The 126,793-nt window shown below is 45.1% G+C and overlaps 1 protein-coding gene and 4 long non-coding RNA genes across 20 annotated transcripts; 3 read left to right on the top strand and 2 right to left on the bottom strand.

Moving 5' to 3' along the window:
* Positions 1 to 13,788: 13,788 nt before the first annotated feature.
* LOC123328617 lies at positions 13,789 to 35,673 on the bottom strand. The gene is made up of 3 exons (XR_006543569.1): positions 35,420 to 35,673; positions 17,581 to 17,634; positions 13,789 to 17,152 (listed from the first exon to the last, which is right to left on the bottom strand). It is a non-coding gene; the product is annotated as an uncharacterized LOC123328617 (long non-coding RNA).
* On the top strand, positions 35,091 to 56,909 carry LOC102401061. Of its 2 annotated transcripts, none has more exons than XR_006543567.2 (4): positions 35,091 to 35,222; positions 38,108 to 38,251; positions 53,277 to 53,464; positions 56,654 to 56,909. It is a non-coding gene; the product is annotated as an uncharacterized LOC102401061 (long non-coding RNA). The 2 variants fall into 2 exon arrangements; XR_003102384.3 differs by having other exon boundaries at positions 53,277 to 53,423; positions 56,654 to 56,904.
* On the bottom strand, positions 46,187 to 90,695 carry LOC102400844. 15 transcript variants are annotated; one of them, XR_006543553.2, is made up of 8 exons: positions 90,046 to 90,695; positions 74,229 to 74,350; positions 68,302 to 68,370; positions 56,571 to 56,687; positions 53,247 to 54,147; positions 52,104 to 52,329; positions 47,540 to 47,838; positions 46,187 to 46,529 (listed from the first exon to the last, which is right to left on the bottom strand). It is a non-coding gene; the product is annotated as an uncharacterized LOC102400844 (long non-coding RNA). The 15 variants fall into 15 exon arrangements; XR_006543552.2 differs by having other exon boundaries at positions 56,575 to 56,687; XR_006543554.2 differs by having other exon boundaries at positions 56,575 to 56,687; positions 90,524 to 90,695.
* Positions 72,806 to 74,435, top strand: LOC123328618. The gene is made up of 3 exons (XR_006543570.2): positions 72,806 to 72,940; positions 73,613 to 73,754; positions 74,158 to 74,435. It is a non-coding gene; the product is annotated as an uncharacterized LOC123328618 (long non-coding RNA).
* A 105-nt stretch (positions 90,696 to 90,800) lies between the features above and the next one.
* TRIB2 (tribbles pseudokinase 2) lies at positions 90,801 to 120,660 on the top strand. The gene is made up of 5 exons (XM_006074978.4): positions 90,801 to 90,889; positions 91,511 to 91,558; positions 92,227 to 92,482; positions 97,302 to 97,594; positions 118,166 to 120,660. Exons 1-5 carry the CDS (start codon positions 90,816 to 90,818, stop codon positions 118,632 to 118,634), a joined length of 1,140 nt encoding a protein of 379 aa, XP_006075040.2. The 5' UTR covers positions 90,801 to 90,815; the 3' UTR covers positions 118,635 to 120,660.
* Positions 120,661 to 126,793: the final 6,133 nt, after the last annotated feature.

The raw sequence follows: 126,793 nt of genomic DNA, 5'->3' as shown, positions 1-126,793 counted from the left end.
TATATTCTTTTCTATCATGGTTTATCACAGGCTATTGAGTAGCATTCCCTGTGCTGTACAGTAGAGCCTAGTTGTTTACCCATCCTATATATAATAGCTTGCATCTACTAAGTCAAACTTCCAAGCCCAACCCTCCCCAGTGCGTGCATGCTAAGTCGCTTCTATGGACCATAGGCCTTCAGGCTCTTCTGTCCATGGGCTTCTCCAGGCAAGAATACTGGAGTGGGTTGCTATGACCTCCTCCAGGGAATCTTCCCGACCTAGGGACTGAACCATGTCTCCTATGTCTCCCGCTCTGGCAGGCGGATTCTTTACCACCAGGGCAACCTGGGAAATCCATTATTTAACATACTCTACAAAGAAAGGGTCAAGATGTTAAGTTCAGGTATTTTAAACTCCCTTCATCTATAAACTCTCAGAGAGTAGGGAGAGCATCTTTCTAACCATGGTATCCTTGGCTGACTCTCATACCACTGTTCCACCTGGGAAACTTGAAAAATTTAGACGCGTCCAAAATGAATAAGTTGAATCGGGATTTGAACCCAAGTCTGAGACTTAAGTCGTCTTTTTGCATTGTGTTTCTCTGTCTTTGGGAGCAGGTCTACCCCAGTCAAGGCCCCTCCTTAGCTGGCTTTTGTGGGTGTGTTCTCTCATCCTCCACAAGGGCTGCAGCCACCTCTGCTTCTCCTTTCCAGAGATACGGCTCTGCGGGACTCTCCAGGGGAATGTCAGGACTAGAGAGGCAGAGCTAAGAACTAATGTTAGTCGATCAGTCACAACCGACTCTTTTTGACTCCATGGACTGTAACCCGCTAGGCTCCTCTGTCCATGGAATTCTCCAGGCAAGAATACTGGAGTGGGTTTCCATTCTGTTCTCCAGGGGATCTTCCTGACCCAGGAATTGAACTTGGATCTCCCCCACATTGCAAGCGAATTCTTTACTGTCTGAGCACCACCTTTATTTGGATCTTGACAGTTTTCCTCTTTTCTGTAAAACACTGTGATACAGCAACTTTTTGTCTAGGAAAGGCAGCCTATCAGACATCTCATCAGGGAAGAATGACTGTCAAAGACACTCATTTTTTTTTTCAAGATAAAAAGACAGACAGACTCTTATTACAATGTAAATGAGCTGACTGGCAGGCACTCACTCCCCCGGGGAGGTTGGGGAAAGGCTTTGACTATGGGGCTCAGGAGCCCTGTGAAGGCAGCAGACACAGGTCTGTCAACCCAACTCGTGATTACAGACTGGACCTCCCATCCTCAGACCTCAGACTCCACAGCGCAAATGAGTTCCTGCAGCCAAAATGAGAGAAGAACAAAACAAAGTGGGTCCTTAGTTTTAAAGCCCTACTGTATGCAAGTAACTTTGCTAAGCCCTTTGGGGGCGGCAGACAGGGTGGAGTGGGGGTGGGAGAACAAGGTAAGGTTATTATAATCATGTTGAAAAGACACGTTTCCTTAGCATTTTATCCTGGGAACTCAGGCATGGTACAAAGAACATGGTTCATAGAATCAGGAGAAATGATTTAGGTGCGAAGAAAGAGAGGCGATGCTATCACCCATGGATTGTGTGGTGTGGGCAGGTCCCAGTTTTTAAGGAGGATGTGTGGCTGGGGAGAAATATCTTCTAGAGACGAAGAGGGTGAGACACCAGTCTCTGCCACTTACTAGCTTGGTGACCTGGGGAAAGTTCCTTAACTTCTCTGAGTCTAAAGTTACTCAGATATAAAATAGGTGAGGGTCACAGAGTGGCTAGAACCAAACTTGAAGGGCCTCTTTCTCCTGTGTTTTGTGTCCCCGAGAGGAGTCATGCTGAGATGCTTTTCTGCGCTTCATTCCTTTCCTCTTAAGCCACCATCATTCATTCGACAACCTAAGTGAATACACTGAGGATTAATTCCCTATCTATTTCAAGTGTACAGGTCCTCACTTTTTCTGGGGTTGGTACATACTACAGGAAACATCCCAATTGCAGAAATGTTAACTATCCTAGCCAACTTCCCATGTTAGTTTAGGAGCCAAGTTGTCGCCATTTTGTCCTCTTGTGTCCATTCTCCCCTGGCTTCTTAGCCTAGCATGGAAGGCATCTCCAGCTTCCTCCCCTTCTGGCTCCTTCAGATTTACCTTCTGGCCTTTTGTATCATGGCTTTCCTTACTATCTCCAGGACAAAAAGACTCCAGATGGTGCTTCCTCCAGGTCTGAGCTGGAAAAGTGGCAGATGTACACCAATCTATCTTCAGTGCAGTGAAGAATCCACTACAGAAGTTTAGGGATGAGTGTGAAATGACCCTCAGAGGATGTGTAAGAAGACTGTGTTGCTCCAGACAGAATGGCCAGAGAGAAAAACCCAGCCCAGAGGCGGAAGCCTCTGTTAGAAATGCTGGTTTGTTTTGATTTGTGTTTTCTAAATTGGAGGAAACATGAGCGTGTAATAAGGTGAAGAAAAAAAAAGTCAGAGGAAATAACAGAGTTTAAATGTATTAGAGAACTGGAGAGAGAGTGAGCATGCAGACAGCCTGGGAGAACATAGCTGGGGAAGGTCTGGCAAGAGGAAACCCCATCTTGTAGGAGGTGGTAAATGCCAATTGTCCCCCAGGGATTGCTAATGGAAGGCTGGGAGAGAAAGCTCTCAGATGCAGGAGGAAGTTAGGATCCTTCAGCTTCAGCTTGGGAATCTGGGATACAGCATATACGGCAGAAATAAGGGAGAGTGGGAGGGCGGGAAGAAGGCACGAAGTTTCGTGAACACTTCCCACATTGGTGTCTATTAACGTATTGAGTTATCATGGCATTAACCCGGGTGAGCTCTCACAGCTGAGAGACGTTAGATAACTGTCCTCGATGTTAGATTTTCATCTGTGGTCCAGCTAAGATTTGAAACTGGGTCTATCCAACTGCACAGATTACGTTTGTCCTTTTTTTTTTTCCTCTCCCCTATTTACCCATGCTTCTTCCTGCTGCTGTTAACATTTTTTTTTGTTAATGAATTTATATAAGGTCAAGTGTTCTTTTATGGTCTTCTGAGCTACCAGCCAAGAAAAGTCTTTGCATACCAATAAATGAATAAGAAACTGATTTTATTTCATGGAATCAAAAGAAAATAAAAATCAAATCTTCTTGGATTTCCTTTCTCAGCTGAGTACCATTATGCTAAAGTAGGTCAAATTGGACATCTATGGAGTGGTCCAGGACTCCTTTCCCCTGGGACATGTCCCATGACTTTACTTCCTAAGCAACTTATTCTCCCTTCTGGGTTCTGATTCCTCACTTAACTTCCCTAGAAGGCCTTTATCTGCCTCTTCAGCTTTTCTTCTTGTCCATCCCCATCTCCCCTTCCATTCCTTATGACCCTACACCCCCTCAGACATTAGGGTCTGTTTCTTATCCCCTCAATTATTCTGTACACTCATGGCCATGATCGCAGGTGTCCTACTTTCTGGGGGACCATCTACCTCCCGCTTCTGTCCTGGTACACCTGTCTCACAAACATCTATTTGGCTTGCAAAGCCTTCTAAGGAGCCTTCTTGACCTATTTTCTTCTCCCCTCCCTTCGAGAGAATTTTATTCAAGTCTTTGTACAGAATTCCAGGAGAGAATCACCTTTGCACCGACTTGCTTGTACATCTCCTCTTACTAGCCTGTGAGCACCTTGAGTGCAGAAGCGTTCCAATTCATCTTTACATCCCAGGATCTGGCACATGTGTGCTGAATGAAGAAATGAATGAATGAATTGATCAGTCAATCACAGTTGACCTTTGGCTTGTTGTTGTTCAGTTGCTCTGTCATGTCCAGCTCTTTGCGACCACATAGACGGCAGCACATCAGGTTTTCCTGTCCATCACCATCTCCCAGAGCTTGCTCAAACTCATGTCCATTGAGTTGGTGATGTCATCCAACCATCTGAACCTCTGTCAACCCCTTCTCCTCCTGTCTTCAGTTTTTCTGAGCATCAGAAACTTTTCCAATGAGTTGGCTCATCAGGTGGCCAAAGTATTGGAGATTCAGCTTCAGCATCAGTTCTTCCAATGAATATTCAGGGTTGATTTTCTTTAGGACTAACTGGTTTGATCTCCTTGAAGAGTCCCTTGGATTCTCAAGAGTCTTCTCCAACACCACAGTTCAAAAGTGTCAAAAGCATTAGCTGCTGCTGCTGAGTCACTTCAGTCCTGTCTGACTCTGTGCTACCTCATAAACAGCAGCCCACCAGGCTCCTCTGTCCCTGGGATTCTGCAGGCAAGAATACTGGAGTGGGTTGCCATTTCCTTCTCCACAAAAGCATTAGACCTTTGGCTAAACAACCATATATTTTTCTGGCCTATGTTGAAATTTGTCATGATGTCGATCGGAAGGAAAAGCCTTTATAAATATAAACCTAAAACTCACAAAAACTCCTTTTTGTCTTCTTTTATTTTTTCGGAGGCTTTGAGCTGCCCATCAGAAGCTTGAGTGGGCAATTAGGATGACAGCCCCAGTGATTATGACCAGATTCTGCAACCCCTAAGTGGTAGGAAATTGGGGCCTTGTGTAGACTTGAACATATTTCCTTATTAAGAAATCACAGTGATTTTATGAAAGTCACAAAGGAAATGTTTTTACTGAGAAATCACATGCTGTAACTAATGAGGAGAGGAAAAAAAAATATATTTTCAAAGCTCACATACTAACAGTTTGCCTAACAATAAAATAATGTGCTCAGGAAATTCTAAGCTTACACTTGACCTAGTTGAACAGAAAGATGGTAATGATCTGAACCCCCAGGGGATAAAAATGCATTTGACATGTTAACAGCTTGCATTCGTGCGTCTCTTGTCAGTGTCAGAGGCACTTTCTCATCCCTGCAATGGGTAGGTAGCTTTTACACACTTAGCCGGTATGGAAACGGAGGCTCTGATCTGTTAAGTGACTTATCTGAGAACATGCAATGATGCAGAGAGAGCCAAGGCATCAGCCCGAGTCTGATTCTCACTGCTCCAGAGCCATACCTCTTGGTGATGTGCATGTATACCATGTATTGAAATCCAAATAAATAAACTTAGAGGTTAGTACTGTCAGCCACAAATTGGCACTGGCCAGGGGCACTTGCCCTCTACCTCTACAAGGACTGGTCATGTGCTGCTATGGCTGCTGACCTCCAACACCCCCTGGAGTTCAAGATGGAGAGCAGAAATGAGGCACTCTGTGCTCCAAGAAAATTGTCAGGACAGGTCTTCAGACAGTTGGATATTCTCGGGAAATGCTTTGATAAGCCCAATTCTTGCATCTGCTCATATGTAGAAAAGCACTAGAATCCTTCATGGTGATGACTGTTTCTTGTGACTAGCAGAAAGCTCACAAGACCAGTAGAAACTTTCTAAAGAATGTGCTTTATTTCGTGTACTCCCTCTTCCCTAAAATTGCATATATACTGTCCTTCCCCACCTCCCTCTTTGGAACGGTTTCTCAGAACTGTCTGAGGCGCTGTCTCCCTGGCTGCGGTCTTCATATGGCCCCAAATAAAACTTAACTCGCAGCTCTCACGCTGTGCACTCTGTTCTAGTCGGCAGTAAAGAATCATTTCAACCACTACTAAAAAATTTGATCGAAGCTCCTTGACTCTTCTTGAAACTCTTTTCAACAAATCCTTCAAAAAATAGTTTTAAATGAAGGGGGAAATGAGGAAAATAAAACTTAGAACCAAAGATACTCTGGTCTTAGTCCTGGCTTTGGTGATAAATGCACTGTTGACCTTGAGTGAGTCAATTTAGCAGACTTGACCCTGGTGAAATAAGGTTTGTGAGCTTAATTTCAAAAATACACCTGTGTCTGACTGGCTTCTGTTATGGGAAAGCAGATGGCAAAACTCAAGTTAAAAAAAAAAAAAAATTCAGGGTATCTTTTCAATGGCCAGTTCTTAGAACGGAAAGAATCCAGAGACAGGAATGGGGGTCAGCTGGTCAGCACCCAGCACCTCTCAATATTCATTTTCAAATCAATCCATGAATTCATGAATCAGTTTTCCATTCTTGCATTTTAAGTAGGGTTTGAGTTTCACAGTGTGTCTTCCTGTGGATGCTCCTTACACATTTTATGCGTCCTGTTGTCTACCAATATGGGCAACATAAACTGCCAGCATCAGGATAACATTAAAACAAGTAGCTGTACAAAAAGAGAACAGAATTAGCAGCAGATATCAGAGAGTGACACAGCTAAGGCAGAATGACGAGGTTCCAGGGGGTTATTATGAATCCCCGACTGAAGGAGAGTTAATACCTTTTTATGATATGTTTTACTTACAATCAAATCTCATCCTCCTTTAAATGCAAAGATGTTGTGAATGTGACTTTTCTTCTTGGCAACCGTAAAGAAAAAGTGAATCCACATGGTTTAGGAGTTCAGTGGAAAAGTCCTCTGAATGCCAATGTCTCATATTGACTCTGATACATCATATACAGAATTCTTCCCTCAGTATTATACACCATAATTACTACTGGAAAATGCCAAGCTCTGTTTATTTCTATAATGCCTACCTTTCTGATCTTAACTGCATACTCAACATGTCTTTCTGATCTTAGTTATTGATAATAATCTCTTCGATGGCTATTAATTCAATTGATCAGTATTAAGCAAGATTTGTGGGTCAAGAGATTGATTCAAAACATTTAGACATGTTCCAAATGGCACTGTGTTCTGGGCACTGGAGGAAAACTGGTAAACAAGCACACAATCTCTTGCCCTGGAGGGCTTGTCCAACTAACAGGGAAGACAAGTATGTAAAATCAAATGCCATTTAATGTGATAAGCACTGTAATAAAAATAGAGTACATGGCACAGTGAGTCCTAAAAGAAGGGTCACCTAATTCAGAATGAGAGAGGGTTTAGTCAGCACAGACTATTATGTGATAATCACCAGCAACCCCAAAATTTTAACAGTGTACAATAAACCCCTTCACACAATGATCACAGTTTGATTTGGGGTTGATTCCACACAACACCTTTATTCTGGAATCCAGGCTAAAGAAGTCACCCCTGCCTGGAACACGTGAATCAGAAGACAAGGAGGGCCTGTGGTAGGACATCTTGACAGGTTAGAAGTGCCACTTGCCACTTCCTGCTTCATTTCACTGGCCAAAACAAATCACCTGGGCAAGGGCTGGCTTTGTTTAATGCCCCATATAGAGGTGTCCAATGAGGAGTGGCACCGAATATTTTAAACAATAATGCAACCTACCACAGAGGAAATGCCTGCCATTTGTAAAGGCTTGAGCATGAGGTTAGATGGGGGGGTCAGTGAGAAATGATATGAAGGCAGAAAACAGATAATGGGGATTTTAGGTTACTAACAAGCTTGTCCTTAACCCTATGAAAAAACATACAATTGGTAGGTTTTCACCTGGGGGGAGAAGGAAATAGCATAATCAGATTTTCAGTTTAAACACAGCATCCTGTCTATGTTGTGGAAAATGGTTTGTAGGCAACACACAGCTGGCAGGAGCAGAGGAAGAGAATGCTCTTGAAGAGTTGATGGAAAGATGAGCTCAGGCAATGAGATGGGGATGGAGAGGAAAGAGAGAGATGAGAGCTTGAAGAGGCAGGAGGCTTTGGCTGCACCTTATATGGACTCAATCCACTCATAGGATGCACTTTTGTCCATGAAATGATACATGAATACTAGTAAAATATCTGTTTTATTTGCAAAGTGCAACAGAGGAGCTGCATAAATACTTGCTGTCAGGCTCTGTGTGGTTTCAGAGATCTGTGAGAGATTTGACAGCTTCATGGAGGCTCCTGCAGGTGCAGCTTTGACGAGAGATGAGAACCACGGCCAGATGTGCTCAGCGCACAGGACCCACTGCAAGAGGGTCCATCTGTTTGTGTAGCACATCTCAACTCACTAACTGGAGTTGTGCCAGATGTAGAGGCTTTGCAGGGAGATAGACCTGAAATCCGGGCTTCCCTGTGGCTCAGACAGTCAAGAATCCATCTGCAATGCAGGAGACCTGGGCTCAATCCCTGGATCAGGAAGATCCCCTGGAGGAGGGCATGGTAACTCACTCCAGTATTTTTGCTTGGAGAATCCCATGGACAGAGGAGCCTGGTGGGCTAGAGTCCAGAAGGTCGCAAAGAGTCAGACACGACTGAAATGACTTAGCACACATGCAGAACTGAAGTTCAGTCCCCATATGGCTACTCACAAGCCAGTGGAAGATTCTCAATTTACATCATTTCCATGAACCGGTTTTCTCATTTGTATGGGAGAGAAGAGATGGGTCAGAAAATAAAAAATAAAGAAAAGGATATTAGAGTTACCAGAGAAATAGACCAAAAGCAGAGACAGAGAGAGAGATTTACTTTGAGGAAATGGCTTATGCTACTGTGGAGACTTGGCAAGTCCAAAATCTAATGGAGTGGGACAGTCGGCTGGATATTTGGAAGAGCTGGAATTCAATTTCAAAGGCCATTTGTTGGCAGGATTTTTTTCTTGTTCAGTGGGATCAGAACTTTGGTCTATTCAAGCCGTCAACTTATTGGTTGAGGCCCACCTAATTATGGAGAGAGAGCAATCTGCTTTACTCCAATTACATGTTACTCATCCAGAAAAAGAACCCTTCATAGAAACATCCAGAATAACATGTGACCAAGTATCTGGGCCAATGTGACATATAAAAATAACTTTCTAGAAGGAAAAGGAGAAAAAAAGAAGGAAAAGAAAAGTTTTAAAGCATGATGTTCTCTGTTAAAAGTCCAGGACCTTGTAGTCACTCATCAAATTATAACTTATTTTAGTGTTGTTATTATTATATTATTTTTACTGTCCATCCTTCTTTCACAGACAAAGAAACTGAGATTTTGAGATGTGAAATCCCCCACCCAGATATATGCAGGTTCTTTCTTTCCTCTGTTGAAGTCATTCAATCAATCACTGGATGTTCTTGATCATTTTTCTGTCTGTGGCTCATTCTGAGAAGGGCACAATACTTAGGTTTTGTGTCTAACTGACTTGATTTCCCATTCAGCAGGCACCAATCAGAACGATCAACTGAGAGGACAATTGAATTCATTTGTAAATAACAGAAACAAAAACTGACCTAATTTACATTGTTGAGTCAGGCTTCAGGGCGCCCAGCTCTGCTTAAAGGGAGCTAAGTTTGCCAATGGGCTTTGTTTCACGTGGACATCATCTTTTCATTTACTGATTCAACAGGACATTATGCACATATACTGTAATGTTATATGCCTAACATAGGGCTTAACTTTGAAGGAACCCAGAAAAGTGGAGAACATTAATGAGGGTTGAGTTCTTACATTCACCTCATTATATTCACATGTATGACCTCATTTTATCCTCGTTTTATTTTAAGCTGGGCTCAACTTTGGGAGATATGAGTCTTCCTGGTTTTGTTTGTTTGTCTTCACTGATGAGTAGGTTGTAAAAGGGCAGGCTGCTGCCCTCCTGTCTCATGATTACATGAATGGAAAATGGAAACATTGGCGTAAGTGTTCAATTGCTGCCCTGGACGAGCAGTGAGGGGTGGAAGATGCAGGCAGATCAGGGGACCAAGCACCCAAGAAAGTGGTGAGAAGAGGGCAGTGCAGAATTGTATAGATCCATAAAGCCAGGTTCACAAGAACCAGCCCCTTTGGAGGGCCAGAGAGGTCCAGGAACGAGCCCGATTCATCCTGCACGTGAGTAGCAAAGGCAGATCAGAGCATCCACAGACACCGATGGGATGCACTTCCTCTGGCTAATGCCCTAACATCCCTCCAGCCAAAGGCAGCTGTACCCTGCCCTGTATCTGTACCCTGAAGACAGAGGAACAGACCTCTGGCTGAAGAGTAAGCTCTGAGTCAGAAAAGAAAAAGGCCTTGAGTCCCAGCCCTGCTGTGGGCTCTTAGGTAAGCAACTTGCCCATCCTCTAGAGCAAGGATAAGCATGCTGGCTTTGCAAAACTTGCCTGAGGAAATGATGGCATGACTATAGACAATAAATCACTCAGCGCAGTGCCCAGGACATCCTAGGTCTGGTACCTCCTCACCTCAATCACGGACAGTACTCTTAGGGAGTTCTGGAAATGAAATTTCTGCTTTATTAAGAATTCAGCTATTATTACCTCTCTCTCTCTGAAGAAAGCCATCCTCTTTGATCTGAGGCTGACAAAGAGGCCACACTGAGAAGGACTAATCGCAGAACACATGCAGTGAGTGCCCCTCTTTCGCCCACACACTGTTGTTGGAGCCATGATGTGACAAGCAGCGTGGCCCCAAACCTAGGGTACCTGTTGGCAACGGTTGCCCATAGCAACAGCCAGCTGTGAGGATGGAAGTCACTTATTGTGTCCGTGTTTGGTTTTCTTCATAAATTCTTTTGTTCTTTATATGTATACAAGTGAAGAAAGGTATAGTTGAAAGTGGGGGAAGTCACATGGGGAGCAGTGGTTGGGGGGTATTTCCTGTTTGTGCTAATTGTAATGAATAACTTTTAAAACACAAAAACGTCCAGCTGGGAACTGCTCATGCCATTTATTTGTGAATATGGGTGTAAGGAGTGAAGAGCCTTGTTTCGTTTCACCCCAGGTCAGGCTATTCCTTTTCAGAGGATAGTTCTGGGATTCTCTGAGCCTTCAGGAAGGTGAACTTGGAGAGAAGCAAAGCTGAACAAGGAAGATAGAAGAAGCTCGTTCCCAGTCCTGTGCTGTGCTTAGTCGCTCAGTCCTGTCAGACTCTTTGGACTCCATGGACCATAGCCCTCCAGGCTCCTCTTTCCCAGCCCAGTAACAATTAAATTATAAATGTTCATTGGCCTAATTATTCAACAGGAATGTATTTTAGTATATGGCATGTGGTAAGAATTCATTGTAATTAGAGAAAAATTCTTAGCCACATTTCTAAGCCTATCTTATTGAATAACACATCCCTTTTCTGGGTTTATTATATCCTTGATTACATACTAGAGTCTTCTATGCAGCAGGAGTCATTTGACTGCTATACTTTTTTGTGCCCTACCTTGTATAGCCAGTTTTGTGTAGCTACTCTTTAATTTTGTAGCTGTATAACACATTATTGCATATGATAAAGTCCTACATTTTGCACTTGCTTTCCAATTTCTCTCCTGCGCTTGTTAATTTTTTAAGATGAAATTCAGAAACACTTTGCCTTTTAAAAACTCTAGAATTTCAATATAAATCATAAGTCTATAAATTAACCTGAAAAGATTGATGTTTTTGCATCACTTACTACTGTACTATTGCTGCATTGTGGGTCTCAATCACCTGATCTCTTCTCTCTAGTACTCTGAGCAGTATCCATTCCTGGCTGTTGTTATATGGTTGCTAGGTCACGTTCAAGTCTTTATGACTCCATGGACTGTAGCCCCCCAGGCTCCTCTGTCCAAGAATACCAGAGTGGGTTGCCATGCCATGCCCTCCTCCAGGGGATTTTTCCAACTCAGGGATCGAACCTGCATCTCCTGCTTGGCAGGCAGATACTTTACCACTGAGTCACCTGGGAAGTCCATCCATTCCTGTTGTCTTTTTCCAAATCAATGCTCAGTATCTAACCCCATGGCTCCCATTCAGTAAGTGGTCATTACATATGAGACAAGACAGCTCCAGGAATAAGACTTCTCTGGCAATAGTTCTACTAGAGTCCATATATCTAGAATTGTCTAACCCCATAATCCATGATCATTTTAAAACTGTGTGTATTTTTTTCAGTGTGAGTTGATTGATTATATTTACCCTGAGGAAAAAGTATGAACATATCAAAGTTTCAAGAAAATTATCCAGAAGCACCTCCCTCTCCCAGACCCAGAATATCACACATAGCACAGATAACACATGGCACATTGCAGCCATAAAAGCTCTTACTATGGCTGCTTTTTATATTTGTGAGTGGATTAGTTCTGAATCCATAAAAAAACTTTTGAATGAAATTTCATAGATACATTATATTTATCTGAACCCAATAGTTCAGAAACTGACATGGGGAATTCTTACTCCAGCACACTAAATTCCAATGATATTTAACAATTTAGATGACCAAGCAAATAGCATTGTGCTAACCAAGACCTACCTGGAAGCCGTATCCATTTTCCTGGAGCCTCAGTTTCTTCAATAGGAAATGCTGAGATTGGATCCAAAAATTTTCACTGAAGTATCTCAGGCCAGTTATTTCTCCAGAGCTGTTTCCACACCTATTCGTGTGTGCCTGCCTGCACACTCAGTCGCATCTGACTCTTGGCAGCCCCATGAACTGTAGCCCGCCAGGCTCCTCTGTCCAAACGGTTTTCCAGGCAAGAATACTGGAGTGGGTTACCATTTCTTCCTCCAGGGGAATCTTCTCTGACCCAGGGATCAAACCCACGTCTCCTGCATTGCAGGCAGATTCTTTTATCACTGCACCACCTGGGAAGCCTCCCTCACCTATGAAATGAAGTTAATCTCTAAGGGGACCTTCCAACTCTAGCATTGATGAGATTATATCTAAAGCTCGGGCAGAGCCCTCAGGGGACCTCCATTCCTGTCCTGGTGGCAGCTGAGTAGAGATAAACCCAACATCACAACAATCCACAAAGACATGCCACATCTCAGGGCCACCCAAATAAAACCCAGAACAATTTTAAGTCACTTCTTTCTTAAAGTTTTGATGACAGTCTCAGACTGACATTGTATTTTCCTTGTTAAAAGAAAAAAGAATACATATGTAAATCACAAAAGCCAAATGGCTTATTATTGTCAAGAAAACAAAGATGGAATGATGCTGAAGCTGAAGCTCTAATAATTTGGGCCACGTGATGCAAAGAACTGACTCATTGGAAAAGACCCCGATGTAGGGAAAGATTGAGTGCAGGAGAAGGGGGTAACAGAGGATGAGATGTTTGGATGGCATCACCAACTCAATGGACATGAATCTGAGCAAATTCCGGGAAATGCTGAAGGACAGGGAAGCCTGGTGTGCTGCAATCCATGGGGGTCACAAAGAGTCGGACATGACTTAGCGACTAAACAACAAGTTATCTGAATCCACACGGGTGAAGGAGAGGTACATATGGTGCTACCTCTCTCTCTCTGCCATCCCTTTCTGCTTCAATAGGCACTGAAGTACAAGCAGTACTGCACACACTGAGTGCCTACTGTGTGCAGACCCGGAGATTGTAGAGACAAAGATGAACCATCCCCAGTCCTGCCCCCCTAGCAGACTGGCTGTTGAGATGGAACTGAAATTCAAAGTAGGTGGTGAGAGAGATTTACACAGTTCAGGGTCATGGGAGGTGCAGGCTGTCTGGGAGCAGAGGTTAGAGTGATTACCTGTACCTGGAAATTTTTTAAAAGAATACAGGGATTTACCAGAAGGCAGGGGTAGAAGGAAAAGGTCATGTCAGGCAGAGTGTATGATATGAGTAAGTGCACAGTAAACTTTCCTGTAAAGAGGCAATTCTGGTTAAGCATGTCAAAAAGGATTTCCATTCTCAGAAAAGGATTGAGTTATCTTTGTAATGATCAAATATCAAGGCAATCATAGTACCTATTAAATGATCACCATCCTTATGCGGATTTGAATTGAATCTTACACTTTATTCAAAACACTTTGGGATATATGGCTTCAGGGGGAGCAAAGAACACAGGCTAGGAATTCTTTCCACCCCTTACCAGCTCTGTGATTATGGTCAAGTTAACCTCTCTGACTCCATTTACTGCTCAGTAGGAATGAGCCAGAGGATGCTTCCCTGGTCGCTCAGCAGTAAAGAATCTGCCTGCAATGCAGGAGACACGGGTTCGATCCCTGGGTCAGGAAGATCCCCTGGAGAAGGAAACAGCAACCCACTCCAGGATTCTTGCCTGGGAAATCCCATGGACAGAGGAGCCTGGTGGGCTACAGTTCATGGGGTCGCAGAGTCAGATATGACTTAGCAACTAAACAACAACAAAGGAATGATCCAAAGCATCCATTTAAGGGCTGCTGTCAAGGTCACAGGTGATGTAGAGTCAGAGGACAGTATGTGGCCCACCATGGAGGCAGTCCCATGCCTTCATACAATACACGACACACAGTGTGAGCAGGACAAAGCACCAATGCCAATTTCAGAGACATATCAGCAGCTTATGGCTAAAAGATCTCCATCCAAATGCTGCCTGAGCTCCGCTCATTATAGAACAGTCAATTTCACCGCCTTCTACAGCAGCACTACTTTCCCAAGGAGATTATTCTTCAATTGATTTCACAGTCCTCCCTGGTATATAACCCTCCTGGCAGTGACAGCAAGCAAGCTCTTATAAAGACAATGGACATTGCCATCAAATGAAACTGTATTATTTGTATCCAAAGGTGAAATAAACACTATTTTGAGTAGTGAAAAAAATGAAGCCCCCAGAAGAAAACTACAGTCAGCTGGAACTATAGCCTTTAATTTTCTGGAAAGGTGAGAAGCATTCTTTAAAATGAAACACTAAATAGTTACTATCATCCATATGAGCATAGTCCCTCAGGCAAAGTCCCCAAGACAAAGATGTGCGTGTTTATTATTTACGACAGAAAACATCAGAGCTTGTGGTTGACACCTCTTTTCTTCTCTTAGTTTACTCTTGCTGATAGATATCTTAAAAATTGTCATGGTATTTCCTGGGTGTAGGGGACACTGGAGTGAGTGAGTGAGTGATACTCACTTAGTCGTGTCCAACTCTTAGCGACTCCATGGACTGTAGCCTGCCAGGCTCCTGTCCATGGAATTCTCCAGGCAAGAATACTGGAGTGGATTGCCAATTACTTCTTCAGGGGAGAGGACACTGGGGTATGCTATTAATATATATATATATATATGTATGTATATACACTGGCCTCAGAGGGAAGAAAGCTTTTCCAGCAGAGACTGGTTCACTCTCCTTAAGGGTTTATGATTTGGACAATAGATTATAACAACAGCAGGTCTGTACATTTGCAGGGACCAGCAATTTGGACTTTGATGGTGTTGAGTATTGTGTGCGTGAGTTAGTCTCTCAGTCGTGTCTGACTCCCCAACCCAGTGGACTACAGTCCACCAGGCTCCTCTGTCCATGGAATTCTCCTGAATACTAGAGTGGGTTGCCATTTCCTTCTCCAGATGTTGGTTATTATTGATCATATATTTCATAAATGTTTTTTCTAAATTGAGTTGCTCATGTCTCCTCATTATCTGTTCTGTGAGCTCCCAAAGGGTGGGGGCTATGTCTTATTTTATTTTTCAGCATCTTTTTTTTCTTTTTTCCTTCCTTTTAATCTTCTCAGCAAACCAATGGATAGGTGCTGATACTGTCCCCATTTTACAGATGAAGAAATTCAAGCTCTCGAGGCAGTCAGCTAGTAAGTGGAATACACTGTACCAGGTCTCCTTGACTGCCAACCTCTGAATTTTTATTGGTTCTTCTGCTGAGAATATTCTTTCTCTGTACATCTACCCAGTTGCTATTTCTTATCCTCCAGGACACAATTCCAAAGATACTTCTTCAGAAGTGGAGGATGTGGACCTGGATCAACCTGCTAAGGCAAAGTCAAGTTTCTCCTTCCAAGTTGTTCAGTCACTCAGTCGTGTCTGACTCTTTGCGACCCCACAGACTGCAGCACACCATGCTTCCCCATCCTTCACCATCTCCTGGAGCTTGCTCAAACTCCTTTTCATTGAATCGGTGATGCCATCCAACCATCTTGTCCTCTGTCCTCCCCTTCTCCTCCTGCCTTAATTTCCTGGTCTCATCTGTATGCAGTATCACCTTATTCATTTGGGGGTTTATCTCCCATCACGGGAATCAAATCTCTATCTGCAGGAAGACTCCATCTCATTTGTTGCTAACCCAGGTGCCTCGATCAGGTGAGATACACTACGAGGGTCTGATAAATCCTCAAAGATTGACCACCTCTGTTTGCGGCTCCAGGAGATCTCTTTTCTTCTTGCAGCAAGATTTTTGTCTCCTGGGCTTCAAGGATCCATGTGGTATAAAGGGACCTGAAGAGGTTGCAAAGTGAAAGCCTCAGCTTCTTTGACACAGAGGAAACTGGCTCTGATTTTCTCATCCTCCGAAGATGAAAATTACAACTTTGCTCAAGAACGTGTCCTATTGTCTAACTGCCGTGCCAGGAAATTCTTCTGCAGATCTGACCTAAATTTGTCCAGCTGTGGCTGAAGCTGACTTTGTCCTGGGTGGTCCTCAGTGGGGGCAGCTGATGAAAGAGCTCTTTGTGTCAAGTGACACATCAGCCCCCTCAGACCCTGAGAAGGAGGATGGGCTTAATGCACAGTTACAGCCTAATGGAGGTATCCAGCTCCAGGGAGGCAGCCAGAAGGCTGTCGATGAGGTCCCAGAGGCAATCTGGGGAGAGGTGGACTTGGCTCCAGCTCTCTGCCTACACGCTGGGTGACCTGGGCTAAGTTATTAACCTCCAGGAGATTCCTTTGGTCCTTAGTAACATGCATCTTAACACCTACCTGACAGGTATGTGAGATGACGGGGGGAGTGGTCGGTTGTTTCTTCATTTATTTAAAAGAGGCTACTAACTCATACCTGGAGAAGGGCATGGCAACCCACTCCAGTAGTCTTGCCTGGAGAATTCCATGGACAGAGGAGCCTGGTGGGCTACCGTCCATGGGGTTGCAAAGAGTCGGACACGACTGAAGCACTAACTCATAAGGGCGATGAGTCCAGAAAAAAAAACCCAAAAACCTCTCCAAGCTCGCTGAGCAAATTAAAGGTCCTGTTCAGAACATCTCTGTCTTCAAAGTCACGACATTATTTTTGTGATTCTCCCTCACCCCTCATACAGGTTTCAAGCTCCCTTTGGCATTTTCAAAACAATAAGAGGAGAGGGTTTTGTTAAATAGAGGGAGGACTTTAAAGCAAGATCACTGTCAAGCCACTGGCAGCTGCGCCCAGGACTGCAGGCTCTGGGGCTACCTGGCTGACACCTGTCGGGCTCCTTCCATCTCCCAACAGACCCAGAGCTCCACTAGCTGAACTTGCCTCAAGTCCTCTCGTCCCCATGGCTCCATGGAAACTGACAGCGTGGGAGCTAATGATGCAAAGGATCCAAATGGGCAAGGCTTCAGCTGTGGGCTGTCTTGGCCTCCATTGTGGGTTTATGCAGTCATTTCAGATCCTTCCAGCAGCTAAGCACCCTCAGCTATGACTGGCATTGTCACTGTTTCTGTCAAAAATACACACATTTTTCAACATTTCTCCCTACAGGCAACAGACACAGAATAAATCCTTAGTGCCAGAAGGCACCTTAGCATGTCATACAGATGGGGAATCTGAGGCAGGGAGTGATCGGCTCCTTGATTTTATGACAGGGTGGGGCCAGATCCCAGATCCCCGATGTCCAGCTCTGAATCCTCCCCACAACACTGCACTCAGGCCACTAGATGAATCTGACTCAGCAAATCTCAAAGGACTATTGTACTTCCCTGCTTCCCTTTAGTTTGGAATCACGGAATTCTTGAACTGTTGGATTCTAGCCCTTGGTGTGGCATTTTCCTAAAGGCTCATTTATTACCTGTTGCTAATACCCTGTGTTTTAAGAGTGCGGGCTCTAGGGACCATTGGCAGGGTTTGTAATCTGGTCATAACACTTACCTGCTGTGTGTCCTTAGGTGAACTACTTCATCTTTTCTGCCCCAATGTCCTCATCTACAAAATAGTGATAATAACCATAATTGCCCTCATAAAGTTGATGTATTAGATGAGTTACTAGACATTCAATGGTTAGAATGCCCAGCTTTAGTAAGTACTGAGTAAATGTTAACTACTGTTTCTAGTCTATAGATAAGGAAACTGAGATGTCCAGAGGCAATGTCAGAAGGTGAATTAATGAAAATGCAGAAATTAGCATCAGGCTTTCCAATTCCGGCTGCCATGCCTTTTCCTCCATACCAAATAAATTGAAAGAATCACAAACCAACTGTCAAGGAGAGAAATGGTTTACACTCTTTTGTGCCCAATTTCACTGTTGTGCAGCAGGAGAACTAACACCCAGAAAGAAGTACTCCTGGCTGTTCACTCTGAACTTAAGCACTTTCCAGAAGTGGCACCTGGAATTTTGTGTTTTGAATATTCATTCTCACAAAGCCAAATCAAAGCAGATTCATAGAAAGATGTTTGAGAGTCACTGGATTAGAGTATTCCACCCTGGCTTAGAATACTCGGTTGACTAGATTTGTATCTCTAGACTAGAAATATATAAATGGTCTTATTTTTACCTCTTTAATACATATATTTGTTTACAAATTATATACTCCCAACTACTGCACTCAAAATGTCCTGTTCATTATTGAACTGAAACAAAAAAAGAGTAAAAATGTCTAAAAGGAGGGGGTACAAGATCAACATAAGTGAAAGTTCCAATATCATCGTTCCATTAATAATGGGTCATCTTGAGCATCGCCTGGCTGAGCGTGGCCTGTTTTTCCAGACTACAGCTCTACAAACAAGATATTGCTTGTTACGAGGCCCCAAGGAGCACATAATCAAACCCCTGCTTCCCAGTCTCCTGACCTATTCCATCATTTCCAAATGCGCGGTTGTGAAGGAGAACCTGCCATGTTACCCTCATTGTTCTGGCTTCTCCAACTGAAGGAATCACCAGACTGGTCACTGGGACCCAGTGTGACTTGGGGAAGCTCTGCAAACCCCCCACTCCCTGTCCCTTCCCCCAGGGAGCAGCACTAATCTAATTGGTCACGCATTGAGTCACATCTGCAAGTGGGTGGGTCACTGTGCCTGCAAAGGTCAGACACATGGGCGTGGTTCTTCCTGCTTTGTCCACATCTAGCTAGAGGGGAAACTGACCTCAGGACAGACCAACCCTATGCCCTTGGCCCTTCTTTCTTTAATTCCAGATATTCAGACTTACCTTTTGAGATTTAAAGGTGTTTATCTTCAGCCAGAGTTAACTTGAGCTCTGACTAGAGCTGTACCCAGCAGAGCGGACCCTGCACCTTGACAGTAATACTTGGCTGTGCCCCCTGGGTAGCTGACTCAGGGAGACTTTGCTTCCAGTCCCACCATCAGTCCTTCCCTTTGCATCATCCAGAAGGATCTCTGCTACTGCGTATTCTATATCCACCGCAGAACAGCCCGATTCCAGTAACATTTTCCTAGTATACTTTTTGCCAGGCATCTTAAGTTCCAGACTCGGCTAGTACAAATTCTGCTGGCTTTGAGTCAGATAATGTGGGTTTCACCACTGAATGCTTGGGTGACCCTGGGTAAGTCAATTGATCTAACTGGGTCAATGTTCTCATCTGTGAAATGAAGATGCTAATAACCTCCCTGCCTACCTCATTTGACTGGTATGTGAGATGAATGTGTAAATGTGTTTTGTAAATAATCCCTTCCAAATGAAAGGGATATGAGGCCACCAATGGGTGGCGGGGGTAGAGGGGGGGTGCAAAATAACACCACGACTTTTGTTTTTAATGCAATGCAATCTGAAACTCTGGGCTTTTTCTCTTTAAACAAAATCCTTGTTGGAATGAACATATTAAGAAAATTTGGTAAAGACTTTGAGAGAGAGGGAAATTTGATATAAGGAGCAATCATGCACTCTTCATTTTGTGGTAAACATATTCTGAACTCCTATTTGATGTCACACATGCTCTGCGAAGTACTGGAGGAAGAAAGGGGAGTGAGACAAGGTTCTGGCCCTCAGTGAGCTCACAATCTAACAGGAGAAAGAGAGAGATAACTGTGAAATCCCAGTCCAGTATGCTAATTTCTGTGATGGAGTGTGAACCCAGAGCTGGTGAGAGTAAACAGCAAGACCACCAAACTTTGCCTGTGATGAGCGAGGACTCACCTGAAATAGACGCTGACACACACAGAGGAGTAAGCCGAACTAAAGGTGGGGAGGGGAGAGTCTGAATAGACGGCAGGGCAGTGTGAATTTGAGATAAGAGAAGGTGTTGCACCTCTCAGGGGTCCTGCATGGCCATAGCACCCTCTGCACGTGGAGTGTCCAGAGGGAGGTTAAGAGGGATGTGGAGCAGTGGAAGATTGAACCTGAGAAGGGACATGCTATTGATCTGTGTTCTAGAAAGACTATTCTGGAGATTTCTTAAATTAATGATATACTGGTCTAAGATCAAGGCAAGGTTTCCCAAATTATGAGATTCATTCAGGGAGAACGTGCTAAATTCAGATTCCTGGACTCCGTGTCTTCTAACCTGAGTCAAAAGATGCATCTTTTGGACATGCTTACAGGTGATTCAGGTGAAGCTGCTATCAACTGAAGTTGACTTCATGGTGGTCCCTGAAATGATATGTCTGTATCCTGAACCCCTGGCCCACAAATGTTGCCTTATTTGAAGAAAGGATCATTGCACCTCATCCTGCATTATATGGGTGGGCCCTAAATGCAGCTACATATATCCTGAAAGAGAGAAGATCAGGAGGATGTGATGTAGCCTTGACAGCAGGGATTGGAGTGATATAGCACAAGGCAAGGACCTCCTGGGCCACCTGCAACAAGGACTGTGTCCCCTCAAGCATTCCTACAGCCTAAGGTCCTGCCAGCTCCCTGATCTTACACTCTGGCCTCTGGAGTTCTGAGCAAATTCATTTCCAGTCTTTTAAAACACTCAGCTTGTGGGCATTTGTTCCAGTAGCCCTGGGAAACTGATATTTCAACTAGTATCAATTTCGTTTTCTTAGTTTCATGAAGGAGGGAAAAATATGGCCCAGACTGGGAAAAAACCTAATAAACTGTTAGAGTTTGTTGAGAAAGAACATAGCAAACTATATCACTATAACAGAACTTCAGTCTGAGCTACGGTGCAAGCCTGACCTAGGCTGAGCTTTATGTTGTTTCAGTTTTGGCCTCATAGCATGCAGAATCTTCCCCGACCAGGGATCGAACCCTTGCCCTCTGCACTGGGAATGCAGAGTGTTAACCACTGGACCACCAGGGAAGTCCAAGGCTAAGCTTTGAACAGAGCACTCCTCTCCCTTCCCCTCCATCCTGCGCCTCAGTCCTATGTGTCCTGCTTTTTGTCTTTGGGCCCGAATGTGGCTATGCGGGTGGACAACCTTAAACCCAAACCAACCTATTTTGGTCTTGCTGGAAGCCACACTCACCAATGTTCAGGGGGAATCTCCCAGTTACTGTATGAAAACAGACCTCGGGGACACAGTGGGATGACTGGGCAGCTTCATCAGTGCTGGGACCTGGGACCATCGAAGGTGCAGAACAGGTCAGAAACCAGGTCACTGAGTCACTGGGGATCTTTTGGACAATCATCAAGGACTTTCTTATTTGAGAAAAAATGTCCTAAATGCGCTGTGTGTGTGTGTGTGTTTGTATCACTGTGTTTCTGCTTCTGTGTGTAGTTCTCTGTGTGTGTACCTGGGTATGTGTATGTGTTTGTGTCTCTGTGTGTGTGTGTGTGTGTGTGTTTGCCTCCCTGTATCCATGTGTCATTTGAGCTCAGTCCCTTCCTGGGAGCCATATGTTTCAGAAGCACCTTTCATGATGCTAAAGACATTTCCTGAGCACCTAGTATAGCTCTGTTGAAGGCAGAGAAGACACAGAAGTAAATTACACTCCATATCTTCCCTGAAAAATGTTCACATTTCTCTAGTGGGAAGAGACACAATGCCATGTAAACATGGAGGAAAGTGACTCTGGATCCAGCCAAACCTCCATTCAGGCTCTGCCTTTCTACGGAGGGATTATTAGCACACTTCCTAAGCCCTGGAAGCTTTAGATATGTAAAATGAAAATAATAATAAGGAGATCAGCCCTGGGTTTTCTTTGGAAGGGATGATGCTAAAGCTGAAACTCCAGTACTTTGGCCACCTCATGCGAAGAGTTGACTCATTGGAAAAGACTCTGATGCTGGGAGGGATTGGGGGCAGGAAGAGAAGGGGACGACAGAGGATGAGATGGCTGGATGCCATTACTGACCCGATGGACTTGAGTCTGAGTGAACTCCGGGAGTTGGTGATGGACAGGGAGGCCTGGTGTGCTACGATTCATGGAGTCCCAAAGAGTCGGACACGACTGAGCGACTGAACTGAACTGAACTTGGTTAAGGTCATTGAAAGAATGTCACGAGTCAATATAGAGCCTGTGAGGTGGTGTCTGCTACATCCTGCTGCTGCTGCTACTCTGTGTGACCCCATAGACGGCAGCCCGCTAGGCTCCCCTGTCCTTGGCATTCTCCAGGCAAGAACACTGGAGTGGGTTGCCATTTCCTTCTCCAATGCATGAAAGGGAAAAGGGAAAGTGACACGACTCTTAGCGACTCCATGGACTGCAGCCTACTAGAGTCCTCCGTCCATGGGATTTTCCAGGCAAGAGTACTGGAGTGGGTTGCCAGTGCCTTCTTCTCATAAAAGCACAGTGAACACAAATTAAGCAGTTGAAGAATTAAGGTATTACTCCTCATCTCAGGAAGGAGCCATTACACTGAAGAAAAGTTCCTAAAAACTGATTTTTATCTTGTTTAGGGTTAAAGCATGAATAGAAGAATAAATGAAGCATATTAAAAAAAATTTAAACCCAGCTTTTAAATAACACTCCCCTGGTGAATTCCACATGTCTTACTTTTTGCTTAAAAAAAAAATACCATATTATCACATTTCTGAATGACACAGATTACTCATCACACACATGGGTTATGTTGTGGTACCATTGGTGGAGGGGGTTTCAGCCATTTGATACTTGTGAAGCATCCCTGACTACACAGCTCTTACACAGGCCACATCTCCTCTAATTTGATCATAATATTCCTCTTTAGCCCTTTTAACCAGGGCTCAAAAAGTGTTTTATTTTGTCTAATCTTAATCCACATAACAGTATCAGGAAGCAAGTTCCATCGTCCTCATTTTAAGGAATAGAAATCCACCGAAAGAGATGAAAGTAACTCAACCAAGTATCCACAGCTAAGAAATGGTAGATCGAAGCTCAGTCTATTGACTCAAAATCCAATCTCTCCACACCAAAGCCTCTTCCATTTATGTTCATCTGTTTATTCACTGAGCAAATATTTATTGGATCCAGCTGTGGGGACCAAGCTAGATGCTGATGCTTACCTTTTGTGGTCTTCTTGCATCTTTTACGCTTTTTAGTCCTCATTTTACCTCCTGTGATTTAGCAGATTGTCTCCTCTTTCAGATTCCTGACCTTGAACCCTGGAGGCACACCATCTTGCTCTTCAACAGCATCTCCTATAACTAGGTTTCCAGTTGCCACCCAATCCTGGTACCTTTTCTCTGAATAATCTACTCTTCAAGCTCCTGCAGAGCACAGCGCTCAGGTTCACATGCGCTCATCCACAGTCTTGGTGACCAATACAGACCCAAGCAACCTGTTGCTGCCTCAGTCTGGGGCAATGATCCTTCACTCAGACCAAGAAGACGCCAGGAAGATGGATTTTTAGTCTAAAGTGGCCTTCTTCTCCTGTCTCCAGTTACCTCCCTGACACTCATGGGGCCCCACAGGGAGAATGAGGCATATCAAAACGGAGGAGACTCATCAGATGTGAAATTCATTCCCAGCTTCGGAACCCACAGACCTCTGAATGTTTTTTCTATCAGCTCAGCGCACTGAGTTGCAGATTCCACAGTCTACCATATTATTAGAACTTTCTCCAAACATTTCAGTAAATCTCAATGGACCGCTCTTCTGAAAAGCCCAAATGCTCATGGCAGAGGTGTTTAATCATGGCACTCCATGTTTTTAAATGAGGCGAGTGAAAGTAAGTATTCCATAATTCATGGTGTGCACCCTTTCAGAAAACTTTTTTATTAAGAATTTGATGAATAGTCTAATCATACTGCATATACAGATGACTCAGAATAGAAGATACATGGCAGGAAAAAAAGTTCAGAATATTTTCAGAGGCCTTTTCCCCATCTAGAATGAGATGGCCTGGGACTCAGATTGAAAGGCAGGCTGTGGACACTCATTTATTGCCCTCAGGGAGAAGAGTGTTTAGAAACCTGAATGGGTCTGTTCAGCTAGTTACTTTCCTAGTGTAAGAGAGGCTGGCACATCACAGGGGGTAAGCGGTCCAGTCCCGGAGGGGCTCCAGGCTCTGCCACTCTGAGCTCACCCAAAGGGTTGAGTTTAACTGCACCTCAGTTTCTAATCTTACAGTTGTGAGGATTAAGTCAGACAATACCTGCAGAATTCCATCTTCATGTCAATTACTCCATAAATGGCAGCTGCTTGTAGGTTCAACATTAACTGAATTATCTAGGCAGAAAATCACTTTTCACTTTTAAAGAAAAATAGGCCACTCTAGATCTACTCCAGAGAAACAAAAGAAAAAGCTACACAACAAGAAAATGTAGGATAATCGAACAGACACTGAACTGGGAACCAGAAGACCTGGGAGTTGCCAGATGTAGCAAATTCCTATGTGATTCAGAGATAATCATTAACTTTCTCCTGGATGCCATTTTCTTCACCAGAAAATGTTGCAGCCGGAATCCATTATGTCTACTCGGTCTTCCAATGAGATACCAAAGAACTGCTTTAAGGGACATTTCTTGCACACGCCTGGAGCCCAGATTTTGCACCAAGTTGTAGTTTGTTTCTATGACTACCTCGTCCAGTCACTGACTCTTCGTTCAAAGTCCAAACAAAACTTTAAAAATATCATTCAACAAAAGATTTAACTAGATACAGAATCTAGGTCCATCTTGAACCTGAGCAATCAAGGAGAGATTAGTTTTCCAGATGACAGTTTGTTCTCTACTATAAGCAAGTTCTTCCTGTACAGATCATCCCTGACATTGGCCATCGCTTTGCAACTAACAAAGCGGCTCAGACGGTAAAGCGTCTGCCTGCAGTGCAGGAGACCCAGGTTCAATCCCTAGGTTGGGAAGATCCCCTGGAGAAGGAATTGGCAACCCACTCCAGTACTCTTGCCTGGAAAATTCCATGGACTGAGGAGCCTGGTAGGCTACAGTCCACGGGGCCGCAGAGAGTCGGACACGACTGAGTGACTTAACTTTCTAACTTTGCAACTAACAAAATGCTGCCATACACATATGGTGTCCATGGTCAGGGTGTCCATGGTCGCACTGCTGATAGAGATTAGACCAGGATGGAACCCACGCCCTCCAGGAGACAAAACTTTTCTTCTTTCCATGCTATTTAGTGCCTGCTGATGACACGGCCCTAGCAATATCATAACACCATCCATGTTTTGATGGCATGAATTGAGAAGAGGCACACAAGCTTGCACTCAATGTCTATTATTTAATAAGCGACAATAACGATTTGTCTTTGAAGGGAATAACTTCATTTTACTTTCCCAGCACTTGGGTGACACTTCCAGAATTTTAATGAACAAATAAAAGATAAAAATCAATTCCTTAATTTGGGAGTGGAAGTCCAGAGAGAGAAAGCCACGTGACCAGAGTCGCTCTGGCAGTACTGTCAGGCCAGGATTCATTTCCAGATGCCTCACTGTGAGGACGATGTTTAACCAAATCTCTTTTTTAAAGTTTTCTTCAGTTACATTAAGTGGCATGAAATGTATCTTGTATAAGGACCCGGACAGTTTTAGATTATTAAATTTTATAATATAAATAAAATATGTGTGGCAGAAGCTCAAAATCACTGTATTTGTATTCTGGGAAGAAGTCAGTGGAGTATGACAGAAAACTGAGTTTGCATAAGCTGGAAAGTTTCCTATGTTTGTGCTGTGCTGTGATGCTGGGTCCACGGTGGAACGTGTGGCATTCCCTACTGTGCTCACTAGCTCATCTCTCTTCTAGGCTGTAGGCTCATCTCCATATGTTTTTGTTTCCTTCAGCATAACTGCTCCTCTTGTGCAGTTGTCCCCTTCATGGTGAGACCTCAGAGGTCACTCACTATAGTGTGATGTTAAGACAAGGGCATCTTGTGCAAACTGGACAGATGCAAGAGTGGGCACAAGCCACTAACTCTGTGTGATGTTTGCCACGCCTGCTTCTCATCCCAGCTCAGGAGGCTGGCCCTGAGAATTTTAACAGCATGGGGAAATAAGATGTGTCCTGGTAGCAGCTAGAGAGAGGGCTTCCCTGGTGGCTCAGGGGTAAAGAATCCACCTGCCAAAGCAGGAGATGCAGGCTTGATCCCTGGACTAGGAAGTTCCCCAGAGAAAGAAATAGCAACCCATTCCAGTATTCTTGCCTGCAAAATCCCATGGGCAAAGGAGCCTGGCAGGCTACAGCCCATGGGGTCACAAAGAGTCAGATGTGACTTAGTGATTGATCGAGTGAATGAGCATCTAGAGAAGGAATGCCGGCTGCTGCATCTCCCAGAGGAACAGCAGAATGAAAGAAGAGGGAATATTTTTGTGACACCTGGAATTCACCCCAAAGGGAGGCTGAAATATTTGGGGACCGAGGTGAAAGAGGAAATGAAATTGACCAGTTTCGCTTAGCCTGAGTATCTATCTGGTCCAGAAATAATGACAACATTCCAGAGATGAATTTGTCCCCAGAGACCTGTTTAATACCTTCATTTCCTTTGCCGAGGGAAGAAAAAGGAAATACCTAAGGTCACCTGGTGAATCTGTGGCAGTTAGGTCCAGTCCCATTTTCTGAGTGCTCATAACTGATTCAAATCTGCCAAAATGAAGCCAATAACAGGCTATCAGGTCTTCAGAATGAAGTATTTAATGCATTATAGAGTTAAGCTTTCTATTTCCTTCTATCTTTAACAAAATTGGCAAATTGCAGTCGCATATATGGACTTGTGGGCTTCCCTGCTGGCTCAGTGGTAAAGAATCTGCCTACAACGCAGGAGACCAAGGCTCGATCCCTGGGTGGGAAAGGGCCTCTGGAGGAGGGCATGGCAACCCACTCCAGTATTCTTGCCTGGAGAATTCCATGGACAGAGGAGCCTGGAGGGTTACAGTCCAAAGGGTTGCAGAGTCAGACACAACTGAAGCAACTAAGCAGCAGCAGCATGTGGACATGCATGCATGGTCTACCATGTTGATTTAAAAAGTAAAAATAATAATAATCAACTAGAACCTACTGTATAACACAGGAAACTTTGCTCAATGTATGTGGAAGCCTAGATGAGAGGCAGTTTGAGGGAGAATGAATACATGAATATGTATGGTTGAGTCCTTTTGCTGTCCATGTGAAGCTATCATAACACTGTTAATTGGCTATATGCCAACACAAAACAAAAAATTTAACAAAAAAAAGAAAAGAGGGTGACAGTATACACAAGCCATATGAAGCCCCATACCTGTTTGTCTACTCCATTCTATGCCATCCTCTATCTTCCTCTCCTCCTTTTCCCAATTACACTCCCTAAATGGCTTTCCTGATTTAATGATGCTACCCCATTTCTCTTATTTTGAACCTTGATGTCTACCAACAGTGATTCTGTTAGTTTAATTTTTTTAATCCAGACCCCAAAAACTCCAGAACCTACTCACTGAAGAGAATCAACAACCCTGATCTGGGCAGGACTACATTAAACTGGAGTCATTACAAGCCATTTTACTGACTCAAAGACTCATAAAAGAGAATCACAGCAGTAACCAGGAAATTCAGACTCTGGCTCCACCGCTTTCTTTGGTAAACCTTCTATCTTGATCTATGTTTTCTTCATCTGTTAAAGGAGGCAGGGAAACTTGAATTCTGGCTTCAATATTGGATGAATTTATGAATTGGAGGAGATCAGACAGGTAAAGAACGGCTTTTCTGAATTAATGATGTCTCCTGTCAAACACATCACAAAGAAATTAACTCCCTGAGGGAGAATTATTCAGCTAAGCAAATGCTGTGTAAATATGAGAAATGGCATTGATTTTCTTAATGTCACAAACTGTAAGCTAATTTATAAAAAAAAAAAAAAGAAAAGAAAAAATGAATCATCCTTGTTTACTGGGAGTCATTTCTCTTGTGATTTTTTTTTTTTTTCCCCATTCCTCTGAATAGAGTATCCCAGGACTGGAATATTCTGGAGAACTATTGAAGAAGCTCATTCTGCCATTGGAAGAACAGATGAAGGAGAATATTGTCCTGGACTCTCAATCCCATTTGATACCTACTTTTCCAAGCCTACTTTTCCATTGTTTATGCATCCTCTATATCTCAAAATAAGAGATGACACTCTTTTTGTCTGAAATAAACCTGGCCTCTTAACTCTGGATGCCCATCCTGTCATTAAGTACCTACCTCTCTTACTAAATGGGCTCTCTTGGTGGCTCAGATGGTAAAGAATCTGCCTGAAATGCAGGAGATGGTGGTTTGATCCCTGGGTCAGGAAGATCCTTTGGTGAAGGGAATGGCTACCCACTCCAGTATTCTTGCCTGGAGAATCCCATGGACAGAGAAGCCTGGTGGGCCACAGACTTAACACTCAGATTCTCTGCAACCTCATAGACTAGCCTGTCAGGCTCTTCCATCTATGGGATTTCTTAGGCAAGAATACTGGAGTGGGTTGCCATTCCCTTCTCCAGGGGATTTTCACTACCCAGGGATCAAACCAGCATCTCCTATGGTTCCTGTATTGGCAGGCAGATTCTTTACCACTGCCACCTGGGAAGCCCCAAACTTCTTTAATACCTGTGTTTTAATGGATTCCTTTTGAATCCTCCATCCCACTTTGTAAGAAACCCCAGACAATCTCTTCAACCTGCAATAGACCAACTCTCTCCTTTACTCATTTACAAAAACCTATATAAAAAAAGGGGCCTCATTCTTTTGCAACAGGGACCTCCTCCCCCTGCCTTGTATCTGGCTCCTTTCATCTCTTCCCTGGACCCAGCACAACCCTTGGCTCATGATCCAGCCTCCAGACCTGTTGCCGACCACCTCTTCTCCCTTCTCCACAGCACAGTGTGAAATGTAGCTGCCTTGGGTCCCTCCCTGCATAACAGCCCTGGTGTCTCCTCATTGTCTCCCAAAGCCCACACTTCTTGGCCTCCATCATCCGACTGGACGCTACCTAGCAGATTCTTCCTCTGAACGCATGTGCACCTCTGTGAATTGGTACCTACCTTTCCTACTTCAGGGAGGACATGTCTGGGAAGCCTTGTTAGTGGCCCTCATGTGGTTTAATTCCTGATGGGCAGCTTGAGCTCACCTTCCACCAGCATCTTTCCTCGTGGACTGGGGGTGTCCAGAGCGTCCTCAGGAAAGCATAGCTGACTCCAGCAGACCTCTCTAACCTCTCCCTCTACCTCCAACCGCATATCAAAGAAAAGCTGAATAAATGTTTGGAAGAGTCAACTTAGTAAAAGCATCAACTTTCCAAAACTGATCTAGAAGTTTAATATAATTCCTATCAAAATTCCAGCAAAGTTTTTGTAGATATAGACAAACTTACTCTAAAGTTTATATGTAAAAGAATAAGTCCCAAGATAGTTAAAGCAATCTTGAACAAGACCAGTAAAGTGGAGGGATCACTTTTCCCAATTGGCAGGTTTACAATATAGCTATAATAATCAAAGCAGTACAGAATTCATGACACAGATCAATAAAACAGAACGGAGAACCCAGAAATAGACTCACACAAAGAGAATTGACTGATTTTTGACAAGGTATAAAAGGAAGTCAATGAAAGAGGTAGACTTTCCATAAATAAATGGTGCTGAAGCAATTGGACATCCATAGGCAGGAAGCAGATGAATGAGTGAATAAATGAATAAAACTTGATATAATCTAGCTTAAGGGATTGAGCGCCTTGAAAAATAGAAATCACTTCTGATTAATCTCTGGGACCTAGCACAGCATCTGGAACACGCAGACACTCTATGGATAGTGAATGAATGGATGATTTGTCAATGCTTGTGTTAAGTAGCACAGAAGTGGCCCAAGTACGCATTTGAGATGCTTCTCCTGGGGAAGAACCATCTGCACTGAATTTCAGAGCTGTACAGGATTTGTCTTGAGATAAACTCTAAGACAGGCAGTCTGTTCCATGGAAAGAATGCTGACATCAGATACTTTTGGAGAAAGCTCAGATCTGAGTTTGAGCACCAGCTTAGTAAGGTACTCACCAATGCTTTTCACTCTGGAACAGTTATCAACTATCTCTGGACCTCAAATTCTTCATCTATAAAGTGTGAAAGAAAATATTTACCTCAAAGGTTATATAAGGATTCATGTTCATATTAAGCACAAACAGTGCCCAGATATAAAAGACTAAAAAAAATTATCTCTATCCATTCAATGATCTTAAAAAGTGTTAAATCAGAATCTGTCTTTATAAAAGGATGTAAATTGTTGAGAAAAATTAAATAGTAGTAAGTTGAAGTAGTCTTACTTTTGGTTTTAGCTAAACAGTTTTTTCTGGTCTTCCTCAGAAATGCCCCCAGTAAGAATTCTCAATTCATAACCAAAGTCATAGCTATTATCACTTGGATTTCTCTAAATATTTCCTACTCAAGCAATCACAGCCAATAGCCAGTAACACATGGATGAATGACACTTTTCATTTATCCCAAGCCAACTCTGTTTGGAACTGTTTAAACGAAAATAGATTCCTTCTGTTCATGGGGTTCTTGCAGCAAGACTACTGGAGTGGTTTGCCATTTTCTCCTCCAGGGGACCATGTTTTGTCAGAATTCTCCACTATGACCCATCCGTCTTGGGTGGCCCTGTAGGGCATGGCTCATAGCTTCATTGAGTTATGCAAGCCTCTTCACTATGACAAGACAAGACTGTGATCCAGGAAGGGGTAAAGGTTAAGGAACATCCTTGGGTTAACAGCCAAATATGTTAACTAATTTTGCCACAGAGACACTTTGAATTGTGCTGCTAAAGAATCGCTGACATCCAATGGATCATCAAATTGCCAACATCCCTTGGATCATTGGAAAAGCAAGAGAGTTCCAGAAAAACATTTACTTCTGCTTTATTGACTATGCCAAAGCCTTTGACTGTGTGGATCACAACAAACGGTGGAAAATTCTTCAAGAGATGGGAATACCAGACCACCTGACCTGCCTCCTGAGGAATCTGTACACAGGTCAAGAAGCAACAGTTAGAACTGGACACGGAACACACTGGTTCCAAATAGGGAAGGGAGCACATCAAGGCTTTATACAGTCATCCTGCTTATTTAACGTCTATGCACAGTACATCATGTGAAATGTTGGGCTGGATGAAACACAAGCTGGAATCAAGATTGCTGGGAGCAATATCAATAACCTCAGATATGCATAAGGCACCACCCTTATGGCAGAAAGTAAAGAACTAAAGAACCTCTTGATGAAAGTGAAAGAGAAGAGTGAAAAAGCTGGCTTAAAACTCAGCATTCAGAAAAGTAAGATTATGGCATCTGGTCCCATCACTTCATGGCAAATAGATGGGGAAATAATGGAAACAGTGAAAGACTTTATTTTCTTGGGCTCCAAAATCACTACAGATGGTGACTGAAGCCATGAAATTAAAAGCTGCTTACTCCTTGGAAGAAAAGCAGTGACCAACCTAGACAGCATATTAAAAAGCAGAGACATTATTTTGCTAACAAAGGTCCATTCAGTCAAAGTTATGGTTTTTCCAACAGTTGTATACAGCAGTCATGTATGGATGTGAGATTTGGACTATAAAGAAAGCAGAATGCCAAAGAATTGATGCTTTTGAACTGTGGTGTTGGAGAAGACTCTTGACAGTCCCTTGGACTGCAAGGAGATCCAACCCATCAATTCTAAAGGCCATCAACCCTGACTATTCATAGCAAGGACTGATGCTGAAACTGAAGCGCCAATACTTTGGCCACCTGATTCAAAAAACTGACTCATTTGAAAAGACCCTGATGCTGGGAAAGATTGAAGCAGGAGGAGAAGGGGACGACAGAGGATGAAATGGTTGGATAGCGTCACCGACTCGATGGACATGTGTTTGAGTAAACTCCGGGAGTTGGTGATGGACAGGGAAGCCTGGTGAGCTGCAGTCCATGGGGGTGCAAAGAGTTGGACATGACTGAGTGACTGAACTGAACTGAACTGTATTCTCTGAAATTTTTTTTCCCAGTTTTTATTCTTCTTTTTTTTTAATTTTATTTTATTTTTAAACTTTACATAATTGTATTAGTTTTGCCAAACATCAAAATGAATCCGCCACAGGTATACATGTGTTCCCCATCCTGAACCCTCCTCCCCTCTCCCTCCCCATACCATCCCTCTGGGTCGTCCCAGTGCACCAGCCCCAAGCATCCAGTATCGTGCATCGAACCTGGACTGGCAACTTGTTTCATACATGATATTTTACATGTTTCAATGCCATTCTCTCAAATCTTCCCACCCTCTCCCTCTCCCACAGGAGATTCTCTGAATTTTTAACTATTATAAAATTTTCATCTTTGTCTTCCCTTCAAGCCCATGTGTTCAGGGACCAACTTTGCAGCACTGAGTGAAGTCACCTATAGTCCCCAAGAAAACCCGGTAAATCCTAATGTTCAGAGATGAAAGAAGAAAATGAGCCCTGAATTCCTTTGTCATTAAAATTTCTTCCTTGTCGACTGAGTTCCTGTGGATTTGAATGAATTATCTAAGAATCAGTGTTAGCATTTAATTGGAAGACAGAGGAAACCACAAACAGTCTGACAAGAAAGGGCAGACGAAATAGAAATGTCTCTAGGCATTGAAAAGTTTGACAAGCGAGAAGAGTTTGTGATTTGAAAAGCAGCTGGAGAACATGAGTCAGCAGGAGATAACTAAAAAAAGTTAAATAATTAAGCTTACATAATAGCTATCTGATTGACTATCTAGATGTGGTTTTAATTAACACTTCTAACCTCTCTTTGTTGGTAACTATATATTATCCAATCTAAAAGAGGAGAACTTTCATTATTACCAAAAATCATTCATCTACAGAGTGTTGGGGGATTTATTTCCAAATTTAGCAAAGGAGCTACTGTCCTTCCAACTCCCTTCCCTCTCTCCTCCTCTCCACACAAACTCCCTTACAATTAGTTCTCTGAGTGGAAATTGAGGACTTGGCTCCTCCTTTCATCATTTTCTGTAGGTAAAGTGAAAGTCTTAGTCTATTAGTCCTGTCTGACTCTTTGCGACCTCATGGACCGTAACTTGCAAGGCTCCTCTGTCCATGGGATTCTCCAGGTAATGGGTTGCCATCCCTTCTCCAGGGGATCTTTCCCACCCAGAGATCAATCCAGGTCTCCTGCCCCGCAGACAGATTCTTTACCATCTGAGTCACCAGGGAAACCTTTCTATGTGTAAATTGGGATGTAATGATACGAAGAACTAAATTCTTGAGCAGGTTTACTGGATGGGGGCCCTTTCCTGGACAGAGTAGGGAGTGGAGTCGACAAAGTTTAAGAAGATTTAGTCTTCCCACCTTTGAGGAGTTCTGAGCTATGTTTAAGACAGATCAATAAATAAATGTCCCTGGTGATAAAGAAAGTAAAAGATCTGCAAAGGAGGACAGAAAACTTTCCCAAGTTTGGGGCAGAGTAGTTGGAGAGAAAGGCAAGGAAGAGATACTGGGGCTGGTGCTGAAAACTCAGCCTCTGGGCACCAGTGCTGAATTGAATCTTGTACACAGAGTTTAGGGTGAAGTACAAAAGAATAACTTTATTGCTTTGCCAGGCAAAGCAGATCACAGAGGGGCACAGTGACCCTCAAAACTGCTGCAGTCCTTTAATCTGGTTTCAGATAGTCTCTCTGAAACCAGAGACTGAGTCTTCAGTGCTGTGCACAGACTTTCTCTGATTGTGGGGGGCAGGGGTTTCCCTCTAGTTGTTGTGGGCAGGTTTTCATTATGGTGACTTCTCTTGCTGCAGAACATGGGCTCTAGGGCACAAAGCTTCAGTAGTTGCAGCACACAGGCTCAGTAGTTGTGCCTCATGGGCCCTAGAGCTCGGGCTTAATAGTCATGGTGCTCTGAGGCTTAGTTGCATATGGAATCTTCCCTGACCAGGGATTGAACTCATGTCCCCTGCATTGGCAGGCAGACTCTCAACCTCTGGACCACCAGGGAAATCTAGGTCTCAGTCTTTTGATGAGTTTCTCTGGTTCTTTTAATCTGGCCTTAGATAGTCTGCTCTGAGATGATGAATGCTAATGTCACGCGAGTGTATGTTCCTCGGTTCTTTGTCTCGTCACAACAAAGAACTGGAGCGATGGACATTAAAGCGCTCGGCGCGTCACAGCTGTAGCCGTGTTATAGCTCTTAGGCAAATCAGTATTACAGCTCTATTTTATTTAGAAGATAGCAGGAGAATCCATCCTTGAAGTGTGAGGGCATGCCAACCCGAAGACTCGAAGAGAAGAGAGTGGAGGAGTGCGCGGGGAAGGAGAGAGAGAGAGAGCGCGCGATAGGGCGCAGGTGCAGGTACGAGGTGTGTGGGGGTGGGGGGAGAGAGCGCACGCACGCGGGAGAGAGAAAAAGAGAGAAAGCGCTCTGGCTCCTCCTTTTATATGTTTTTTCCTCCACCTGGGCCTGCCCTATGCAAATTGGGCTTAGCCAGAAGTGCTGTTTGTTCTACCTGAGGTCTTCACTCTGGTCCTTGGACCTTCCTTTGACCTTCCTTGTCTTTTAGCCACCGCCATTTTGGACTCCTTTTCCCTATTCTACTTACCTAACACTAACATCTTCCATTTGTAGAGGATTTTAGTTCTGTAAAGAGTGCAAAGGTATTGTATCGTGTATCCCTTGAGGTAGAACCAGGACTCTCCCCCAAGGCTGCACTTTTGTTTCTTGGCTGCTACCCCATAGTCTCTGCATCCCCTCCCTTCCATAATTAACAACTGTTGAAAGGGCTTGCATACCCAGGAGCCCAATTGGATTAATCTCAGTTTCACGAGTCCTGAGGACCCTGCAGAAAGGGTACCATGCAGCATGAGAGAAGAGCTATAAAGTTATGTTACTCCAAAGCTAAATTCAAATCCTGCCCCAGGATACAATTTTAGTGTACAAACTATGTTAGAAAGGATAGCTGTGAGCAAAAAAAAAAAAAAATGTTAGAGGGAAAATAAAATATAAACCTAAATGATAGTAAAGAGAGAAACTTCTACAGCCATCTGCCTGAAGTGGGAGCAGGGGTGCAGGATATTAACCTTGACTGGGACCTTGAGGGTTGGATAGAATTTTAAAGTGAGAAAAAGTAGAGTTTGGAGGGCAATGATAAAAAAGTTTGGTTTTGCTTAGGCCAGAGTGTGGGAAGAGATAAGCTAAGCCTGAGGGCAGAAGACCTTGAATACTAAGCCAAGGAATTTGTATTTTACTTGTTGAATTTTTACAATGCTGCATCAAGCCTGTACCAGAAGTCAGTACATCCAAATACAAAGGTATGTTTTTATTTTCCTTTTATTTTCCTTATCCAAGGAACCCATAGTAAGATCTTCAGATCTATTGCTGTCTGTTTAAATAGGCAGACATACTTTCTAACCTCTTCCTATACTTTTTCTCAATATAATTGCTAATAGTGACTCCTTTCCGTCTCAAAAATGGGTTGAATGATAAATTACTTGGACATCCTACTTACCTGCTACAATTTGCACTTAGTCCCATCTGGAAATGTAATGGAAATGTAATTCATTAAGTCTTTGGCAGGTGGAAGTTTGCAGCTCTCTCTGCTGTTTTCACTTTGCTTGTGTCGACTTAAAAAGTATTCATAATCTAAAAGTTGAGAGTTGTTTTATTCAGTGGGAATTTTTAGGACTTTAAGCCCTGGAGAAAGCATCTCAAGTGACCCCAAGAGAACTGCTCTGAGGAGGCAAGAGGAGGAGCCAGGTTATATAGAAGTTTTGCAACATAGGGCAGGTAGATTTTTTGTAAATTAAAGAAAACCAGATATCCCAAGTTAAGGAATTTTACACTTTTTTTGTGTGTGTGAAAAAGTGAAAGTGTTAGTTGCCCGGTCATGTCCAACTGTTTGCAACCCCATGGACTGTGTAGCCTGCCAGGCTCCTCTGTCCATGGAATTCTCCAGGCAAGAATACTTGAGTGGATAGCCACCCCAGGGAATCTTCCTGACCCAGGGATCAAGCCTAGGTCACCTGCATTGCAGGCAGATTCTTTACCATCTGAGCCACAAGGGAAGCCTGTGTATGGAAAGATGCAAGAGTCTGAGCTCACTGAAATCGTTCCTTTGATGCGCATCTCAGCTCTCTGAGGCCAGTGTCCTGTTTTCACATCCTGAGCTCCTCAGGACTCACCACTCCCTCGTGGAGGGCTGCAGTAGCTAATGTCTGTTTACTGAAGTGGCAGGAAATAGTCCCATTCCTCACCTGCTTTCAGGTTAGACTGGTTTGTCTTGATGCCGCCCTGCTGCCTTCTCTCCTTCAGGCTTAACGTCTGACCAGCTTTCTTCCTTGGGCTTTAGACCCATTTGTCCTGGAAAAGACTCCTTTGACAGCCAGAGCTTACTCAGTGGACCTCCATCCTAGCTGTGCATTTGGGATTAGATGTCCCAACAGGCAGGCTAAGCACTAACCAGGAGAATTCCACACAAGGAAATTTTTCTAAAAACAATCTGATTTTTGGTGGTTTTTATAAAATATTTATCCCATCAACCCACTCGAATTCGTTAATATTTTACAGCTTCATTTTTGGTTTTGTTTTAATTTCAGATGAGGTCATGATAGCCTTTGCCATGCATAAGGCCTCTAAAAGTCTCCACTTCCCCTTGCTCTAGCCCATCCTCAATGCTCTTGATCCCCTGTATATAGGGTGGGACCTGGACTGGTCCTGGCATTCGGTACTAAATGGGTAAAGCTAGCAAAGATACCAGTGAGGCCAAAGGAATACTAGATCCCCCCTGGGAAGAGTTGGATCTGGGGGGTGTTTGTAAGCTGGCTCAAGGCCAGGAGAGGTGAGCTTTGATAGAGTTGTAAGTAAGGGCTGGTGTTCCACATGGGGAGCAGAATGAAAGCACCACCTGCTTTGGGAATCAGGATTTCTCAGGCAAAGGATTCCATATCCTACCTTGGTCTTACCCTCTCTCCTCCTGCAGGACCCAGATAGAGTCCTGGTCCTCAGCCCACACCTTTCCTGTCTATGAGTCTAAGACCCTTTTGTCTTCTCTTTTTCTTAGAGGACAAGGCCCTTCCACCATAAATACTCAGTACTGTCACCAGCTGTGGTGCCCTTTAACTTTGGTTTTACCTCTTCCAGCATCTCCTCTTTACCAAGGAAGATGAAGGAGAGGAGATATTGTCATTCACCATTTGCTGGTAGTTGTAGCCTCTGTACTGGACACTTTACATCACTACAAATATTTAATTCTTATAACAAATAATGTCTAGAAGGTGATGGCAATGATCTCTTATTTTAGATGAGAAACTGAAACTTCAAGTGTTTTTCAGAAATTGCTCAAAGAATCGATGAGAGTGGGATTCCAATGGCAGCTTTCTAATATAATGTGCTGACTCCTAGTGCTGTTCTGGAAGGTGCTGGAAAGTGCTACTGGAAACAAAAATGTTAAGTCATAATTGATTCCTGCCCCCCCAGGAAATGATAGTCCAGTGAGGCAGGCAAGCACACAGAAATCCACCCCAACTGGAGTAGGGTACCAGGAGAATAGAGCACATAACCTGTCAGAATTCAACTCAAATATCCCATTTCCTGAGAGCCACTCCACAAAGATTCTAATCAAAGAACTATTATGTGTCTTATGCTAAAGTGCTCTATACTCTAATCAGACCACATATTTTAGCAATTTAATGTACTAGTAGAAAATAGTATTAGATGTAACATTAACAGGCTATGTTTTCATTCACTATATATTTATTCAAGGAGTAATCCTTGAATGTGTACTAAATTCTAGCTTCCTCCCTAGGTGTCAAGAATATAAATGCAAATATCATGTGAATCTTGACCTCCAGGGTCTTAGAATTGGTTTAATGACTTTGTAAGAGCACATTGTATAATTCTAACCATCTATAATCCTTTACTGGGGCTTCCCTGGTGACTTGGGGGTAAAGAATCCACCTGCCAATGAAGGAGATGTGTGGTTCGATCCCTGGATTGGGAAGATCCCCCCAAGGAGGAATGGCAACCCATTCCAGTACTCTTGCCTGGAGAATTTCATGGACAGAGGAGCCTGGAGAGCTACAGTCCATGGGGTCACAAAGAGTTGGATAGAACTTAACATCTAAACAACAACAAATCCTGTTTCAGGGGGCTCTGGGCTGCATTTCTTAACTAGCTCATGGAATTCTCACTTTTCCAGGCATGTGGACGGTATGCAGAGAGTTCTCACCAACTGGGAATAACACTCCATTGCTGGATTAATTCAGTGGACACATGAGAATGAAGAAGGTCGGAGGGAATCACCCTGTTGTCTGGAACATAACCACTGATGGGACTTTTCTTGGTATGCATTTGGGTAGGAAAGTGTTAGCAAAAAAATAAGATGATGAATTTCATTTGCTATAACCAGGCTCTCCCTGAACGATGAATCACCCCTTACCACTCTCTCGCTGCTTCCCTTCCTGGCTTATGTGATAGAAGAGAACACAGTTTTCTGTGGAGCTTGCAGGTGGATATCTGCATCTGAATCCCAGTTTTGCTACCAAGCAACAAGTTGCTTTATCTCTGTGAACCTCACTCACCATCTTCATCTATGGAATGGAAGTGATCATAATCCTACAGCAATGCCCTTGCTTGGGACCATTAAAAAGTTAATTAAAGGGCCAGCCACCAATCTTGGACTTCCCTGGTGTTTCAGTGGCTAAGAATCCTCCTGCCAGTGCAGAGGACATAGGTTCTATCAATCCCTGGTCTGGGAAGATTCCACATGCGGTGGAGCAACTAGGCCTGTGCGCCATAACTGCTGAGCCTGCAGCTGCAATTCCTGAAGCCCATGTGCCTAGAATCTGTGCTCCACAACAAGAGAAGTCACCACAATGAGAAGACCTCACACCCCGATGAAAAGTAGCCCCCCGCTCTCCTAAACCCACTCCCAGCAACAAAGACCCAGCACAGCCAAAAATCCGGAAGTGCTAGCCACCAACCTGAATATCACCTTTTCTATACAGGGCACTGGGGTCTTAGGTTACTAAGCACAGTTGAGACAAGCTGCCTTTGAGGCTTCGGTTTCTAAAATTTGGTAGAAAGAGCCTCACCTTGGGGCAATATAGTAGCCTCATTTTTGATTTTCTCTTTGGTGAGCTCTTTGAGGACATGACTAGCCTTTATCTTGTTTACTTTCCATTCTCAGAACATTTCTAGTGCCAACTGATACTCAGTAAATGATTGCTGATTAATAACTATATATTTGGGGGAACCTCAAAGACAGCATGACTTTTTTGTACCAAAAAGCTTATTATTGAATCCACTTTATGTAAGACTCATGTTTCTTCAACTTCTTTCTTTTTTTTTAATTCCAATTTTTTTTTTTTTTTTTATTGAAATGACTATTCTTGCTTGGAGAATCCCATGGACAGAGGAGCTTAGCAGCATACAGTCCATAGGGTCCCAAAGAGTCAGACACAACTGAAGCGACTTAGCACATGTAGTTAATTTACAAAGCTTGTTAGTTTCAGGTCAGTTGGTTCAGTTATACACATAAGGCTCTCTTTGTACAGTCAATATTTTCTCCACAAGAGTCTATTTTTACTTAATTGAAGTTTCTTCCCTATCCCCTTCTTTTAAGCGAAGTTATCAAAAAAAAAAAACAGATGGTTATGTGCATCCATAACCACATACCAACAACGTAAAGCAGTGACGTGACCCTAAGTGGGCAGAGTGGTAACTAGGAATGCAGGTCCTGTTACTTTATCTGGATTCAAGTCCTAACTCTGTAGTTGGGTGACTGGGCAGGTTGATTCACCTCTCTGAGTCTTGGTTTCCTCCTTCTCTATAAAATAGAAATAGCAACACACAAAAAAGGAAATAATATAAATAATTAAAATGGTACCTACCCTTTGGAGGGCAGTTAGGGATGACAGTGTGAAAGTCACTATCCAGCTCACCCAGCAGCATCTGGCCTGTGGCTAGTGCTTTCCAAACTGTTAAAGCGACAGCATCTCCCAAACACAGGAGACAAGACAAGCCACCTCAGTCTCTGAAAGTCTTAGAACCCTGGATCAAGACCTGTCAGGTCATCTGCTTTTGATGGGCACAGGCTGTGCCCAGTAGACACTGCTTGCTGAAACGATGTTCCTGGAGACCTTCAAAGTCAGCATGTCTGAATTTGAACCCATAACTCTTAGAGGCCCTCTCTTGATCATCATCGTCACGTAGGTCACCCATGTCAGGAGCCTGTGAAGCTTCCTGGCCTCCTTCCTCATGCTCTAAGCCACATCATTATCAAGGGCTGTCAAACTGCCCTTTTGATGACATCTAGGACTCAGCACCAGCTTTTAAATCCCTCTGCCTGACAGGCTTCTTAATCCTTCATGTTGGTGGCTGGTCCATCTCCAGACCTCTGATTGGGTACCATCAGAAAGCTGATCCTTCCCACACATAGCCGTGAAAAGAGTCATTCTCACAAACAAATAGGATAATGCCCCACTTTGCAAACCCTTCTTTGACCCCTGCCGGTTCCAGGAAAAAGGTCACACTCCATCCCAGTGTGGGAACCTCCTGGCCTCACCAGCCTGCCTCTTCCCAACCTTTGCTCCAGCCCCCAGAGGACACCGCTGTGCTTATAACTGACTGCACAGTCCTCTGCCTGAATGCCCTTCCTCTTTGGTCTTCCTAACAGAGTCCTGCTTTTTGGTTTGAAGGCTCTTTTGACTCTCACCTGCTCTGTGACTCTTCCCTAGGCCTGAGACTCTGATCCTATCTCTCTTGCCTCTGGTATTTAGGCATATCTTCTTTTGCTACCAAAATTCCCCAAGCTGCAGCCCTTATCACCCAGTATGGTTATTGTGAATGGTCTTTCTGTCTCCCAGGTTACACTGTGAAACACACAGTAATTGCCAGGATGGGAGCACCATTCACCGAAGTCATACCACCCAGAATAGGGTTTAGAACAAAGCAAATCATCAAAAAATACTTAATAAATGAATGAGAATGGTTACTGAATTAATCAAGTGTGAAGGTAAGGAATTAGAGGGCACACAGGAAACAGTCTGCTTGGGATGCTGCTAACCTAGAGGACTGTGGGGGTGGCTCCCCGACTCCCTGAAAGTCCTGGCACAAATGCCACCTTCTTAGCAAGGTGGTCACTGATCACCGAATTTAAACCCTCTCACTCTGTACTCCCCACCCCCTTTCCTCCTGCTTTTCTCTAAAGCCCTTGTCATCATGGAAAAGTGAGAATGAAAGTGTTAGTCGCTCAGTCATGTTCGACTCCTTGGGACTCCTAGCTCACCAGGCTCCTCTGTCCATGGAATTCTCCAGGCAAGAATACTGGAGTGGGTAGCCATTCCCTTATCCAGGTGATCTTACTGACCCAGGCATCAAGCCCAGGTCTCCTGCATTGCAGGTAGACTCTTTACTTTTTGAGCAGGCAGGCATTTTGCTCGCTTTGCCTATTGCTATACCCAGAACAGTGTCTGATATACTTCAGGTACTCAGGGCACATTATACTGAAAATGAATGAATGAATGTCAAGCATTCATGACTTTTGTCATAGCTGACAGGTTTGTTAGAAAAGGGAGTGATAATTTTAGCCTAAGGCTAATGACTCCTTTGAAGTTCAAGGTCCATAAAACCAATTTTAATAGATTCCATTTATCAAAAAAACAAAGAATATTCTTTTGATGATCTTATCTACTCATTATTAGTTTCAGACTAAACCAATGGAAGGATCAAATATCATTGATATAAAATTAAAATACTAAACTAGTAATAATATCAAACAATCAATAATAAGGCTAACACTTCACCGCTTTTACTATGGGCTAGGCTCTGTCTCAAGCATATGACATATTTTATTTTGCTTTGTTATTTTTTTAATACTTATTTTTATCTATTTGGCTGTGCCCGGTCTTAGTTGCAGCACTTGAGATCTTCCATCTTCATTGAGGCACGAGGGATCTTTTAGTTGTGGCCTGTGGGGTCTAGTTCTGCAATCAGGGATCAAACCCAGACCCACTTCATTGGGAGCACAGAGTCTTAGCCACTGGATTACCAGGGAAGTCCCCGTATGACATGCATTAACTCATTTAATCATCAATTTAACCCTATCAGTTAGTATTATTATTTTCCCATTTTACAAATCAGAGCACTGAGGTGCAGACAGCTTAAGCAATTCTCTTGAGGTCACAGAGCTGCAGTGTGGGGAAATCCAGAGGTCATGGTGAAAAGTGAAAGTGAAAGTCAATCAGATCAGAGATCAGATCAGTCGCTCAGTCGTGTCCGACTCTTTTCGACCCCGTGAATCGCAGCACGCCAGGCCTCCCTGTCCATCACCTGCTCCCGGAGTTCACTCAGACTCACGTCCATCGAGTCAGTGATGCCATCCAGCCACCTCATCCTCTGTCATCCCCTTCTCCTCCTGCCCCCAATCCCTCCCAGCATCAGTCTTTTCCAATGAGTCAACTCGTCGCATGAGGTGGCCAAAGTACTGGAGTTTCAGCTTTAGCATCAGTCCTTCCAAAGAAATCCCAGGGCTGATCTCCTTCAGAAAGCACTGGTTGGATCTCCTTGCAGTCCAAGGGACTCTCAAGAGTCTTCTCCAACACCACAGTTCAAAAGCATCAATTCTTCGGTGCTCAGCCTTCTTCACAGTCCAACTCTCACATCCATACATGACCACAGGAAAAACCATAGCCTTGACTAGACGGACCTTTGTTGGCAAAGTAATGTCTCTGCTTTTGAATATGCTATCTAGGTTGGTCATAACTTTCCTTCCAAGGAGTAAGCGTCTTTTAATTTCATGGCTGTAGTCACCATCTGTAGTGATTCTGGAGCCCAGAAAAATAAAGTCTGACACTGTTTCCACTGTTTCCCCATCTATTTCCCATGAAGTGGTGGGACCGGATGCCATGATCTTCGTTTTCTGAATGTTGAGCTTTAAGCCAACTTTTTCACTCTCCTCTTTCACTTTCATCAAGAGGCTTTTGAGTTCCTCTTCACTTTCTGCCATAAGGGTGGTGTCATCTGCATATCTGAGGTTATTGATATTTCTCCCGGCAATCTTGATTCCAGCTTGTGTTTCTTCCAGTCCAGCGTTTCTCATGATGTACTCTGCATAGAAGTTAAATAAACAGGGTGACAATATACAGCCTTGACGAACTCCTTTTCCTATTTGGAACCAGTCTGTTGCTCCATGTCCAGTTCTAACTGTTGCTTCCTGACCTGCATACAAATTTCTCAAGAGGCAGGTCAAGTGGTCTGGTATTCCCATCTCTTGAAGAATTTTCCACAGTTTATTGTGATCCACACAGTCAAAGGCTTTGGCATAGTCAATAAAACAGAAAGAGATGCTTTTCTGGAACTCTCTTGCTTTTTCTATGATCCAGCCTATGTTGGCAATTTGATCTCTGGTTCCTCTGCCTTTTCTAGAACCAGCTTGAACATCAGGAAGTTCACAGTTCATATTGCTGAACCCTGGCTTGGAGAATTTTGAGCATTACTTTACTAGTGTGTGAGATGAGTGCAATTGTGCGGTAGTTTGAGCATTCTTTGGCATTGCCTTTCTTTGGGATTGGAATGAAAACTGACCTTCTCCAGTCCTGTGGCCACTGCTGAGTTTTCCAAATTTGCTGGCATATTGAGTGCAGCACTTTCACAGCATCATCTTTCAGGATTTGGAATAGCTCAACTGGAATTCCATCACCTCCACTAGCTTTGTTCATAGTGATGCTTTCTAAGGCCCACTTGACTTCACATTCCAGGATGTCTGGCTCTAGGTGAGTGATCACATAATCGTGATTATCTGAGTCATGAAGATCTTTTTTGTACAGTTCTTCTGTGTATTCTTGCCATCTCTTCTTAATATCTTCTGCTTCTGTTAGGTCCATACCATTTCTGTCCTTTATCGAGCTCATCTTTGCATGAAATGTTCCTTTGGTATCTCTGATTTTCTTGAAGAGATCCCTAGTCTTTTCCAGTCTGTTGTTTTCCTCTATTTCTTTGCATTGATCACTGAAGAAGGCTTTCTTATCTCTTCTTGCTATTCTTTGGAACTCTGCATTCAGATATATATATCTTTCCTTTTCTCCTTTGCTTTTCACTTCTCTTCTTTTCACAGCTATTTGTAAGGCCTCCCCAGACAGCCATTTTGCTTTTTTGCATTTCTTCATTCAATTGTGACCAACTCTTTGTGACCCCATGGACTATACAGTCCATGGAATTCTCCAGGCCAGAATACTGAAGTGCGTAGCCTTTCCCTTCTCCAGATCTTCCCAACCCAGGGATCAAACCCAGGTCTCCTGCATTGATTCTTTACCAACTGAGCTATCAATTAGTATTATTATTTCCCCATTTAACAAATCAGAGCACTGAGGTGCAGAGAGGTTAAGCAATTCATTTGAGGTTACAGAGGTGCAATGTGGGGAATCCAGAAGTCATGGTAGAACAGAAGAAATGCAACACAGCAAAGAGCTTGCATTCAAGCTCTTAACCGAGTCACATGTTCAAGTAACCTCATTTTCTAAACTTCGATAACCTCACCTGGAAAATGAGGAGGATGGTACATGTTCACGTGGTTGTTGAGAGGCTGACAGTCATTATATTAATACGTGAAAGTGCAGTCGAAACAAGAGCTACTAGGGGGACTTCCCTGGTGGTCCAGTGGTTAAGACTCTGTGCTTCCAATGCAGGTGGCACAGGTTCAGTCCTTGGTCAGGGAACTAAGATTTCACATGCTGAATGCCTTGGCCAAAAACAAACAAACAAACAAGACACGAGCTACTGTTACTCATTGAGTAACATTATGATGTTAATATTTTTATCCCATTCAATGTTATGACACTATTATAATTACTACATGATTGCCTCCATCTCATTCCAGGAAACAAACGTTGCTCTTGTTGGCAATTAATTCATACATCCTGGGCATAAGTTGTTTTCACTTGTCTCTCGTGTCCCCGAGCAGCCTACAAGCTGAGTTGAGGTTTAGATCTTCTGGGAGGTAGAGATGGTCTCAGCCCATAGCCAGGCCAAACGTTACAGGATCTCTTCATTTTAAAAGCAAGAGAGTCTGGTTAGTTGACATCAAAGGTGTGAATTTAAAGACCTCTGCCACCTGATGAAGATTCTTCCGTGTTAAAACAAGTTCTGGGGCTTCCCTGGTGGCTCAGTGGTAAAGGATCTTCCTGCCAATGCCAGAGATGTGAGTTCAATCCCTGATTCGGGAAGATCCCACATGCTGTGGAACAACTAAGCCCATGCACCACAACTACTGAGCCTGTGCTCTAGAGACCACGAGCCACAACTACTGAAGACCGAGCACCTAGAGCCTGTGCTCTGCAATGAAAGAGGCCAGTGCCATGAGCAGCCCGAGCACCGCATCTGGAGAGTAGCCCCCATTTGCTGTAACTAGAGAAAGCAGAAACAAAAAGCCAGCACAGGCAAAAAGAAAGAAAGAAAAATTTAAAACCAAGTTCTGCCTCGGGGCCTTTCTCCCCATCCGCCCTCTTTGGACAATGTTTTCCCGTTCTGTCTAGGAACCAGTTAGTTCTCACTGCTCACGCTGCCTCTTCAGAGAAGCACCCTCAGGCCTCCAGGCAGAACGGACGCCCTGCTCCCTGCTCAGTCCATGCCCACACATCCCCACTTGCACTGCCGCAGCCCTGATGCAGACATCAGTTGCATAAATCATAAGTATCTGTCTCCACTAAAATATAAGTTGGATGAAGCCAGAGACCATCTCTATCTTTTTCAGCATTGGAACCCAGGGCCCTTTGTAACTACAACAGCTTGCCTGCAGAAGGTGCTTACTAAAATATTCTGAGTGAAAGAAAGCACCCATTGGCCACTTTGGGGAAGCCCCAAGCTCTCTCAGCCTTCGTTTCCATGTCTGTCAAAGAATCTGCTTGGCCATCGCGTGGTTGCAGTGGATACTGCAGTGAGAGCTCTCATGGCACAAAAAGTGAACAAGCAAGCAGGGACTGAGGTGCCACAGTTTCTATCCAAAGCATTTTAGGAGGTGAAAAATGGCTTCCAAGACAGAGTTACACACCAGACATTGTTATTTGGAGCAAAACCAACCAGGAGGGAGAAAAGGACATATGTTGACTTGGAGGGCAGAAGGAATTCCAAGCTCTGCAGTATCTTTGGAATTCTTGGAGCCCTTTCAGCATGAATCGGGTTACACGGGAGATATATTTGGGTTTTACCATCCACGCAGGGGTGCTTCACGTTGGCCATGGAGATGAATCTTAACTTACTATAAATAGAATGAAGAGAGGTCTGTTGCTAAATTATTTATTGCACATTACATCTTGCCTGAAGCAATGATGTTTTTAGGTTCTACAAAGGTAGCTGTGTATAGTCTGTAGTCATTACATAAAGGAAACTCTGACAGTTTAGATTATAAACCATAAATTATCTGTTCATCAGTTGGTGAAGAGCACATAGTGTGACTCTATTGTGTTAGCGCAGGAGACTAGAAATAGATATCTGCATCTTCTCCCAAATACTCTGTCCACATTTGCCATAAAGATCCACTAATCAATGTTTGTTTTCCATCCTGTAGAACGAAAAGCAGAATTTCCTCTCCTTTACCTGATGGGTCCTGCATGGCTTCCCAGGGCCTGTGGAGAGAGAGCCAGGCTTAGAGGAATCTTCCCAACACAATACAGAATAAATTCCTTACAAAGCTTCACATTACAACAGATAGATTGAGAAAGCCCTTCACATTCCTCCCTTTAATTGCAATAGGTTTGAGGTTGAGGGAGATGTCTCAATAGGGAAACAACTCATATACCTCTTTCTCTTTTTTTTTTTTTTTAATAGATGAAGGTATTGTCCTTTCTGGAAAGGCATTTTTCAGGCCCAAATTTTTATTCCTGTTTTTGCTTCTATCTCCTCCAATCTTTTCCTATAATCAGTTAATAATGATCATTCATTTGGTTATTCATTTAGCAGACATGTATTAATGCCTATCATGGGTTAAACTCACTATCTGTGTAGATAATGCCACTGGCCTTCCTCCAGCTCAGCCTGGGCACCTTGAGCCCCTTCTCCTGAAAGCCTTCTCTTCCTCCAGTGCTCTTATCCTTCAGATCTTAGCTCAGATTTTACCAACCTGGGGACTCTTTTTGATCATCAAGCTGGATTCCACCTCTTTGGTGTCCCCACACCCAATGTACACACTCCATACTCTCATTTTCCTCTGTCCAACCTCTCCCAGAACTTCCTACATTTTGAATATATCTGGTGACATGTTCCCTACATGGAGTTACATATGTGGATGCATTTCAGCATCACATTAGGGGCTTCCCTGGTGGCTCAGATGGTAAAGAATCTGCCTTCAATGCAGAAGGCCTGGGTTTGATCCCTGGATTGGGAAGATCCCCTGGAGAAGGAAATAACAACCCACTCCAGTATTCTTGCCTAGAGAATTCCATGGACAGAGGAGCCTGATGGGCTATAGTCTATGGAGTCACAAAGAGTCAGACACTACTGAGCAACTAACACTTTTAGTTTTTCACTTTTCATCATCAGATCGATCATGATCGATATGTATTTGTTGAGCTACCAACCTGTTTGCAAACAATCACAAAATCGAGAGTAGCTTCTGCAGTTGAAGTTTCTTACTCACCACGTAGTCATGTACTCCTCTCTGCAGCCCTTCCTAGAGTGGCTGTCCTCCAGGGCCCTCTCAGGGGGCCTGGACTGTGTCCAACTTGAGACTCTGCCATCTTCTGGACTGAGTCAGCTGGCAGATGCAGAGCAGAACGTGTCTAGTGGACACCTCGGTCTGGAAGAGACGCACGTCTTGCTCATCCACCATCCTTTGGCCAGAATTAGTCACATGACTCATCAAGGGGAAGGGCGGCTGGAGAATAGAGGGGGGATCCTCTGTTATAAGTGGATGCAGCTAGGATCGGCCACAGGCACCTAAAAGGACGATGAGGATGCTGGTGGGCAAAGACATGGGTGGGGGAGGCAAGCAAATAGCATGAGCAAGGGCTGGGGGAGGGAAACAAGAAATAATAATAACAAAACACTAATGATTTGGGGGCTTCCCTGATGGCTCAGTAGTAAAGAATCCGCCTGTCAATGCGGGAGACACATGAGACACGGGTTTGATCCCTGGGTCAGGAAGATCCCCTGGAGAAGGAAATGGCAACCCACACCAGTATTCTTGCCTGGGAAACCCCATGGACAGAGGAGCCTGGTGGGCTACAGTCCATATGGTCACAAAGAGTTGGACACGACTGAGTGACTGAAACATGCACACACAATGATTTGGGAGGAACTGTAATAAATGAAGAGATATCTTATAGAGGCATAGTCCCTCAAGGATAATAGGCTGAAGAAAGGAATGGATAGGTCGTTGAGTGGGCAGATAAATGGACAGATGGATTTGCACCTGTGGCTGAGGACCTGCGACATTCTTCTGTAGAGAGGTGCAAGGTTAACTGGGGTGCCGGTCCTCCCAGCATCCTATACGTCTCTCCCCACACATCTTGAAGTGGACACGTGAGGAACTACAGAAAGGCAGGAACCCTGAATGAAGGGATGAGAGGCTGGATGCCCCTTGAGAGTCTGGCCCTCCAGAAATGCTCTTAGGAAGCCTTTTGACTTTGCTTTCATTCATTTGTGAGTTAGTCTCTCATGTCATTATCTGCTGCCTCCAGCCTGACCACAGGACAGAGAAGTGAAGGGAAATAACAGGTGTACTCTACTCGCAGAGAATGGCTTCTAAAAGCATGTGCACAGGCTAACAGGATAGAAGTTAAATTCTGAAAGCAAGGTAGAGCTTATCTGGACCCCCATTCATGGAAATGATGAGGACTCTGAAACCCTGGGGTGGGGATGGGGTCCGCCACGCATATGATAAGAGCAGAACAAGGACCCTGGTCTCTCCCAGCTGAAGTGTGTGCCAGGGAATCAGGCCTAAAATGAGAGAGTGAGTGAGTGTGTGAGCAGGTGCTGAGTGCTATGGGGAAAAGGGAAGGCTAAACAGGTGAAGGGGGACCAGAAATGCTGGGATGCTGGCAAGGCGCAGAAGGCAAGGTGCAAGAGCTGGGTGACACTGAGCCAAGTCTTAAAGGAGATGAGAGGTGAACCATGTAAACATCAAGGAAGACAGTATCGGGGTCAATGAGAGGCTCGAAGACAAGGTGTGACGTGGAGAATACATTTCAAAAAGATCACCTTGGCTGCTCGGTTGAGAATAGACCTTGGGAGGTAAGATGTGGGGAGACCATTTGAAGGTTATGGGAGTGACCTAGGCAAGAATGATGCACTAAATTCATAATCAAAACTATAATGCTCCAGGCAAAGGCTTGATAGATTGCATACGTTAATCACATATAAACTATGCAGAGTAAATATTAAAAACTTCTAATTCTATTTTTCAGATGAGACAAAAAAAAAACAGAATTCAGACAAGGCAAGACCTTCCCCACTGTCACAAATGACATAACTAGGTGTAGTTAATGGCAGAGACACACTTCAGATTCTAACTAATCATTGATAATCATTGTTAATAACACTAATCATTGTTAATAGTCGATTAACGATGTTGTGATAGTTTCAGGTGGACAGCAAAGGGACTCAGCCATACACATACATGCATCCATTCTTCTCCCGGGGGTAATTTTTTTAAAGCATGGAGTAATATATGAAGAGTCAGAAGAAAATAATAAAACTAGGAAAATTCATCAGACCAGAGAGTAGACGAACAGATGGGGAGGAAGAGCAGGACCCTGATTCGGGCTCATTTCTCTGTTTCTCCATCTGAAACTCTCTCCTCCCCTTTTTCCTTGCACCTGTCTTCATCAGAGAGGGTCCTCACCCCGTCTCTCTTGCAGATTAGTAAAGTTGGTGAAAAGCTGATAAGCTCTGCAGACCCCTGGCCTTCCCTCTGCTAGAGCCTGCATTGCGCTGGGGCCTACGCTGCAGTTCCAGGCTCCTTTCTCAGCTGGCTTTGGGCTCTAGTCGGTATCCTGGAGGAGGGACAAGAATGCTAGGGGACGGGAATGCTGCGGTGTTTTCTCTCTCTGTCTTCGCTGCAGCCTTTCCAGCCCAGCTGGTGACCTCGCCCCTGGCCTTGGGCAAACTCACCTCACCCCACTGCCATCCAGTATCAGATGACACTGACTTTTCTTCTTGTGTTAATCTCTGGGTTGCTTTGTTCTATTTATTACTTATTTGGCTTCTCCAATGTAGCTAACACCCTAGATTAAATTCCTCCCATTTTAAACACCGAAAGTGACTTCTGTTTCTCTTGAATGACAGACAGACATCCTTTCCACCAACAGACAACCATGCAATGTGCCATTTCAAAACCATAGAAGACAGGACTCCAGTTTTGAAGTACCTGCCTTAAGGATGAGTTCCACTGCAGATTGATAATGCTACCCGAAAAAATTCCCTTTGAATAGAAGTCAAACTGTTTATAGTGAGAAAAGCAATTTTGAAAGAACGATCATCAGTGCCTTTAAAAGTTTTCACGATGAATTAAGACACATTATCATCCACAAATTTTCTAAAAGATTCATCAATATTTAATTTGCTTCTCAAAATCACATTAGGATTAACATTACAAAGCAAACAGGCTTTTGTTCTAAGGAAAAATGTATCAGGGCTAAGCAGTGGTTTTATCTGACACCTCTGTTAGCCTAATACAGTGGAGGGGAGTATATTTGTGTTTGTACTCACAACAGTTTCTGTTTCTGAATTTCTGCCCTTGGCTACTTTTACAAACTAAGCATCAAACCAGCGGGAAGACACGGTACACAAAACTTTACAGCAGCAGGATATGTTCCCTAATATTTGGCTAATCTTTGGGTGATCTCAAGAGAAGCTAGTGGAAGAATGTTAAGAGTTAGCAGGGGGTATGTGAACCTCTCTTTTTATTACCTGGCTCAGCTAACACTTTGCAAGACGTCATGGCACAAGAATCTAATCATTGCCTCCAGAATCTCTTCACTGCTCTCTTCAGAACAAATCTGTGTCAGGTTCCTAAGTGCTAAGCTTGAATAGATCTGCTCTTAATAATTAATCCTTTCCTTAAAGTGCTTTGATTTTTCAGATTCGGCTGAGTATATATTTGGCAACTCTAAGCCTGTTGTGCCAAAACAAAATTGTAATGTTGATGGGGGGTGCTTAGCTGCTCAGTCGTGTCCGACTCTTTGAGACGCCATGGACTGTAGCCCGTCAGGCTCCTGTGTCCATGGAATTCTCCAGGCAAGAATAGTGAAGGGGTTTGCCATTTCCTCCTCTAGGAGATCTTCCCAACCCAGGGATCAAACCCAGATCTCATGCATTACAGGAGGATTCTTTACCATTTGAGCCACCAGGGAAGCCCATTGGTGGGGGATCAGGTGTCAGATTCCAGGCCCCATGAGATTTTAGTGGAAGAAGCTCAGATGTGCTGTCTTAACCCTTGAAGAGAAGCTTGGCAGTCGTCACCTCCCCAAGAAGAGGCATATTTAGCCTGAATTAAACACCCCTGCCTGCTGGTTCCCATGCAAACTGTCTTTGCTTGTTCTGTGTGTCTCTTTGTGTGCTTATGTGTCTTTGCTTGAGCTGTTGCTTTCCTCACTTCACCCCCATTACTCTGTATTCTTTTCTGAAGACTCAGCCATTGCCTCCTCCAGGAAGCCTTCTTTGATTCCTCTCCCACCCCCAACACCTCCCCACCAACACACACACACCCTGACCCCAGCTTTCCTGCAGCTCCTCTGCTTCCTTCTGCACATAATTCCAAGATGATCTCCTTGTGGGTCTGCAGCCACCTGCAGACTCTGAGTTCCTGCAGAGTATGGACTGTCTCTGGATGTGAGCGTGTATCCTCAACAGCTGCTCTGTCCCTGTTCCTTGAACACAGCTGAAGGGAGCTGACCAGAGCAGCTGATCATCTTTGAAGTCGAGATCGTGCCTCCAGCAAAACTGCAAAAGGCAGCAGCTCCTCCAGCTCGCGCTCCGTGACCATTTCAGGACACAGAGGAACATTCATCTCTCTCCTGTAAAACTGCCTGTGTACCGACGCCGCTTGCTTGCATTCTTCCTTTTCGTTTTGGCTTTCTTCCTGAGAGAATTACACAACCTCCTGTCCTCCTCCCCATGCTGCACCTCCAGCTCTGAAGCCCATGAATAAAGAAAGACAGCCAGGACTCCAGGATCCTGTTACAAATTCAATACGTGCATACTTTTCCCGGGAGCCCTGCAGACTTGCATTTTCTTTAGAATGGCAAAGCTTAACAGGCCTCAGATAGGACTCAGAAACCTGAAAGGGCTTTATGAGGTTGGCCAGGGTTGTCTCATCCTTAATGGGAATGTAATGGATAACACGGGGCTTCCCAGATGGCTCGGTGGTGAAGAATCCGCCTGCCAATGCAGGAGACACAGGTTCAGTTTCTGGGTCTAGAAGATCCCCTGGAGAAAGAAATGGCAACCCGCTTCAGTATTCTTGCCTTGGAAATCCCATGGGCAGAAGAGTCTGGGGGGCTATAGTCCATGGGGTCGCAAAGAGTTGGACAAAGCGCACGCGTGCACACACATACACACACACACACACACACACACACAGTGGATAACACTCAGCCAGATCTAGGCCAGGAAAGCCTTCACTATTTGCTTCCTGCAATGCCAGGCCAGTTATTATACTTCATGGCAGCTCGGCCTCTTCATTTCTAAAATAAGGTCAATGTCATGTAATTGCACAGTGCTTGGGGAGGATTAATAACACAATGTTAATGCAGAATCGGGCACCTAATACCCCAAAATGGGTAGAAATAATAACAATAATAATACGTTTTTATTCCAAACTGTTAAAGATCAAATTATAAATCTGGCCCGCTCCACTCCTATGTTGGAGGCCTAACTCCAGAATGTGACCTTATTTGGAGGGTCTTTACAGAGTTAATCAACTTAAAATTAGGTCACTAAAGTAGGCCCTGTGTGTGTTAGTCATTCAGTTATGTCCAACTCTTTGTGTTCCCATAGACTGTAGCCCTCCAGTCTCCCCTGTCCATGGAATTCTCCATGTAAGAATACTGGAGTGGGTTGCCATTTCCTCCTCCAGGGAATCTTCCTGACCCAGGGATCGAATCCAGGTTTCCCACAATGCAGGCGGATTCTTTACCATCTAAGCCCCCAGGGAAGTTAACCCAGTATAAACAGTGTCATTATAAAGAGAGGAAATTTGGACACAGGCATGGACAAAGGAGAACTCCATGTAAAGAAGAAGGCAGTCTGGGGTGATACTTCTATAAGCTAAAGATGCTAACGAAGCCAGCAAAGCTAGGTGGGAGCATGTAATAGTCTCCCTCAGGGGCACAGAAAGAACCAACCCTGCTGACACAGTGATCTTGGACTTTCAGCCTCCAGAGCTGTGAGATGCTGATGAAATTCTGTTGCTCGAGCACCCAGTTTGTGATAGTTTACCTGCACTGAAACTGAGAACAGAGATGTTCCACTGGAACGACAGCACAGCAAGGGAGGCAGAGCCGGACGACGCTGCAGTTAGTGTGAGTCTTTCTGGAATGAAAATCCTCATTGCTGTCTACAGGTAACATATTGGTTGCCATGGTCTCCATCCACACCCCGAATGTCCCCTTTTTCCAGCCCCTGTCCTGAGCCCCTTCCTCTGAACACACAAGACATACCACCTCATTTTCCTTTAACACATTCTCCTCTCCTGCCTTGCACTTCAGTTAGGATGACAGACTTCCCAGGAGAGATCCTAATTTAACTGATCTAGGGTGGGGCTCAGAAAATCACACTTACTTTAAATGCTCTTAGAATGATCTTCTTATGCAGGGGAGTGAGGATTCTGCCTTACCCCAGGCCCTCAGAGCAGGTCCACAGTCTCCTGCTCTGGTATCCAGTGAATGCCATCCAATGGGTGTCCCAGAGGGTGGGAGATGAGTGGACTGAGTCCTAGGTAACAGCTAAATATACCTCTGCAATGCTCCAACCCCGTGGTACCCATTCATCAGTCATGTGCACTTGAACCATCAGGGAAGAGGCCTCACTGCCCACTGCTCGTCCACACTCCCTGTCACCCACGCTTGATGCCACTCCAGGAGCTTCCCTGCCTTCAGAGATCAGAAATCACTTAGCTCCACACACTAGGGTAAGACCCACTGCACCTCCAGCAGTTCCCAGCCAGCAGCACTTCAAAAAAATCCCACAGGTCACTTTCATATCTCTTCAGAATGAGAACCCTCTGGTGTGGATAGACTGTCTTTTCTGAAATAACAACAACAATAATAACAAACCAATCAAGAGTCAAGCAAACAAACCCTCTCCCTGTTGAAAATAACTAAGTGTCTCCCCATCACTTTTTTTTTTAATATCGACTATATTTCTTGTGCTGTACAATATGCCTTTGTAGCTTGTTTTATTTTATTTATTTATTTATTGGCTGCATCCCTTGGCATGTGAGATCTTAGTTCCCCAAGCGTGCTAAGTTGTTTCAGTTGTGTCCTAGTCTTGGCAACCCTATGGACTGTAGTGTGGTAGGCTCCTCTGTCCATGGAGTTCTCTAGGCAAGAATACTGGAGTGATTTGCCATGCCTGCCTTCAGAGGAATCTTCCCAACCCAGGGATCGAACTGGAGTGGCTTGCCATGGGGGGATCTTCCGACCCAGGCATCGAACCTGTGGCTCCTGCATTGGCAGGCAGATTCTTTACCACTGATCCACGGGGAAGCCGCTTAGTTCCCTGACCAGGAATCAAACTTGCACCCTTTGCTTTGGAAGTGTGGAGTCTTAACCAGTGAACCGCCAGGGGAGTCCCAACATCACCTGTTTTTAAAAGTTTAAACACGTTATGTGCATGCATGCCAAGTTGCTTCCGTCGTGTCCAATTCTGCGACTGCATGGACTGTAGTCCACCAAGCTCCCCTGTCCATGGAATTCTCCAGGCAAGAATACTGGAGTGGGTTGCCATGCCTTCTTCTGTCATGGCCTTTGCCATCCTCACTAGCAAAGAAGCTAATTCTTTTCTTTCTCCTGTTGTGCACATGCTGACGTGGGGATAGCTCTCTCTCCTGCAGCAGCCTTTGTCCTGCCTTAGAGCTTCTGCTCCTATTTGTTCCTTCTGCCTGGACTGTGTCCTTCCCCGTGGACCCACTTGGACTACTTTATCAACACTTGGCTCAGGAATCTCCTTTCCTGAACCCTCCCCACTTAAAACTCTCCATCCACACCCCACTCCCAGGCGGCCTGGGTCCTCCGGGCTCCTTTTGGCACTCTGGGTTTGCTTTGACAGCCCTTGTTCGTCACGATGTGTTTATATTTCACCCGCCACAATGGTCTGTGGTCCTGAGCACACAGACTGTCTCATTCAAGTCTTTGTCGCCAGCATTTAGCCCAGCATGTGGTACACATTAGATACCCAGCAAATATTTGTTGAACGAATGAGTAAATCACATTCATTGATATTTACGAGTGCTTCACAGTTTACAACATGCTTCAAACAGCACATGGTATGAATAAAAGGGTAAGAAAGTTCACACGGCTCTAGTGGTCCTTCCTGTGAGGGCTCCTGCCAGCCTTGACTCAATTTTAAACGAGCTACTCTTCTCCAAGTTCTGCAATGGAAGGACAGCTGTTGCGGGGCGGGGAAGCGGGGGAGGGTGTTGGTTTTTAAACTTGGGCAAAGGAGGATGAGTTCAGATGTGCTGGGGCAGAGAGGGTGACCAACTTCCTTCCACTGCAGTGTGATTGACCCCATGACCTCAGCCACCCCCTCCTCCAAGCCAAATCCTGGAATTCTGCCATTTACAAGGAAAAGAAAGAAAGAAAGTCACTCAGTCGTGTCCAGCTCTTTGAGACCCCATGGACTGTAGCTGACCAGGGTCCTCCGTCCATGGGATTTTCCAGACAAGAATACTGGAGTGGGTTGCCATTTCCTTCTCCAGGGAATCTTCCTGATCCAGGGATCAAACCTGGGTCTCCCGCACTGCGGGCAGACTCTTTATCATCTGAGCCACCAGGGAAGCCCTGTGGCTTTACCAGGAAAGGTTAGCACAATTAGCAAATGTGCCTCTGGCCATGCAAAGGGATGGGTGGTTGTGTTCCTATCTGTGAGCACAGGCTCCTCTCCCAGATCAGTCATATCCTGAGCACAAAAGGCTGTTTCTTTCTGGTTTGTTCCACCCCAGAGCACTCAGGGGAGTTCAGTGTCCACCTTGAGTCTTGGCCCATCACAAGACTTCTAGTGAAGTCATTTGGAACAGGTGAGGGGTACCGAATTGGGAATCACACAGAAGGAGAACTGGGTTTCCCAGGTAGCGCTAGAGGTAAAGAGCCAGCCAGTCAATGCAGGTGACATAAGAGAGGAGGGTTCGATCCCTGGGTCGGGAAGATCCCCTGGAAGAAGGCATGGCAACCCACTCCAGTATTCTTGCCTGGAGAATTCCATGGACAGGGGAGCTTGGTGGACTACAGTCCATGCAGTCGCAGAATTGGACACGACGGAAGCAACTTGGCATGCATGCACATGCACGCACAGGAGAACTGGCTTCAGGGCACTTCCTGGACAGGGCCTCCTTGCCTGAGCCCCAGAGAGACTCCTGGACAAATAGGAGCCCAGCTCCTGAAACACGCCCAGCATGGCCCCCTCCCTCAAGTCCAGGGGGTGACAGCATTAGAAGACACTACTCTCACCCACATTCTGCCTCCGGAATTGTTTAGGCCAGTTCTCATCTGTCCATTTCACTCCTGCTTCGTCTCTTCTGCTTTCTTTCCAGATCTTGTCCTCTTTTGGCTCCAGTTCTTCATCACCTTGCGTGGATCAACAACTCAGCTTCAAATTGGTCATCTCAGCTTCAGCAGCCACCGCTCCACCCACTGCTCTCACCCAGCCTGCCTCCCACTTATGCCTCCAACAGCCCCAAGGCCACCCATATTCACCAGACTCTGCCTCCCGGTTTCACAGGTGAAAACCACGGTAGCAGGATGCCCAAACTCCACTGAACTTTGAGTTTTGTCTAATTTGTGCCAGTCCAACAAGGCCTCTGTCCAACGGGGAGATGTGTCTCTCTCTGAAGCTGTTGTTAGCCCAAGAGGTGGCATCAAGCCCAGGCTCACTGCCTAGCTCCAGTCAAAGCCAAGCTGATACCTTGTCTATGAAATTGGGTGGCTCCTTCTTTTATCTCTTGGAAAAACTGATCACTAAGAAGTTCACAACCAGATGGAATAATCTCCCACCCCCCAACTCCACCCTTTGCAAAGGAGTTAAACCTTTTTGTGTCTTGATCACTTACTGACTTTACCCTGATCTCAATCTACTTGTTTTGCCTTACTCTGTTATGGTTTGCTTCTGTCTAATTTTTGAATTCTCAAATCCTTAGGAAGGGGGATTAAAAATGAGCAAATCAATTAAATGGAATGATTAGACTCAATGGAGATTAGCCATAACATGATCACATTCTATATTCTCTAAGAAGTCTCTGAGATGAGAATTAATTGGGAACTTTGAAATGAATCAGATAACCAGACACATAAATGAATCCTGGAATCACAGACAGGCAGCCATGAAAGGGAATTTTGAGGTTTCCTAATCTAACATTTGGGGTTTCCCTGGTGGCTCAGTGGTAAAGAACCCACCTACCAATGTGGGCGACATGGGCTTGATCCCCTGAATCAGGTAGAGACCCTGGAGAAGGAAATGGCAACTCACTCCAGTATTCTTGCCTGGGAGATCCCATGGACAGAGGAGCTTAGCAGATAGGATCACGATGTGTCTGACATGACTTGGCATCTGAGCATGCAAACTAATATTTGCAATTTAAAGATGGGAATATAAAAACTAAAGACCAGAAAAACTCACCCGAAAGTCAGGAGTGAATGTATGTCAAAGAGTATATCCTTTATAAAGATAACATACTTTATTCAATAATCCATTTTTTTTAAATCAAACTACTACTATTGGTTCCAAATAGGAAAAGGAGTACGTCAAGGCTGTATATTGTCACCCTGCTTATTTAACTTATATGGAGAGTACATCATGAGAAATGCTGGGGCTGGAGGAAGCACAAGTTGGAATCAAGATTGCTGGGAGAAATATCAATCACCTCAGATATGCAGATGACACCACCCTTATGGCAGAAAGTGAAGAAGAACTAAAGAGCCTCTTGATGAAAGTGAAAGAGGAGAGTGAAAAAGTTGGCCTAAAGCTCAACATTCAGAAAAGTAACATCATGGCATCTGGTCCCATCACTTCATGGGAAATAGATGGGGAAACAGGGGAAACAGTGGCTGACTTTATTTTTCTGGGCTCCAAAATCACTGCAGATGGTGATTGCAGCCATGAAATTAAAAGACGCTTACTCCTTGGAAGGAAAGTTATGACCAACCTAGACAGCATATTAAAAAGCAGAGACATTACTTCGTCAACAAAGGTCCATCTAATCAAGGCTATGGTTTTTCCAGTGGTCATGCATGGATGTGAGAGTTGGACTATAAAGAAAGGTGAGTGCCAAAGAATTGATGCTTTTGAACTGTGGTGTTGGAGAAGACTCTTGAAGAGTCCCTTGGACTGCAAAGAGATCCAACCAGTCCATCCTAAAAGAGATCAGTCTTGGGTGTTCATTGGAAGGACTGATGTTGAAGCTGAAGCTCCAATACTTTGGACACCTGATGCAATGCTGGGAAAGATTGAGGGCAGGAGGAGAAGGGGACGACAGACGATGAGATGGTTGGATGGCATCATTATCTCAATGGACATGGGTTTGGGTGGACTTTATGGACTCCGGGAGTTGGTGATGGACAGAGAGGCCTGGTGTGCTGTGGTTCATGGGGTCGCAAAGAGTCAGACACGATTGAGTGACTGAACTGACTGACTACTATGGAAAGGATGGTGTAGCAATGTGGCTTCAGACAGCCCTGACCCAAGATGTACGTTCCTCTCCATGCAATGTAGATCCTTGTACGCACTTCAGAGGGTTGTCCTAATGACCAAATGAGACCTGACCCGTGCAGCCTTCAGTGCAATTCGTGCCATCTAGCCAAGCTAAGGAGTGTCAGCTATGTGCTTCCAGTGTCCAGGCTCTCAGCATGACGTTCTTTCCCCTTGTGATGGAGCAGAAGAATCTAGCATCCCAGCCATTGAGATACTGGGATTACAAGCTCTGAACTATTGCCCTCACTCCATCAGCTTCCAGTTACAAAGGGAGGTCTTGAGTGAATCACTGATTGGAAAACTCTTATGGTTACATAGTAGCAATTGTTCTTGGTCAGTTGCTAAGTCATGTCCAACTCTTTGCCACCCCATGGACTGCAGCATGCCAGGTTTCCCTGTCCTTCACCATTTTCCTGAGCTTGCTCAAACTCATGTCCATTGGAGCTTTCCTGGTGGCTCAGTCAGTAAAGAATCCACCTGCAATGTGGGAGACCTCAGTTTGATCTCTGGGTTGGGAAGATCCCTTGGAGGGGGGCATGGCAAAACACTCCAGTATTTTGCCTGGAGAATTCTGTGACCAGAGGAGCCTGGCGGTCTGCAGTCCATGGGGTCGGAAGGAGTTGGACACGACTGAGTGACTAAGCACAGCAGACAGCACAGCACATGTCCATTGAGTCAGTGATGCCATCCAACCATCTCATCCTCTGTCACCTCCTTCTCCTGCCCTCAATCCTTCCCATCATCAGGTTTTGGATTTTTTCCCAATGAGTGGTGGCCAAAGCGTTGGAGCTTCAGCTTCAGCATCAGTCAGTCCTTCCAACGCATACTCAAGGTTGATTTGCTTTAGGATTGACTGGTTTGATCTCCTTGCTGTCCAAGGGATTCTTGAGAGTCTTCTCCAATACCACAATTCAAAAGTATCAATTTGAATTGCGATTCTATTATAATAGTGGTTAACACAGAACAAATTTACTTAAAAAAACAAAACAAAACAAAACAAAAACAAAAAACATAAAGCTGGGACACACAACTCGGCTCCGTACTAGAGAATCAATGATTCCATTACAGAGAAAATCACACATCAGATTGGGCCTAATAGGATCCCCCTGGTGCCAGCACAATGGATCAATATAGATGGATAAAATGTCCAATTTGCTGCAGTGATAGCTATGTATACTTCAGACAGAGTCACCAAACTATTAAAATCAGACAGCTCTAGGCTTTGATTTTTTCTTATTATCTTCAGATAACCTCCCACGCTAACTTAACCTACCAAAGACCAAAACGGTGCAAGTGTAAGGAAAAGAGAGTTTTTTCAATCCTTGTCACTGTGAACCTTTGGTTCTGCCAGACCATCTTCCTCACCTAGCTTTGGTATTTCACCAGCTCTGGGCCAGAGACGCTCTGGAACTCTATTTCTTTCCTACAATGCCTGTCTGGGCAAGGCTTTGAATCTCCATGTTCTCATATTTAAAACAGGAGAAACAATATCCACCTTGCTAGGATGTTTGAGAGTGGGACAAAACTTACAGTTTCCAATACACGGTAGAAGCTCGTGTGTGCTGTACGGGCTCAGTCGCGTCCGACCCTTTGTGACCCTATGAACTTCTTTGTCCATGGGATTTTCCAGGCAAGAATACTGGAGCAGGTTGCCGTTTCCTCCTCCAGGAGATCTTCTAAACCCAGGAATCAAGCCCGCATCTCTAGCATTTCCTGCGTTGTAGGCAGATTCTTTACTGCTGAGCCACAGGGGAAACCCCGTAGTGGAAGCATAATGCTGCTGCTAAGTTGCTTCAGTCACATAATAATAGTGGCTTATTCATCCTAGCCTCTTTCTCTTTGCCTGTAGAATTAGCTCTTCTAGAATGTGTTCATGTCTCTTCTCTATCTAAATCCCATTTATTTTTCAAGATCAGATTAAGGCAATACATCCTCCTGGATACACTGCTGGGAAGTGTATGGACACTTCCCAGTCCATACAGACCTGGCACTTTGAATTTCTAGCACGTAATGTCAGAATCACCTACTTATAAGATTAGAGAAAGGTACTGGTATGTGACATTCAAGATGGCAGCAGGCTTGCCATCCATGTTTTAGCTGTTCTCCCTACCCCTCCCCCATTATTCTAGTCATGCTAGACCAGCCCACAGCCATACTACTTATAAATACTGTAATTAGTATAAACTATGTTTTTTGAGAGGCAGATCCATGTCTTATTCTCTGAAGTCTAGCACTGTTTCAGAATCATAGCAGAATCCCAGGTGCATAAACTTCCTAGGGCTGCATAACAAAATACCACAACTTGGGTGCCTGAAAGTCTATTCTTTCACTGTTTGGTTCAAGAGGCTAGAAGTACAATAAGGTGAGCCATGCTCTTTCCAAAGATCCTTTCAGGGAGGACCTTTCCTTACGTCTTCCAGCCAGTAGCCCCAGGAATCCCTTGGCTTGCAGCAGTATCACAGTCTTCTTGGTCCCTATTGCCACGTGGCATTCTCTCTGTGTGCAAGCCTGAGTCCTCACAAGAATCATCTTTAACAACCTTATTTCTACAAATAGTCTCTAAGGCAACCCAGGCTTTTTCTAGCATGAATCTCAAAAGTCTTCAAGCTTCTACCCATTATTCATTTCAAAGCCATGTCCACAGTTTTAGGTATCTGTTACAGGGCACACTACTCTTGATTCCAAACTCTGAATCAGTCAGGATTCTTGAGAGAAAGAGAATCAACAGCAAGTGTGTATCTGTCTGTCTCTCTGTATGTATGTGTCTGTAGATAGATAAATGATAGATGGATAAACAGATATATAAATAGATTTATTTTAAGGAATTGGTTCATGCAACTGTGGGGCTGGCAAGTCTAAAGTTTTCAGCACAGCCCAGCAGCCTGAACACTCAAGCAGGATTTCTATGCTGCAGCTTTGAGGCAGAATTTCTATTCCTCCAAGAAACTTCAGTTTTTGCTCCTAAGGTCTTCAACTGATTAGATGAGGCCCACCCACACTATCAAAGGTGATCTTCTTTAAGTCCACTGATTAGAGATGTTAATCACATCTTCAAAATATCTTCACAGTAACATCTAGACTAGTGTTTGATCAAAGAACTGGCACCAAAACCTAAGCAAGTAGTCACACAGACTTAACTATTGCATAGGGCTTGGAGTCCTGGTTAAGTTTTTACCTTTGTCATTAACTTACTTGGAATCACTGCTAATTCATACTGCCTTTCATTTACTCCACTGTAAAAGGGAAAAGTTTGGAGCAACTCCAGAAAATCCCATCAAGCTCTAAAATCTATACTTTATACAATGTAGACTCCAGCTTGCCCTGAATTGCTCCCCTTCCTTCTGGACCTCCTCTGTCCATCAGTCATTGATTTCACTATCATTCCTGTCCATATTCCCTTTTCTAAACCCCCTCCCTCCTCTAAGCCTACTTCTTAGCTAACACTATTGATCTCAGAGGCATGAGGTGGGGAGACTTGACATGGATCATATTAAACATGCCACTCTCAAGGAGCATTTCAGTGGGTAAAAGAATACACCTGCAGTGCAGGAGATGCAGGTTTGATTCTTGGGTCAGTTGCATGGCAACTCACTCCAGTATTCTTGCCTGGAGAATCCCATGGACAGAGGAGCCTGGTGAGCTACAGTCCATAGGGTTGCTAAGAGTGGGACGTGACTGATGCGACATAGCACACATGCACTCTTGATGGAAAGAAAATTTATCTTGGCTAGTTATTTATTCAGTTGGATGAGAGGACAAATGCTGTCTCCTTGAATGATACAAAATAAGAGAACAAACCACTTTGTTAGGCCTAAGCTGGAAACAAACAGAAGACTGTAGACACAACACAGTTCCAACCCCATGAGTCATTTGAATTACCTGATGAAGAAATTGAGCAGATACAGGGCAATGGGCTATAATGAGCACACACAGATGCCACTTGAATCCTGTACATATGGCACCTTTTTTTGCAGACATCTTATTTTCTTTAGCCCCAAAGTATTCCTAATATTTCAGATTCACGCTGTGATTTTTTTTTTTTTTTTTTAAGCAGAATGACATGACAGCAGCTCAGAGTTATATCAGTGATTATATTCTGCTCAGATGAGAATGATTACGAGTTCCAAGCTGCTGGGGAAACCTCTAGCAACCATCAGGAAAACAATTTCTTTGTGTAAAATAATTAGAGCATTTTTAGTGAAGAAGTTAAAAAAGAAGGCTGTGAGGTCTCTTGGATCTGAGGAATTTTCTCCCTGCCATCCATGAGCTAAAGGGTTAAGTCCCTAAAGCCTCAGGTTCAGTTCAGTTCAGTTCAGTCACTCAGTTGTGTCCGACTCTTTGCAATCCCATGAACCACAGCACGCCAGGCCTCCCTGTCCATCAACAACTCCCGGAGTTTTCCCAAACTCAGGTCCATTGAGTTGGTGATGCTATCCAACCATCTCATCCTCTGTCATCCCCTTCTACTCCTGCCCTCAATCTTTCCCAGCATCAGGGTCTTCTCAAATGAGTCAGCTCTTCGCATCAAGTGGCCAAAGTATTGAAGTTTCAGCTTCAACATCAGTCCTTCCAATGAACACCCAGGACTGATCTCCTTTAGGATGGACTGGTTGGATCTCCTTGCAGTCCAAGGGACTCTCAAGAGTCTTCTCCAAACCACACATCAAAAGCATCAATTCTTTGGCACTCAGCTTTCTTCACAGTCCAACTCTCACATCCATACATGACCACTGGAAAAACCATAACCTTGACTAGATGGACCTTTGTTGACAAAGTAATGTCTCTGATTTTGAATATGCTGTCTAGGTTGGTCATAACTTTCCTTCCAAGGAGTAAGCGTCTTTTAATTTCATGGCTGCAATCACCATCTGTCGTGATTTTGAAGCCCCCCAAAATAAATTCTGACACTGTTTCCACTGTTTCCCCATCTATTTGCCATGAAGTGATGGGATCGGATGCCATGATCTTTGTTTTCTGAATGTTGAGCTTTAAGCCAACTTTTTCACTCTCCACTTTCACTTTCATCAAGAGGCTTTTTAGTTCTCCTTCACTTTCTGCCATAAAGACAGTGTCATCTGCATATCTGATGTTATTGATATTTCTCCCAGAAATCTTGATTCCAGCTTGTGCTTCATCCAACCCAGCGTTTCTCATGATGTACTCTGCATAGAAGTTAAATAAGCAGGGTGACAGTATACAGCCTTGACGTACTCCTTTTCCTATTTGGAACCAGTCTATTGTTCCATGTCCAGTTCTAACTGTTGCTTCCTGATCTTCACACAGGTTTCTTAAGAGGCATGTCAGGTGGTCTGGTATTCCCATCTCTTTCAGAATTTTCCACAGTTTATTGTGATCCACACAGTCAAAGGCTTTGGCAGAGTCAATAAGCAGAAATAAATGTTTTTCTGGAACTCTCTTGCTTTTTTGATGATCCAGTGCATGTTGGCAATTTGATCTCTGGTTCCTCTGCTTTTTCTAAAACCAGCTAAAACGTCTGAAAGTTCATGGTTCACTTATTGCTGAAGCCTGGCTTGGAGAATTTTGAGCATTACTTTACTAGCGTGTGAGATGAGTGCAATTGTGCGGTAGTTAGAGCATTCCTTGGCATTGCCTTTCTTTGGGATTGGAATGAAAACTGACCTTTTCCAGTCCTGTGGCCACTGCTGAGTTTTCCAAATTTCCTGGCATGTTGAGTGCAGCACTTTTACAGCATCATCTTTCAGGATTTGAAATAGCTCAATGGGAATTCCATCACCTCTACTATCTTTGTTCCTCGTGATGCTTCCTAAGGTCCACTTGACTTCACATTCCAGGATGTCTGGCTCTAGGTGAGTGATCACACCATCGTGATTATCTGGGTCGTGAAGATCTTTTTTGTACAGTTCTTCTGTGTATTCTTGCCACCTCTTCTTAATATCTTCTGCTTCTGTTAGGTCCATACCATTTCTGTCCTTTATTGAGCCCATCTTTGCATGAAATGTTCCCTTGGTATCTCTGATTTTCTTGAAGAGGTCTCTAGTCTTTCCCATTCTATTGTTTTCCTCTATTTCTTTGCATTGATTGTTGAGGAAGGCTTTCTTATCTCTCCTTGCTATTCTTTGGAACTCTGTAATCAAATGGGTATATCTTTCCTTTTCTCCTTTGCTTTTCACTTCTCTTTTTTCACAGCTATTTGTAAGGCCTCCTCAGACAGCCATTTTGCTTTTTTGCATTTCCTTTTTCTTGGGGATGGTCTTGATCCCTGTCTCCTGTACAATGTCATGAAACTCTGTCCATAGTTCATCAGGCACTCTGTCAGATATAGTCCCTTAAATCTATTTCTCACTTCCATGGTATAATCATAAGGGATTTGATTTAGGTCATATCTGAATGGTCTAGTGGTTTTCCCCTCTTTCTTCAATTTAAGTCTGAATTTGGCAATAAATAGTTCATGATCTCAGCCACAGTCAGCTCCCGGTCTTGTTTTTGCTGATTGTATAGAGCTTCTCCATCTTTGACTGCAAAGAATATAATCAATCTGATTTTGGTGTTGACCATCTGGTGAGGTCCATGTGTAGAGTCCTCTCTTGTGTTGTTGGAAGAGGGTGTTTGCTATGACCAGTGCGTTCTCTTGGCAGAACTCTATTAGCCTTTGCCCTGCTTCATTCTGTACTCCAAGGCCAAATTTGCCTGTTACTCCAGGTGTTTCTTGACTTCCTACTTTTGCATTCCAGTCCCCTATAATGAAAAGGACATCTTTTTTGGGTGTTAGTTCTAAAAGGTCTTGTAGTTCTTCATAGAACTGTTCAACTCAGCTTCTTCAGCTTACTGGTCAGGGCATAGACTTGGATTACCGTGATATTGAAGGGTTTGCCTTGGAAACGAACAGAGATCATTCTGTCATTTTTGAGCTTGCATTCAAGTACTGCATTTTAGACTCTTTTGTTGACTATGATGGCTACTCCATTTCTTTTAAGGGATTCCTGCCCACAGTAGTAGGTATAATGGTCATCTGAGTTAAATTCCCCCATTCCAGTCCATCTTAGTTTGCTGATTCCTAGAATGTTGACGTTCACTCTTGCTATCTCCTGTTTGATCATTTTCAATTTGCCTTGATTCATGGACTTAACATTCCAGGTTCCTATGCAATATTGCTCTTTACAGCATCAGACCCTGCTTCTATCACCAGTCACATCCACAACTGGGTGTTGTTTTTGCTTTGGCTCCATCCCTTCATTCTTTCTGGAGTTATTTCTCCACTGATCTCCAATAGCATATTGGGCACCTACCGACCTGGGGAGTTCATCTTTCAGTGTCCTATCTTTTTAAAAGCCTTTTCATAGTGTTCATGGGGTTCTCAAGGCAAGAATACTGAAGTGGTTTGCCATTCTCTTCTCCAGTGGACCACATTCTGTCAGACCTCTCCACCATGACCCATCCATCTTGAGTGGCCCCACACGGTATGGCTTAGTTTCTTTGAGTTAGACAAGGCTGTGGTCCATGTGATCAGATTGGCTAGTTGTCTGTGATTGTGGTTTCAGTCTGTCTGCACTCTGATGCCCTCTCTCAGCGCCTACCGTCTTACTTGGGTTTCTCTTACCTTGGTCATGGGGTATCTCTTCACGGCTGCTCTAGCATAGTGCAGCTGCTGCTCCTCACTTTGGACGTGGGGTATCTCCTCAAGGGTGCCACTCCTGACCTTGGACATGGGGTTGCTCCTCAAGGCCGCCACTCCTGACCTTGGATGTCAGCTTCAGGTTTCTTACTTTTAAATTAGAAATAATAATATAGCCACCTTATATAATCGTGATGATTGAATGAGAAATACATCATCACATATATTGTAAAGTGTATCATGAAAAGATGGTGTGTAAGAAATATCCACAAAGTGAAAAGTGAAAAGTCTTAATTGAGGATCCCGGAGAGTCACTAGGTGAGAGACTAGGTTGTTATTAAAACATGCTAAATTTCTCCTTTCAAGAGCAGACCATCTGTCCACCCCTCCACCTAACACTGGCCGTGTGCCTTGCTTTGGCCAATGAGATGTTAACTGACTCGGCCGGTCCCAGGGCAAAGACAGGAGAAACACGGATCACAGAAGCCATGGTGAGCTGATCCTAGATAACTCTTATAAGCGTGTGGATGCCCATCAGACCCTCAGCTGACCACAGACAATGAGGACAAAGAGTTGTTGCTGTAGGCTACTGCGCTTGGGAGCAGTTTGTTAGGCAGTAATTTTGTGACATTAACTAACTTATCTTCTCTCTCCATAGGGTGATCTTATGTTTCATTTTACCTGGAAGTGGTATGGTTTACACCTGTTTTTCAGTGTATCAATCTTTTTAACACTTTCTTAGATTTTTCCTTTTCTTTCTTTTTCTTCCTTTCTTCTTCTCTCCCTTCTTCTCTTTATCCCTCCCTTCTCCCCTTGGGTGTCCAGCATCCTGGGCCCAGTAACCCCAAATGACTGATGCTCCCAGAGAAGGAAGCAGAAATCTGTCCCTGACAGCTTCTAATTTCTTTCTTTCTCTCTCTTTTTTTTTTTTGACTTTTTGCCTTATCCCTTGAAACTTGCCTTTAACTGCAACTCTTAAGACTCCAAGGTTTGGGTCAAGAAGGTTCTTGTTAAATATTTTTAATGGCAGTCTGCGATGGTGCAGTGTTTTGATGTTCTCATGAGGTTACAACTTGCATTCTTTTAAATGTCCTTAAACATCGTGGCTCACATCGACTTAGAAGAACCTCTATTCAGTAGTGAGAAATGCCAACAATATGCATTAAAAACAAGATGCTCTTTTGTGTCACAAGCCAAGAAAAGTTTTAGAAAACTTACTTCAAGGCCATATCATTACCTATGTGCCAGCTACCAACTAAGTGGAAAGTGTTGAAGTCATATCTCAAGTGACAATGCTGTGTTGTGCCTGTTCTTGATTATATTGCATTGTAGGGCAAAAGTGACAAGTTTCAGGGACTTTCTACAGCATGCAACTGTAGAAAGTCAGAGTGAAATGGTCACAAAGAGTTTTTGAGAAAGTTATAATTAGCATCTGGTGCAAAGACCACCGTTTTCTCATTGTTCAAAGTGAATCTGATGCATCATAGCAGCAAACATGTTACAAAGCGTTTTCTATAAACTGTGACTCATGTGTGGTACAAGAGTGGGCTTCTCTGCTGCATCTTTCTATTAGTCATGTCTATCGTTATTGGAGGTGTAACTGTTAATGCTTCAGGGTTAATACCTTTTAAAAATCACTCAGAGGAGAATGCTGTGGTCAGTTTAACGTGACAATACATGAGTTGTCATGCAGGGGTCTTTGAAAACTAGTATCTATTTTTTAGTTTATATATATATATATATATAATGTCAAAGGTCATAGATACTCCCAGGAATTGTGCAGCTAAAATGGGGGCAATTTGAAGATCACATATCTGGTAGCAACCATTCATGTAATTCTCAGGACATGACCTTCCAGATTCAACTGTGATACGCGTAAGCAGTGCAATTTCCGTTCGTACCTGACTGTGACCCTTTTCATTTTAGATGACATTGCTCCATGTGTCATTTCCTTGAATTTACAGAGTCACCTGTGGGGAGGATAGAGCAAGGTCACAATTCTCCTAAGATTTATATAGAAAAAATTGAAAAAGAGCCATATTTCCCCTTTTTACGTTTTCTGCACCCCCATTTTATCCTAAGTACGATCTAATAGGAAAAACAGTATAAACGTTAGATTCCTTCTCTGCCCAAGGCTGTTGAAGTTCAAAGGAAAATGAAATTGTGCAAACTTGATTAATTGAAAGGAAAATTTATTGTAAGGATCAATATGTCTATGTCTTTTCAGCCTAGACATACAGGTAACATCATCCTGCTAGACTTCATAGGAACAGAGATGGAAACTAGGGCTGTCCTCTCTTTCCTCCAAGGGCCACCTTGAATTCCTTATTTCTGCTTTTCTTCATCTCCTGTTTGGTTCAGTTGATTTCCTCCAGGACCTGCCATGGCCAGCAGCCCCTAGCTCCCCACACACAACTGCATAGCTACAGCTCCACCACCATTGGTAAGTAGTTACAGGGCTTCATAAAAACACAGAAAACGTAGATGACTCAACCCTTCCTATGAATGGGTTCCCTCAGGACAAAGTGTCGTCTTCCATCCTCAGCTACGGATAGGGCAATGGGAAGTTTTAGAACAATGTTGGAAAATTAAACATCTAATTAACCTCTGTTAATATTTTCCATGTGCCAGTCACTGGGCTAAATATTTAATATATATATTTTAAAATTTTGTCTAATTGGCAAACCTGTAGATAGTATTATTATTCTTATTTTACCAACGAAGAAACTGATTCACTGACTTGTCAAAGACTGCAGGTTAGAAAATTGTGAAGTTATTCTTTTTGTTCTGGGCAACTGGTTCCAAAACCATGCTTTTATTCCCTCTGCCATATTGCATTTCATAATGTCTAAATTCAATACTATCTAAACCTTAAGGAATCATTTGAGACATTTACGGAGCTTTTACATTTGAGGCCAAAGTTTATTTGGATCCCTAAATGTCTAAGAAGTATTAAAAAAAAAAAAAATTGAGAATAAAAGGAAGACAGCAGTGAGACACTCACATCACACATTCACACCCACTGATTAAAACAGTGAGGCAGTATTGTAAGGTGCAAGGTAATAAAGATTACAGAAAACAACCCATCTTATCTATGAGTACTTAGTATATGATGAAGCTAATACTTCAAATCATCAGAGAAAGAATAAATTATTTCCAAAGTGAGGCAAAAACATTAGCCAAGAGAATAGAGTCATATTTCACAACATACAGAATTTTAAATTTTAAATTCTGGACACATTAAGTGTATATGTCATTTATTTAATACATATTTATAAAATATCACTATTACCTAATGCTATACGTAGCAAGCATTGACTCATATCCAAAATGAGTCTTATGTCAGTTTTGTCATTTCGATAAAACTGATTCTCTTTGAGTCTAATTTTTTCACTCACCAAACATTTACTGAGCACTTTCACTGGGCCATGCACTAGGATTGCAGTCAATCAGCACAGTCTCTGCCTCTATTTATCAATTCTGTTATTCTTCCATGTTTCCCATAGTACCCAGTTTCATTTTCAGAGTTTTGGATAGTCACTATGGCTGAGAATTTTACTGTATTAAAGCACATAGAAGAAAAAAAAAAGAGAAAACGGAGAAAGAGGAGATGGAGGAGATGGAGAAGGAAGAGAAAGGGAAGGAAGAAAGAAAAGAAGGAAGAAAGGGAGGGAAGAGGAAGGAAGGAAGAGAGGAAGGAAGACTATTGATTAGCTGCTGCATTTAGGAGAAGTATATTCTAGTTGTACAGGTACACAAACAAATTACTTCACTACAATGTGATAGATGCTAAAAATGATATAATGACTGGCTGCTAAGGATGCACAGAGGAAGAGCATTTAGTTGGATGTAGGGATCCCAGGAAGATTTTCTGAAAATCATGATGCTGGAGCAGGGTTCTAAAGGCCAACAGAAGTCAACCGTTGGAAGAAAAGAATAGGTACAGATTGAATAAGTACATACTGAATTGACTGAATAAGTAATGAATGATTGATTGAATGGATCAATAAGTAAGAGGATGGAGGAATCAAAAATGTCTGTGAGTTCTGACCTCTCGACTTTTAATTAGCCATTGGAGAAAAGAGATAGAAACAGAGGGATCCAATTATTCTCCCAGAACAAATCTAAAGAGAACTTCTCTGTTAGAACGCTTTTGGCTGCGTGTAGCAGAATATACAGAGAAGGCAATGGCACCCCACTCCAGTAGTCTTGCTTGGAAAATCCCATGGACGGAGGAGCCTGGTAGGCTGCAGTCCATGGGGTCGCTAAGAGTCGGGCACGACTGAGCGACTTCACTTTCACTTTTCACTTTCACGCATTGGAGAAGGAAATGGCAACCCACTCCAGTGTTCTTGCCTGGAGAATCCCAGGGATGGGGGAGCCTGGTGGGCTGCTGTCTATGGGGTCGAGTAGAGTCAGACACGACTGAAGTGACTTAGCAGCAGCAGCAGCAGCAGAATATAGGACAAAACAAGGCATACATAGTAAATGAATCTCTAAGGATGCAAATTCCTAAGACAGAAATTTGGGTTGTTCCACAGGTCAGTTACACATCAGGCCTCTGGGCAATGTCTCTCTAGTTGTCTTGTATAAAAACAACAATCCTGGTGTGTGTTTCCTCCATTCTCACACTACTCCACCACACTACTCACTTCTGACACTACATGCATGGAAAAATCCACACATCAAACAATTCTGTGACAGAAGTATTAAAACTTGACATTTTTTACCTGGAACTACTGAAGACAGTGTCAAGGGATCCATCCCATGAGATTACACTCCTCCTACTACATACACACACACACACTTCAGACACCAATTACAAGGCCACGTTGTTACCTGTGCTTCTGATCAATACTCTACAAATTAGAGGTTCCCACAAGCCCCTCTCAAGGATTGATTAGCTTGTTAGTGTGGCTCACGGAATTCAGGAAACCAGTCTACTCACTAGATTTGTTGTTGTTCAGTCTCTAAGTCATGTCTGACTCTTTTCAACCCCACAGACTGCAGCACACCAAGCCTCTCTGTCCCTCACTATCTCCTGGAGTTTGCCGAAGTTCATGTCCATTGAGTCAGTGATGCTATCCAACCATCTCATCCTCTGCCACCCTCTTTTCCTTTTGCTTTCAATCTTTCCGAGCATCAGGGTCTTTTCCACTGAGTCGGCTGTTTGCATCAGATGGCCAAAGTATTGGAGCTTCAGCCTACTAGATTAACATTTTATAGCAAATGATATTAAAAGCTACTAATAAACAGGTGGGAGAAGAGATATGTAGGGTGGGGACTAGAAGAGTCCTGAGCACAGGAGTTTCTGTCCTCACAAAGCCTGGGGTACATCACTCTCCAAATACAAGATTGCCTTCTGGTTTAACCTGGAAGCTCTCTGAAATGTCCTTTTGGGGTTTTATTTGGCAGCTTCATTACATAGACATAATCGATGAAGTCACTGGCCTGTGATGACTGAACTCAATCTCCAGCCCCTCTCCTTTCCCTGGGGGTTAGAGGATGCAGCTGAAATTCCCAATCCTCTAGTCAAAGTTGGTTCCCCTGGCACCAGTCCCCATCCTTAGAGGCTTTCCAAAAGTCACTTCATTATCATAAACTCAGGTATATGAAAGGGACTTGCTATATGCGACAAAAGACATTCATTTCACAGCTATCATGCAGTTTTAGCAACTGAGAACCAAAAGAAACATTCTAACAAAAAATACCCATCATTCCATTAGGCCTGACTGTATCACATGACCCTGCTTAGCCACAATTAAGGCTTGAGAAAAAAAAAGCATCTGGCATTTCAGCCTGTTTAGAGGGAATTGGATTTGACCATCACAGAAGAAGTGTGTTAGGTGAATACTAAAGAATTGCCAGCATGTACCTGTGATACCCTCTATATCCCAATAAAACACATACGTACATCAGTTCCTAAATATGAATAGTAAGGGATAATCATTTAGATGTGTTCTGTAACTAATGCTATGTCTTATGTTCTCTTAGGCACAGGATTGGTCTCATAATAAAAGAAGTGACTTTCTGTTAAAGGGAATATAGATAGCAATGCAGAAAACATCGTTTCTCGTCACTGGTCTTCCACCTATGTCAACTTTGAGGAAATCAATGCTTCCACTATAAAGATGGCGCTGAGAGCAAGTGAACATTGACTACATGCTGGGCTCTTTACCAGGAACATGACACACATCGACTCATTCATTTCTCACACTGACCCTATGAAGCAGCATTAGACCGGAACTGAGGCTCACTGGGTCAACTTTTGTCTCAAGTCAGAGAGCTGAGTGCCGGTAGAGCTGGGTGTCCATCCATGGCTCATTAAAGAGCATCCTTCTGTAAGAACATCCACCTGTCAGGAGGTGATTCCACATCTATCTAAATATGCTAGACATTCTTCGGATACAACTGAGCGACTGAACTGAACTGAACTGAACTGAGACATTCTTCTTTTGCAAGCACTCCTGCTGGGAATCTCAGCACTGAGGAAAGCAGGAGATGTCTCCTTAAGGGCCCCTCTTCCCAGATGGCTCAGTGGTAAGGAATTTGCCTGCCAATGCAGGAGCCTCGGGAGATGCAGGTTCCATAACTCCATAGACAGAGGAGCCTGGTCAGCTACAATTCATGGGGTCACAGAGTTGGACACAACTGAGCAACTGAGTGCACACTCACTTACTTATTCACTTTTTATATCATGGGGTCTCACATTGTGGTCCATCTTCCTAGTTCAGGATATTTACACAGCTTGTGCAATGATAACCATCAATCATACTTGAAACAACTATGAGAACAAAAAATACCAAGGGTTTGCCTGAGCTCTGCAGAACCTTTCATCCGAAAGATTATGTAATTTGTTTTGAACCTACACATTCATTACTCATTCAGCAGATATTAACAGAGCATGCCCTGGACATTTATAGATGTTTATAAATGTGGATCTGTGATCAGCCTTTAATTTACCAAATATTTCCTGATTTTCTACTATGTGCCAGATGTGGTGATAGATTCTGATAGGTTCAAAAAAAAAAAAAAAAAAAATCAACAAAACCTGGTCCCTGCCCTCAGGAATTCTGTGACTTGAGAATCATTCTTCAATCACTCCAGAAAAATAAATTAAAAATGTGCTGCCCTTTTCCCTAATGTGAGAGCATAATCACATGTATAAAGTCATAGAATATATGCTGGTATTTCTGTTTTCACCCACTCCAGCCACATTCTTCAGGCTTCTTTGCACTGTTCCAACCCCTGTGGCCTGTTGGATCTGAATTCCTTTGCCTGATGGCACCTAGTTGGGTTTGGCCAATGAGACTCACCAGTGGGAAACTGCAGCGGGAAGGGGATAAGACACAGCGTAAGTCATTTCTTTTCTGTTCCCTCTTGAGTCACCGCTGTGTGTGTAGGAGGGACTGTGTCTGCTGGGGACTATGGCTCCCACTGGTGGCCTTCTCCAGACCCCTGGGTGGGTTCCTCCAGGGTTCCAACTCTCAATAGGCTCCAGTAATACTGTTTTTCTTTTGCATCCTTTCTGCCCTGGGAGTGACAATGGCTTCCGGACTTTATGGGTCTCTGGGTGCCTTATTCTTTCTTATTTATTCTCTTAACCTGGCACAGACAGCTGTAAAGAGTCTCTGTGTTAACATTTCCTCATTTGAAACATCTGGGGTAAATGCTGTTTCTTACTGGGACCCTAGCTAATCGGAATATCAAAGCTGACCACATTTTAGGAATCATCTAATCTCCTTTCCATTTTACAGGGACAGAAATCAGGTCCAGACAGCATGGCACTTGAATGAGTTCGCCCACGGGAAGAATAAAACCAGCTCACCTGCCTATCCTGGCTCCTGTGACAACGCATCCCAGACCACCTCCTGGCCTTGTTTCCTCTGAAGGGTCTGATCTTCCAAGTTTTGGACAGTGTTCCCTTCTGCCAGTGTTGAATCCTGCAAGCTAAGGACATGAATGAACTGAGTCATCTCCACAGAGCTTCATTAATTTCAAGGCAATTTAAGATTTCTGAGTCATAGGTTTCAGCCACTTAGACTTTCCCAGCCGGTACTGCACTTGCCCACACACATTTTTCTTTCAAGATCGCATCTGGGTCTAGCTGTGTGGCTTGCCCACTCTTTATCAGTTTTAGAGAGAATCCAGCCTCATAGAGTGATCTGTGCTGGGCTATGACTTTTCCAATTGCCGTGTGCAGGGGAGTTTGCACGAGGACTTAATGGAATTAGCCGTCTATAGCTTGATCCAGACTCTAACCACCAGAGACACGCACATTTCCACATTCTATAGCCAACACCGTATTTCACCCAGCCTCCCAAGGAAACTCAGTTCTACCATACGGTGACTCCACTCTCTGAATAATACTTAGCAACTCGATGAACAAAGAATGAATCATATCTTAGCCATCTTGGCCAAATATTGTTTCATATAGCCACGGCATTAGTAATATATATATTTTCTTTCTTTTTTTTTTTAAAGAGGACTTCCTGCAACGCCCACTGGAAATGAAGAACTAGACCTCACTGGAGGGAGACTGCACCATCAAAGTGTTCTCGCTCATTAGCGATCTTCAATTCCATATTGCGTTGTGTGTATGATACATTCAGCATGTCTGCTTTTTCTTTTCCTTCAGAGCAGCTGCTGGGATTGAGCAACAGTCTCCCGGGGTAACACAGCAGGGAATCCTGGGGCATTTCCCAGACGCAGAAAACAAAGGATGTGTATCCATGGGGAGGTTTAGGCTGGAGCCTTTCCCTACCATCAGGGAGAAGTCACAGTCTCAGGATCTGGGGAGGAATCTTAGCAAACCTCTGTGTGTGTGGTGGGGAGCAGGGAGTGGGTGGTGGGGGAAGGGTGGTGGTGTGGTTAGGTGATCTTAAGAAAGTTACTTTCTTTTTTTAAATTTTTCATTTTGTGGTTAGGTGATCTTTTTTTAAAATTTATTTATTTTAATTAGAGGCTAATTACTTTACAATATTGTATTGGTTTTGCCATACATCAACATGAATCCCCCACGGGTGTACATGTGTTCCCAATCCTGAACCCCCCTCCCACCTCCCTCCCCATACCATCCCTTTGGGTCATCCCAGTGCACCAGCCCCAAGCTTCCTGTATTTCTCATCAAACCTGGACTGGCGATTCATTTCTTATACGATATTATACATGTTTCAATGCCATTCTCCCAAATCATCCCCCACCTCCCTCTCCCACAGAGTCCAAAAGACTGTTCTATACATCTGTGTCTCTTTTGCTGTCTCGCATACAGGGTTATTGTTACCATCTTTCTATATTCCATATATATGTGTTAGTATACTGTATTGGTGTTTTTCTTTCTGGCTTACTTCACTCTGTATAATCGGCTCCAGATTCAACCACCGTTAGGTGATCTTAAGAAAGTCACTTTCTTTTTTTAAATTTTTTATTTTGTATTGGGGTTTTTTTTTTTTTTTTTTTGCTTTTGTTTAGTCGCTCAGTCATGTCTGACTCTGCGATCCTTATGGACTATATAGCCCATCAGGCTTCTCTGTCCATGGGATTTTTCAGGCAAGAATACTGGAGTGGGTTGCCATTTTCTCCTCCATGGGGTCTTCCTGACCCAGAGATCGAACGCATATCTCCTGTTTGTGTCTTATATTGCTGGCAGATTCTTTACAGGCTGAGACATTCGGGTAGAACTGATTAACAATGTTATGACAGTTTCTGGCGAACAGAGAAGGGACTCAGCCATACATACACATGTATCCATTCTCCCTCAGAGGCCCCTGCCATCCAGGCTGCCACATAACATTTAGCCGAGTTCCATATGCTACACAGTAGGTCTTTGTTGGTTATCCATTTTAAATATAGCAGTGTGTACATATCCATGCCAAATTCCCTAACCATCCCTTCCCCCCCCCCCCAACTTTCCCCCCAGCAATTCTCTAAGTCTGTGAGTCTGAAAAATCACTTTTCTTTCTGAGACATAATAAAGAATAAAGAACCTTTGACAAACATTTGATAAACTGGAAGACAATAGGCAAAGGCTACCTCAACCATTTATAATGTGCAAGCACTGTTAGAGCCTTTTAGGTACTAAAATAGATAACCAACAGGGACCCATTGTATAGCACAAAGAACAATATTCAGTATTTTGTAGTAACCTATACGGAGAAAGAATCAGAAAAGACTATAGATAAAAAACTGAATCACTTTGCTGTACATCTGAAACTAACACAATATTGTCAATCAACTATACTTCAATTAAAAAATGTAATCAGAAACAGCAGCAAGAGTCAGATACAATCCATTATTTCAATGAACTAACCAGTTGAAAATAGGAATATGCAGGGATTATTTTAATGAAATATGGCTCAGCTAAGATAGAGCTTCGCACAGTGGAGAGTCAGCTTAATCTGAGAATTCCTGAAAAAGCTGGTACCCAAGATGAATCTTGCCAAGATTTATGGAGATGAGAAAGGGATTCCAGACAGTCAAGAGCCTGAGTTGTAATTACTGGAGAATAGAGTGCATCACACAGAGTGGCCGGAAATAAGGCTACATTAATAACTATGAAGAAATGTTTGTTATAATTTTACTACAAGCACTAGTGTGTGGGTGCTCAGTCACTTCATCCTGTCCAGCTCTTTGAGACCCCCATGGATGCCTCTGTCTATGGGATTGTCCAGCCTAGAATACTGGAGTGGGTTGCCATTTCCTCTTCCAGGGAATCTTCCCAACCCAGGGACTGAACCCGCGTTTCCCAAGTCTCTTCCACTGGCAGCTGGAGTCTTTGCCACTGTGCCACCTGGGAAGCCCACAAGCACTGGTGGTTTTTGAAAATCAAGAGAGGAATTTCTGGGAGAGCCCTCATGCTGTGGTAGTGCCTTTCCTCACATCCATGGCAACACTTGGGCTCATCTTCATGGGAAGTAGTTTGCCGTTAAGTGCTGATCTTAGAATTAAAGGAAAGGAACCATCCTAATCCATTGTTGTCTGAATGGAATTGCATCTTCTCATCAGGCACCCAGGGCAGTGACAAGAACAGAACACAAGAGAAAGGAGAAGGTGTGGCCCTTCCCCTTGGGGAGCTCCGGATCCATTGAAAAAAGTCATGCTCACCTCATATAATCATGGCAGATTAATCTGAATTCATTGTACAATCATCATCCCATGTTTCCATGCCCATCAGGAAAGAGGATATTCCCTTAGCCAGATGCATCAGAAGAAGGAGGACTTGGGAGCCATTCAACCTGTGTTTATTACCTATCATCTAACAATAGGAATTATTTTACTCCTCTGGGAAAGACTTCCTAGAGGAGCTGCCTAGCTGACCCAGAAAGATGACTATACTACCTCATTCCAATTTTCTATTATATTGCTGCTGCTGCTGCTGCTGCTAAGTTGCTTCAGTCGTGTCCGACTCTGTGCCACCCCATAGACGGCAGCCCACCAGGCTCCCCCGTCCCTGGGATTCTCCAGGCAAGAATACTGGAGTGGGTTGCCATTTCCTTCTCCAATGCATGAAAGTGAAAATTCAAAGTGAAGTCGCTCAGTCGTGTCCGACTCCTAGCGACCCCATGGACTGCAGCCTACCAAGGCTCTTCCGTCCATGGGATTTTCCAGGCAACAGTACTGGGGTGGGGTGCCATTGCCTTCTCCTTCTATTATATTACTGAGCAAAAAACTGACCCGATACTTAATGGTGGAAAACAACTACCACATTATTACATTATGATTTTGTGTGGCAGTAATTTGGGCATCTGGCATAACTGTGTTCATTCAGTGGTATTCTGTTGGCTACTGGTCTAGTCTGGAGAGATCAAGATGTCCTTCATTCTCCTGCATGGAGCTTTGTTAAGGTTTCACTACACTGAGCCCCTCTCCCTTTCCATGTCATCATGCAAGCCTTTCTGTGGGTTTTCTCCAGGAGGGTAGTTGATTGGATTTATTGTACGGCAGCTCAGACCTCCAAGAGACTAAGAAAGAAGCTTTCAGTCTTCTCAAAGGCAAGACCTAAAACTGAGTCTGCATCATGTCCACAATTCTTTATTAATCCAAACAATCCCACACAAGTTTATATTCAGTGGCAGGGCACTGGAACCCACCTCCTATTGGGAGGAGTGTCAAGACTCTGTAGCAGTAGTAGCGTTAGTAACTTAGTCGTGTCCAGCTCTTTGTGACCCCATTGACTGTAGACCGCCAGGCTCCTCTGTCTGTGGAATTCTCCAGGCAAGAATACTGGTGTGGGTTGCCACACCCTTCTCCAGGGGAATCTTCCCAACCCAGGGATTGAACCCAGGTCTCCTGCCTTGCAGGCAGATTCTTTACCGTCCGAGCTACCAGGGAAGCCCCCTCTACAAGACTCTGTGTCCGTCTTTAGTTTGGTACATTTACCCCTCACTGAGGTCACTTCATGTGTGTGATGCAATCTTGGTGATTTATGGCCCAGGTAAACATGAGATAGGAAAAGAAAAGCAACCTCAGATGAGGAAATAAGGCTGTGTATGAGAGACATCTGTCATTATACTATGAGTTTATTAAACTATGATCAACTATGCTCTGCTCCAGACCTAGTATGGTGCTAGAAACATGGAAAGTGATCCATCAACAGAACTCAGCTAACTGACAGGCGATTTTTTTTACTACATTTCTAGTTATATGAGTGACTTTCTCACACTGAACCTTCCAGGAAAGGTGCCAGGGGAATCTTATTGCAAAACTAGCAATTTATTGGGTTGACAAAGAGAACATTCAATTAAGGAGATTTTGCAGAACACAATGGGATAATTCTAGTTGTGAAATGTGGACTTAAAAAGGAATCATTTAGAAACATCCAAGAAGCATTTGAAGGTTGGATGACAAGATGTAGCCTCTTCCATTCAAACACAGACTGAGGGTCAAAGGTGGGCCCAGAAGTCCAGGCAGATGTGGGACAGTTTCAGGTCTCCCTGCTCGACTCCAAAGGTCCATTACACCAGGCTTCTAAGAGACTGATCCAGAAAACAGTGGTAACACCCACCATGCATCCATCACTGTCCCAGCACAGTGGTTATAGTTCAGTTCAGTTCAGTCACTCAGTCGTGTCCGACTCTTTTCAACCCTATGGACTGCAGCATGCCAGGCCTCCCTGTCCATCACCAACTCACGGAGCTTACTCAAATTCATGTCCATCGAGTTGGTGAAGTCATCCAATCATCTCATCCTCTGTCATCCCCTTCTCCTCCTGCCTTCAATCTTTCCCAGCTTAGGGTCTTTTCCAATGAGTCAGTTCTTCGCATCAGGTGGCCAAAATATTGGACTTTCAGCTTCAGCATCAGTCCTTCCAGTGAATATTCAGGACTGATTTCCTTTAGGATGGATTGGTTCGATCTCCTTGCAGTCCAAGGGACTCTCAAGAGTCTTCTCCAACACCATAGTTCAAAAGCATCAGTTCTTCGGCGCTCACCTTTCTTTATAGTCTAACTCTCAAATCTGTAAATGACTACTGGAAAAACCATAGCCTTGACTAGATGGACCTTTGTTGGCAAAGTAATGTCTCTGCTTTTTAATATGTTGTCTGTTGATTATGGCTTTTCTTCCAAGGAAGAAGTGTCTTTTAATTTCATGGCTGCAGTTATCATCTGCAGTGATTTTGGAGCCCAAGAAAATAAAGTCTCTCACTGTTTCCATTGTTTCCCCATCTATTTGCCATGAAGTGATGGGACCGGATGCCATGATCTTAGTTTTCTGAATGTTGAGTTTTAAGCCAACTTTTTCACTGTCCTTTTTCACTTTCATCAAGATGCTCTTTAGTTCTTCTTCACTTTCTGCCATAAGGGTGGTGTCATCTGCATGTCTGAGGTCATTGATATTTCTCCCAGTAATCTTGATTCCAGCTTGTGCTTCATCCAGCCTGGCATTCTCATGATATACTCTGCATATAAGTTAAATAAGCAAGGTGACAATATACAGCCTTGATGTACTCCTTTCCAGATCTGGAACCAGTCTGTTGTTCCATGTCCAGTTCTAACTGTTACTTCTTGACCTGCATGCAGATTTCTCAGGAGGCAGGTCAGGTGGTCTGGTATTCCCATCTCTTTAAGAATTTTCCACCATTTGTTTTAATCCACACAGTCAAAGGCTTTAGCGTAGTAACTGTAGTTACAGAGGGAAATTAAAACATGGCGTTATGTCTCCAGGGCCTCCAAGTCTCCAGATGGAAGCATTCTCTGCCTACCCCTAGATTCCAGGGGATTGCTTGGGCATCTCAAGGTAGATCAAGATGGCAGGGGGCAGAGAGGCTGAGATTGCCATTGCCCAGCCCTGGAGCCATCATGCCAGAGGGAAGAATTCTTGAAGAATACCAGAAGTTGTACATATTCTCTCAACGTAGGCCCGCAGCTGCTAGCTTCCACCCCTTCCTACTAAACAGAATTTTATTTACCCCAAGAATCTGGCATCCTACCCTAGAGAACAGAAAGGCAGACAGCTTCTAAAAAGGCTCCTAATAATTCCTGGTCTTCACACCTGGTGGAATCCTCTCTTGTTCTGTGGGATGGCCTTGGTGACTTGCTCTTAACAAGCAGACTGTGGCAAAATGATGTCACTTCCAGGATTAGGCTACAAAAGACATGGACATTTGTCTGGCTTGTCCTCTCTCTGGGTCTTCTCTGGTGTTTGCTCTAATCATGCAAGATGCCATGCTGTCAGCTGCCCTTTGGAGAAGCTCATATGATTCAGACTGGAGGGTGGTTTCCAGTCAACATCCAGGGAGGAAATGAGACCCTCAGCCCAACAGCATTCAAGGACTTGAATCCTATCAATACCTAAAGGAGTGACCTTGGAAGCTGAAGCTTTGGGGGGCAATTTGTTATGCAGCAATGGTTGAATAATACAAGTATATAAAAAAGAAGTATATATATATATATATATAGTGCTCTTCCTATTACACCATGTGATTTCTGGCTAATGAGGATCTTTCATCTTGAGGCTAGGGCAACATCCGGTCAGTGGCATGAAGTCCTAGCACTTAGCTCAGCAGTCACATTCCCCCACTGTCTGACAGTAACCTTGTCTCCCAGTTGTCCTCTGTATCCATAGGGGATTGGTTCCAAGACACCTCCCCAACTGCCCTTCAGATACCAAAATCCACAGATGCTCCATATATACATATAGTTTTTTTAAATTTGCATATAACCTATGAACATCTTCCTGTATACTTTAAATTATCTTTAGATTACTTGAAATACCTAATACAATGCACATGCTATGCAAATAGTTGCTGATGCAGGCAAATTCAAATTTTGCTTATTGGAACTTTCTGTATTTTTTTTTTTCTCAATTATTTTTGATCCACAGGTGATTGAATCCATGCATGTGGAACCTGTGGATATGGAGGGCTAACTGTACTGTGGTCAGGGATAGTCCTCACTACCTCCAGGCCCTACACAGAGCTTCATTCACCTGTCCACAGTTCTCACCACACCCTACAAGATCTGTTCTATGATGGTGCCATTTTAAGGAAGCAGAAACTGAGGTTTAGGGATACTCCGGAATTGACTGAAGGTCACAGAACTACTGAACTTCAGAAAAAGTGCACCATATACACTTTCCTGACCTCTTGAATGATGATTGATTGACTTTTGTATCTCACTGTCTTCTAGATGCAGTTCCAGAGTCTGTCATGGGTCAAGGGCTGTGGTCTCTGAACAACTGTGTGGTTTAGAAAGCGGCTTACTTCCCTGTAGCAAAATACCCTAAAATCATATTTGCTAGCAGACTCTTTTATTATGCATATGAAGATAATGAAGACTGAGGCTTGATGCTTACCTCATATTTAGAACAAGGGACTGTATTTCTTCAACACTCCTCCAGTTTACACCCCACCCAGGATCATACACCATCCCTCAGGTCCACACGTACAGATGGACCCATTTTCTAAAGTGTTGGGTTCATGGCTAGGAGTTACCTATTCAGTGAAGAACAAGTCTCAATCTTTCTGAGATCTGGAAAAAAATGTAAAAGATATAAAATTTCATGTTCTCCCAAGGGATACAAATTAGATATATGGGAAAAATACTATGAAATCAGTTATTTGTTCATAGTTTTAACACTCAAAGCACTCTTGTATATTTGAATGTGAATTACACAGATATGAATGGGACATATCATTCATTCCATCTATCGCTCACTGAACAGATTGCCCACATAGCACTGAGTTTCCATACTGCGCATGCTCTGCTCCAAGCCCATCTGAGGATCCAAGGCTCACAAGGTGGAAACCACTATAATATAGATATTGCCTTTTTATTTAAATGCACTTTCCTGGTTTGCAACTATCCAGTGAAACCATCAAACAAAATTCTAGGTATTTGGACACAGAAGGAAATAGAGGAGAGGAAAGGAAAGGATGCAAGGACAAGGCAGAGGAGAAGGCAGTGGCGGGAAGGAGAGCTGTGCTATAAAATATCAGAAGTACTGGGTTTGTGGAATTTCACTGATGGACCAGTGGTTAAGAACACCTGCCTTGCAATGTAGAGGACACGGGTTCAATCCCTGGTCTGGGAACTAAGATCCCACATGCGCCACAGTGAACAACCCCTCGACGAAGATCTTGTGTGCCACAGCTAAAAGACCTGACGGACACAGACAAATAAACAGTACTGGGTTTGTGCTCATGAGCTAATTTCTTTGAGACTCAGTTTCTTCTGCTGAGGTTTGTAATGAAATCTCCTTTATGGAGCTATCGTGAGGATTAAATGGCACAAAATACATAAGAATGCTTTGCAAATTGGTGAGGCTATGGCACATATTCTTAATAGACCTTAATCTGAGCAATCAGGGCTGACCAAGGTCATGTGACTAATTGGCCAAGTTGGGGCCCAAATGGGATAAAAGCTCAATGTGTCCTTGTTCAGACCCTGGTCTACTGGTGACCAGCTTGTTTTTCCCAAACCGAAGGTGGGCTTTTAAAAGCTGAAGAGGGATGTAAATGATCATTCAGTTCAGCCTATTCCCTTTGTAAGGAGGGTATCGGTTACCTCCACTCCACGAATGGTAGGGGACTGAAGTGTCATTCAAAGGCCTAAAACTCAGAAACGGAGTGTGGTGCGGGGGTAGGGGTGGGGGCGAAGGGTGGGAAATCTTCTCCCTCGACATTTGTCTGTGTGCCAGGTATGGAAACACACACTAGACTTACCAGAACACCCTTCAAACGGAATCTATTTTTACAGTAACCTAGCACTGTGCTGCTGCTAAGTTGCTTCAGTCGTGTCCGACTCTGTGCGACCCCATAGACAGAAGCCCACCAGGCTCCCCCGTCCTTGGGGTTCTCCAGGCAAGAACACTGGAGTGGGTCGCCATTTCCTTCTCCAATGCATGAAAAGTGAAAAGTGAAAGGGAAGTTACTCAGTCGTGTCCGACTCTTAGCGACCCCATGGACTACAGCCTACCAGGCTGCTCCATCCATGGGATTTTCCAGGCAAGAGTACTGGAGTGGAGTGCCATTGCCTTCTAGATAAATGTAAATTTGTAGCACTTGCTGGACTAGCTGGATTATTTTTACCAGTTTTCACTTCATTTTATTAGCTGCTCTGCAATATATAACAGGATGGCAGGCAATTTGCAATATTCAGAAAATTCCCATATACTAGGTATCCCATTCTCCACTAATTTAATTTAAAAGCAACAACAGCAACAAAATTCTCCTATATTCATTTCACTTGTAAGCACTCAACAACTATTCCTTTGGTCCGGAAGAAAAACAACAAAACCAGGACATGGGGAAAAAAAATTGTTTCAACATGCCAATTTCTTTTGTATTTATACACTGGACTTCTGCTAGTAGACCATTTATCCAAAGAAGAAAACAGACCCCTTACCTTGCCATGGTAAAACAAACAAATACAAAGTCACTTTTTAATAGGTACTGCTAAGGAATCACCTTGGACATAAACCACCATTTTTCAAAGACAAACTGTTTAGAACAAATTGAGAAAAGAAATACTATTATGGAAGGATTGATTACAAGTGAGCCATTCAAGCCAAAGGTTTAGACATCTAAAATAGCCTGATGATGGGCAACGTGATGTACGTGAACCTTATACATTCCCCTGCCCCCTTCTTCCCTCACACACACAGATACACACACACACACACACACACACACACGTGAGCAGCACAGCCATTGAGTAATGGGCCACCATGGAAAAAGGTAATGAGTTTTGCTGGGTCCTGGTCCTGGTTCCTTCATCTGAAAAGTGGGGGTAATAATATCTATTTTGATGGATTGTATAAGAAGCAGAGAGAAAGAAAGTGGCTGGTGTAGTGCTCAGAAGGCATAATTGAAGTATAATTATTATCAAAGTTAGTAAAAGAGAAGACTCTCAAAGTAATGGGGCAATTTATGACATGAAGCTTGGAAGCAAGCCACAGGTTTCATACCAATGGAAATGCATCTCTCCATCATGCTGCTGCTGCTGCTGCTGCTAAGTCGCTTCAGTCGTGTCCGACTCTGTGCCACCCCATAGATGGCAGCCCACCAGGCTCCCCCATCCCTGGGATTCTCCAGGCAAGAACACTGGAGTGGGTTGCCATTTCCTTCTCCAATGCATGAAAGTGAAAAGTGAAAGTGAAGTCGCTCAGTCGTGTCCGACTCTTCACGACCCCATGGACTGGAGCCTACCAGGCTCCTCCGTCCATGGGAGATTCCAGGCAAGAGTACTGGAGTGGGGTGCCATTGCCCTCTTCATCATGACTGTATCCAGACCCCAGGGTCACAGTGAACTTGGCCAAATGCATCTCTGAGGATTGCAGCAGTGAAGCTGTGTACCCTCTCCCCTGGATCTCTCCCTTCCTCCTTGCACAAAGGAATGATGGAATCTCTTTCTAGAGTTAACTTAGAGGAGTAATTAGGGGCACTTACCTTCCTGGCGTCTGGTACTGACTCTGATGCCAGGTGATCTGCAGATACTGTCATCAGGAATATCTAGATTGCAACTTATGTCTTTACACCACAAACCTCCTCATTCTTGACCAACCATATCCACACCACCTTGATTTTGAACATACCATTTGTAAAACCTGAGGCAGTCATAAAACCAGATAAGAGAAGTAGGGAACATGATATGAACAAGCTAGAAGGAACACCTTGGAAAGGAGTTAACTTCAGGGAAATACAGAGGTCCTAGTCATCAAGCAGGTGTCATAGACACAGAGGTAGAGTCCACAGAGTGGTGTGAGTGGCCAGTGGGCACGTAACCAAGAGGAGTGGGAGACGAAGTTGCTGGGAATTTCTTAGATTCCAACTCCCTTTATCTATGCCCAGGTTTTCAGGTATGGCCAAGAAGGTCATGTTTTGCACAATTCCAAGGGTGACACTCACAAAGACCTCAGAGGGGAATGGAACGTTCTGCATTTGTGCAGATCAGCATATGGTAGCCACATCTACAATTTGTCCTGGAAGCCTGTCACAGATTTTTGAGCCTAGGTATGATGTGAGAGTTAAGAAAGAAGACTATCATCATCCATGGTATATATCAGCCTTCAAGTGACATAGTAGTCTCAAGAGTTGTTATCTGATCAACAAACACATCACTTAGTTTAGGGCTTCACACTTAGTAGGTACCTACTGAACATTTACTAGATGAATGAACTAACGAGAGATGAAGTGAATTAAGGAGCAGTTACATGCATTTCAAGATAGAGGACATTCTGGAAAACATGCATAGCAGATTAGCAACCTATGGCAGCTGGATCTGACTGTTCCACAGAGTGGACTGGTTAATGTGTGCTGTGCTCAGTCGCTAAGTCATGTCCAGCTCTTTCCAACCCCATGGACTGTAGCCCGCCAGGCAAGAAGAATACTGGAGTGGGTTGCCATTTACTCCTCTAGGGGATCTTCCTGACTCAGGGATTGAACCTGTATCTCCTGCATTGGCAGGCAGATTCTTTACCACTGAGCCACATGGGAAGCCCAGGGACTGGTTACTATTCCTCTGTAATTATACAATCCCTAGTTTAATTGCCATATTATCTTTTATCATAGCTACATAATTTGTATTTAACCATACCTACAACCCCACTCCAGTACTCTTGCTTGGAAAATCTCATGGGCGGAGGAGCCTGGTAGGCTGCAGTCCATGGGGTCGCTAGGAGTCGGACACGACTGAGCGACTTCACTTTGACTTTTCACTTTCATGCATTGGAGAAGGAAATGGCAACCCACTCCAGTACTCTTGCCTGGAGAATCCCAGGGACGGGGGAGCCTGGTGGGCCGCCGTCTATGGAGTGGCACAGAGTTGGACACGACTGAAGCGACTTAGCAGCAGCAGCAGCAGCATACCTACAACTGTTACTTTAACAACTCCTATACATTTTATAGATATTTTAGGCATTTTGTTTATTATTATTATTATCATTGCATGTTGAATTGCTTTCTACGGACATATTCAAATAATGACAAATATACAAGACATTATGCTAGTTGCCTTATGTGCTGCTGTTCAGTCGCTAAGTTGTGACTCTTTGCAACCCCAGGGACCGCAGCCTGCCAGGTTTCTCTGTCCATGGGATTTCCCATGGACAAGAATACGGGAGTGGGTTGCCATTTCCTTCTCCAAGAGATCGTCCCCACTGAGGGATCAAACTTCCATCTCCTGCATTGCAGGTAGATTCTTTACCACTGAGCCACCGGGGAAGCCCATTTTATAATTGAAGTATTTCAAACTCATCTAAGGTCATATACTTAAAAAGTGAATGAATGAAGATTCCCACAAAGATCTTCCTATTACATGTTTTGTTTTGTTTTTTTTTTTTCAATCTAAGAAGAATTACTGTGAATTCGGATAAAAAGATTTAAGGCACTAGGTATAAATTATGTAATTTATCCTGCACTACAGTAGTTTCCAAAGATCATGAATTTGGCCTTTAAGAATGGGCAGGACTGTGGCCACCATATAATTTCATCAGAAGTCATGAACGTACCATCAATCATGCATAGCATCTATTGCTGTGCTGTGCTTAAGTCACTCAGTCATGTCTGACTCTCTGCGACCCCATGGACTGTAGCTTGCTAGGCTCCTCTGTCCATAGGATTCTCCAGGCAAGAACAGTGGAGTGGGTGGCCTCTCCCTTCTCTGGTTCATCTTCCCGACCCAGGAATCCAACAAGGGTCTGCTGAATTGCAGGCGAATTCTTTATCAGCTGAGCTACCAGGGAAGCTCACAGCATCTGTGATGTACCACTATGTTGACCATTTTCTCAGTCTCTCCAGGTGACAGGGCTTTCTCTTTCCTTGGAAGCCCACTGATATTTACTTCATATGACCTCCACTATGATCTTTCTAGAACCCCAATCAACCATGTCAATTCCCCGTTTAATGGCAGCATTCATGCTACATCTCTTCTACTTTGGCTGGTCTGTCTCTCCCTTCTCATTCTAATCCCAGTTCACTTTGCCACATGCCTGGCTGCTGCTCCTAACCTGCCAGTACCAAAGCCGTGGAGAGTCACTAGAAGTTTCAGAACATCCTACTTCTTTGCTTCTGTACATTCTTTCTCTCCACCAGAAATGCCAACGACAATCTCTTATTTATCTTATTGTATGACTCATAGAACTTTTTCAAGATCCATGAGGATAGGAGATAAATTCTTTAAAATCATTGTATCTCAAAACTCAGTATCTGGTGCATCGTAGGTTTCAATTAAATATTTGCTTTGGATAAATTCAAGGCGAAAAAAAATCACTTTTTCTGGAAAACTCCCTGAAGCCCAGGAAAAGCAGATGCCTTGATATCTAATAGCCACACTGTTATACAATGAAATGATGTATTTCCAAGTATTTCTCTGAAGCTGGACTCTGAGCTCCTGGGTGGCAGAGACTAAATCTTACTCATATTTGGATCCTTAACACCCATCCTAGGCTGGGCTTATAGTAAACCACCATAGATTTCCTGGAATTGAAAAATATAATTCTAAAGCAGTCACGTGAGCTGAGCTGGACGTTTGTTAGGCTTCTCATTTTACAGCTGAAAAAAGGGGTAGCCAGGGAGGAGAAAAAAAAATGTCTTGACTCAATTTTCATTGGAAATCAGAGCCCCAGGCAGGGCTGGAACAGGGTCTCCTAAACTCCTAGTTATAAAGCACTGTTGGTGGCCACTGACAAGGGAGGCTACTGCCTTTCTTTCCAACTCCTCAGCGGAGGAACAGAGGACTGTTCCCGAGATGAGCACCAGCAGAGGACCCTCGATGGGCCGAGATTCATGAATGGATCCTGCTCACCACTCGTGGTGACGGCCTGGGGGAACACACAAGTCGCCCTAGGGTGAGGGACTGAGTACCAGGAAGGTCTGCCAGAAGTCAGTTGGCGAGAGGGAGTCAGGAGACATGGGAGTACTTTTGGCCTGTCATACAGTCTGTGATCTCTTCTGCCAGCCTCCCAGGAATGGCTTATCTCTGGAGTTTGTGCATAATCATAAACTGCAAATATGCTCCAGTGGGCATAATCCTACAGAGCTCTCTTTTTTTGACTCAAAAGTGTCCTACCAAGGACTTCCCTGGTGGTCCAGTGGTTAAGAATCCGCCTTCCAATGCAGGGGATGGGTGGAGGGGATGGATCCCTGGTTGGGTGGGTGGGGAGGACTAAGATCCCACATGGTGCCACAACTAAGACCAGACACAACCAAGTAAATAAATATTTTTTTAAAAAGTGTCCTACCATGGGCAATACATGATATAGTCTGCTTTTCCTCCCAGACTAGAAAATATGCATGTGCCTGCTCAGTTGTGTCCAACTCTGTGTGACCCTATGGACTGCAGCCCACCAGACTTCTCTGTCCATGGGATTCTCCAGGCAAGAATACTGGAATGGGTTGCCATGTCCTCCTCCAGGAGATCTTCCCAGCCCAAGGATGGAACCCAAGCCTCTTAAGTCTAACCTGCATTGGCAGGCAGGTTCTTTACCACTAGAGCCCACTGGGAAGCCTGAAAATATGCATGCTGCTGCTGCTAAGTCACTTCAGTTGTGTCCGACTCTGTGCGACACCATAGACGGCAGCCCACCAGGCTCCCCTGTCCCTGGGATTCTCCAGGCAAGAACACTGGAGTGGGTTGCCATTTCCTTCTCCAATGCATGAAAGCGAAAAGTGAAAGTGAAGTCCCTCAGTCCTCTCTGACCCTCAATGACCCCTTGGACTGTAGCCTTCCAGGCTCCTCCGTCCATGGGATTTTCCAGGTAAGAGTACTGGAGTGGGGTGCCATTGCCTTCTCCGGAAAATATGCATACATGCTTATAAAAGTTCAGAGTATTCTAAACTCCCCTTTCTCAGCCCCTTGGGGTTTTTGGTTTTTTTTTTTTTGGTCCCCAATCAGATTGCTTGGTTTACCAGGATACATTAGGTTAAGGCCTGACAGTACAGGCCTCTGTCCAAGTTCTAGCCTAAATCAAAGGACTGGCACCTCTTGCGGAAATTGGGAATAACTGGAGTGAACCTGTAGCCCTCACCTGATTCCCAGTGCCAAGTGCCTCTGTGGTCCACGTGTGTTGAGGGAGGAAGCATAAAGAGAATAAGAGAAAGGGACTCGGACTGAAGGAGCCCCAAGCTTAGCAGGAGGTGTACGCCAGCATTGTTTGCCTGGGCCAAAGCCCTCTGGGCATGTCTTGGGAGCGGAAGAATTAGTGATTACCTGCGGTCTGAGTTAAAAGATGTCTTTGAGCTGGTATTCGGCAGGCAGAAAAATACTAAAAGCCTTGATGGTAGGTGGAAGGTGGAGGAGGACACCAACTAAAAGCAAGCAATCCATTTCTTTTTATATGGGGAGGAGACTGTTGGAAAAAGATAATGAAACTGATTTTTGAAACTCGGTGCGGCACCCCGCATGGCAAGCACATCTTCCAAGGACAAGAGCAATGTGAGCAGCGGTGTCCGGACGCTCAGAGGATGCCCGGCTTGCTGGGGAGGAGCGCCCGGGAAGATGAACGAGTTAGGAAGTCCACTCGTCACTGATGGAGCTTCTTAGGGGACTTGGCGGCGGGGCAGGAGTCGCCCCGCTGCCCGCAGCAGGGTGCGCAGTCAGCCGGTGGTGGCGCCGGGACCGTCCCTCCCTGGTCGGGTGCGCTACCTCCCCTGCTCCGGGCCCCGGTTGGATAAAGTACTTTGTTTACCTCACCCGGGCTGAGCCATCCTGGGGGTGCAGGGGGAAGGCGAGCGCCCGCGCCCGGAGCCAGGAGCTGCAATGGCAGGGGCAGCCGCCTGCGGGCGCGGGGAGCTGCCCGAGGACTGGCAGCGGCGAGGCTGATTGATGGGCCTCCGGCTCAATGAGGGGGGGCCCCGGGCGGGGGCGGGGCGGGGCCGACGCTGAGCTCAGCCAGTCGCCGGTGCCGCCGGGTGGTGGGGGTGGGGGGGGGGCGGGGGAAGGGGGGCGGAGGCTCAGTGGAAATGTGTCGGTGACATTGAATGGGGAGACCGAGCGCGAGCGAGGCGCGCGCGCGCACACACACAGCCCCGCTCGCGCAGAGATCCCCGGCCACGTAAGTAACTATTAATACCGCCTCGCCGAGAGATGCGGGCGTGCTGAGCTCGGGGATTGGCCTCGGGCACCGTCGGCCGTCCCCTTCCATTTCCAATACACGTTTCTCTTACCTCCGGGTGCGGGGAAGAACAAAAATCAAAGAAGAAGAGAAGCCGTCAATTTTCTCCAAAACAACCCCGCCAGGCAGTTTGGGTTGAGGGTAGGGGGTGACGGAGCGGTGGCAAATTATTCCAAGGCGCGATCCAGTGAAAAGAGCAAGACAGGAGACGGCGTGGGTTGACTGGGCTGGGGGTGCATCCCTTTCCTGCGCCGGGAGGACCCCCGGAAGCTCGTGTCGGGGACACCGGAGACCATTGATCTACCCTCGTCCTCCCTGCGCGCACTTCTCGCTTTCTCCGGAGGCCGATCCAGAGCGCGAGGGAGCGGCGACGGCATGAGCCGGTGCTGACCTCCGCCCGGCGGGCCAAGCCGTGGGCTTTGTCGCGTACCTGCGCCCGGCCCGCAACTCCATGACCGGCTTTTGCAATCTTTTGTTGGCAGCGCTGACCGCTCTAAGTTAAATGCTCCCTTGCTATTCTTTTTTTTTTTTTCTTTTTGTCTGTTTGTTTAAATTTTGGAGAGCTCTAGCGATCTTGGAAAAGCCTCAGACGCCATCTACAGTTAAAACGTAGGTAATTACCCTCTCCGGACCCTCTCCGACATCCTCCCCCCCCCCCCGCCCCCCCGCCTTCCACGCCCCCCACCCTTTCCACCAAAAAAGGGGGTGCAGCGCGGATTCAGTCTGCGGTGCGGCGCGAGCCGGTACCCGGGCTTGTTTCCTTTTTCTTTTTGTTTGGTTTCTAACGCGCCGAGACCAAGCGGCGGCCGTGTGCGCTCCCCGAAGACTGCACAAAGTACAGCGAGGCTCCTCCGCCCCGTCTGCTTCGGGAGCCTGCGTGGGGACTGCTTTGGGAGCCCCAGGGCTGCAGCTCCCCACCTTAGCAATCCGGTTACAAGTCGAGATCCACGTTGGAAAAGGAGCGAGAGAGAGAGAAACTAAAAGTGCGAAGATTCTGCAAATCGCTGGCGGCTCTGGGGGTAACAAAAGGACCCGAGTTGCCGCCGACCGAGGACCCCCCGGGAATCGGGCTCGGAGCAGACGAGGTGCCCGGCGTCTCCCTTTTGGGGGGCTTCTAACTCTTTCTCCACGTAGTCCCCTTCCCGTCCCTCCCCTCTCGATCCCTTTTAACATCCGTGGCACGGAGGCGCCTGCAGCCGCACTCGCCCGCGACTCATCTCTCCAGCGGTTTTTTTTTGTTTGTCGAGTGCGATCCCCACACTCATGAACATACACAGGTCTACCCCCATCACAATAGCAAGATATGGGAGATCGCGGAACAAAACCCAGGATTTCGAGGAGTTGTCGTCTATAAGGTCCGCCGAACCCAGCCAGAGTTTCAGCCCGAACCTCGGCTCCCCGAGCCCGCCTGAGACTCCGAACTTGTCGCATTGCGTTTCTTGCATTGGGAAATACTTATTGTTGGAACCCCTGGAGGGAGACCACGTTTTTCGGGCCGTGCATCTGCACAGTGGAGAGGAGCTGGTGTGCAAGGTAAAGAGCCCGGGGTTTGCTTTTGGCTGTTTTGTCTTTTGAAAAGATGCCCCGGCCTTTGGGAGGGGGCGGGAGGTTACCGAGCCCTGCGGTCCGGGGGAGGGAGATTCTCCTGGTTAATTATCCGTGGGCTCGTTAAATGGGGTTCTGAATTTATTTGTTCGCATTCGACTAGTCGCGAAGTTTTTAGAGCGTTGCAGACAATGGGGCGGGCTGCGGCGGGGGCGTTCTGGGGAGAGAGCCCGCCGCGGAGAAGGCGGCGGGACTGAGCGGGGGCCACGGCCATGCGTGGTCCCTTCTGCTCGTGGAGCCCCTCTGCGTTACGCTGGGTCCCGCGGCCCGGGGATTTCTCCCTGGGTCCAGCCCCCTCCTCTTCCAACACCGAGGAGGGAATCCCCCCGCTAATTTCTAGGCGCTGATGCCTCGCTTCCTTTGCAGCCATTGTTCTCGGCAGCGTGCAGGTGTGGAACCTTTGTTCCGTAGGTGCCCTTTAAAAGAGACGCACAAAGGTGTCCCCTCTGGCTGAGCCCAGGGGCCCAGCGTGGGGAAGGAGTTTACAAAAGCCTCCTTCTGCCTGGAGCCTTGAAAGGAAGGTTGGGGGCGGAAATCACAGCCACCAGTGCACCTCTGGGTGTTGGAAATTGTGAATCCTTTGGGTCTTTTTCTCTTGTCTCCGTTTCTTCTCATCTCCAGCTTTCCGTGCCTGAACCACCCCCCACTTTGCCCCCACTACCTACCCCCCAACCCGCCCAACATACACCTTTGCCCTTAGGGTTTAGAGGCCAGCATTTTGGAGCCTCGGGGATTCACAGTGCTCATACAGAGATGGGTACTTCAGTTTCCTTTTCGTCTTTGACCCTGAACTGGTTTGTGTCTTTGTGTGCGTTCACAGGGCTCCAAGACAAGGGGATGAGCAGGGGAATAGTTGCAAAAAAAAAAAAAAATATATATATATATATATATATATATGAAGATGGTAGAGCAGGCTACCCAGGAATGGGACATAGATGAAGAATTCATTGTCACTTAATTTTAGCTTAGCTCAGTGTTGGTTTTGTTTGGGGAGGGGTTAAGGAGATAGTTAGAAGTGGGGACACCCCCCCCCCCTTTGAAACGGGCACTCTGCATAACTGCTACAAATAATGCATCACACTTTTACCATCAACCATAGGCTGCTTTGTGAACTTGCTTTCTTTCACAGGGGACTGGAGTATTTCATTGTGAAAAATGGGTTTTGTGGAGGGTCTCCAGTCTGTTGTGCAGTTGTTCAGTTGAGACCTCAGGGGGAAATCAGAGACTCTTTAAATACTGCTCTCTGCTTGGACTGAGCATTTGGTGTTTTGCACCTTCTCCAAGTTATTGAGACTCAGAGCAGCTATTCCCAGTTAACCAAAATTCAGTAAGCTATTCAGAGCTGGGTTGAATTCTCAGAAGACCTACAACGTTGTACAATAGGGTAGTCATCCTCTGAAATGAATGAATTCCACAGAGCTGCCACTCTCATATGAAATATGCACAATCACCCAGCAGTGTGTTTTCACTCCTTTTGCTCAACTTCAGTAGAGCATTTTAATATTTTTCAAAGGCTGGAGATGCTTTTAAGTAAAAAGAGTCTGCCGCCAAATTCTGCAGGAACATCTTGCCCTGTTATTTCTTTGTTTAAAGACAGAGGTGACTCTGGCCCCTGCTGTTTCTTTCTCCCTTCAGATTTTTTCAAGACATATTTCACTTTAGACTGACCTTACAGTGTCATTCGTAGACTTGCTCTCTGGCCTGAAACTGTGCTTAATCTGCTGGTTTAGTTATTGCAAAGATTGAATCAGCCCCTCACCAATTACTGTGCTGCTGCAAGTGGATTTAAGTGCAGTATCATTGTTCTGCTTGACAGAGGTCATCCCTTTAAGACACAGCCGCTCTGTTTGCCTGCCTTTTCACCAGAGGTGATGTGGGTGACTTTTTATGCAAGCGTAGTTGTATAGTTGTATATATCCTAGGAAGCTCCAAGTGGTTTTTAAAAGGCTGCTTCTATGAACTACCCTCATAGATACACTGTGGACTCTTGGCTTACTGCAGGCTCAGTGAAGTCTACACATTGAATCCAGTTCCTTTTGACATCTTAGAATGTAGAGTTCCTGTCTCCTAGCTTTGTGTTGACCCAGGAAAAAAGTCTTTGTAACAATAGATCCAGTGCAAAGATGCCACTCACAGGAACTCTATGGAATTCTATAGGACATTATTTTGGGAGAGAGAGAGACTGGAGCGTCATTTAACCAAAATAATCATGCCTGTTTATTATCTTCCTGTGTCTGTGTTAAGCTAGGCAGATGAAAGAAGGGGACTTTAGGGTGTCCTTAGCTTATCGTTTTCATGGAAATGCTTGTAGTCACTGTGCAGATTGACATAATTACTATCTTGGCAAAATGGGCACTTTTTTTTTTTTTTTGCAAATACTATGAATGATGGCCTAATCTCACTGCCTTATCTGATCTGTCACATTATATAACTAAGGATCTAAATTAAACATTTAAAAGAGGCTGGCACTGAGGCTTATGGCTTGATTTTGCACTTGAAGGTGATGGTTTAAATACCAATCCAAGCTCATAAATGCCTGTTACAGCTAGTAATAAAAGTTTGGTTCCTACCCATTTTGGAAAACATAAGTACTTGCTTTATTTTGCATACTATGTCCACCATCTTGAAATTTGGTCTCTCCTACAAAGGGTATGGCTACATTTTGAAGGTGCCATGAATATGTTTGACTTTTAATTTTAATGTTCATTCAGTTTTCAGTGGAACAGGATAATAGACTAAGGGTACTGAGCAAAAAAAAAAAAAAAAAAATCACCTTTTTTTTTTTAAAAAAATGCAACTCAAAGCAGGAAATCTGTTATAAATAATCATTACCCCATGAGCATTGGCTACAGAGCCTGCAGCCTGGTGCTGCAGATCCTAGCATCCTCCTTATATAACGCAGTGTTTACATTAGTCACTGCAAAGCCTTTATTACTCTGGGAAATTTCTGAGGCTTTCCTGGGTTTCTGCAGTCTGGGTGTTAAAGTTGACTCAAGCATTTCAGATGCCTAATTGAACGGACCTCTGAGGTCACTGCTGGCAGGTCATCATTTGACAGTATCAGGGTGTGATTTGTGGTCTCTGGGGACACGGAAGTATTCATTCTTAAATTCTAGGTTATAGTGGCAGCAGCTGCGCTGCTTTCCTGAGATGCCTCATTATGGTTCATTCACAATGTTACTTTGCTTCCTCGCCTGCGTTTGCACCAGCCCTCCCGAGGTTCTTACGGGGCCGTTTGACTCACAGATTTGGGGGTTTTGTTTTTTGAAACGAAGAGGCTTCACTCAGGGATTCTTAAATAGCAGCCTATGTCCCTGGCTGGGTTATAGAAAGCCTGTAAGTCCCCTTAAGACAAATCTATTATTATTGTACGTGCTTTTGAGAATGGGCATCGTCAGCTAAGAGGGGCCAGAGCTTTCATCAGATTCTCAGGTAGGGTCCGGACCCATAAAGGTCAACAGTGTTTCCAATCAGTGTCTTCAGTTTATGAAAAGGAGGGCGGCCGAGTGATCCTGAACGCTTTATCCACCTCCTCCAGATTATCGGTGGCCAAGCCAGGATTATATTCTCAAATTAGATGGTTTCTAGGCCAGCGTTTATCATCCCCCCACCACACACCACAAAATGATGATCGAGGAGAGTGTGTTCTAACTAATGAAAAAGAGACCGAAGAAGCTAAATGATGGTGAACTGTTAACATTCAGCGTATTGCTGTTAGAGCAATGTTGGCTCTCCATGCTTCCCAGTAAGGAACACCCACACCCGCCCCTCACTCTTGCAGACACGGAATAGACTCATCATAGCCACATTCCCTGGGCAGATAGGAAAGCCACATTCCAAACCCAGAGATTTGTATCGCTGATTTAGTGGAGGTCTTGAAATGAATGAAAACGTTTGTTTTTTTTTTTTAACCTGAGAAAAATCTCTGTAGTGTTAATTCTTATTAGATCTGTTCCCAAAAGGTATTGAGGGTGGATTTGCTTTCGAAATAACCCCACAATGAGGTGGCATTTCACAGGCTCATTTTGATTCATAGAAAATCATTGCATAACTGATTCATTGAGCTAGATATGTGTGGAGGAAAGAGAGAAAGGAGCGTGGCTGCTTTCTTAATCAGAAGGACTGTGTCCTTTCTTAGCTCTGCCGCTGGGGGCTTGATTCGACTTGTTATCCGAGCCTCGATTTCCACATCTGTGAGATGAAGGTACTGAATTACGTAACCTTCAGTCTACATATTTAATCTATTAATTGCTATTATGTTGTATACTGCTATACAATCCAATTCTGTAGCAAAAAATATTTTATATATGGTTGTTAGAGCTGTGTTGTGTTGGTGTATGGATGCTTTTTTTTTTTTTTCTTTGAAGGTAAATAAGGTGTTTTCTGTGCAGCTTGGGATGTCTCAAATTTTGCCTTAATTTTTCTATAAACAGAGGCGATTAGGATAGAGAGAAAAACATAACAGAACTTACCATTTGTGTATTGCATTACATCTTGGTAAGCATTCTGACCTTCATTTTCTCATATAATCCTCCCAACACTGTGAGTCAATCACTTGCCCTTTTGCACATGAGGGTTTGGAGGCTCAGAGAGGTCAAGGGACTTATTCAATGCTGCACAGCTGGGAGGCAGGGCCAGTGTGATCAGGGGTTCAAGTTCAACCTGTGTCTATGGGACGCATCCGCATTCTGTGATCTGGTTGTATAGGAGGCATCTCTGACTCTTGATATTGTTCATCCTGCCCTAGGTGTTTGATATCAGCTGCTACCAGGAGTCCCTGGCCCCCTGCTTTTGCCTGTCTGCCCACAGCAACATCAACCAAATCACCGAAATTATCCTGGGGGAGACCAAAGCCTATGTGTTCTTTGAGCGGAGCTATGGGGACATGCATTCCTTCGTCCGCACCTGCAAGAAGCTGAGGGAGGAGGAGGCGGCCAGGCTCTTCTACCAGATCGCCTCAGCCGTGGCCCACTGCCACGACGGGGGGCTGGTGCTCCGGGACCTCAAGCTGCGGAAATTCATCTTTAAGGACGAAGAAAGGTGAGTCTCCTTCCTGTCCAGGCCCGTGTGCTATGCCAGGCTGCTCAGAGCAGCCTCAAGCTGGTTGGAATGGACATTCTTGGGCTGCCTGTCGTCTAGGTGAGGAGGAGGGACTGTGGAAGGACAAAGGGAGAAATACTGCAGTGTTTTAAGTGCCGCTGAGAAGCGGTTTGCTGCTCCTCTAAGAGATGGTTATCAGAGGCTCACAAGTGCCAGGATATTCTGTGATCCCGTAATTAATTTTGTTTTGGTGTCATGAACTCTGAAGGTGGCTGCCAGCCTCTGTGGCACTTTCAGCGTGAATAAGGCAAACTTTTGAAAATTCTGCCTTTGGTAGTGTCCATGCCTGGCATCAGTTGTTTATCATTCATTCATTCAAGAGATACTCCCTAAGTCTGTTCCTAAGTTTGAATCACGAGTCTCAGGACTGTGACTATCAAGATGCGTTAGCTAGTCAATGACCTAATAAAGGAAGTGTTACTGGCCCACATACAGGTATGTGCTGGGTCAGTTGGGAACTGGGGGCTGGGGTGTCAGTTCTAACGAGGACTTGAAGAGTCAGGAAAGTTTTTATAGGAGAGGTGAATTTGGAGCCAAGCTGAATGTGGGAAGAACCGGCGTTCCAGGTGAGGAACCTGTCTGGGCACGTGCCTGGCTATATGAAAGTCTTGGTTGTTTTAAGAGACAGCTGGACAGGAGGCTGGGCATCTGGGCTTCATTCATGGTCCTTCCATTAACTCATTACATCATGTGTAGCAGACCCCCACTGGGACCCTGCTTTCTGCTCCAGCTGACTTTGATTGTAAAAACTCTTTCAAGTTCCTTTTTTTTTTCTTTTTAATAATGTGCTTTTTTAGAGGAGTGGAAGCAACTGATGCATATTCATTGCTGACTATTCCAAGAATTACTGCAGGGGCTCTACATACGTGATGTCATGGAATTCTTGTGACTGCCTTGGGCTTTCCTGTCTCCTATTAGCAAAGTGTTTAGTGAAGTGAAGGTTCCATTGTCACAGTGCTATTCAGGACCATCTGACTACAAAGTTAGTGTGCATCATTCATTCACTTGCTCAGCAAACATTCTGCAAGTACCTTTTATGCACCTGGTACAGATTTGCTGTCATACCTTTCCATCCTCCAGTTAGATTAGCCCATCTATCCCAGTGGCCTGTGATGTTTTTAGGTGATTGCTTATGGAAGCCTGATGGCATCCAAATGAGGGAGATCTAGTGATGTGTGCTCTGGCTTTTCTATCTTTACGGTCCGAGATAATCTGGCAGTAAACGTCTGGGAAGCATTTGGGGATTAGCCCAGGTCAAAGGGCCTGTGGTTACTTAGTCCGAATGGAATAATTTCACGAGCATTTATAATCTAACAGAGTAGACAAAGTGCAGACGGCCACTGGATTTCCCAGACCCACGGAAGTTGGTTATTGTTCCATATTTTTACCCATAAGGGAGTACCATGGGCCTCTGTGGTGATTAAAATCCTGGTCTCTGACAGTGGATGGCTTTTACCTTCATTAATAAGCTAAAGAAGGTGGGGGCGCTATTTGAAGATCTAGAGTGTGGGAGTGATGGTTCTCTTTCTCTTTCTGCTTACCTCCATCTGCCCGTGGATCCTGGAGACCCAGGTCCTCATCCTATTTTTGCCCTTCCTCCTCTCTGTGACCTTAGATTGGTCCCTCCCGCTTGGCCTCAAGTTCCTCATCCTTTTCTTGTCCTGACTCTTTTGCACGGGCTCTAAGGTCTTCCTGAGTCCAAACACTCAAGTATGTGCCACTTTGAATATTCTCATATACACCTGACTGAAAGATACACACCTGACTCCAGCAAGATACTGACAGAGATATCCTTTTTGCCCTTCAATGTTCTATCTTCCTTGAAGATCTAATAACTAACTAAAAAAATAAGAGGTATTATTTAGTGACCTATTTAAGAACCTTCCGTGGTGGCTCAGTGGTAAAGAATCCACCTGCAATGCAGGAGACACGAGAGACGCAGGTTCGATCCATTGGGTCAAGAAGATCCCCTGGAGGAGGAAATGGCAACCCACTCCAGTATTCGTGCCTGGGAAATCCCCTGGACAAAGGAATCTGGCGGGCGCAAAGAGTTGGACACCACTGAGCGACTGAACTCGTACACACGAAAGAGCCTACTATAAGGTTATCTTTCAACACTTAATTCTCTCTGCAGGTTGGAGACGTGAGTATTAGCGTGTCATTGGGTAGACGAGGGCTCCGAAGTGTAGCTGGAGAAGTCTCAAAGTTAGAAGACCCATTCTCTGTTAAGTCAACTCTCAAGAAATTCATTTGGCCACCACAGGGATTCAGGACAATCAATGCCCTCTCTCATGGGGATCCTCATTTTTAAGCATCATCTTTGATTGTGTCTCTTTAGAGAGGAATTGCAGGCATATTGGCTAGGATGTGGGGTGGTAGCCCATCAGGTCGTAGCACAGCCGTGGTAGATATAGATGCATCAAGTGGGTCCGAGTAGATTGGACGTTCCCGGGTCACAGGCTATGGGAGCAGAAGTCGGCGTTAGAGATTCTGTGCTTCAACCTGTTCGTTTTGCCATCAGCGAGCAGAGCCCCAGAGGTGAGGGTGCTTGTCCAAGAGCCCACAGCTCTTCTGGAAGCAAATATGGGCTGAGTCTGTTGAGAAGATCCCCTGGAGAAGGGAAAGGCTACCCACTCCAGTCTTCTGGCCTGGAGAATTCCATGGACTGTATAGTCCATGGGGTTGCAAAGAGTCGGAGACGACTCAGCGACTTTCACTTTCACTGACCTCATGTTTGAGGGTGTGAACTTTTCCCCCAGAACTGCTTGTCCTTTATGGGGAAATGTGTAAGATAATTCATGTGTGACGGCAAAGCCAGAGTCCTTGATGTCACAGGGGCCGAGGAAGAAATGGTCACACATAAGAAACTTCTAACATGAGCCCTGCAGGGCTCTGATGCTTGGTCTGGAGTTACATTTGGCTTATGCAGAAGACTGTGACCCTTTCTAGAAAGAACTAGAAAGAAGTATCTGGTGTGAATGTGAAGCTAGGACACCACAGAAGCAGGTGGTGTCACGCTCAAAGGTGGTGTCAACGTTCAGTCCTGAGGTGGGGGCAGGGGGATGAATTGAGCCATTGGGATTGATATGTATATACATTGTTGATACTATGTATAAAATAGATAACTGATGTGAGCCACTGTATAGCACATGGAACTCTGAATGGAAAGGAACTCCAAAGAGGGGATATGTGTATGTGTATAGCTGATCCACTTTGCTGCACAGCAGAAACTAACACAACACTGTAAAGCAAATCTACTCCAACAAAAATTAATTTTAAAAAAAGCTCAATCCTTTTTAACTTTGAAGAGCATTTTCCTTCTGAAAAAGACAGTGTAAGTGGCAGGTAAGAAGCTGGCCATCGTCTGTTGCCACCGTATCTGAGAACCTGAGTCAGAGCAGCCCTGCCCCTCAAGGAGCCCTAGAGAAAGGAGAACCCCTTGCCCCAGCCATAGGGGAGGCAATGGGCCTCACAGCAATAGGTGACCTTGCTCAAGGTCCCACTGTCAGTCTGATGATGGAGGCAGCCTAGAAATCCTGTCATTTCCTTCCAGAGCTCTTTCTCTGCCCTAATCCCCAGGGAGGCCTCAGTGGATTTGCTTTGAGAAGGTTGCTTTCCTTTTCAAGGACATCTTATATGTTTTCATCAGTAGGCGATAGGACCTTTCTCATTATCACCCAACCATCAACTTTTGGTAAAAGATGAATAATGCTTAGCAGCCTTCTTTCATCTTGTTTGGGCTTTAACCTCTCTATTTTGGACTGTAAGGCTGGTTTTGTCACTCAGGATATTCTAGTTCCCAGGGGCCACTGAGTTTCATGGTAGTCTCTTCATTGGCCTGCATGGTGGCTGTATGGCGACCACGCCTGCATTTCCGAGAGGGACAGGAGCCAGGGGCTCTGGGATCTCTTCTGGGCCTTGCTGCTTGCAACCTTCACTTTTGGTCCCAATCAATAGGACCTAATGAATAGCTATTTCAATAGGACGAACATTTCCTCCTCTCATGACAACGTGGAGGTATGAGAAACAATGAGTTGATTTGAAAGACTTTGAAAAGTTAAAACAGTGGAATCTGGATCTGTTTTCTGATTATTAAGGCATTGGTTCTGTGGTGCCCGGGGTGGGGGTTGCATAGAAGAGACCTTAGGAAGCACTGCTTTATTAAGTCACCAGACATCTCTTTTGCACTCGTCTGCATCAGCCTCTCTCTCTCAAGGATGTGCTTCTTGCTCTTTGATGATCTTGAAAGTGATCAAAGGGGAAAGCATTACATAGTGAAATTGGCTGATGCAAACAGCCGACTCATTGGAAAAGACCCTGATGCTGGGAAAGATTGAGGGAAGGAGGAGAAGGGGATGACAGAGGATGAGAGGTTGAATGGCATCACTGACTCAATGAACACGAGTTTGAGTAAACTCCGGGAGATAGTGAAGGACAGGGAAGGCACGTGCTGCAGTCCGTGGGGTCGCAAAGAGTGACCAACAGGTGGTTCAGAGAGAGACCTGACTCTGGGTGACTTCTTATGCACAGATTTCCCATTCTAAACCATCTGTAACTCTCAAGCCCGTGGCCATCCATGGAAACATGCTTAATAGAACTGTCATCAGCCTTAAGTCCAGCTTCCTACAAGTGGTTTTGCACACATTATACATGGATGACACCTGCTAGTCTATGAAGATTTAATGCTAGGGTGCCTTTTGCCTCTGGGTTGAATCTGCTGCACCTCAGATTCTTCTGCTCCTGTTTTATTTGTTTACTGTTACTTTATTTACTTATTGGCTGCGCTGGGTCTTTGTTGCTGCTGGGCTGCTCTTTTGTTTGTTTGTTTTTGCAATGCACGGGCTTCTCATTGCAGTGGCTTCTCTTGTTGCAGAGCATGGCCTCTAGGCTCATGGCTACAGTAATTGCAGTATGCAGGTTCGGTAGTTGTGGTGCTGAGCTTGGTTGCTTCTTGGCATGTGGAATATTCTCAGACCAGGGATCGAGCCCATGTCCTCTGCATTGGCAGGCAGATTTTTATACACTGTACCACCAGGGAAGTCCTATTTATTGTTTAGTTGAACCAGATTCAAATTCTGACTCTACCACTTGTTAACTACCTGATTAAGTCATTTCATACTTCTGTGCTGCACTTTCCTCAAAGCAGAAATAATAGTTGCATCCCTAGAGGGTGGTTATGAGAGTTAGATGATCCTGTGACTCACAGGCAGGGCAGGTGTTCACAGTCAGTAGCTGGTCCTAGAGTCATCCATGGGGCTTCCCAGGTGGCGCTAGTGGTAAAGAACCTGCCTACCAATGCAGGAGATGTAAGAGATGTGGGTTCAGTCCCTGGGTTGGGAAGATCCCCTGGAGAAGGAAATGGCAGCCTGCTCCAGTATTCTTGCCTGGAAGATTCCATGGACAGAGGAGCCTGGAGGGCTACAGTCCGTGGGGTTACAAAGAGTCAGACACGATTGAGCACACCAACTACTTAGAGTCATTGATAAAATGATACCCTTATGGGAGAGCTTCCCTGGTAGCTCAGTTGGTAAAGAATCCGCCTGCAATGCAGGAGACCCCAGTTCGATTCCTGGCTCGGGAAGATCCAATAGAGAAGGGATAGGCTACCCATTCCAGTGTTCTTGGGTTTCCTTGGTGGCTCAGCTGGTAAAGAATCTGCCTGCAATTCTTTGGGGCTCTGCCTGCAATTGAACCCAGGAGACCTGGGTTCAATCCCCTGGGTTGGGAAGATCCCCCAGAGAAGGGAATGGCTATCCGTACTCCAGTATTCTGACCTGGAGAATTCCATGGGGTCACAAACAGCTGGACACGACTGAGTGACTTTCACTCACTTTATGGGAGAGCAGTTCCCAGAGAATGGAGAATGTAGCAACCTTGTCCCTGAAGGTTGATCCTTTGGGATAGAAAGGTTAGATTTAAGCCATATCCTCCCCTCTTCTTTTCGGAGAAGGCAATGGCACCCCACTCCAGTACTTTTGCCCGGAAAATCCCATGGACGGAGGAGCCTGGTGGGCTGCAGTCCATGGGGTCGCTAGAGTCGGACACGACTGAGCGACTTCACTTTCACTTTCCACTTTCATGCATTGGAGAAGGAAATGGCAACCCACTCCAGTGTTCTTGCCTGGAGAATCCCAGGGACGGGGGAGCCTGGTGGGCTGCAGTCTATGGGGTCGCACAGAGTCGGACAAGACTGCAGCGACTTAGCAGCAGCAGCAGCAGCAGCCCCTCTTCTTTGTTTAATTATAATCGCTGGATTCGTATTAGAAGGGCAACTGACAGGTCAAGTACACATGGTGTGGAACCTGCTGCTCAGAAGGGCTAAGCGGCTCACAAGCAGTCAGAAAGGGAAGGTGGACAAGGGCACTGGCAGGGTGGGAGGAAAGGGTGGATTCCGCCCCTCCAGGCCTGGACCGGCCACGGTGCTCCCACCCCTGTTTTGTTGCCTCTCCTATGGGCCGGGATGTTTCTTTAGGGCTGAGCCTCAGCCACACTGTGTTTTGAGGAAGTTAAAGCCCTACCCTAACTGAACTCACCCTGGACACACCCTTTGCATCCCCAGTTCCTGTAGTAAAATCTGAGATGGTCTGTGTGTAGTAAAATGTAGTAAATGTGATGTAGTAAAATCTGAGTAGGACTGAGGCCTCTAATCTGAGAACTCCAGAGGCTGCCCCCATGTTCTCCAGCCCCTCTCATCCTGCTCTGGGATTAAAGGGGTCTCCTGGTCAGGTCTTCTCCTTGAGGCCCCAGATTTCAATTCCAGCCTCTAAGGGACAAGGCTGATTTCTCCGCTGGAGTCCATCCCTCTCTGGATTCCAGTCTGTTTCTCTTGCACTTCTTCATCAGTTTAACACTGACATGTTACCTAACCTCTTCTGCCCCATTGGCTCATCATAACGGGAAGACTTTGCTCACGAAATTAAGTGAATTAAGGAAAGTGAACCTGTTGCTTGGCGCACAGTTGGCCATCCGCTCCTCTTAACCTCTCCTGGACTTGATTCATGTCTGGGCCTCTGGGTGACAGCGGGCCAGCCTGCTGACCTAGAACTTGAAGAGCACTTTAAGCTGCTACAAGCTGCGGCTGCAGGGGGGCCCCCTGAAGCATGTAGGGAGGTGGGGGAACATGGTGCCTACAACAGTCCCTGTTTGCCAGCCGAATCTTGCCTGTCCCTTGGAACAGGGCTCCTTGCCACCCTCCCTCCCCAACCCGAGCTCCCTGCCCCCAACCACAATTCGGTGTTGACGTTTTTTGCCCAGAAATACCCCCATGTGAACGAGACGGCTTCTGAACATGTTTCTTCTTTGGTTTGAAGATCTTTATCTCTTGACGTCACAGGTCTCATTTCCTCTGCTTTGTGGAAGCTGATCAGTGCCTGCTTCTGCTGGAGGGGAACTGGGACCCTGTGTAAGAACCCGGGGGATGAGGGGCAGTATTTCCCTGGAACAAAAGCCCTCTTCAGGGGCACAGGGGGACTTGCACCTCCCTGCAGGGGAAAGGCCTCTTCCCTGCCACACCAGACGAGATCAGTGCTCCCTTCCCCAGGCAGATGTTAGTATGTGTATTAGTTCTCCCTTTAGATCTTTAAGGTTTTTCTTGGCTCCAGAGATGCTCCCATATCTAATAAAGTACAGAGGGCAAGGCATTGGAGTCCTGGAGACCAGACTCTGCTTTCTTTCATTAATAGCAATACATATTAAGTTGTGGGCTTCCCTGACGACTCATGTGGTAAAGAATCTGCATGCAATGCAGGAAACTCAGGTTTGATCCGTGGGTCGGGAAGATCCCCTGGAGGAGGAAATGGCAGCCCACTCCAGTATTCTTGCCTGGAGAATTTCACAGACAGAGGAGCCTGGAGGGATACGGTCCATAGGATTGCAAAAGAGTCGGACACGACTGAGCTTGTACTGCCACGCATCCATTGAGTTGTAGGTTTGTTGAATTTTAGGAGAATTGCCATTCTGCTTTAAAGGCGATGGAGCTCCTGGAATTCTCTTGTTCATGTTGACCCCTTGGATGTAATCAGGCACTGTCCATCCTTTGGGAAAGCTCCTCCCCTTTCCCTCTTCTCAGGACGTGTCAGGAGTGCTCACACTTGGATCTGTTACAGCGTGTTTCTCGCTCTCCTCTTACTATCCGTGAGCATCTCCAGACTGTCCTCATCTCCTAGCCTGGGAACTCATCGAGGTCGGAGGCTGTCTCTTGTGCACTGTTCCCTGAGCCTGGTGGGCATTGAGTGAATGAGAATTCCTTTTATGGACCAGGAGCAGCTCAGATTGGATTCTCATGTCAGAGTGAGAGAGGCAGGGAATGTATTCATTTAATGATCATCTCAGTCATTGCCCAGATGGGAGCCCTGAAAGACTGAGACTTACAAATCTCCCTTGTAGACACCTTTTAAAAAGACTATTATTTATTGAAATACAGTTGAATTATAATGTTGTATCATTGTAGACGGGCTTCCCTGGTAGCTCAGATGGTAAAGAATATGCCTGCATTGTGGGAGACCCGGGTTTGATCCCTGGGTTGGGAAGATCCCCTGGAGAAGGGAATGGCTACCCACTCCACTATTCTTGCCTGGAGAATCCCATGGATGGAGGAGGCTGGTGAGCTACCATGGACTGGACCATGGCTACAGAGTCCATGGTCACAAAGAGTCAGACACGACTGAGCGACTAACACTTTTTCTTTCATCATCGTAGACACCTTTTAAAGAGAACTGTTTTCAAAGGTCCACGTCAAGTAACAGATAAACCCATCATTCCCATTTTGAATTAATGATTTATGCAAAAGTGACATTTACTTAAGACACCATTATTTATGTCTGTGGTGGGTGTCTTTTTATTTATGAAGGGCTTCAGGTCATGATTAGAGGGGAGGGCTTCCTCAAGGTTCTGCGCTTAAAGATAGACTAAATAGTAGGTATTCTTCAGCAGGGTTTCTGGCTAGGGTATTGGGGCTTAATAAATTAGCTGACAGGCTAGATTGGGAACCACAAGCAAGTGGAGCAGAGAGAGCAGTGGTGAGATTTTTTGATTCCTCCATTTGGCCTTTTGCCCTTGGCTTGCCTTCTCTGACATGGATTGGGGATAATGAACGTAGAGTATCCAGCACAGATATACTTCAGGGACTTAGGACACCTGTCATTACTGCTCTCCGTAATCCTCTGTAGCTTTGAGCCTCATATTCCAACAAGCTGGAGATTTGTTTATTTGTTCAACAAATATTTATGGAGTACAAGGCATTATATGTGCCTGGCACTAGTCTAGGTGCTGGAGATACTGAAATACTGGATGGAACAGAAGCCCTGCTCTCACGGGACTTACATTTTAGTAAAATAATTAGGATCCACCATGTACCAGGCCCTGTTCTAACCAAAACACATAAATGAACGAATTTTATCCAAATTAATTACTATAATTATTTATTTACTTTTTCTATTGGAAGATAACTGCTTTACAATGCCGTGGTGGTGTCTGCCATACATCAACTCAAATGAGTCATAATGTTTTATATATATATATATATATATATATATATACACATATCCCCTCCCTGCAGAGCCTCCCTCCCTCTGGGGGAAGAAGAGGGTAGAACAAATTGAGAGAGTAACATTGACGTAATATACATTATACTTGTAAAATAGATAACTAGCAGGAAGCTTCTGTATATCACAGGAAGCCCATTCTGGTCCTCTGTGATGACCTAGAGGGGTAGAATTACTGTATTTAAATCAAGTTATTTGATTTAAATCCAGCTATTTGATTTCAGGTCCTGCTATGTGTATCACCAGTATACAGATGAGGAAATTGCGGCCTGGGGTTGTACAGCCAATCAGTGCAAATCTGGGGGTGGTATCCAGAGAGAGAGACCTGGACCCCAAGCTTATGTTCTCAAATGCCACGTTAGCTACAGAAGCTAAATGCCAGGTAAAGTGCCACCCTTGTACTGGACCCATAGAAGGAATTTTCTTATGCAGCTAGGCAACAAGTGAACCCACAAGGACTTGGCTGACTGCAGTCTAAGTGAAGCTCAGTCCTCAGTTTTCCCAGAGCGGTCTTGGCAGAGGTAGACTCGGCCACCAGTTAAGCAGACCTCACAGGCAGTCCTTGTACATCCTGCTCTTCCACTTTGTGGAGTGGGTTTAGGTTCCTCTGCAGGACTCTAAGCTGGGGTCCGTCTATCTTTTCATCCCTCATACCTAGCCCAGGACTTAGCATTATACATACTTAGTGAATGCGTGACAGTTGACTCAGTGGGAATATGACTAGCCCCATATATCCTGGAGTCATAAATATTATAAGAAAACCCCCCTAAATAGGCTGATGGTAGAAGACAGTGGATGGAAACACATTTCAAACATCCCTTAGCCAATGCTCTTGGCAATTTCTCTAAACCACAGACGAATCCAGTCTCTCTGAAATTTCTCTGGATTCTAGATATTGCAGTTGTTAAGCAGAGTCATGCCTAGATGCTCTGAGTGCTAGACAACATGTTGGAGCTGAGAGCGTTGGACACATGGGGATCACACTATCTTGCAAACGTGTATTAAGCACCTGTCATGGCACTACTTACAGTGCTCAGTATTGGGGATGCAAGACGTGATAGCAGAGAGTCCTCACCTAATGGAAGACACAGTGCAGTGGTTATTTTTAACACCACATCTGAGAGGAAGGGTGTGCATTAGAGAGCTATCTGGGAGCAGGAAGAGGATATTCCAACAATGGAGTGGGCTGTAGAGAAGGACTGCGTTAGGGAGGAGCTGGGCTCCTCACAGGGTAGTTCTGAGAGATGCAGGAGGGAAGGGGAAAGGTCCAGAAAGTGCCAGCAGTGGGTAAGGAGGGACTGCTCGGGGAGGGTATTGTGAGGTGGGGCTAGAGATGAAGGTGAAGAGGGTCTAGGGCCATGGCCTCACGTCTGGGACCTTGAGGACTTTTGAGGTGGCACAGTGGTAGAGAATCCTCCTGCCAATGCAGGAGACTTGGGTTTGATCACTGGGTCAGGAAGAGCCCCTGGAGAAGGAAATGGCAACCCACTCTTGCTGGAGAATTCCATGGACAGAGGAGCCTGGTGGGCTACAGTTCAAGGGTTCGCAAAGAGTTGGATATGAGCACACACAGACAGGTTGGGATCTTGAACTTGATCTGAAACTCAGCAGGAGCCATTTAAGGTTTTCTCTAGACAGGGCAGGGACAGGTCAGGTTGTGCTTCTGGACGTGTGTGTGAAGGACAGACTGGGGACGGACATGGACTTCAGGATGCTGAAGCTGAATCACGACCCAGGCCGTGGGATTGAGAGGGAGGGCTAAGAGGGGAAGGGGCTTTATCAGGAAGGGAAGGCCCTTCCCCAAAGATGTATAAGGTGTAAGTGACACAACCAAGAGCAGAACTCAGACTTCCGACTCCCTGAATTTGTTCAGTCTCTGCCTAGACCACGTGGGGAAGCCACAAGTGAAACCCCCAACCTGGGTGGCCTAGTGTGTGAACCAGCTGGGCCAGGTTCACAGTGCTGCTGCCGGTGGGGATGGAGGGGTCGGAGGGACTGGCCTGAACCTTGCCCCGCCCCACCAATGAGGCATGGAGAGGAACGTTCTGGGCCCTGAATCATCCTAGGCAAAAAAGGCAGGAGCAGCACCTAGGGGTGCCTGGCTCTCCCTGGAAGGATCTGGGCTGGGTGAGCAAATGGGACAGTGCGGTCCAGCGTGGAGTGACATGGCCACCTGGGAAGCTTTCCTGAGAGCACAGTTGATTGACTGGGGTTCGAGGGAACCTCGGGGATCCAGGTCTTGGCGCAGAGCAGTGAGAGGTGGATAGAGTTTCGACGAGGAGTCCCAGCTGCACCACCTCCCTTGGAGTTCCTGGCTGTTCTTATGACAATGTAAGGCTGGCTGCCTGGGTGTGGGGTCCTCCTGCAGGGCGGGGGTGGGGTTGCGGGAAAGTCGTGGAGGTGGAATGGCTTCCCTGTTCCCACCATGGCCCTGATGAGTCGGGCACAGACGTGCACCTGCATGTAGGTTTCAGGGGCTTTTGCATCCTGGCTGGGTAGCCGGTGCTGTGGAAACAACTGCCTGCTAGAGTCGGCTTGGGTTCCTCCTCCCAACTGTGCTGTTTCTCAGCAGGTGGCTTTATCTTTCCAACTGCACATTTCTCTGTATAACCGGTGCAGAGTGTGGGATGGTGTTGTAAGGCAATCAGAGGATATACTGCTTTCTGGAACTTACCAGACCTCCCCTGGGTGCCCTTCCCCTTTGACTTCTCTTACCCAACCCTGAGTGGCTCCCTTACTGTTTGCCTGCTATTCTCTGGCTAATTTGTGAGCAGCTCGATCTAAAGTGCTGGGTCTGTTCCCTGAGACAACGGGACCTGGGGCATCAGTGGCGCTCAGAGGTGACTGCTGGAAAGATCCATACACACAGGAAGCAGAAGCTCTGAGCAGTGATGATTTATTGGGAAGTTTAGTGGCCTCTGGAGTCCCCGTGGTACCTGCCAGGCTAGCACAATGCAGCCCATGCTGCTGGGGTGGGTGGGTTGGTGGGTGGGTGGGTGGAGCCTTCCTCTGGCCTCCCAGCAGTAATTCCAGCTGGGACCCTGGCCTGACACCTGGACTGGCAGCCAAGGGTAGCTTTGCAGTAGCGGCCAGAGCAAGGTCAGACCTGGCTGCAGCTAACCTTTCGCCCTTGATCCTTCTCCTGCTTGGACTCACCCCACAGAATGGCCTTTGGTGACTTCTGGATTCCACTGACCTCAGGCCCCCGGACTTCCCGTCCAGGCCAAGCCCACTTGGTCTGGCTGAACTCCCAGCCTGACCCCACCCTGGCCCACCCTGTCCTGATCTCTTCCTGTTGGGAGCCCAGGGTGGGGTTCAGGGTTTAAAAGCCAAGCCTGATTGGCTTGTGTATGCCTTTTTTTCATATTTTGGGTGAAGCACCGAACATGGAGGTTGAAAAGTGAAGCGAAGTGAAGTCGCTCAGTCGTGTCCGATTCTTTGCGAACCCACGGACTGTAGCCCACCAGGCTCCTCCATCCATAAGAATCTCCAGGCAAGAATACTGGAGTGGGTTGCCATTTCTTTCTCCAGGGGATCTTCCCGACCCAGGGATCGAACCCAGGTGTCCTGCATTGTAGGCAGATGCTTTATGATCTGAGCTACCCAGCTCAGCCACTCACTAGCCAGGTGGTCTTGGACAAGTCACATCTGCTTTTTGTACCTCAGCTTTCCATCTAGTAAATGGGCAGGTCCTGCCACCACCATCCACTTCATGAGCTAGAGCGCTTAGATCGTGTATTGTAATGGTTTTGTATGTGATCAGTGCTAAATAAACCTGGGGCCATATCTGTCTCCATAAACCCAGGGTCTTCCTTTAAAAATTACTTTGTCTTTTGTTGTTCGATCTGACTCTTGTGACCCCACGGACTGCAGCATGCCGTTTCCCTGTCCTTTACCATCTCCTGGAGCTTGCTCAAACTCATGTCCATCGAGTCGGTGATGCCATCCAACCATCTCATCCTGCGTCGTCCCCTTCTCCTCCTGCCTTCAATCTTTCCCAGCATCAGGATCTTTTCCAATGAGTCAGTTCTTCCCATCAGGTGGCCAGAGTATTGGAGCTTCAGCTTTAGCATCAGTCCTTCCATTGAATATTCAGGATTGATTTCCTTTAGGATTGACTGGTTGGACCTCCTCGCTGTCCAAGGGACTCTCAAGAGTCTTCTCCAATGCCACAGTTTGAAGGCATCAATTCTACTATGCTTAGTCCTCTTTACACTGAGTAAATCTGTGATATTGGCACCAGGGTGTCTTTTGGAGGGGCACTGGCATTAGAATCCTCGTGACGTGGATCAGAGCTCAGTTGTTTCAGTTATTCCATGTGTGACCTAAAACATTTCATTCTCTGTGCCTCAGTTTCCTTAATCTTTAGGAAGTAAGCACATATCATAATATTTGCCTTTCAGTTTTGTTATGAAAAATAGACATGTAGACTGAAAATAATCTCAGTGTTTTGTAGCTGTTTAATTCGTGGTTGCTATTGTTGTTATTAGTATATAAATACTATATTAGTGTCCGGATGTTAGATAGGAAGGGTTGCAGTCCCTATAGCTTAAGAGTTAAAGGAAAGTTATAAAATCAGGAATTTTGAAGCCGGAAGAGCCCTTTGCAGGCCATGTATGATTGGTTCTCGGGCTTCTCAGGTGGCACAGTGGTAAGGAACTCACCTGCCACTTCTGGAGACACAGGTTTGATCCCTGGGTTGGGAAGATCCCCTGGAAGAGAATGTGGCAACCCGCTTCCATGGACGGAGGAGCCTGGTGGGCTGCAGTCCATGGGGTCACGAGAGAGTGAGACATGACTGAGCACACACACACACACATGACTGGTTCTCATTTTATAGAAGAGAAACTGAAGCTGAGGTCAATTTAGTGACCCAGAGAGAGCCACTCAAGCCTCCGGGGAGTGTGGGTAGGACATCGGGTCAGAGCTTTCAAGGCTGGTGCAGCTGCTCCATGGGGTGGGGCATGGAACCTCATGCACCCTGCTGGATCTGGCTTCCTCACCTGGCTCAGCATCTGAGGACGTAGCCCTGGTGCTGGGCTGGGCTTGCTCCTTCAACACAGGCTGCCCCCCTGTAAGCCTTGTTCATTCAGAGGTTGCAAGCAAAGCAGGCTTTTCCCGCCTACGCCATGGACAGGTTGCCGAATGCACACAGAGATGGCAGCTTGTCTGCCAGATCAACCCTCCCTGGGGCCTGTGACTCAGGGCTCCCTCCTCCAAGAAGCTGCAGGGGATAACCACTCTCATTTGCAGCTCTTTGGTCACACAGATATCTACCATTCTCCATATTCTCTGTGTGCCATCTCTAGACTTAACCACCTCCACGAAGCCCATTCTGATCGACTTGGTACTGAATAATGTGAGCAGGAGTGAGCTGGGCACATATTTGTGGGAAGAACATTCTAGGCAAGAGGGAAAAAGAAGTGCAAAGGCCTGGGAAGGAATGGGGCACAGAATTCACATCCATTTCATTCTGCCTGTGGCTTATTCATCTATCTTCCCTCTAGGCTTTGGGGCTGAAAGGGGAGGGGGAGAGCTTATAAGAAGGTCAGTTAGAGTTTCCACCATTTTTTGGCAGATTTACTGTGCTAGGTTCTTTGACAGATACTGTACTTGCACTGTTTCATTTACAGTCTTCACAAAAACTGAGACTATGGGTGTGACTTGTCTGAATCTACAGAGCGTGGTTTCATTTGAATAACTCCGACCGTCACCGATGTTCCTGCTGAGTTTCATGAAAATCGATTTCTCTGCCTGGAAATTCCTAAAGCCCAGATTGATCAGGGGACCTCAGAAGCAGAATAACTGTTTTCATTCACTTCCTCCCGCTCTGGCAGGTGCCGGCGCTCTGCCAAGCCTTCCCACAACATTCCTGAGAGGAGAGGGTGAGGCTCGCCCCCCATGCCCAGGGGTGGGGGAAGCTGAGCCCCAGAGACTTTCTGAAGGGCCCTGTAGTTGTGTCGTGCATCGTGGGGACCAGAGTTGGAATTCTAGCCCAGCTCGGGCCCTCGACCTGGGGGCACCCCGGAAGGTCCTTGTTTACAGATGTAATCCAGACTTCTTGCCTCGACCCTTGCCTGGGAGTGATGTAAACAAGTTCAGGATGTTCCCAGAGGCAGGCAAGGTCAGAAGAATGCCTGGACTGCGGCATTTCCTCCCCATCCTTTCCTAGGCTTCTTCCTACCCCTGGGGGATTCCTGCACGCTTGCGCAGAAGAAGCCGGCTTCCTGACCCTGGGGCGCATGCGTGCTGCCCGCCTTGAAGGCCCCTCGCTGACCCAGCCAACCTAGGTTGGTTTCTTCCGCCAGGTGCTCACATGATGGTGGCTGACCTGAGCTCCCAGCCCAGCGGGAGGCGAGCACTAGGCCTTTAGCTAGCCTTCCCGCCAGAGGAGCTGACCTACCCTCTCTGAGCATTAGGTTCAGTGTCCACGCAAAGAAAGAATAATTCTTGCCTTGGAAATTGACTTTATATATTTTGAAGAGAAAATATATGTAGATACCCACTCACACTTCAATGCATAGACGGTGTTTGGTATTTTGTACTTAGTATTTTTGCCTAAGCCAAAATTCGAACCCAGGTCTCTGGCTTTAAGACCCTGAACTGGCCTGGCTTCCTTGTGGCTTTGTCACCACAGGCCACACTGAACCCGATGTGACCACAGCTCCAGACCCTCCCAGCTGAAGGCTCAGCCTCTGAAGGCAGGGGGATGAAGTGGCCCGTGGATCAGCTTAGGGGCAGCGGAAATCAGCAGCACATGGGTGCCTTTTTATTTCTATGTTAATAGCACTCAAATTCATGAGGTGTTTGCATGGCTTCCAAGCCCTCTTTTTGAGTCGGGGGTGGGGAGAGACGTGAACTCCAGGAGAGGGGTTAATTGACAAGATGGAGACCTCAGGCGTGGGTCTTGTCTGTGATGTGGAGGAGGGTTCTAGAAGAGGGATGAGAATGAAAATGGGGTCACTGCTGCCCGTAGGAGGGGGTGTGGGGATGATGGGTGAAAGAGAAAGTCAGAATCTAGGGTTGTGACCGGGAAGGAATGATAATGAAAAATGGTTTTAGAGTTGGCTTAGCATGAACTGCTTGAGGTAGTTAAGTCTGTTTTCGGAAAGAAGCCACAGCTCCCTCCCAGCCTTATTCCAAAGGCACCTGAGATATTGTACCAATAATTTATAAAGCCGGCCCTCCATATAGTCTTCACTTTTCCTCCACTTACTCCTAGGAAAGTTTTCCTCCTTTACCCAAAGCAGGGGCCATTGTTCCTTTAAAGGTTGCATACAGATACTCCTGGGGTCTACAGCTTGACGGTCCCTTTCATTCTTGGATTCAGGGACTGAGTGTCTGTTGGGTGCCAGGTACAAAAAAAAAAAAAAAAAAAAAAAGTCTAGGGGCTGGAGTTACTTCAGGAAGCACAGGTGGTGGTTTTTATACTCAGAGTGACCAGCCACCTGCCCAAGGGCCCCTGGAGGTGGGGGATGAGGTGATGACCCTGAAATGACCACTGGTATCATAACACCTAGAGTATACACGCAGAACTGTAGACATGTGAATACCTACGGTTCCAGGCGGTATTGAAGGGGGTATGGCATTGTGGTGTGGGAGTGCTCCTTTGGAACAGGAGGGTCAGGCAAGTTCTCTTTAATAAAGTGCATTTAAGCAAAGACCTGCAAAAACTGAGTCTTACAGAAGACCATTCTGGACAAGGGGCTGGAGGTGGGGGGTGTGTGCAGAGGCCCCAGGAAGGACTGTCATTGGTTGGTATACGTGAAGAATGGTGCAGGGGCTGGAAGGGAGAGGGGCCGCTCGGCCGAAGCCTTAGCGAAGATGGGCACCCACTTGAATGAGCTGAGATGGCATTGGAGGGTTTTGACAGAGAAACCCAGCTCCAAACCCACATCTGATTCCAAATCTCATTCCACTGGACCATCACTCCTTGTCATACAGATGTGAGGGCTTATTATTATTATTTCCACTGGGATGATTATCCCCGCAGCTACTCTGCTGCCCAGGCTGTGAACTTGAAAGTGGAGAGCCTGGTGGGTCCCGAAGCTGGGCAGAAACAGCTGCTGGTGAGGGTGGGGCAGGGGAACCTGTGGTGAGAACCCACCTGGGCCTGTGGTTTGTGCCCCATCCTCTCTACCCCATGGGTTTTACCGGCTCACCTCCAGTCTTCAACCATCTAGTGAGGCTGGTGTGAGTCAGCGCCACCTGCCACCTTAGATTAGAAGAAGCAAAAGGAAGAAGAGATTTGCTTTTAATCCACTCAATTCCGGATCAACACATCCAGACCCTTCCTATTTTTACAGATCGACTAAAGGGGGACGAGAAGGGCACATACGCTACAGATTATAAATAGAATATGGGCGAGCAGATAAAGAAGATGTGTTGCAATGTACTGCATAGAAGCCCAGAATGTTAAAACTAGCAGAGACTTCAAGACTGTCTTGTCCAGATGGATACACAACTGTGTGCATATATCAATACTTAATGCTACTGAACTGTAAACTTAAAATGGTTAAAATAGTAAATTGTATCTTATATATATTCAGTCAGTTCAGTTCAGTCACTCAGTCGTGTCTGGCTCTTTGCAACCCCATGGACTACAGCATACCAGGCCTCCCTGTCCATCAGCAGCTCGCAGAGCTTGCTCAAACTCACGTCCGTTGAGTCAGTGAAGCCATCCAACCATCTCATCCTCTGTCATCCCCTTCTCTTCCTCCTTTAATCTTTCCCAGCATCAGAGTCTTTTCTAGTGAGTCAGTTCTTCCCATCAGGTGGCCAAAATATTGGAGTTTCAGCTTCAGCATTCGTCCTTCCAGTGAATATTCAGGACTGATTTCCTCCAGGATGGACTGGTTGGATCTGCTTGCAGTCCAAGGGACTCTCAAGAGTCTTCTCCAACACCACAGTTCAAAAGCATCAGTTCTTTGGTGCTCACTTTTCTTTATTACATACATTATAACACAATTTAAAAAATTAAAATAATAATAATAAAAAAAGACTGTCCTGTTCAACACTCTGCTTTAAGGTTGAGAACAGAGAAGTTTAGTGACTCACTCACAGCCACACAGCAGGTAAGAGATGTAGTCTGGCCTGGACTCTGCTCCCCTAGCTCCTAGTCTAGTACCTTTTCCAGTGATTGCAACTATGTTTTCCTTGTTGATGGAAATGAGAACAGGGAAGAAGTCAGTCACCCTTTGGTCTTGGAAACTCCTAGACTTCAAATATGGCGTCTGAGAATCCGTGCAGGGTTTTAGCTGACCTTTTGCTCTACACAGCTCCCAGCAGTTCTCCTTGGATTAATTTGAGCCTCACCTCCCTTCTGTGGCTCTCTGAGGAGCTGCGGTTACAGTCCTGCAAGGCTAAGACCTACAGTTGGAGAAAGAAAGAGAAACAGTAGTGCATGGACCTGGTCATAAACTCTGATTTAGGACTGAAGCCTTATTGTGGCTTCTCCAATTTTCCTATTCTCTCCTCATTTGTGCCTCATGACACCTCAGGGCAAAAGGGGCGATGCTTTGGTGGGCACTTTAGAGATGAAATAAACAACAGATAGGAATGCCACTGACGTCCTGGGTGCTCATCAGCACCATCCGTGTGGTCCCAGCCCCTAACTCCAGCCCCTCCTCCCTGCCTCAGGTTCTGTGCATGGCATCATCTGTGTGATGGAATGGGATTAACTGAGTTGATGGGGCATGAGAACTGCGGGAACTTTGCAGTGGTGGCATTCTGGCCAGGAGAATGGAGGAGGGTGTTGGTTTTAGGCACTGAAAGGTAATAACACCCAACTTTGCACTCAGAACGCAACGAGGCAGGGGCACAGGGTCAGAGGTTTCTGGGATAAGGAAGGAATGCAAAGCTAGGAGCTTGGGGGTACTGAGCATGTATTTATTTGGTACTTAATGGTGTTATCAAGCCCTTCTGTGTAACCCTGAGTGCTAGGCTCCAGAGACTGAGTTTAATGCGAGATTTCTATACCTCTGTTCTTCCCCATCATACCCAAGAGGGTTCTGCATTCATCAGTGAGCTTGGTGGTCCTTAACCGACGGGGAGAAGATTCACACACACACACAACTCATGTACCCATGTGAGGCAGAATCACATATGTGTGGCCCAGGTGGAGAATCTAGGTAACCCAAGTCCCATGCATACTAGGTCCAGGACCAGACCCTAGGAGTGTGATGGGTGGGATAGGGCACAGCTTCAACAGGAAATCTTGGGAAGAGGGTGGGCTTGGAAAGAAGATGAGAATGTTGGCTTTGGAAGAACAAAGTGATGGAATGCATTTCTAGGGAACATTTTCTGGCTCTGCCTGTGTCCTAAGAGAGGCATTTTGGTGTGGAGAGAGCACCAGGTTGACTTAGGAGGACGTGAGGTCAACTTTTCTCTGTTTCCCAACCAGATGGCTTTGGGTAAGTTACTTAAATTCTCTGAGCATCCGTGTTCTTCTCTGTAAAATGGGTTAGGAAAATCCTCTACATCTAAGTAAAGGAGTGTTGAAAGGAAGCAGAACTGTTGAATGAAAGACCCTGGCTCCTGTGTTGTATCATGTTAGTCACAAGTTTGCCGGAAGCTATGGACAGAGATTGTGTGAGTTTCCCAGCTGGTTGGATCTGAGTGCAAATCTTGTGATTCCTCATCACACGGCATTACCCTGTGTGACTTTTAATCTCTTGTTCCTTCCTGACTATGTTGAGGTGGTAATAATCTATTTGTGATTTATCTACCTGCTGAAGGTTTCAATCCCCCCAGTGGGTTGAAAGTTTCAGGCAAATTCTTTGCCTCCTGGCTCCCCAGTTCTGGAACAGGGTCTCGCCACCTAGAAGGTGCCCCAGTAAACAGTGTTCGGCTGGTTCAGTGAATGAATACGAGTCTTTGGAAATGTTCAAACGGAAGCTGCGGCATAATGGTGGGTTTCCTGGGGCTCAGAGCATCCTTACAAGCTCGTGTTTTGCTCCCTTTCTTGCAGGACTCGGGTCAAGCTGGAAAGCCTGGAAGATGCCTATATTCTGCGGGGAGATGACGATTCGCTCTCCGACAAGCACGGCTGCCCGGCGTATGTCAGCCCGGAGATCTTGAACACCAATGGCAGCTACTCGGGCAAAGCAGCTGACGTGTGGAGCCTGGGAGTGATGCTCTACACCATGCTGGTTGGGCGGTACCCTTTCCATGACATTGAGCCCAGTTCCCTCTTCAGCAAGATCCGGCGTGGCCAGTTCAACATTCCAGAGACTCTGTCGCCCAAGGCCAAGTGCCTCATCCGGAGCATCCTGCGGCGGGAGCCCTCGGAGCGGCTGACCTCCCAGGAGATTCTGGACCATCCTTGGTTTTCTACAGATTTTAGCGTCTCGAATTCAGGATATGGTGCTAAGGAAGTGTCTGATCAGCTGGTGCCGGATGTCAACATGGAGGAGACCTTGGACCCTTTCTTTAACTGAGCTCATGCCCCACGGGGACTTAGCAGGTACCAGAAGCGAGAGAGAGGGCAGCGGAGAGGAGTTCTTCCATGGAACACGTATCGCCTGGCTTGGTAGCAAGAGGGACACGGACATTCACAGGCTTCTTGGTTCAAAGAAGGAAAACCGTCAAGGAGCTGACTGAACATGTAGCATGGGGGCCAGAGACGCAGGATGGAGGCGGGCTCCAGGGTCCTGTCGGGTGGGCAGGAGCCCCCTGGAGCTTCTCTCGCCCGACGGAGCCCCCCGGGAGACCACCCCTGTCAGCTGGGCTGCTTCCGCCTATCCCCCTTTCCATTTTGTTCCAAATAGTTGCAAATCTTGATAGAATCAAAACTCTGCCTCAAACACACATCTTGGCATCGCACTGTTAGCATTTAACTTCTTGTCATGATTCAGGGAAGGTACCATTGGCCAAGGGTTTTTTGTTTTTAATTTTCTTTTTAAACAAGCCAGCCACCTATCTGATAATTCACGGGGTTCATTAAAAAAAAAAAAATTCGGTGCACAACAGACTGATGTGAAACCTGGGTGCTAAAACTAAAAGAAAATAAAAGTCCAGTTTGTGTCTCCTAATTGCGCTCTTCAACTCATTTCTTCTAAATAAACTATTGAATATTCTGGTCAGGAAATGACACGTTTAGTGCTTTGCTCCCTGAAGTGGGGGGAAAAAAATACAAACCTGTCCTTTAACCCAGTATTCTGTTTTCTGTCAATTGGTTTGTGGCAGGAAGCTCTTAGAAGTCAAACTTCCAGATGCATCATTGCTATCATAGTTTAAAGAAAGAAAAATGAAAGGAAAAGAGAAATTCAACTCTTTAATTTTATTATTTTTTTTTTAATTTTTTTTTTTTTTTGCTGGTGAATGACGAGGGCTGCATCACAGGCATGCCTGTTTGCTGAGATGTTAGTGATGGAGTGAGATTCCAGATGCTGTTGGAGTCTGACGCTCTTGTAACACTCTGATCTCAACTAAACATTTTGTCTTTGCTTTATTGGCAACTCATGAAATGAAGCAGGTTGTCCCACATGTATGAAATACAGGGCAGCTATTGCATTATCTTTATGGAATATGATCCTTGTAGCTTGGGAGGCCCTCTGGTTTGGACAAAAACCCTCAGTTGAGACAAGCAGGAAGGAAAATAAGCTGAAAGCTAGGATGATATTAAAAAAAAAAACAACAAAAAAAAACAGCTCTCTATCCCCATATGCACCTTTGTATTTTTCAAGAACTCTTCTATTTATTAAGGAAAATGTCACATTGTGATGTATTAAGCCAGTACTTCAATTACGGGTTAACTTGGGTAACATGTTACATGCTGTAGTTAACATTTATATATATATTTTTTTCTTTGTTTGAGTATTTCTGTCCCTGAAATAACCTTTTATTTGGCTTTTCTAGATAGCTTTATTTGATTTCAAGTGGCAAATGTTTTTCTTTTCTTTTCTTTTTTTGTTCTGTTATGGCTTTTCTATATTGCTGTATGATACAAAACTCTTTTGGCATCAATATTTGTGTTTCCAGTACCTCAGTTGTTCGGATTTTACTGCCTGTATATGTTTTGTGAAATGGTCATGTTTTTGGGTAGGTGACACGTGGACTCTAGTATGTAAATGTTACTTGAATCTGTGCTTCATTATAGTATGTGGCATGTATGTGCAGACCTTGGATGCTCTATTCCTACTTAGCAGGAGCCCGGCCTCATTCCCAGGAGGGCGGCTTAACCATTCATCGTCAGGAGACAAGGAGGCCATGGATTTGCTCTGGATTCTATTTTGGTAACAGGAGATAAAAAAGGAGAGAGGGTTTTTTACATTCTGAAGATGGGGCTGAGTTAAGAAGGACCTGTTTTTCTTCCCTCTCCCTTATTTTTTAAGTACCTTGTTGGAGGAAAGATTGGTGACATGCATGGTGGGAATCTATGGCCTCTGGTGCTTTGTCCTGTATTCGGTTTAATGTTTTTGTCCTAATCTCTTCAATCAATAAAATTGTGCGTATTTAACTAAACTCGTGGGGTCTGGCAAATGATGATTTTTCTGCTGTCTGGGATTTGAGGCCCACCAGCCGGGAACTCACCCATTCTCTTAGGTCAACACTCCTTTGTGAGTGAATCACTATCACTATGTATACAAAGCAATATACATGGTGTGGGCGTGTGCTGGCTGATTTAGCTGGAATATCTCACTGTATTCACACTTCCGGAGGTATGAATTATGTTCCTATTACAGGTGAGGAAGTCAGCCCAGACAGTTTATAACCCGACGTGAAACCACCTTTAGGTGAGTGAGGAGTGAACCCCAAGTCCAGTGAATCCCAAGCTGGCTATGCTTTCTAAGATTTTAAAGCCCAGAGGTTCTGAGGGCAACTGTAAAAGTAACTGGAGGAGTGAGGCTTACCTCGGTCTCAAATAATGCAGGATTCCACATGATTCCCCAAGAAAAACAGTTTCCCCTGCAAACCTGATTGGAAATCATCAAGGAGGAGACCACCTGGCTCCCAGAAGTGAATGTCCTGCCAGCAGCCTTTCTCTAGTCAAAGATCCATGTGTTAGGGTTATCAGAGATAGGTGGGCTCTCCCAGCAACACTATGCACTGTAGACCTGATTTAAGAGACGTACCTCCAGCCCAGAGAGGGTCAATTCAATCCCGAAGCATTTAGTAGGTGCCTCCTCTGTCATTTCAGTGCATGTTGGGGAAACAGACAAAGACAGTAGGCAGCATCGAGTGGTGGGTAAACAGGTTCATGGCAGCCCACAGGTTGGGCGCCCCCACCTGACTAAGGCTGTCAGTTTGTGCCCTGGAAGGGGTGGCTGCTGAATCAGTCCAGATGGACATGGCTTTGGGTACTGAAGGAAGAGAAACAGCACTACTCTAAGCAGAGGGAACTGTGCGAGAGAAGAATTTAGTCCTCAGTGCCAAGCTATGGATGGAGTTCATCAAAGTACTCGCAAAGGTGTGGTTTTGTGGCATTTGGAAGGACACGGCAGAAGAGGAGGCTTTCTAGATGGCTGGACCCATCTTCTAAATTCACAAAGTGCTTATCATCCAGTGAAATCACCTCTGTATCCCCAGCAGCAGCTGGCCCTGTGCCTGGCACGTGGTGAGTGTTCGGTAAACAATGGTTCATTGATGTTTAATTTGATCTTCCCGAGCCAGGGATCAAACTGGTGTCTCTTGTGTCTCCTGCATTGGCAGGGGGATTCTTTACCACTAGCGCCACCTGGGAAGCGCATGCTGAGGGCCTCTACTGCTACTGCTGCTGCTACTGCTAAGTCACTTCAGTCGTGTCCGACTGTGTGACCCCATAGACGGCAGTCCACCAGGCTCCCCTGTCCCTGGGATTCTCCAGGCAAGAACACTGGAGTGGGTTGCCATTTCCTTCTCCAATGCATTGAAGGTGAAAAGTGAAAGTGAAGTCGCTTAGTCGTGTCTGACTCTTGGCGACCCCATGGACTGTAACCTACCAGGCTCCTCTGCCCATGGGATTTTCCAGGCAAGAGTTCTGGAGTGAGTTGCCATTGCCTCTGTATGCTGCTAAATTTCTTTCCAGCCCTTCTAAGGGGTGCATCATTAGAAAACAGCCTTTGCAAGGACTGGAGCCCACCACAAGTGGCTTTTGCTAGGACCCAGAAAGGCTGATCCAAATTCTTTGCTCTTTCACTGCCTGTGATTAAGCAGAAGTGGGCCTGCTGCCTAATGAGTGCCTGTTTGAATTGCGTTCTGTCAAACCTTCCCATGCGTGGTTGCTGAGGGGAGAGAGTGGTTGGCACACACACTTCCAGCCTCTAGATGAAAGCTTCCATCGTGGTAGGGACCCAGAATCAGCAAGCTTCCTTTTTCTTAACATTTCAAGCCTTAGCCAGCAGAAATCTTTATTCAAGCTTGCCTTTGGGGATAGATACTACATGCCTTTGCTACTTAACCCAGTCCTGGGGCAGGGCCAGGGCCCAGACCATTGGGAGTGAAGGCGGAGGCTGGGGGGAGGGTAGTGAACCAGGCTCTGTGTCCTCACCCTTCCATTAGCCATGACCGGGTAAATCACTTTTATAAGGACCAAGGGTGTTGTGAGGATTAACTGAGATGAGGTGAGGTAGGTCAGAGGCTTAGTCCTGAGCCAGGCTGACCCGGAGACTGTGGTAATAGCAGCCAAGGGCATAATGAGGTGGAGTTCTTACAACTAGGGATGGCCCTGGAGTCAAGAATTTATCAAGTGCCATCAAAAAGAGGTGACAGGGACCCACTGAGGCCCCTCCCCTGCCACAACCAAAGCAGCTCCAGCTTTCACACTCTTACACATGTCTACTTCTCACGTAGACGTACAGGGAGGAGGATGAAGTTTAGGCTTCCAGATGCGCTTGAGAATTATTGTCAAGTCTATCTCTTGAGTAAGAATTGCCAACACAGCTTTGGTAAAGCAACCAAGTTCCAGAGAAGTCAAAGGCATTCCCAGAGCCCACACTGAGAGTGGGTACTGGACTCAACTGCAGGACCAAGGTATGAATGAGCTGGGTCTGTGGGTCATCCCTTAAAAACTTCAGGGGGTTTATTATTCACCCAGCTCCTTTCACTTTGACCTTAGGTCCTTCGCAGTGGCCTTTTCCCCTAACTCAGTCCATTCTCCTCTGTGCCTAACCTGCTGCTGCTGCTGAGTCACTTCAGTCGTGTCCAACTCTGTGTGACCCCATAGATGGCAGCCCACCAGGCTCCCCTATCCCTGGATTCTCTAGGCAAGAATACTGGAGTGGGTTGCCATTTCCTTCTCCAGTACATGAAAGTGAAAAGTCAAAGTGAAGTCGCTCAGCCATGTCCAACTCTTTGCAACCCCATGGACTGCAGCCTACCAGGCTCCTCCGTCCATGGGATTTTCCAGGCAAGAGTACTGGAGTGGGTGCCATTGCCTTCTCCAGTGACTAACCTAGTGACCCTTATTTCATGGGTATCAGATGATCCTCTGAAATAATTATGAATTATATGTATATCAAGATATCAAATGTCTAAGCCAAAGTTTTGTTATTCATCACCTCTGCCTTTAGATACTTCCATATTTACAAGTCAGGTAATTGTCCAGTGTTGTAACAGCAGATAAAGGCCAGGTAACTCCCAGGTAAATGATTCTCAGACAGTAAAGAATCTGCCTGCAATGCAGGAGACCCAGGTTTCATCCCTGGGTCAGGAAGATCCTCTGGAAGATGGAATGGCTACCCACTCCCATATTCCAGCCTGGAGAATTCCATGGACAGAAGAACCTGGCAGGCTACAGTCTATTGGGTCGCAAAGAGTCTGGCACAACTGAAGTGACTGAGCACACACACACATACAACTCAACTTTGGGGATGGAGTCCCTTGCTAAGCCCATGGATGGTTCCTGTTGGGTCTGTTGTTTCTGTGACCTTGAGTCCTTGGGTGTGTATGTCTATATCTGTTCATCTATGTCTATATCTATACCAACACTAGCAGAAACCAAACTTTGAAACAACTTAGAAACAAAGGGAAGGAGGAAACAGGAACCCACACCACCTATTCAATCAATAAGCCTTTCAAGATAGGCAGCAAGTTTTACAGATGAGTCAAGTGAGCTTCTAAGAGATAAACTGAATGATGCCATCCAGTTAATTTCAAGTCTTCTGTTTGAACCCTGTCTCCAAATTCACAGTCTCCAAAGCCACTCCATGCTGTCAGAGGAAACCTTGAAGCCTTTCAGCTCAGAGACCTGAATATTAAAGCCTGGGAGTTGTGACCAGCACCTGCCTCTCCTCTCCCACCCATTGGAGAATGTTTTCTGGCAGCTCTCAGAGGTAAGGGACTACAGAAGGGTTGAGAGTATCACTGAGGCTAAATGAAGTTTTCACCTTTCCCTGAACTTAATCACAATTCAACCAGATGTGGACGGACAGAAAACTTTCAAGGGTATATCTTTCATTTCTAAAAAAGAAACTTCTAGGGGGAGGGAGGAGGGATAAATTAGGAGTTTGGGATTAACAGATACACACTACTATGCATAGTACTATGTGAAATATAGATAGGAACATGGAACAACAAGGAGCTATAGCACAGGGAACTATATTAATTATTTTGTCATAACCTATAATGAGGGGCTTCCCAGGTGGCACTAGTGGTAAAGAACCCTCCTGCCAAGGCAGGAGACATAAGAGACAGAGGTTCAATTCCTGGGTTGGAAAGACCCCCTGGAGGAGATGATGGCAACTCACTCCAGTATTCTTGCCTGGAGAATCTCATGGACAGAGGACCCTGGATTGCTACAGTCCATAGAATTGCACAGAGTCAGACAGGACTGAAGTGACTTAGCATGCAGGCATACAACCTCTAATGGAAAGAAATCTGAAAAAGTGTGTGTGTGTGTGTGTGTGTGTGTGTAATCAAATGGCTTTGTTGTACACTTGAAACCAGCACAACATTGTAAATCAACTACACTTCAGTTTAAAGAAAGGGAAAGAAGCTTCTACTCACCAACACTGTGGAAGTTTTTGAATTACGGACATCTAGATGAAATGGAAGGACTGATGCTGAAGCTGAAGCTCCTATACTTTGGCCATCTGATGTGAAGAGCAGACTCGTTGGAAAAGACCCTGATGCTGGGAAAGATTGAAGGCAGGAGGAGAAGGATATGACAGAGGATGAGATGGTTGGATGGCATCATTGACTCCATGGACATGAGTTTGAGCAAGCTCTGGGAGTTGGTGAGGGACAGGGAGGCCTGGCATACTGCAGTCCATGCAGTCCCCAAAATCAGACATGACTGAGCAACTGAACAACAAACAACAACAGATGAGAAGTTGGTTCTGGGTTGGGAAGATCTCTTGGAGGAGGAAATGGCAATGCACTCCAGTATTCTTGCCTGGAGAATCCTATGGACAGAGAAGCATGGTGAGCTACTATATTCCATAGGATCACACAGAGTCAGACACAACTAAAATGACTTAGCATGCACAGATGTAATAAAAAAACAAAAAACAAACAGTTTGGAATTAGAAGGTTTTGGTTCACAAAATCTGTCCCTTGTCTCCTGTGTGATCTATGACAAGTCACTTGTTGAATCTCAGTCTTTTCATATGTGAAGTAGGAACAAAGGATTACTGTGGGGATAACTAATCTCTCATTAGTTTCCATGCTGTGTAAGCTGTAAAGTAGTCTACACGTGCTTTTATAAAGACAGATGGCCTGAGCAATACTACATCTTGTAGGCACTAAAATGAACATTCTAAAGTGGCTTTAAGGGTGAAGGCAAAATGGGACTCAACTAGGTGAGTCAGCAGCAATGGAGGGTGGCCCCAGGGGTTCCCAACCCAAGGCACAGCTGCTCTATCAATGAAGTGACTCCTCCGAGGTCCTGTCTTCGCTCTTGATCCAGGAACCTGTGTTCTGAGACCTCAGCTGAAGCTGAGAAGTAGGTAGAGACTGAGGGAGAAAGAAGAAAGGAGGCTGAACCATCAGGCTGAGCCTTCTCAATTATATTCTTAAGGCCTTAATCCCATACACCCTTAGCCCAGACCATGCCTGCAAGATCCTCCAAGACATCATCATAACTCTTCTTAATTCATCCCATGATGAGTTGTCAACACCTTACCTCTACATGAAGACCTAGAAGACACTATGCTTTCTTCTCATAAGCACAGGATGAATGACGGAGCCATTGGTAATTTTTCTTTGAAGATGACATTCCTAACCATTGGATTTTTGAAAACTTTGGTGATGTGGCAGGGCCCTGAATCTTCATAAGGTTTATCTCCCACCCTTTAACAATACAAACACCTTAACAAGGCTAGCCAACCCTTGCTCATCCTTCCTGATCATAATGCTATCTAGGTAATGGATGAACAAGATGCCCTGTGGGAGGTCCAGATGGCTCTGCTCTCCTCAGACTATGTTCTGAAAGAAGGCAGTAGCATTAATATGACTCTGGATCAACTGTGATTGTATATTGTTGTCCATTTCACCTCAGGGCCAACTGTTTTTTCTGTCTTTAATGATTTGGATGAAAAAGATCGCATTTATCAAATCAATGGCCATGTAGTACGTATCCAAGGCCATATGAATCTGCTCTTGTAGCGATATGACAACCGGTAAAGCATCTTTGATTGAGGCTCATGATTGGTTGAGCTTGTGGTGGTCTGTAGGCATT

Source organism: Bubalus bubalis, chromosome 12 (assembly GCF_019923935.1).
Source record: "Bubalus bubalis isolate 160015118507 breed Murrah chromosome 12, NDDB_SH_1, whole genome shotgun sequence".
In the NCBI taxonomy this organism is placed as follows: domain Eukaryota; kingdom Metazoa; phylum Chordata; class Mammalia; order Artiodactyla; family Bovidae; genus Bubalus; species Bubalus bubalis.
The sequence above is the reverse complement of the archived record's forward strand: the minus strand, read 5'-3'. Positions and strand labels throughout refer to the sequence as shown.

Bases quoted from the DNA above. Each gene is read 5' to 3' on its own strand.
- TRIB2 (XM_006074978.4), top strand. From the start codon at position 90,816: ATGGGGAGACCGAGCGCGAGCGAGGCGCGCGCGCGCACACACACAGCC. The intron at 90,890-91,510 runs GTAAGTAACTAT...TAAATTTTGGAG, and splicing joins GCGCAGAGATCCCCGGCCAC to AGCTCTAGCGATCTTGGAAA. The intron at 92,483-97,301 runs GTAAAGAGCCCG...ATCCTGCCCTAG, and splicing joins GAGAGGAGCTGGTGTGCAAG to GTGTTTGATATCAGCTGCTA.